Here is a 144,179-nt window from a genome sequence, read left to right as displayed (position 1 = left end):
CCACGATCTGTTTAAACATGGAAATATCTACACCGCTATCTGTATAAACATGGTAATATCTACACCACCATCTATATAAACATGGAAATATCTACACCGCCATCTGCATAAACATGGAAATATCTACAATGCCATCTGTAGAAAGATGGAAATATCTACACCGCAATCTGTGTAATCATGGAAATATCTACACCGCGATCTGTATAAACATGGAAATATCTACAGCGCCATCTCTATAAACATTGAAATGTCTACACTGCCATCTGTAAAACATGGAAATATCTACACGGTCTTCTGAATAAACATGGAAATATCTACACCACCATCTGTATAAACATGGAATTACCTACAATACCATCTGTATACAGATGGAAATATCTACACAGACATCTGTATAAGTATGGAAATATCTACACCGCCATCCTTATAAACATGGAAATATCTACACAGCGATCTGTACAAACATGGAAATATCTTCACCACGATCTGTATAAACATGGAAATATCTACACCGCGATCTGTATAAACATGGTAATATCTACACCACCATCTATATAAACATGGAAATATCTACACCTCTCTCAGTATAAACATGGAAATATCTACACCGCGATCTGTATAAACATGGAAATATCTACAGCGCCATCTCTATAAACATTGAAATATCTACACTGCCATCTGTAAAAACATGGATATATCTACACAGTCATCTGAATAAACTTGGAAATATCTACACCACCATCTGTATAAACATGGAAATACCTACAATACCATCTGTATACACCTGGAAGTATCTACGCAGACATCTGTATATGCATGGAAATATCTACACCGCCATCTGTATAAACATGGAAATATCTACACTGCCATCTGTAGAAAGATGGAAATATCTACGCCGCCAAGTGTATAAACACGGAAATATCTACACCACCATCTGTGAAAACATGGAAATATCTACACCGCTATCTCTATAAACATGGAAATATCTACACCGCCATCTGCATGTCCATGGAAACATCTACGCTGCCATCTGTATAAACATGGAAATATCTGCACGGCCATCTGTGTATAGGTGGAAATATCAACAACGCCATCTGTACAAACATGGAAATATCTACACCGCTATCTCTATATACATGGAAATATCTGCACAGCCATCGGTAAAACACGGAAATAGCTCTACAGTCATCTGTATAAACATGGAAATATCTACAATAGCATCTGTATACACATGGAAATATCTACACAGCCATCTGTATAAAAATGTAAATATCTACACTGCTATCTCTATAAACATGGAAATATCTACACCGCCATCTCTATAAACATGAAAATATCTACACTGCCATCTCCATAAACATGGAACTAACTACTCCGCCATCTGTATAAACATGGAAACATCTACACCGCCATCTGTGTGAATAAGGAAATATCTACAATGCCATCTGTATAAAGATATACATATCTGCACAGCGAGCTGTATAAACATGGAAATATCTACATCGCTATCTCTATAAACGTGGAAATACCAACACATCTATCGGTATAAACATGGAAATATCTACAACGCCATCTATATAAACATGGAAATATCTACACCGCTATGTCTATAAACATGGAAATACCTACACCGCTATCTCTATAAACATGGAAATATCTACACCGTAATCTGTATAAACATGGAAATATCTACAACGCTATCTGTATAAACATGGAAATATCTACACCGCAATCTGTATAAACATGGAAATATCTACACAGCGATCTGTATAAACATGGAAATATCTTCACCTCGATCTGTATAAACATGGAAATATCTACACCGCTATCTGTATTAACATGGTAATATCTACACAACCATCTATATAAACATGGAAATATATACACCGCCATCTGCATAAACATGGAAATATCTACAATGTAATCTGTAGAAAGATGGAAATATTTACACCGCAATCTGTGTAAACATGGAAATATCTACCCCGATATCTGTAAAAACATGGAAATATCTACACCGCTATCTGTATAAACATGGAAATATCTACACCGCGATCTGTATAAACATGGAAATATCTAAAGCGCCATTTCTATAAACATTGAAATATCTACACTGCCATCTGTAAAAACATGGAAATATATACACAGTCATCTGAATAAACATGGAAATAAATACACCACCATCTGTATAAACATGGAAATACCTACAATACCATCTGTATACACATGGAAATATCTACACAGACATCTGAATAAGTATGGAAATATCTACACCGCCATCTGTATAAGCATGCAAATATGTACACAGACATCTGTTTATACATGGAAATATCTACACCGCTATCTGTATAAACATGCTAATACCTACACCGCTATCTGTATAAATGTGGAAATATTTGCCCCGCTATCCCTATAAACATGGTAATATCAACATTGCGATCTGCATAAACATGGAAATATCTACACCATGATCAGTATAAACATGGAAATATCTACACCGCGATCTGTATAAACATGGAAATATCTACACCGCTATCTGTGTAAACATGGAAATATCTACACTGCGATCTGCATAAACATGGAAATATCTACACAGCGATCTGTAAAAACATGGAAATATCTTCACCACGATCTGTATAAACATGGAAATATCTACACCGCTATCTGTATAAACATGGTAATATCTACACCGCCATCTATATAAACATGGAAATATCTACACTGCCATCTGTATAAACATGGAAATATCTAAAATGCCATCTGTTGAAAGATGGAGATATCTACACCGCAATCTGTGTAAACATGGAAGTATCTACACCGATATCTGTAAAAACATGGAAATATCTACACCGCTATCTGTATAAACATGGAAATATCTACACTGCCATCTGTAAAAACATGGAAATATCTACACAGTCATCTGAATAAATATGGAAATATCTACACCACCATCTGTATAAACGTGTAAACACCTACAATAACATCTGTATACACATGGAAATATCTACACAGACATCTGTATAAGTATGGAAATATCTACACCGCCATCTGTATAAACATGGAAATATCTACACTGCCATCTGTAGAAAGATGGAAATATCTACACCGCTATCTCTATAAATGTGGAAATATCTACACAGCCATCTCTATAAACATGAAAATATCTACACTGCCATCTCCATAAAGATGGAAGTATCTACTCCGCCATGTGTATAAACACTGAAATATCTACACCACCATCTGTGTAAACATGGAAATATCTACACCGCTCTCTGTATAAACATGGAAATATCTACACCGCCATCTGCATGTCTATGAAAATATCTAGGCCGCCATCTGTATAAACATGGAAATATCTACACGGCCATCTGTGTATAGATGGAAATATCAACACCGCCATCTGTACAAACATGGAAATATCTACACCGCTATCTCTATAAACATGGAAATATCTGCACTGCCATCTGTAAAAACATGGAAATACCTATACAGTCATCTGTATAAACATGGAAATATCTACACCGCGGTCTGTATAAACATGGAAATATCTCCACCGTTATCTGTATAAACATGGAAATATCTACAGCGCCATCTCTATAAACATTGAAATATCTACACTGCCATCTGTAAAAACAAGGATATATCTACACAGTCATCTGAATAAACATGGAAATGTCTACACCGCCATCTGTATAAACATGGAAATACCTACAATACAATCTGTATACACATGGAAGTATCTACACAGACATCTGTATAAACATGGAAATATCTACACTGCCATCTGCAGAAAGATGGAAATATCTACACCGCTATCTCTATAAATATGGAAATATCTACACCGCCATTTCTATAAACATGAAAATATCTACACTGCCGTCTCCATAAAGATGGAAGTATCTACACCGCCATGTGTATAAACACGGAAATATCTACACCACCATCTGTGTAAAGATGGAAATATCTACACCGCTATCTGTATAAACATGGAAATATCTACACCGCCATCTGCATGTCCATGGAAATATCTCCGCCGCCATCTGTATAAACATGGAAATATCTACACGGCCATCTGTGTATAGATGGAAATATCAACAACGCCATCTGTACAAACATGGAAATATCTACACCGCTATCTCTATAAACATGGAAATATCTTCACTGCAATCTGTAAAAACATGGAAATACGTATACAGTCATCTGTATAAACATGGAAATATCTACAAAGCCATTTGTATACACATGGAAATATCTATACAGCCATCTGTATAAACATGTAAATATCTACACTGCTATCTCTATAAATATGGAAATATCTACAACGTTATCTGTATAAATATGATACATCTAAACCGCTATCTCTGTAAAAATGGAAATATCTACACTGCTATCTGTATAAACATGGAAATATGTTCACCATGATCTGTAGAAACATGGAAACATCTTCACCGCGATCTGTATAAACATGGAAATAACTACACCGCTATCTGTATAAACATGGTAATATCTACACCGCCATCTATATAAACATGTAAATATCTACACCGACATCTGTATAAACATGGAAATATCTACACTGCCATCTGTAGAAAGATGGAAATATCTACACCGCTATCTCTATAAATATGGAAATATTTGCACCGGCATCTCTATAAACATGAAAATATCTACACTGCCATCTCCATAAAGATGGAAGTATCTACTCCGCCATGTGTATAAACACGGAAATATCTACACCACCATCTGTGAAAACATGGAAATATCTACACCGCTATCTGCATAAACATGGAAATAACTACACCGCCATCTGCATGTCCATGGAAATATCTACGCCGCCATCTGTATAAACATGGAAATATCTACACGGCCATCTGTGTATAGACGGAAAGATCAACACCACCATCTGTACAAACATGGAAATATCTACACCGCTATGTCTATAAACATGGAAATATCTACACCGCTATCTGTATAAACATGGAAATAACTACACCACGATCTGTTTAAACATGTTAATATCTGCACCGCGATCTGTATAAACATGGAAATATCTTCACCACGATCTGTATAAACATGGAAATATCTACAACGGTATCTGTATAAACATGGTAATATCTACACCACCATCTATATAAACATGGAAATATCTACACCGCCATCTGTATAAACATGGAAATATCTACAATGCCATCTGTAGAAAGATGGAAATATCTACACCGCAATCTGTGTAAACATGGAAATATCTACACCGATATCTGTAAAAACATGGAAATATCTACACCGTTATCTGTATAAACATGGAAATATCTACACCGCGATCTGTATAAACATGGAAATATCTACACCGTGATCTGTAGAAACATGGAAATATCTACACTGCTATCTGTATAAACATGGAAATATCTACAGAGCTATCCCTATAAACATGGAAATATCTACACCGCCATCTGTATAAACATGGTAATACCTACAAAGCCATCTGTATAAACATGGAAATATCTACATTACGATCAGTATAAATATGGAAATATCTACACCGATATCTGTATAAACATGGAAATATCTCCACTGCTATCTCTATAATCATCGAACTATCTACACCGCCTTCTGTATAAACATGTAAATACTTACAAAGTAATCTGTATAAACATGTAAATATCTACACCGCCATCTGTGTAAACATGGAAATATTTACACCGCCATCTACATATCCATAGAAATATCTGCGCCGTCATCTGTATAAACATGGAAATATCTTCACGGTCATCTGTGAATAGATGGAAATATCCACACCGCCATCTGTACAAACATGGAAATATCTGCAACGCTATCTGTACAAACATGGAAATATTTCACCGCGGTCTGTATAAACATGGAAATATCTACATCGCTATCTGTATAAACATGGATATATCTACACCACTATCTCTATAAACATGGAAATATCTACACCATGATCTGTATAAACATGGGAATATCTACACCGTTATCTGTATAAATATGGAAATATCTACACCGCTATCTATATAAACATGGAAATATCTACACCGCCATCTGTATAAACATGGAAATATCTACACAGCCATGTGTATATATATGGAAATATCTACACCGCTATCTATATAAACATGGAAATAACTACACCGCTATCTGTATAAACATGGAAATATCTACACCGCCATCTACATATCCATGGAAATATCTGCGCCGCCATCTGTATAAACATGGAAATATCTACACGGTCATCTGTGTATACATGGAAATATCAACAACGCCATCTGTATAAACATGGAAATACCTACAAAGTCATCTGTATAAACATGGAAATATCTACACAGCCATCTGTATAAACATGGAAATATCTACACAGCCATCTGTATATACATGGAAATATCTACACCGCTATCTGTATAAACATGGAAATAACTACACCGCTATTTGTATAAACCAGGAAATATCTACACCGCCATCTGTTTAAACATGGAAATATATACACAGACATCTGTTTATACATGGAAATATCTACACCGATATCTGTATAAACATGCTAATAACTACACCGCTATATGTATAAATGTGAAAATATTTGCACCGCTATCCCTATAAACATGGTAATATCAACACCGCGATCTGTATAAACATGGAAATAAGTTCACCATGATCTGTATAAACATGGAAAAATCTACACCGTGATCTCTATAAACATGGAAATATCTACATCGCCATCTCTATAAACATGGAAATATCTACACCGCTATCTGTATAAACATGGAAATATCCACACCGCTATCTCTATAAACATGGAAAAATTAACACCGCTATCTCTATGAACATGGAAATATCTACACCGCCAGCTGTACAAACATGGAAATATCTGCAACGCTATCTGTATAAACATGGAAATATTTACACCGCGGTCTGTATAAACATGGAAATATCTACATCGCTATCTGTATAAACATGGATATATCTACACCGCTATCTCTATAAACATGGAAATATCTAGACCGTGATCTGTATAAATATGGAAATATTTATACTGCTATCTCTATAAACATGGAAATATCTACACAGTTATCTGTATAAATATGGAAATATCTACACCGCTATCTCTATAAACATGGAAATATCTACACCGCCATCTGTATAAACATGGAAATATCTACACTGCTATCTCTATAAACATGGAAATATCTACAATGCTATCTGTAAAAACATGGAAATACCTATACAGTCATCTGTAAAAACATGGAAATATCTACACCACCATCTGTATAAACATGGAAATATGTACAATGCCATCTGTATACGCATGGAAATACCTACACGGCAATCTGTGTATAGAAGGAAACATCAACACCGCCCTCTGTACAAACATGGAAATATCTACACCGCTATCTCTATAAACATGGAAATATCTACACTGCGGTCTGTATAAACATGGAAATATCTACACCGGTAGCTGTATAAACATGGAAATATCTACACCACGATCTGTATAAACATGGAAATATTTACACCGCTATCTGTATAAACATGGAAATATCTGCACCGCTATCTCTATAAACATGGAAATATCTACAAAGCCATCTGTATAAACATGGAAATACCTACACAGTCATGTGTAGGAACATGGAAATATCTACACTGCCATCTGTATAAACATGGAAATATCTACACAGCCCTCTGTATAAATATGAAAATATCTGTATAGACATCTGTATAAACATGGAAATACCTACACCGCTGTCTCTATAAACATGGAAATATGTACACCGCGATCTGTATAAACATGGAAATATCTACACCGTGATCTGTATAAACATGGAAATATCTGCAACGCCATCTCTATAAAAATGGAAATATCCACACCCCTATCTGTATAAACATGGAAATATCCACACAGCTATCTCTATAAACATGGAAAAATCAACACCGCTATCTCTATGAACATGGAAATATCTACACCGCCATCTCTATAAACATGGAAATATCCACACCGTGATCAGTGTAAACATGGAAATATCTACACCGCTATCTGTATAAACATGGAAATCCCTCCACTGCAATCTCTATAAACATCGTAATATCTACACCGCCATCTGTATAAACATGGAAATACTTACAAATTTATCTGTATAAACATGGAAATAACTGCACCACCATCTGTATAAACATGGAAATATCTACACAGCCATGTGTATATCCATAGAAATATCTCCACCGCTATTTATATAAACATGGAAATAACTACACCGCTATTTGTATAAACATGGAAATATCTCCACTGCGATCTCTGTAAACATCGAAATATCCACACCGCCATCTGTACAAACATGGAAATACTTACAAAGTTATCTGTATAAACATACAAATATCTACACAGCCATGGGTACATACATGGAAATATCTACACCGCTCTCTTTATAAACATGGAAATATATACACCGCTGTCTGTATATACATGGAAATATCTACACCACCATCTACATATCCATAGAAATATCTGCACCGCTATCTGTATAAACATGGAAATATCTACACGGTCATCTGTGTATAGATGGAAACATCAACACCGCCATCTTTACAAACATGGAAATATCCGCACCGCTATCTGTATAAACATGGAAATATCTACACCGCGGTCTGTATAAACATGGAAATATCTACACCGGTATCTGTATAAACATGGGAATATCTACACCGCTATCTCTATAAACATGGAAATATCTACAACGTGATCTGTATAAACATGGAAATACTTAAACCGCTATCTGTATAAACATGGAAATTTCTACACCGTTATCTGTATAAATATGGACATATCTACACCGATATCTCTATAAACATGGAAATATCTACACCGCTATCTCTATAAACATGGAAATATCTACAAAGCAATCTGTATAAACATGGAAATACCTACACCGTCATGTTTAGGAACATGGAAATATCTACACTGCCATCTGTAAAAACATGGAAATATCTACACAGGCCTCTGTATAAATATGGAAATATCTGCATAGGCAGCTGTATAAACATGGAAATATCTGCACCGCTATATGTATAAACATGGAAATACCTACACCGCTGTCTCTCTAAACATGGAAATATGTACACCGCTATGTGTATAAACATGGAAATATCTCCACTGCTGTCTGTATAAACATGGAATTATCTACACCACGATCTGTATAAACATGGAAATATCTACACCGCTATCTGTATAAGCATGGAAATATCTACACAGCTATCTCTATAAACATGGAAATACCTACACCGCCATCTGTATAAACATGGAAATAACTACAAAGTCATCTGTATAAACATGGAAATATCTTCACAGCCATCTGTATAAACATGGAAATATCTACACAGCCATCTGTATATACATGGAAATATCTACCCCACTATCTGTATAAACATGGAAATAACTACACCGCTATTTGTATAAACCAGGAAATATCTACAACGCCCTCGGTTTAAACATGGAAATATGTACACAGACATCTGTTAATACATGGAAATATCTACACCGCTATCTGTATAAACATGCTAATAACTACACCGCTATCTGCATAAATGTGGAAATATTTGCACCGCTATGCCTATAAACATGGTATTATCAACACCGCGATCTGTATAAACATGGAAATACTTACAAAGTTATATGTATAAACATGGAAATATCTACACCGCCATCTGTATAAACATGGAAATATCTACACCGCTCTAGATATAAACATGGAAATAAGTACAGCGCTATCTGTATATACATGGAAGTATCTACACCACTATCTACATATCCATAGAAATATCTGCGCCGCCATCTGTATAAACATGGAAATATATACACGGTCATCTCTGTATAGATGGAAATATCAACACCGCCATCTGTACAAACATGGAAATATCTGCACCGCTATCTGTATAAACATGGAAATATCTACACCGCGGTCTGTATAAACATGGAAATATCTACACTGCTATCTGAATAAACATGGAAATATCTACATCGCTATCTCTATAAACATGGAAATATCTACACCGTGATCTCTTTAAACATGGAAATATTTACACCGCTATCTGTATAAACATGGAAATATCTACACTGCTCTCTGTATAAACATGGAAATATCTACACCGCCATCTGCATGTCCATGGAAATATCTACGCTGCCATCTGTATAAACATGGAAATATCTACACGGCCATCTGTGTATAGATGGAAATATCAACAACGCCATCTGTACAAACATGGAAATATCTACACCACGATCTCTATAAACATGGAAATATCTGCTCAGCCATCGGTAAAACATGGAAATACCTCTACAGTCATCTGTATAAACATGGAAATATCTACAACACCATCTGTATACACATGGAAATATCTACACAGCCATCTGTATAAACATGTAAATATCTACACTGCTATCTCTATAAACATGGAAATCTCTACACCGCCATCTCTATAAACATGAAAATATCTACACTGCCATCTCCATAAACATGGAACTAACTACTCCGCCATCTGTATAAACATGGAAACATCTACACCGCCATCTGTGTGAATAAGGAAATATCTACAATGCCATCTGTATAAAGATATAAATATCTGCACCGTGAGCTGTATAAACATGGAAATATCTACATCGCTATCTGTATAAACGTGGAAATACCAACACATCTCTCGGTATAAACATGGAAGTATCTACAACGCCATCTATATAAACATGGAAATATCTACACCGCTATGTCTATAAACATGGAAATACCTACACCGCTATCTCTATAAATATGGAAATATCTTCACCGCTATCTGTAAACATGGAAAAATCTACACCGCTATCTGCATAAACATGGAAATATCTACACCGCGATCTGTATAAACATGGAAATATCTACACCACGATGTGTATGAACATGGAAATATCTTCACCACGATCTGTATAAACATGGAAAATCTACACCGCGATCTGTATAAACATGGAAATATCTACACCGCGATCTGTATAAACATGGAAATATCTACACCGCTATCTGTATAAACGTGGAAATATCTACACCGCGATCTGTATAAACAAGGAAACATCCTCACCGCTATCTGTATAAACATGGAAATATCTACACCGCTATCTGTATAAACATTGAAATATCTTCACCACCATCTGTATAAACATGGAAATACCTACAATACCATCTGTATACACATGGAAATATCTACACAGACATCTGTATAAGTATGGAAATATCTACACCGCCATCTGTATAAACATGGAAATATCTACACTGCCATCTGTAGAAAGATGGAAATATCTACACCGCTATCTCTATATATATGGAAATATCTACACCGCCATCTCTATAAACATGAAAATATCTACACTGCCATCTCCATAAAGATTTAAGTATCTACTCCGTCATGTGTATAAACACGGAAATATCTACACCACCATCTGTGAAAACATGGAAATATCTACACCGCTATCTGTATAAACATGGAAATATCTACACCGCCATCTGCATGTCCAGGGAAATATCTACGCTGCCATCTGTATAAACATGGAAATATCTACACGGCCATCTGTGTATAGATGGAAATATCAACAACGCCATCTGTACAAACATGGAAATATCTACACCGCTATCTCTATAAACATGGAAATATCTGCACAGCCATCTGTAAAACATGGAAATACATCTACAGTCATCTGTATAAACATGGAAATATCTACAATGCCATCTGTATACACATGGAAATACCTACACAGCCATCTGTATAAACATGTAAATATCTACACTACTATCTCTATAAACATGGAAATATCTACACCGCCATATGTATAAACATGAAAATATCTACACTGCCATCACCATAAACATGGAACAAACTACTCCGCCATCTGTATAAACATGGAAACATCTACACCGCCATCTGTGTGAATAAGGAAATATCTACAATGCCATCTGTATAAAGATATGAATATCTGCACTGCGAGCTGTATAAACATGGAAATATCTACATCACTATCTGTATAAACGTGGAAATACCAACACATATATCGGTATAAACATGGAAATATCTACAACGCCGTCTATATAAACATGGAAATATCTACACCGCTATGTCTATAAACATGGAAATACCTACACCGCTATCTCTATAAACATGGAAATATCTACACCGCGATCTGTATAAACATGGAAATATCTACACCGCGATCTGTATAAACATGGAAATATCTACACCGCTATCTGTATAAACATGGTAATATCTACACCACCATCTATATAAACATGGAAATATATACACCGCCATCTGCATAAACATGGAAATATCTACAATGCCATCTGTAGAAAGATGGAAATAACTACACCGCAATCTGTGGAAACATGGAAATATCTACACTGATATCTGTAAAAACATGGAAATATTTACACCGCTATCTGTATAAACATGGAAATATCTACACTGCGATCTGTATAAACATGGAAATATCTACAGCGCCATCTCTATACACATTGAAATATCTGCACTGCCATCTGTAAAACATGGAAATATCTACACAGTCTTCTGAATAAACATGGAAATATCTACACCACCATCTGTATAAACTTGGAAATACCTACAATACCATCTGTATACACATGGAAATATCTACACAGACATCTCTATAAGTATGGAAATATCTACACCGCCATCTGTATAAACATGGAAATATCTACACTGCCATCTGTGGAAAGATGGAAATATCTCCACCGCTATCTCTATAAATATGGAAGTATCTACACCTCCATCTCTATATACATGAAAATATCTACACTGCCATCTCCATAAAGACGGAAGTATCTACTCCGCCATGTGTATAAACACGGAAATATCTACACCACCATCTGTGAAAACATGGAAATATCTACACAGCCATCTGTGTATAGATGGAAATATCAACAACGCCATCTGTACAAACATGGAAATATCTACACCGTGATCTCTATAAACATTCAAATATCTGCTCAGCCATCGGTAAAACATGGAAATACCTCTACAGTCATCTGTATAAACATGGAAATATCTACAATGCCATCTGAATACACATGGAAATATCTACACAGCCATCTGTATAAACATGTAAATATCTACACTGCTATCTCTATAAACATGGAAATCTCTACACCGCCATCTCTATAAACATGAAAATATCTACACTGCCATCTCCATAAACATGGAACTAACTACTCCGCCATCTGTATAAACATGGAAACATCTACACCGCCATCTGTGTGAATAAGGAAATATCTACAATGCCATCTGTATAAAGATATAAATATCTGCACCGTGAGCTGTATAAACATGGAAATATCTACATCGCTATCTGTATAAACGTGGAAATACCAACACATCTTTCGGTATAAACATGGAAATATCTACAACGCCATCTATATAAACATGGAAATATCTACACCGCTATGTCTATAAACATGGAAATAACTACACCGCCATCTCTATAAATATGGAAATATCTTCACCGCTATCTGTAAACATGGAAATATCTACACCGCTATCTGTATAAACATGGAAATATCTACACCGCGATCTGTATAAACATGGAAATATCTACACCACGATCTGTATGGACATGGAAATATCTTCACCACGATCTGTATAAACATGGAAATATCTACACCGTGATCTGTATAAACATGGAAATATCTTCACCACGATCTGTATAAACGTGGAAATATCTACACCGCTATCTGTATAAACATGGTAATATCTACACCACCATCTATATAAACATGGAAATACCTACACCGCTATCTGTATAAACATGGAAATATCTACACCGCGATCTGTATGAACATGGAAATATCTACAACGCCATCTCTATAAACATTGAAATATCTACACTGCCATCTGTAAAAACATGGAAATATCTACACAGTCATCTGAATAAACATGGAAATATCTACACCACCATCTGTATAAACATGGAAATACCTACAATACCATCTGTATACACAAGGAAATATCTACACAGTCATCTGTATAGGTATGGAAATATCTACACCGCCATCTGTATAAACATGGAAATATCTACACTGCCATCTGTAGAAAGATGGTAATATCTACACCGCTATCACTGTAAATATGGAAATATCTACACCGCCATCTCTATAAACATGAAAATATCTACACTGCCATCTCCATAAAGATGGAAGTATCTTCTCCGCCATGTGTATAAACACGGAAATATCTACACCACCATCTGTGAAAACATGGAACTATCTACACCGCTATGTGTACAAACATGGAAATATCTACACCGCCATCTGCATGTCCATGGAAATAAATACGCTGCCATCTGTATAAACATCGAAATATCTACACGGCCATCTGTGTATAGATGGAAATATCAACAACGCCATCTGTACAAACATGGAAATATCTGCACCGCAATCTCTATATACATGGAAATATATGCACAGCCATCTGTAAAACATGGAAATACCTCTATAGTCATCTGTATAAACATGGAAATATCTACAATGACATCTGTATACACATGGAAATAACTACACAGCCATCTGTATAAACATGTAAATATCTACACTGCTATCTCTATAAACATGGAAATATCTACACCGCCATCTCTATAAACATGAAAATATCTACACTGCCATCTCCATAAAAATGAAACTAACTACTCCGCCATCTGTATAAACATGGAAACATCTACACCTCCATCTTTGTGAATAAGGAAATATCTACAATGCCATCTGTATAAAGATATAAATATCTGCACCGCGAGCTGTATAAACATGGAAATATCTACATCGCTACCTGTATAAACGTGGAAATACCAACATATCTATCGGTATAAACATGGAAATATCTACAACGCCATCTATATAAACATGGAAATATCTACACCGCTATGTCTATAAACATGGAAATACCTACACCGCTATCTCTATAAACATGGAAATATCTACACCACTATCTGTATAAACATGGAAATATCTACACCGCTATCAGTATAAACATGGAAATATCTACACCGCGATTTGTATAAACATGGAAATATCTTCACCACGAGCTGTATAAACATGGAAATACCTACACCCCTATCTGTATAAACATGGTAATATCTTCACCACGATCTATATAAACATGGAAATATCTACACCTCCATCTGCATAAACATGGAAATATCTACAATGCCATCTGTAGAAAGATGGAAATATCTACTCCGCAATCTGTGTAAACATGGAAATATCTACTCCGATATCTGTAAAAACATGGAAATATCTACACCGCTATCAGTATAAACATGGAAATATCTACACTGCGATCTGTATAAACATGGAAATATCTACAGCGCCATCTCGATAAACATTGAAATATCTACACTGCCATCTGTAAAAACATGGAAATATCTACACAGTCATATGAATAAACATGGAAATATCTACACCACCATCTGTATAAACATTTAAATACCTACAATACCATCTGTATACACATGGAAATATCTACACAGACATCTGTATAAGTATGGAAATATCTACACCGCCATCTGTATAAACATGGAAATATCTACACTGCCATCTGTAGAAAGATGGAAATATCTACACCGCTATCTCTATAAATATGTAAATATCTACACCGCCATCTCTATAAACATGAAAATATCTACACTGCCATCTCCATAAAGATGGAAGTATCTACTCCGCCATGTGTACAAACACGGAAATATCTACACCACCATCTGTGAAAACATGGAAATATCTACACCGCTATCTGTATAAACATGGAAATATCTACACCGCCATCTGCATGTCCATGGAAATATCTACGCTGCCATCTGTATAAACACGGAAATATCTACACGTCCATCTGTGTATAGATGGAAATATCAACAACGCCATCTGTACAAACATGGAAATATCTACACCGCTATCTCTATAAACATGGAAATATCTGCACAGCCATCTGTAAAACATGGAAATGCCTCTACAGTCATCTGTATAAACATGGAAATATCTACAATGCCATCTGTATACACATGGAAATATCTACACAGCAATCTGTATAAACGTGTAAATATCTACACTGCTATCTCTATAAACATGGAAATATCTACACCGCCATCTCTATAAACATGAAAATATCTACACTGCCATCTCCATAAACATGGAACTAACTACTCCTCCGTCTGTATAAACATGGAAACATCTACACCGCCATCTGTGTGAATAAGGAAATATCTACAATGCCATCTGTATAAAGATATAAATATCTGCACCGCGAGCTGTATAAACATGGAAATATCTACATCGCTATCTGTATAAACGTGGAAATACCAACACATCTATCGGTATAAACATGGAAATATCTACAACGCCATCTATATAAACATGGAAATATCTACACCGCTATGTCTATAAACATGGAAATACCTACTCCGCTATCTCTATAAATATGGAAATATCTACACCGCAATCTGTATAAACATGGAAATATCTACACCGCTATCTGTATAAACATGGAAATATCTATACCGCGATCTGTATAAACATGGAAATATCTACACCACGATCTGTATGAACATGGAAATATCTTCACCACGATCTCTATAAACATGGAAATATCTACACTGCTATCTGTATAAACATGGTAATATCTACACCACCATCTATATAAACATGGAAATATCTACACCGCCATCTGCATAAACATGGAAATATCTACAATGCCATCTGTAGAAAGATGGAAATATCTACACCGCAATCTGTATAAACATGGAAATATCAACACCGATATCTGTAGAAACATGGAAATATCTACAGCGCCATCTCTATAAACATTGAAATATCTACACTGCCATCTGTAAAAACATGGAAATATATACACAGTCATCTAAATAAACATGGAAATAAATACACCACCATCTGTATAAACATGGAAATACCTACAATACCATCTGTATACACATGGAAATATCTACACAGACATCTGTATAAGTATGGAAATATCGACACCGCCATCTGTATAAACATGGAAATATCTACACTGCCATCTCTAGAAAGATGGAAATATCGACACCGCTATCTCTATAAATATGGAAATATCTACACCGCCATCTCTATAAACATGAAAATATCTACACTGCCATCTCCATAAAGATGGAAGTATCTACTCCGCCATGTGTATAAACACGGAAATATCTACACCACTATCTGTGAAAACATGGAAATATCTACACCGCTATCTGTACAAACATGGAAATATCTACACCACCATCTGCATGTCCGTGGAAATATCTACGCTGCCATCTGTATAAACATGGAAATATCTACACGGCCATCTGTGTATACATGGAAATATCCACAACGCCATTGGTACAAACATGGAAATATCTACACCGCTATCTTTATATACATGGAAATATCTGCACAGCCATCTGTAAAACATGGAAATACCTCTACAGTCATCTGTATAAACATGGAAATATCTACAATGCCATCTGTATACACATGGAAATATCTACACAGCCATCTGTATAAACATGTAAATATCTACACTGCTATCTCTATAAACATGGAAATATCTACACCGCCATCTCTATAAACATGAAAATATCTACACTGCCATCTCCATAAACATGAAACAAACTACACCGCCATCTGTATAAACATGGAAACATCTACACCTCCATCTGTGTGAATAAGGAAATATCTACAATGCCATCTGTATAAAGATATAAATATCTGCACCGCGAGCTGTATAAACATGGAAATATCTACATCGCTATCTGTATAAACGTGGAAATACCAACATATCTATCGGTATAAACACGGAAATATCTACAACGCCATCTATATAAACATGGAAATATCTACACCGCTATGTCTATAAACATGGAAATACCTACACCGCTATCTCTATAAACATGGAAATATCTACACCGCTATCTGTATAAACATGGAAATATCTACACCGCTATCAGTATAAACATGGAAATATCTACACCGCGATCTGTATAAACATGGAAATATCTACACCGCGATCTGTATAAACATGGAAATAACTTCACCACGATCTGTATAAACATGGAAATATCTACACCGCTATCTGTATAAACGTGGTAATATTTACAACACCATCTATATAAACATGGAAATATCTACACCGCTATCTGTATAAACATGGAAATATCTACACCGCGATCTGTATAAACATGGAAATATCTACCGCGCCATCTCTATAAACATTGAAATATCTACACTGCCATCTGTAAAAACATGGAAATATCTACACAGTCATCTGAATAAACATGGAAATATCTACACCGCCATCTGTATAAACATGGAAATATCTACACTGACATCTGTAGAAAGATGGAAATATCTACACCGCTATCTCTATAAATATGGAAATATCTACACCGCCATCTCTATAAACATGAAAATATCTACAGTGCCATCTCCATAAAGATGGAAGTATCTACTCCGCCAAGTGTATAAACACGGAAATATCTACACCACCATCTGTGAAAACATGGAATTTTCTACACCGCTATCTGTATAAACATGGAAATATCTACACCGCCATCTGCATGTCCATGGAAATATCTACGCTGGCATCTGTATAAACATGGAAATATCTACACGGCCATCTGTGTATAGATGGAAATATCAACAACGCCATCTGTACAAACATGGAAATATCTACACCGCTATCTCTATAAACATGGAAATATCTGCACAGCCATCTGTAAAACATGGAAATACCTCTACAGTCATCTGTATAAACATGGAATTATCCTCAATGCCATCTGTATACACATGGAAATATCTACACAGCCATCTGTATAAACATGTAAATATCTACACTGCTATCTCTATAAATATGGAAATATCTACACCGCCATCTCTATAAACATGAAAATATCTACACTGCCATCTCCATAAACATGGAACTAACTACTCCGCCATCTGTATAAACATGGAAACATCTACACCGCCATCTGTGTGAATAAGGAAATATCTACAATGCCATCTGTAAAAAGATGTAAATATCTGCACCGCGAGCTGTATAAACATGGAAATATCTACATCGCTATCTGTATAGACGTTGAAATACCAACATCGCCATCGGTATAAACATGGAAATATCTACAACGCCATCTATATAACCATGGAAATATCTACACCGGTATGACTATAAACATGGAAATACCTACACCGCTATCTCTATAAACATGGAAATATCTACACCGCTATCTGTATAAACATGGAAATATCTAAACCGCTATCTATATAAACCTGGAAATATCTACACCGCGTTCTGTATAAACATGGAAATGTCTACACCGCGATTTGTATAAACCTGGAAATATGTTCACCGCGATCTGTATAAACATGGAAATATCTACACCGCTATCTGTATAAACTTGGTAATATCTACACCACCATCTATATAAACATGGAAATATCTACACCGCTATCTGTATAAACATGGAAATATCTACACCGCGATCTGTATAAACATGGAAATATCCACAGCGCCATCTCTATAAACATTGAAATATCTACACTGCCATTTGTAAAAACATGGAAATATCTACACAGTCATCTGAATAAACATGGAAATATCTACACCACCATCTGTATAAACATGGAAATACCTACAATACCATCTGTATATACATGGAAATATCTACACAGACATCTGTATAAGTATGGAAATATCTACACCGCCATCTGTATAAACATGGAAATATCTACACTGCCATCTGTAGAAAGATGGAAATATCTACACCGCTATCTCTATAAATATGGAAATATCTACACCGCCATCTCTATAAACATGAAAATATCTACACTGCCATCTCCATAAAGATGGAAGTATCTACTCCGCCATGTGTATAAACACGGAAATATCTACACCACCATCTGTGAAAACATGGAAATTTCTACACCGCTATCTGTATAAACATGGAAATATCTACACCGCCATCTGCATGTCCATGGTAATATCTACGCTGCCATCTGTATAAACATGGAAATATCTACATGGCAAATCTGTGTATAGATGGAAATATCAACAACGCCATCTGTACAAACATGGAAATATCTACATCGCTATCTCTATAAACATGGAAATATCTGCACAGCCATCTGTAAAACATGGAAATACGTCTACAGTCATCTGTATAAACATGGAATTATCCTCAATGCCATCTGTATACACATGGAAATATCTACACAGCCATCTGTATAAACATGTAAATATCTACACTGCTATCTCTATAAACATGGAAATCTCTACACCGCCATCTCTATAAACATGAAAATATCTACAATGCCATCTCCATAAACATGGAATTAACTACTCCGCCATCTGTTTAAAAATGGAAACATCTACACCGCCATCTGTGTGAATCAGGAAATATCTACAATGCCATCTGTATAAAGATATAAATATCTGCACCGCGAGCTGTATAAACATGGAAATATCTACTTCGCTATTTGTATAGACGTTGAAATACCAACATCGCCATCTGTATAAACATGGAAATATCTACAACGCCATCTATATAACCATTTAAATATCTACACCGCTATGTCTATAAACATGGAAATACCTACACCGCTATCTCTATAAACATGGAAATATCTACACCGCTATCTGTATAAACATGGAAATATCTACACCGCTATCTGTATAAACATGGAAATATCTACACCGCGATCTGTATAAACATGGAAATATCTACACCGCGATCTGTATAAACATGGAAATATCTTCACCACGATCTGTATAAACATGGAAATATCTACACCGCTATCTGTATAAACATGGTAATATCTACACCACCATCTGTATAAACACGGAAATATCTACACCGCTATCTGTATAAACACGGAAATATCTACACCGCGATCTGTATAAACATGGACATATCTACAGCGCCATCTCTATAAACATTGAAATATCTACACTGCCATCTGTAAAAACATGGAAATATCTACACAGTCATCTGAATAAACATGGAAATATCTACACCACCATCTGTATAAACATGGAAATACCTACAATACCATCTGTATACACATGGAAATATCTACACAGACATCTGTATAAGTATGGAAATATCTACAGCGCCATCTGTATAAACATGGAAATATCTACACTGCCATCTTTAGAAAGATGGAAATATCTACACCGCTATCTCTATAAATATGGAAATATCTACACCGCCATCTGTATAAACATGAAAATATCTACACTGCCATCTCCATAAAGATGGAAGTATCTACTCCGACATGTGTATAAACACGGAAATATCTAAACCACCATCTGTGAAAACATGGAAATTTCTACACCGCTATCTGTATAAACATGGAAATATCTACACCGCCATATGCATGTCCATGGAAATATCTACGCTGCCATCTGTATAAACATGGAAATATCTACACGGCCATCTGTGTATACATGGAAATATCAACAACGCCATCTGTACAAACATGGAAATATCTACACCGCTATCTCTATAAACATGGAAATATCTGCACAGCCATCTCTAAAACATGGAAATACCTCTACAGTCATCTGTATAAACATGGAAATATCTACAATGCCATCTGTATACACATGGAAATATCTACACAGCCATCTGTATAAACATGTAAATATCTACACTGCTATCTCTATAAACATGGAAATATCTACACCGCCATCTCTGTAAACATGAAAATATCTACACTGCCATCTCCATAAACACGGAACTAACTACTCCGCCATCTGTATAAACATGGAAACATCTACACCGCCATCTGTGTGAATAAGGAAATATCTACAATGCCATCTGTATAAAGTTATAAATATCTGCACCGCGAGCTGTATAAACATGGAAATATCTACATCGCTATCTGTATAAACGTGGAAATACCAACACATCTATCGGTATAAACATGGAAATATCTACAACGCCATCTATATAAACATGGAAATATCTACACCGCTATGTCTATAAACATGGAAATACCTACACCGCTATCTCTATAAATATGGAAATATCTACACCACTATCTGTATAAACATGGAAATATCTGCACCGCTATCTGTATAAACATGGAAATATCTACACCGCGATCTGTATAAACATGGAAATATCTACACTACGATCTGTATGAACATGGAAATATCTTCACCACGATCTGTATAAACATGGAAATATCTACACCGCTATCTGTATAAACATGGTAATATCTACACCACCATCTATATAAACATGGAAATATCTACACAGCCATCTGCATAAACATGGAAATATCTACAATGCCATCTGTAGAAAGATGGAAATATCTACACCGCAATCTGTGTAAACATGGAAATATCTACAACGATATCTGTAAAACCATGGAAATATCTACACCGCTATCTGTATAAACATGGAAATATCTACACCGCGATCTGTATAAACATGGAAATATCTACAGCGTCATCTCTATAAACATTGAAATATCTACACTGCCATCTGTAAAAACATGGAAATATATACACAGTCATCTGAATAAACATGGAAATAAATACACCACCATCTGTATAAACATGGAAATACCTACAATACCATCTGTATACACATGGAAATATCTACACAAACATCTGTATAAGTATGGAAATATCTACACCGCCATGTGTATAAACATGGAAATATCTACAATGCCATCTGTAGAAAGATGGAAATATCTACACCGCTATCTCTATAAATATGGAAATATCAACACTGCCATCTCTATAAACATGAAAATATCTACACTGCCATCTCCATAAAGATGGAACTATCTACTCCGCCATGTGTATAAACACGGAAATATCTACACCACCATCTGTGAAAACATGGAAATATCTACACCGCTATCTGTACAAACATGGAAATATCTACACCGCCATCTGCATGTCCATGGAAATATCTACGCTGCCATTTGTATAAACATGGAAATATCTACACGGCCATCTGTGTATAGATGGAAATATCAACAACGCCATCTGTACAAACATGGAAATATCTACACCGCGATCTCTATAAACATGGAAATATCTGCACAGCCATCTGTAAAACATGGAAATACCTCTACAGTCATCTGTATAAACATGGAAATATCTACAATGCCATCTGTATATACATGGAAATATCTACACAGCCATCTGTATAAACATGTAAATATCTACACTGCTATCTCTATAAACATGGAAATATCCACACCGCCATCTCTATAAACATGAAAATATCTACACTGCCATCTCCATAAACATGAAACAAACTACTCCACCATCTGTATAAACATGGAAACATCTACACCTCCATCTGTGTGAATCAGGAAATATCTACAATGCCATCTGTATAAAGATATAAATATCTGCACCGCGAGCTGTATAAACATGGAAATATCTACATTGCTATCTGTATAAACGTGGAAATACCAACATATCTATCGGTATAAACATGGAAATATCTACAACGCCATCTATATAAACATGGAAATATCTACACCGCTATGTCTATAAACATGGAAATACCTAAACCGCTATCTCTATAAACATGGAAATATCTACACCGCTATCTGTATAAACATGGAAATATCTACACCGCTATCTGTATAAACATGGAAATATCTACACCGCGATTTGTATAATCATGGAAATACCTTCACCACGATCTGTATAAACATGGAAATATCTACACCGCTATCTGTACAAACATGGTAATATCTACAAAACCATCTATTTAAACATGGAAATATCTACACCTCCATCTGCATGAACATGGAAATATCTACAATGCCATCTGTAGAAAGATGGAAATATCTACACCGCAATCTGTGTAAACATGGAAATATCTACACCGATATCTGTAAAAACATGGAAATATCTACACCGCTATCTGTATAAACATGGAAATATCTACACCTCGATCTGTATAAACCTGGAAATATCTACAGCGCCATCTCTATAAACATTGAAATATCTACACTGCCATTTGTAAAAACATGGAAATATCAACACAGTCATCTGAATAAACATGGAAATATCTACACCACCATCTGTATAAACATGGAAATACCTACAATACCATCTGTATACACATGGAAATATCTACACAGACATCTGTATAAGTATGGAAATATCTACACCGCCATCTGTGTAAACATGGAAATATCTACACTGCCATCTGTAGAAAGATGGAAATATCTACACCGCTATCTCTATAAATATGGAAATATCTACACCGCTATCTGTATAAACAGGGAAATATCTACACCGCTATCTGTATAAACATGGAAATATCTACACCGCTATCTGTATAAATATGGAAATATCTACACCGCTATCTCTATAAACATGGAAATGTCTACACCGCCATATGTATAAACATGGAAATACCTACACAATCATCTATATAAACATAGAAATATCTACCACACTATCTGTATAAACATGGAAATATCTACACTGCAATCTGTATAAACATGGAAATATCTACACAGCCATCTCTATAAACATGGATATATATACATCGCTATCTGTATAAACATGGAAATATCCACACCGCTATCTGTGTAACATGGAAATATTTACTCCGCCATCTGTAAAAAACATGGAAATATCTACACATTCTTCCGTATAAACATGGAAATATCTACACCCTCATCTGTATAAACATGGAAATATCTACACTGCCACCTGTATACACATGGAAATATTTACACAGCCATCTGTATAAACATGGAAATATCTACACCGCTATCTCTATACACATGGAAATACCTGCACCGCTATCTGTATAAACACGGAAATATCTACACAGCTATCTGTATATACTTGGAAATATCTACACCGCTATCTGTATAAACATGGAAATATCTACACTACGATCTGTATAAAGATGGATATATCTACACCGCTATCTGTATAAACAAGGAAACACCTACACCGCTATCTGTATAAACATGGAAATGTCTACACCGTTATCTGTATAAATATGGAAATATCTACACCGCTATCTCTATAAACATGGAAATGTCTACACCGCCATATGTATAAACATGGAAATACCTACACAATCATCTGTATAAACATAGAAATATCTACCCCACTATCTGTATAAACATGGAAATATCTACACTGCAATCTGTATAAACATGGAAATATCTACACAGCCATCTCTATAAACATGGATATATCTACATCGCTATCTGTATAAACATGGAAATATCCACACCGCTATCTGTGTAACATGGAAATATTTACTCCGCCATCTGTAAAAAACATGGAAATATCTACACATTCTTCCGTATAAACATGGAAATATCTACACCCCCATCTGTATAAACATGGAAATATCTACACTGCCCCCTGTATACACATAGAAATATCTACACAGCCATCTGTATAAACATGGAAATATCTACACCGCTATCTCTATACACATGGAAATACCTGCACCGCTATCTGTATGAACACGGATATATCTACACCGCTGTCTGTATATACTTGGAAATATCTACACCGACATCACTATAAACCTAAAAATACGTCCACTGCTATCTGTATAAACTTGAAAATATCTCCACCGCTATCGGTATAAACATGGAAATATCTACACCGCTATGTGTACAAACATGGAAATATCTACACCGCTATCTGTATAAACGTGGAAATATCTAGACCGCTATCTGTATAAACATTCAAATATCTACATTGCTATCTGTATAAATATGGAAATATCTCCACCGCTATCTGTATAAACATGGAAATATCTACACCGCTATCTGTATAAACCTGGAAATATCTACACCGCTATCTGCATAAACATGCAAATATCTACAGCGCTATCTGTATAAACATGGAAATATCTCCACCGCTATCTGTATAAACATGGAAATATCTACACCGCTATATTTATAAACCTGGAAATATCTACACTGCAAACTCTATAAACATGGAAATATCTACAACACTATCTGTGTAAACATGGAAATACCTACAGAGCTGTCTGTGTAAACATGGAAATATGTACACCGCAATCTGTGTGAAGATGGAAATATCTACACCTCTGTCTCTGTAAACATGGAAATACCTACAAAACTATCTTTATAAACATGGAAATATCTACACCGCTATCTTTATAAACATGGAAATATCTTCACCACAGTCTGTATAAACATGGATATATCTACACCGCTATCTGTATAAACATGGAAATATCTACACTGCTATCTGTATAAACTTGGAAATGTCTACTCCGCTATCTGTATACATATGTAAAGATCTACACCGCTATCTATATAAACATGGAAATGTCAACACCGCTATCTGTATATACATGGAAATATCTACATGGCTATCACTAAAAACATGGAAATATATTCACCGTATACAGATCTACAACGCTATCTGTATGAACATGGAAATAGCTACACCGCAATCTCTATAAACATGGATATGTCTACACCGCTATCTTTATAAACATGGAAATATCTACACTGCCATCTGTATAAACATGGAAATACCTACACTGCCATCTGTATACACATGGAAATATCTACACAACCATCTGTATAATCATGGAAATATCTACACCGTTATCTCTATAAACATGGAGATACCTGCACCACTATCTCTAAAAACATGGAAATATCTACACTGCCATTTCCATAAACATGGAACTATGTACACCGCCATCTGTATAAATATGGAAATATCTACACTGCCATCTGTATAAAATGTAAATATCTACACCGCGAGCTATGTAAACATGGAAATATCTACACCGCTATATATATAAACTTGGAAATACCAACACCGCTATCTGTATAAACTTGGAAATGTCTACAACGCTATCTGCATAAACATGGAAATATCTACTCTGCTATCTCTATAAACATGGAAATACCTACACCGCTATCTCTGTAAACAAGGAAATATCTATACCGCTATCTCTATAAACATGGAAAGGTATACACCGCCATCTCTATAAACATGGAAAAATCTACATCGCCTTCTACATAAAAAAGGAAGTATCTACACCGCCATCTCTATAAACGTGGAAATATCTACATGGTTATCTGTATAAACATGGAAATATCTACAACACTATCTGTGTAAACATGGAAATATCTACTCAGCTCTCTGTGTAAACATGCAAATATGTACACCGTTATCTCTGTGAAGGTGGAAATATCTACTCGGCAATCTGTGCAAATATGGAACTATCTACAACTCTATCTCTGTAAACATGGAAATAGCTACACCGGTATCTGTATAAACATGGAAACATCTACACCGCTATCTGTATAAACATGGAAATATCTACACCGCTATCTGTATAAATATGGAAATATATACACCGCTATCTCTATAAACATGGAAATGTCTACACCACTATCTGTTTAAACATGGAAATATCTACATGGATATTTCTATAAATATGGAAATGTCTACATGGATATTTCTATAAATATGGAAATATCTACACTGCCATCTGTATAAACATGGAAATATCTACAGAGCCATCTCTATAAACTTGGAAATATCAACACCGCAATCTGTATAAACATAGTAATATCTACAAAGCCCTCTGTATAAATATGGAAATATCTGCACCGCTATCTCTATAAACATGGAAATACCTACACCGCTATCTGTATAAACATGGAAATATCTACACCACTATCTCTATAAACATGGAAATACCTACACCACCAACTGTATAAACATGGAAATATCTACACAGTCATCTCTATAAACTTGGAAATGTCGACATCACCATCTGCTTAAAGATGGAAACATCTACACTGCCATCTGTATGCACATGGAAATATCTACACAGCCATCTGCATTGACATGGAAATATCCTCACCGCCATCTCTATAAACACGGAAATACCTACACCGCTATCTCTATAAACATGGAAATATCTACACCGCCATCTCTATATACGAGGAAATATCTACACCGCCATCTCTATAAACCTGAAAATATCTGCACCGTGATCTCCATAAACATGGAAATATCTACACCACCATCTGTATAAACATGGAAGTATCTACACCGCTTTCTGTAAAAACATGGAATTATCTACACTGCCATCTCTATAAAGATGGAAAAAACAACACCGCGAGCTGTATAAACACGGAAATATCTACATTGCTAGTTGTATAAACATGGAAATACGAACACCACTATCTGTATAAACATGGAAATATCTACACCGCTGTCTGTATAAACATGGAAATATCTACAACGCTATCTATATAAATATGGAAATATCTCCACCGCTATCTGTATAAACATGGATATATCTACACTGCCATCTGTATAAGCATGGAAATATCTACACCGCCATCTGTATAAACACCGAATTATCTACACCACTATCTCTATAAACATGGAAATATCTACACCGCCATCTCTATAAACGTGAAAATATTTACACGGCCATCTCCATAAACATGAAACTATCTACACCACCATCTGTATAAACATGGAAATAACTTCTACGCTATCTGAATAAACATGGAAATATCTACCCCACTATCTCTATAAACATGGAAATACCTACACCACTATCTCTATTCACTTGCAAATACCTACACCGCTATCTCTATAAACATAGAAATATCTACACTGCCATCTCTGTAAACATGGAAATATCTACACCGCCTTCTGAATGAACATGGAAATATCTACACCGCTGTCTGTATGAACATGGAAATTTCTACACCGCCATCTGTATAAACATGGAAATATCTAAACTGCCATCTAAGGAAAATGGAAATATCTACACAACGATCTGTATAAACATGGATATATGTACACTGCTACCTGTATAAACAAGAAAAATATCTACACGGCTCTCTTTATAAACATAGAAATATCTACAACACGATCTGCATAAACAAGGAAATATCTCCACCTTTATCTGTATAAACATGGAAATATCTACTCCGCCATCTGTTTATACATGGAAATATCTACACAGTCATCAGTAAAAACATGGAAGTATCTACACCACCATCTCTGTAAACAGGAAAATATTTACATCGCCATCTCCATAAACATGGAACAATCTACACTGCTATCTGTATAAACATGGAAATAACAACACAGCTATGTGTATAAACATGGAAATATCTAAACCGATATCTGTATAAACATGGAAATATCTACACCGCCATCTGTATAAACATGGAAATATCTAAAACGCTATCTGTATAAACATGCAAATATCTACATCGCTATCTATATAAACATGGAAATATCTCCACCGCTATCTGTATAAACATGGAAATATCTACACTGCAATCTCTATAAACATGGAAATATCTACAACACTATCTGTGTAAACATGGAAATATCTTCACAGCTGTCTGTGTAAACATGGAAATATGTACACTGCAATCTGTGTGAATATGGAAATATCTACACCTCTGCCTCTGTAAACATGGATATATCTACACCACTATCTGTATAAACATGGAAATATTTACACCACAATCTGTATAAACATGGATATATCTACACAGCTATCTGTATAAACATGTTAATATCTACACTGCTATATGTATAAACATGGAAATATCTACTCCGCTATCTGTATAAATATGGAAATATCTACACCGCTATCTCTATAAACATGGAAATGTCAACACCGCTATCTGTATAAACATGGAAATATCTACATGGCTATCCCTAAAAACATGGAAATATCTTCACCGCCTTCTGTATAAACATGGAAATATCTACACTGCCATCTGCATAAACATGGAAATAACTAAACCGCAAACTCTATAAACATTGAAATATCTACACCGCTATCTGTATAAACGTGGAAATATGTACACCACAATATGTGCAAATATGGAAATATCTACACCTCTATCTCTGTAAATATGGAAATATCTACACCGCTATCTGTATAAACAGGGAAATATCTTCACTGCAATCAGCATAAACATGGATATATCTACACCGCTATCTGTATAAACATGGAAATATCCACACTGCTATCTGTATAAACATGGAAATATCTACACTGCTATCTGTATAACCATGGAAATATCTACACCGCTGTCTGTATAAACATGCAAATATGTACACCGCAATCTGTGCAAATATGGAAATATCTACACCTCTATCTCTGTAAACATGGAAATGTCTACACCGCCATATGTATAAACATGAAAATACCTACACAATCATCTGTATAAACATAGAAATTTCTACCCCACTATCTGTATAAACACGGAAATATCTACACTGCAATCTGTATAAACATGGAAATATCTACACAGCCATCTCTATAAACATGGATATGTCTACATCGCTATCTGTATAAACATGGAAATATCCACACCGCTATCTGTGTAACATGGAAATATTTACTCCGCCATCTGTAAAAAACATGGAAATATCTACACATTCTTCTGGATAAACATGGAAATATCTACACCCCCATCTGTATAAACATGGAAATATCTACACTGACACCTGTATACACATGGAAATATCTACACAGCCATCTGTATAAACATGGAAATATCTACTGCGCTATCTCTATACACATGGAAATACCTGCACCGGCAGCAGTATAAACATAAAAATACGTCCACTGCTATCTGTATAAACTTGAAAATATCTCCACCGCTATCTGTATAAACATGGAAATATCTACACCGCTATCTGTATAAACATGGAAATTTCTACACCGCTATCTGTATAAACGTGGAAATATCTAGACAGCTATCTGTATAAACATTCAAGTATCTACATTGCTATGTGTATAAATATGGAAGTATCTCCACCGCTATCTGTATAAACATGGAAATATCTACACCGCTATCTGTATAAACCTGGAAATATCTACACCGCTAACTGCATAAACATGCAAATATCTACAGCGCTATCTGTATAAACATGGAAATATCTCCACGGCTATCTGTATAAACATGGAAATATCTACACCGCTATATTTATAAACCTGGAAATATCTACACTGCAATCTCTATAAACATGGAAATATCTACAACACTATCTGTTTAAACATGGAAATACCTACACAGCTGTCTGTGTAAACATGGAAATATGTACACCGCAATCTGTGTGAGGATGGAAATATCTACACCTCTGTCTCTGTAAACATGGAAATATCTACACCATTATCTGTATAAACATAGAAATATCTACACCGCTATCTGTATCAACATGGAAATATCTACACCACGATCTGTATAAAGATGGATATATCTAAACCGCTATCTGTATAAACATGGAAACTTCTACACCGCTATCTGTATAAACATGGAAATATCTACACCGCTATCTGTATAAATCTGGAAATATCTTCACCGCTATCTCTGTAAACATGGAAATGTCTACACCGCCATATGTATAAACATGAAAATACCTACACAATCATCTGTATAAACATAGAAATTTCTACCCCACTATCTGTATAAACATGGAAATATCTACACTGCAATCTGTATAAACATGGAAATATCTACAGAGCCATCTCTATAAACATGGATATATCTACATCGCTATCTGTATAAACATGGAAATATCCACACCGCTATCTGTGTAACATGGAAATATTTACTCCGCCGTCTGTAAAATACATGGAAATATCTACACATTCTTCTGTATAAACATGGAAATATCTACAACCCCATCTGTATAGACATGGAAATATCTACACTGCCACCTGTATACACATGGAAATATCTACACAGCCATCTGTATAAACATGGAAATATCTACACCGCTATCTCTATACACATGGAAATACCTGCACCGATATCTGTATAAACACGGAAATATCTACACCGCTATCTGTATATACTTGGAAATATCACACCGACATCACTATAAACATAAAAATACGTCCACTGCTATCTGTATAAACTTGAAAATATCTCCACCGCTATCTGTATAAACATGGAAATATCTACACCGCTATCTGTATAAACATGGAAATATCTACACCGCTATCTGTATAAACGTGGAAATATCTAGACCACTATCTGTATAAACATTCAAATATCTACATTGCTATCTGTATAAATATGGAAATATCTCCACCGCTCTCTGTATAAACATGGAAATATCAACACAGCCATCTCTATAAACATGGAATTATCTAAATCGCTATCTGTATAAACATGGAAATAGCTAACCGCTATCTGTATAAACATGGAAATATCTACACCGCTATCTGCATAAACATGCACATATCTACAGCGCTATCTGTATAAACATGGAAATATCTCCACCCCTATCTGTATAAACATGGAAATATCTACACCGCAATCTCTATAAACATGGAAATAGCTAAACCGCTATCTGTATAAACATGGAAATATCTACACAGCTATCTGTATAAACATGGAAATATCTACACCGCTATCTTTATAAACTTGGAAATATCTACACCGCAATCTCTATAAACATGGAAATATCTTCAACACAATCTGTGTAAACATGGAAATATCTACACAGCTGTCTGTGAAAACATGGAAATACATACACCGCAATCTGTGTGAGGATGGAAATATCTACACGGCAATCTGTGCAAATATGGAAATATCTACACCTCTATCTCTGTAAACATGGAAATATCTACACAACTATCTGTATAAACATGGAAATATCTACATGGCTATTTCTGTAAATATGAAAATATCTTAACCGCCTTCTGCATAAACATGGAAATACGTACACAGTCATCTGTATAAACATAGAAATATCCACACCACTATCTGTATAAACACGGAAATATCTACACTGCCATCTGTATAAACATGGAAATATCTGCAAAGCCATCTCTATAAACATGGAAATATCTACATCGCTATCTGTATAAACATGGAAATAGCTAAACCGCTATCTGTATAAACATGGAAATATCTACAACGCCAAGTGTAAAAATATGGAAATATCTACACAGTCATCTGTAGAAACATGGAAATATCTACACCGCCATCTGTACAAACATGGAAATATCACCACCGCTATCTGTATAAACATGGAAATATCTACACTGCTATCTGTATAGACATGGAAATATCTACACTGCCATCTGTATAAACATGGAAATAACTACACCGCTATCTGTATAAACATGGAAATATCTACACCGCTATCTGTATAAACATGGAAATATCTACACTGCCATCTGTATAAACGTGGAAATAACTAAACCGCTATCTCTATAAACATTGAAATATCTACACCGCTATCTGTATAAACGTGGAAATATGTTCAACGCAATCTGTGCAAATATGGAAATATCTACACCTCTATCTCTCTTACTATGGAAATATCTACACCGCTATCTCAATAAACATGGAAATATCTACACCGCAATCAGCATAAACATGGATATATCTACACCGCTATCTGTATAAACATGGAAATATCTACACTGCTATCTCTATAAACATGGAATTATCTACACTGCGGTCTGTATAAACATGGAAATATCCACACCGGTATCCGTATAAACATGGAAATATCTACACTGCCATCTGTAGAAAGATGGAAATATCTACACCGCTATCTCTATAAATATGGAAATATCTACACCGCCATCTCTATAAACATGAAAATATCTACACTGCCATCTCCATAAAGATGGAAGTATCTACTCCGCCATGTGTATAAACACGGAAATATCTACACCACCATCTGTGAAAACATGGAAATTTCTACACCGCTATCTGTATAAACACGGAAATATCTACACCGCCATCTGCATGTCCATGGAAATATCTACGCTGGCATCTGTATAAACATGGAAATATCTACACGGCCATCTGTGTATAGATGGAAATATCAACAACGCCATCTGTACAAACATGGAAATATCTACACCGCTATCTCTATAAACATGGAAATATCTGCACAGCCATCTGTAAAACATGGAAATACCTCTACAGTCATCTGTATAAACATGGAATTATTCTCAATGCCATCTGTATACACATGGAAATATCTACCCAGCCATCTGTATAAACATGTAAATATCTACACTGCTATCTCTATAAATATGGAAATATCTACACCGCCATCTCTATAAACATGAAAATATCTACACTGCCATCTCCATAAACATGGAACTAACTACTCCGCCATCTGTATAAACATGGAAACATCTACACCGCCATCTGTGTGAATAAGGATATATCTACAATGCCATCTGTAGAAAGATATAAATAGCTGCACCGCGAGCTGTATAAACATGGAAATATCTACATCGCTATCTGTATAGACGTTGAAATACCAACATCGCCATCGGTATAAACATGGAAATATCTACAACGCCATCTATATAACCATGGAAATATCTACACCGCTATGTCTATAAACATGGAAATACCTACACCGCTATCTCTATTAACATGGAAATAACTACACCGCTCTCTGTATAAACATGGAAATATCTACACCGCTATCTATATAAACATGGCAATATCTACACCGTGATCTGTATAAACATGGAAATATCTACACCGCGATTTGTATAAACATGGAAATATCTTCACCACGATCTGTATAAACATGGAAATATCTACACCGCTCTCTGTATAAACATGGTAATATCTACACCACCATCTATATAAACATGGAAATATCTACAACGCTATCTGTATAAACATGGAAATATCTACACCGCGATCTGTATAAACATGGAAATATCTACACCGCGATCTGTATAAACATGGAAATATCTTCACCGCGATCTGTATAAACATGGAAATATCTACACCGCCATCTGTATAAACTTGGTAATATCTACACCACCATCTATATAAACATGGAAATATCTACACCACTATCTGTATAAACATGGAAATATCTACACCGCGATCTGTATAAACATGGAAATATCTACAGCGCCATCTCTATAAACATTGAAATACCTACACTGCCATCTGTAAAAACATGGAAATATCTACACAGTCATCTGAATAAACATGGAAATATCGACACCACCATCTGTATAAACATGGAAATACCTACAATGCCATCTGTATACACATGGAAATATCTACACAGACATCTGTATAAGTATGGAAATATCTACACCGCCATCTGTATAAACATGGAAATATCTACACTGCCATCTGTAGAAAGATGGAAATATCTACACCGCTATCTCTATAAATATGGAAATATCTACACCGCCATCTCTGTAAACATGAAAATATCTACACTGCCATCTCCATAAAGATGGAAGTATCTACTCCGCCATGTGTATAAACACGGAAATATCTACACCACCATCTGTGAAAACATGGAAATTTCTACACCGCTATCTGTATAAACACGGAAATATCTACACCGCCATCTGCATGTCCATGGAAATATCTACGCTGGCATCTGTATAAACATGGAAATATCTACACGGCCATCTGTGTATAGATGGAAATATCAACAACGCCATCTGTACAAACATGGAAATATCTACACCGCTATCTCTATAAACATGGAAATATCTGCACAGCCATCTGTAAAACATGGAAATACCTCTACAGTCATCTGTATAAACATGGAATTATCCTCAATGCCATCTGTATACACATGGAAATATCTACACAGCCATCTGTATAAACATGTAAATATCTACACTGCTATCTCTATAAACATGGAAATATCTACACCGCCATCTCTATAAACATGAAAATATCTACACTGCCATCTCCATAAACATGGAACTAACTACTCCGCCATCTGTATAAACATGGAAACATCTACACCGCCATCTGTGTGAATAAGGATATATCTACAATGCCATCTGTAGAAAGATATAAATATCTGCACCGCGAGCTGTATAAACATGGAAATATCTACATCGCTATCTGTATAGACGTTGAAATACCAACATCGCCATCGGTATAAACATGGAAATATCTACAACGCCATCTATATAACCATGGAAATATCTACACCGCTATGTCTATAAACATGGAAATACCTACACCGCTATCTCTATTAACATGGAAATATCTACACCGCTCTCTGTATAAACATGGAAATATCTACACCGCTATCTATATAAACATGGCAATATCTACACCGCGATCTGTATAAACATGGAAATATCTACACCGCGATTTGTATAAACATGGAAATATCTTCACCACGATCTGTATAAACATGGAAATATCTACACCGCTATCTGTATAAACATGGTAATATCTACACCACCATCTATATAAACATGGAAATATCTACAACGCTATCTGTATAAACATGGAAATATCTACACCGCGATCTGTATAAACATGGAAATATCTACACCGCGATCTGTATAAACATGGAAATATCTTCACCGCGATCTGTATAAACATGGAAATATCTACACCGCTATCTGTATAAACATGCAAATATCTACACCGCTGTCTATATAAACATGGAAATATCTACACCGCGATCTGTATAAACATGGAAATATCTACACAGCGATTTGTGTAAACATGGAAATATCTTCACCGCGATCTGTATAAACATGGAAATATCTACACCGCTATCTGTATAAACATGGTAATATCTACACCACCATCTATATAAACATGGAAATATCTACAACGCTATCTGTATAAACATGGAAATATCTACACCGCGATCTGTATAAACATGGAAATATCTACACCGCGATCTGTATAAACATGGAAATATCTTCACCGCGATCTGTATAAACATGGAAATATCTACACCGCCATCTGTATAAACTTGGTAATATCTACACCACCATCTATATAAACATGGAAATATCTACACCACTATCTGTATAAACATGGAAATATCTACACCGCGATCTGTATAAACATGGAAATATCTACAGCGCCATCTCTATAAACATTGAAATACCTACACTGCCATCTGTAAAAACATGGAAATATCTACACAGTCATCTGAATAAACATGGAAATATCGACACCACCATCTGTATAAACATGGAAATACCTACAATGCCATCTGTATACACATGGAAATATCTACACAGACATCTGTATAAGTATGGAAATAACTACACCGCCATCTGTATAAACATGGAAATATCTACACTGCCATCTGTAGAAAGATGGAAATATCTACACCGCTATCTCTATAAATATGGAAATATCTACACCGCCATCTCTGTAAACATGAAAATATCTACACTGCCATCTCCATAAAGATGGAAGTATCTACTCCGCCATGTGTATAAACACGGAAATATCTACAGCACCATCTGTGAAAACATGCAAATTTCTACACCGCTATCTGTATAAACACGGAAATATCTACACCGCCATCTGCATGTCCATGGAAATATCTACGCTGGCATCTGTATAAACATGGAAATATCTACACGGCCATCTGTGTATAGATGGAAATATCAACAACGCCATCTGTACAAACATGGAAATATCTACACCGCTATCTCTATAAACATGGAAATATCTGCACAGCCAACTGTAAAACATGGAAATACCTCTACAGTCATCTGTATAAACATGGAATTATCCTCAATGCCATCTGTATACACATGGAAATATCTACACAGCCATCTGTATAAACATGTAAATATCTACACTGCTATCTCTATAAACATGGAAATATCTACACCGCCATCTCTATAAACATGAAAATATCTACACTGCCATCTCCATAAACATGGAACTAACTACTCCGCCATCTGTATAAACATGGAAACATCTACACCGCCATCTGTGTGAATAAGGATATATCTACAATGCCATCTGTAGAAAGATATAAATATCTGCACCGCGAGCTGTATAAACATGGAAATATCTACATCGCTATCTGTATAGACGTTGAAATACCAACATCGCCATCGGTATAAACATGGAAATATCTACAACGCCATCTATATAACCATGGAAATATCTACACCGCTATGTCTATAAACATGGAAATACCTACACCGCTATCTCTATTAACATGGAAATATCTACACCGCTCTCTGTATAAACATGGAAATATCTACACCGCTATCTATATAAACATGGCAATATCTACACCGCGATCTGTATAAACATGGAAATATCTACACCGCGATTTGTATAAACATGGAAATATCTTCACCACGATCTGTATAAACATGGAAATATCTACACCGCTATCTGTATAAACATGGTAATATCTACACCACCATCTATATAAACATGGAAATATCTACAACGCTATCTGTATAAACATGGAAATATCTACACCGCGATCTGTACAAACATGGAAATATCTACACCGCGATCTGTATAAACATGGAAATATCTTCACCGCGATCTGTATAAACATGGAAATATCTACACCGCTATCTGTATAAACATGCAAATATCTACACCGCTATCTATATAAACATGGAAATATCTACACCGCGATCTGTATAAACATGGAAATATCTACACAGCGATTTGTGTAAACATGGAAATATCTTCACCGCGATCTGTATAAACATGGAAATATCTACACCGCTATCTGTATAAACATGGTAATATCTACACCACCATCTATATAAACATGGAAATATCTACAACGCTATCTGTATAAACATGGAAATATCTACACCGCGATCTGTATAAACATGGAAATATCTACACCGCGATCTGTATAAACATGGAAATATCTTCACCGCGATCTGTATAAACATGGAAATATCTACACCGCTATCTGTATAAACTTGGTAATATCTACACCACCATCTATATAAACATGGAAATATCTACACCACTATCTGTATAAACATGGAAATATCTACACCGCGATCTGTATAAACATGGAAATATCTACAGCGCCATCTCTATAAACATTGAAATATCTACACTGCCATCTGTAAAAACCTGGAAATATCTACACAGTCATCTGAATAAACATGGAAATATCGACACCACCATCTGTATAAACATGGAAATACCTACAATGCCATCTGTATACCCATGGAAATATCTACACAGCCATCTGTATAAACATGTAAATATCTACACTGCTATCTCTATAAACATGGAAATGTCTACACCGCCATCTCTATAAACATGAAAATGTCTACACTGCCATCTCCATAAACATGGAACTAACTACTCCACCATCTGTATAAACATGGAAACATCTACACCGCCATCTGTGTGAATAAGGAAATATCTACAATGCCATCTGTAAAAAGATATAAATATCTGCACCGCGAGCTGTATAAACATGGAAATATCTACATCGCAATCTGTATAGACGTTGAAATACCAACATCGCCATCGGTATAAACATGGAAATATCTACAACGCCATCTATATAACCATGGAAATATCTACACCGCTATGTCTATAAACATGGAAATACCTACACCGCTATCTCTATAAACATGGAAATATCTACACCGCTATCTGTATAAACATGCAAATATCTACACCGCTATCTATATAAACATGGAAATATCTACACCGCGATCTGTATAAACATGGAAATATCTACACAGCGATTTGTGTAAACATGGAAATATCTTCACCGCGATCTGTATAAACATGGAAATATCTACACCGCTATCTGTATAAACATGGAAATAACTACACCACCATCTATATAAACATGGAAATATCTACACCGCTATCTGTATGAACATGGAAATATCTACACCGCGATCTGTATAAACATGGAAATATCTACACCGCGATCTGTATAAACATGGAAATATCTTCACCGCGATCTGTATAAACATGGAAATATCTACACCGCTATCTGTATAAACTTGGTAATATCTACACAACCATCTATATAAACATGGAAATACCTACACCGCGATCTGTATAAACATGGAAATATCTACAGCGCCATCTCTATAAACATTGAAATATCTACACTGCCATCTGTAAAAACATGGAAATATCTACACAGTCATCTGAATAAACATGGAAATATCTACACCACCATCTGTATAAACATGGAAATACCTACCATACCATCTGTATACACATGGAAATATCTACACAGACATCTGTATAAACATGGAAATATCTACACTGCCATCTGTAGAAAGATGGAAATATCTACACCGCTATCTCTATAAATATGGAAATATCTACACCGCCATCTGTATAAACATGAAAATATCTACACTGCCATCTCCATAAAGATGGAAGTATCTACTCCGCCATGTGTATAAACACGGAAATATCTACACCACCATCTGTGAAAACATGGAAATTTCTACACCGCTATCTGTATAAACATGGAAATATCTACACCGCCATCTGCATGTCCATGGAAATATCTACGCTGCCATCTGTATAAACATGGAAATATCTACACGGCCATCTGTGTATAGATGGAAATATCAACAACGCCATCTGAACAAACATGGAAATATCTACACCGCTATCTCTATAAACATGGAAATATCTGCACAGCCATCTGTAAAACATGGAAATACCTCTACAGTCATCTGTATAAACATGGAAATATCTACAATGCCATCTGTATACACATGGAAATATCTACACAGCCATCTGTATAAACATGTAAATATCTACACTGCTATCTCTATAAACATGGAAATATCTACACCGCCATCTCTGTAAACATGAAGATATCTACACTGCCATCTCCATAAACATGGAACTAACTACTCCGCCATCTGTATAAACATGGAAACATCTACACCGCCATCTGTGTGAATAAGGAAATATCTACAATGCCATCTGTATAAAGATATAAATATCTGCACCGCGAGCTGTATAAACATGGAAATATCTACATCGCTATCTGTATAAACTTGGAAGTACCAACACATCTATCTGTATAAACATGGAAATATCTACAACGCCATCTATATAAACATGGAAATATCTACACCGCTATGTCTATAAACATGGAAATACCTACACCGCTATCTCTATTAACATGGAAATATCTACACCGCTATCTGTATAAACATGGAAATATCTACAACGATATCTGAATAAACATGGAAATATCTACACCGCGATCTGTATAAACATGGAAATATCTACACCGCGATCTGTATAAACATGGAAATATCTTCACCACGATCTGTATAATCATGGAAATATCTACACCGCTATCTGTATAAATATGGAAATATCTACACCGCCATCTGCATAAACATGGAAATATCTACAATGCCATCTGTAGAAAGATGGAAATGTCTACACCGCAATCTGTGTAAACATGGAAATATCTACCCCGATATCTGTAAAAACATGGAAATATCTACACCGCTATCTGTATAAACATGGAAACATCTACACCGCGATCTGTATAAACATGGAAATATCTACAGCGCCATCTCTATAAACATTGAAATATCTACACTGCCATCTGTAAAAACATGGAAATATCTACACAGTCATCTGAATAAACATGGAAATATCTACACCACAATCTGTATAAACATAGAAATACCTACAATACCATCTGTATACACATGGAAATATCTACACAGACATCTGTATAAGTATGGAAATAACTACACCGCCATCTGTATAAACATGGAAATATCTACACTGCCATGTGTAGAAAGATGGAAATAGCTACACCGCTATCTCTATAAATATGGAAATATCTACACCGCCATCTCTATAAACATGAAAATATCTACACTGCCATCTCCATAAAGATGGAAGTATCTTCTCCGCCATGTGTATAAACACGGAAATATCTACACCACCATCTGTGTAAACATGGAAATATCTACACTGCTATCTGTACAAACGTGGAAATATCTACACCGCCATCTGCATGTCCATGGAAATATCTACGCTGCCATCTGTATAAACATGGAAATATCTACAAGGCCGTCTGTGTATAGATGGAAATATCAACAACGCCATCTGTACAAACATGGAAATAACTACACCGCCATCTGTATAAACATGGAAATATCTACACTGCCATCTATAGAAAGATGGAAATATCTACACCGCTATCTCTATAAATATGGAAATATCTACTACGCCATCTATATAAACATGGAAATATGTACACCGCTATGTCTGTAAACATGGAAATACCTACACCGCTATCTCTATAACCATGGAAATATCTACACCGCTATATGTGTAAACATGGAAATATCTACACCGCTATGTGTATAAACATGGAAATATCTACACCGCGATCTCTATAAACATGGAAATATCTTCACCATGATCTGTATGAACATGGAAATATCTACACCGCTATCTGTATAAACATGGTAATATCTACACCACCATCTATATAAACATGCTAATATCTACACCGCCATCTGCATAAACATGGAAATATCTACAATGCCATCTGTATAAAGATGGAAATATCTACACCGCAATCTGTGTAAACATGGAAATATCTACACCGATATCTGTAAAAACATGGAAATATCTACACCGCTATGTCTATAAACACGGAAATACCTACACCACTATCTCTATAAACATGGAAATATCTACACTGCTATCTATATAAACATGGAAATATCTACACCGCTATCTGTATAAACATGGAAATATCTACACCGCGATCTGTATAAACATGGAAATATCTACACCGTGATCTGTATAAACATGGAAATATCTTCACCACGATCTGTATAAACATGGAAATATCTACACCGCTATCTGTATAAACATGGTAATATCTACACCACCATCTATGTAAACATGGAAACATCTACACCGCCATCTGCATAAACATGGAAATATCTACAATGCCATCTGTAGAAAGATGGAAATGTCTACACCGCAATCTGTGTAAACATGGAAATATCTACCCCGATATCTGTAAAAACATGGAAATATCTACACCGCTATCTGTATAAACATGGAAATATCTACACCGCGATATGTATAAACGTGGAAATATCTACAGCGCCATCTCTATAAACATTGAAATATCTACACTGCCATCTGTAAAAACATGGAAATATCTACACAGTCATCTGAATAAACATGGAAATAAATACACCACCATGTGTATAAACATGGAAATACCTACAATACCATCTGTATACACATGGAAATATCTACACAGACATCTGTATAAGTATGGAAATATCTACACCGCCATCTGCATAAACATGGAAATATCTCCACGGCCATCTGTGTATAGATGGAAATATCAACAACGCCATCTGTACAAACATGGAAATATCTACACCGCTATCTCTATAAACATGGAAATATCTGCACAGCCATCTGTAAAACATGGAAAAACCTCTACAGTCATCTGTATAAACATGGAAATATCTACAATGCCATTTGTATACACATAGAAATATCTACACAGCCATCTGTATAAACATGTAAATATCTACACTGCTATCTCTATAAACATGGAAATACCTACACCGCCATCTCTATAAACATGAAAATATCTACACTGCCACCTCCATAAACATGGAAGTAACTACTCCGCCATCTGTATAAACATGGAAACGTCTACCCTGCCATCTGTGTATAAGGAAATATCTACAATGCCATCTGTATAAAGATATAAATATCTGCACCGCGAGCTGTATAAACATGGAAATATCTACATCGCTATCTGTATAAACGTGGAAATACCAACACATCTATCGGTATAAACATGGAAATATCTACAACGCCATCTATATAAACATGGAAATATCTACACCGCTATGTCTATAAACATGGAAATACCTACACCGCTATCTCTATAAACATGGAAATATCTACACCGCTATCTGTATAAACATGGAAATATCTACAACGCTATCTGTATAAACATGGAAATATCTACACCGCGATCTGTATAAACATGGAAATATCTACACCGCGATCTGTATAAACATGGAAATATCTTCACCACGATCTGTATAAACTTGGAAATATCTACACCGCTATCTGTATGAACATGGTAATATCTACACCACCATCTATATAAACATGGAAATATCTACACCGTTCTCTGTATAAACATGGAAATATCTACACCGCGATCTGTATAAACTTGGAAATATCTACACCGCGATCTGTATAAACATGGAAATATCTACAGCGCCATCTCTATAAACATTGAAATATCTACACTGCCATCTGTAAAAACATGGAAATATCTACACAGTCATCTGAATAAACATGGAAATATCTACACCACAATCTGTATAAACATAGAAATACCTACAATACCATCTGTATACACATGGAAATATCTACACAGACATCTGTATAAGTATGGAAATAACTACACCGCCATCTGTATAAACATGGAAATATCTACACTGCCATCTGTAGAAAGATGGAAATATCTACACCGCTATCTCTATAAATATGGAAATATCTACACCGCCATCTCTTTAAACATGAAAATATCTACACTGCCATCTCCATAAAGATGGAAGTATCTACTCCGCCATGTGTATAAACACGGAAATATCTACACCACCATCTGTGAAAACATGGAAATATCTACACCGCTATCTGTACAAACGTGGAAATATCTACACCGCCATCTGCATGTCCATGGAAATATCTACGCAGCCATCTGTATAAACATGGAAATATCTACACGGCCATTTGTGTATAGATGGAAATATCAACAACGCCATCTGTACAAACATGGAAATAACTACACCGCCATCTGTATAAACATGGAAATATCTACAATGCCATCTGTAGAAAGATGGAAATATCTACACCGCTATCTCTATAAATATGGAAATATCTACTACGCCATCTCTATAAACATGAAAATATCTACACTGCCATCTCCATAAACATGGAACTAAGTACTCCGCCATCTGTATAAACATGGAAACATCTACATCGCCATCTGTGTGAATAAGGAAATATCTACAATGCCATCTGTATAAAGACATAAATAACTGCACCGCGAGCTTTATAAACATGGAAATATCTACATCGCTATCTGTATAGACGCTGAAATACCAACACCGCCATCGGTATAAACATGGAAATATCTACAACGCCATCTATATAAACATGGAAATATCTACACCGCTATGTCTATAAACATGGAAATACCTACACCGCTATCTGTATAAACATGGAAATATCTACACCGCGATCTGTATAAACATGGAATTATCTACACCATGATCTGTATAAACATGGTAATATCTACACCACCATCTATATAAACATGGAAATACCTACACCGCCATCTGTATAAACATGGAAATATCTACAATGCCATCTGTAGAAAGATGGTAATATCTACATCGAAATCTGTGTAAACATGAAAATATCTCCACCGCTTTCTGTATAAACATCGAAATATCTACACCGCTATCTGTATAAACATGGAAATAACTACACCGTGATCTGTATAAACATGGAAATACCTTCACCACGATCTGTATAAACATGGAAATGTCTACACCGCGATCTGTATAAACATGGAAATATCTTCACCACGATCTGTATAAACATGGAAATATCTACACCGCTATCTGTATAAACATTGTAATATCTACACCACCATTTATATAAACATGGAAATATCTACACCGCCATCTGTATAAACATGGAAATAGCTAGAAAGTCATCTGTATAAAGATGGAAATATCTACAAAGCCATCTGTATAAACATGGAAATATCTACACAGCCATCTGTATATACATGGAAATATCTACACCGCTATCTGTATAAACATGGAAATAACTACACAGCTATTTGTATAAACAAGGAAATATCTACACCGTGATCTGCATAAACATAGAAATATTTACAACGCTATCTGTATAAACATGGAAATTTCTACACCGTTATCTGTATAAACATGGAAATATCTACACCGCCATCTGTATAAACATGGAAATATCTACAAAGCCATGTGTACATACAAGGAAATATTTATACCGCTCTCTATATAAACATGGAAATATGTACAGCGCTATCTGTATATACATGGAAATATCTTTACCGCTCTCTATATAAACATGGAAATAAGCACAGCGCTATCTGTATATACATAGAAGTATCTACACCACCATCTTCATATCCATAGAAATATCTGCGCCGCCATCTGTATAAACATGGAAATATCTACACAGTCATCTGTGTATAGATGGAAATATCAACACCGCCATCTGTACAAACATGGAAATATCTGCACCGCTATCTGTATAAACATGGAAATATCTACACCGCGTTCTGTATAAACATGGAAATCTCTACACCGCTATCTGTATAAACATGGAAATATCAACACCGCTATCTCTATAAACATGGAAATATCTACACCGTGATCTGTATAAACATGGAAACATTTACACCACTATCTGTATAAACATGGAAATTTCTACACCGTTATCTGTATAAATATGGAAATATCTTCACCGCTATCTCTATAAACATGGAAATATCTACACCGCCATCTGTATAAACATGGAAATACCTATACAGTCATCTGTGTAAACATGGAAATATCTACACCACCATCTGTATATTCATGGAAATTTCTACAATGCCGTCTGTATACACATGGAAATACCTACACGGCAATCTGTGTATAGATGGAAACATCAACACCGCCATCTGTACAAACATGGAAATAACTACACTGCTATCTCCATAAACATGGAAATACCTACACTGCGGTCTGTGTAAACATAGAAATATCTACACCGATATCAGTATAATCATGGAAATATCTGCACCGCTATCTCTATAAACATGGAAATATCTACAAAGACATCTGTATAAACATGGAAATACCTACACAGTCATGTGTAGGAACATTTAAATATCTACACTGCCATCAGTATAAACATAGAAATATCTACACAGCCCTCTGTATAAATATGGAATTATCTGCATATGCAACTGTATAAACATGGAAATATATGCACCGCTATCTGTATAAACTTGGAAATACCTACACCGCTGTCTCTATAAAGATGGAAATATGTACACCACTATGTTTATAAACATGGAAATATCTCCACTGCTCTCCGTATAAACATGGAAATATCTCCACCGTTATCTGTATAAACATGGAAATATCCACACCGCTATCTCTATAAACATGGAAAAACCAACACCGCTATCTCTATGAACATGGAAATCTCTACACCGCCATCTCTATAAACATGCAAATATCTACACCATGATCAGTATAAACATGGAAATATCTACACCGCTATCTGTATAAAGATGAAAATATCTCCACTGCTATCTCTATAAACATCGAAATATCTACACCACCATCTGTATAAACATGGAAATCCTGACAAAATTATCTGAATAAACATGGAAATATCTACAACGCCATCTGTATAAACATGGAAATATCTACACAGCCATGTGTATATACATGGAAATATCTACACTTCTATCTATATAAACATGGAAATAACTACAACGCTATCTGTATAAACATGGAAATATCTACACCACCATCAACATATCCATGGAAATATCTGCCCCGCCATCTATATAAGCATGGAAATATCTACACGGTCATCTGTGTATAGATGGAAATATCAACACCGCCATCTGTAAAAACATGGAAATATCTGAACCGCTATCTGTATAAACATGGAAATATCTACACCGCGGTCTGTATAAACATGGAAATATCTACACCGCTATCTGAATAAACATGGAACTATCTACACCGCTATCTCCATAAACATGGAAATATCTACACCGTTATCTGTACAAACATGGAAATATTTACACCGCTATCTGCATAAACATGGAAATTTCTACACCGTTATCTGCATAAATATGGAAATATCTACACCGCTATCTCTATAAACATGGAAATATCTACACCGCCATCTGTATAAACATGGAAAAACCTATACAGTCATCTGTGTAAACATGGAAATATCTACACCACCATCTGTATAAACATGGAAATATCTACAATGCCATCTGTATACTCATGGAAATACCTACACAGCAATCTGTGTATAGATGGAAACATCAACACCGCCATCTGTACAAACATGAAAATATCTACACTGCTATCTCTATAAACATGGAATTATCAACACTGCGGTCTGTATAAACATGGAAGTATCTACACCGGTATCTATATAAACATGGAAATATCTACACCGCGATCTGTATAAACGTGGAAATGTATACAGCGCTATCTGTATAAACATGGAAATATCTGCACCGCTATCTCTATAAACATGGTAATATCTTCAAAGCCATCTGTATAAACATGGAAATACCTACACAGTCATATGTAGGAACATGGAAATATCTACACTGCCATCTGTATAAACCTAGAAATATCTACACAGCCCTCTGTATAAATATGGAAATATCTGCCTAGGCATCTGTGTAAACATGGAAATATCTGTACCGCTATCTGTATAAACATGGAAATACCTACACAGCTGTCTCTAAAGACATGGAAATATGTACACCGCTATGTGTATAAACATGGAAATATCTCCACTGCTGTCTGTAAAAACATGGAAATATCTCCAACGTTATCTGTCTAAACATGGAAATATCTACAGCGCCATCTCTGTAAACATTGAAATATCTACACTGCCATCAGTAAAAACATGGAAATATCTACACAGTCATCTGAATAAACATGGAAATATCTACACCACCATCTGTATAAACATGGAAATACCTACAATACCATCTGTATACACATGGAAATATCTACAAAGACATCTGTGTAAAAATGGAAATATCTACATGGCCATCTGTATAAACATGGAAATATCTACACTGCCATCTGCAGAAAGATGGAAATATGTACACCGCTATCTCTATAAATATGGAAATATCTACACAGCACTGTCTATAAACATGGAAATATCTACACCGCCATCTGTATAAACATGGAAATACCTACAAAGTCATCTGTATAAACATGGAAACATCTACACAGCCATCTGTATAAACATGGAAATATCTACACAGCCATCTGTATATACTTGGAAATGTCTACACCGCTATCTGTATAAACATGGAAATAACTACACTGCTATTTGTATAAACAAGGAAATATCTACACCGTGATCTGTATAAACATGGAAATATCTACCCCGCTATTTGTATAAACCAGGAAATATCTACAAAGCTATCTGTATAAGCATGGAAATAACTACACCGCTATTTGTATAAACAAGGAAATAACTACACCGTGATCTGTACAAACATGGAAATATCTACACCGCTATTTGTAAACAGGGAAATATCTACACCGCCATCTGTTTAAACATGGAAATATATACACAGACATCTGTTTATACATGGAAATATCTACACCAATATCTGTATAAGCATGCTAATAACTACACCGCTATTTGTAAAAATGCGGAAATATTTGCACCGCTATCCCTATAAACATGGTAATATCAACACCGCGATGTGCATAAACATGGAAATATCTACACCATGATCTGTATAAACATGGAAATATCTACACCGCCATCTATATAAACATGGAAATATCTACAACGTGATCTGTATAAACATGGAAATATCTACACCGCCATCTCTATAAACATGGAAATATCTACACCCCTATCTCTATAAACATGGAAATATCCACACCGCTATCTCTATAAACATGGAAATATCTACACCGCAATCTGTATAAACATGGAAATATCTACACCGCTATCTCTATAAACATGGAAATATCTACACCGCGAACTGTATAAACATGGAAATATCTACACCGCGATCTGTATAAACATGGAAATATCTTCACCAAGATCTCTATAAACATGGAAATATCTACACCGCTATCTGTATAAACATGGTAATATCTACACCACCATCTATATACAAATGGAAATATCTACGCCGCCATCTGCATAAACATGGAAATATCTACAATGCCATCTGTAGAAAGATGGAAATATCTACACCGCAATCTGTGTAAACATGGAAATATCTACAACGATATCTGTAAAAGCATGGAAATATCTACACCGCTATCTGTATAAACATGGAAATATCAACACCGCGATCTGTATAAACATGGAAATATCAACAGCGCGATCTCTATAAACATTGAAATATCTACACTGCCATCCGTAAAAACATGGAAATATCTACAAGGTCATATGAATAAACATGGAAATATCTACACCACCATCTGTGTAAACATGGAAGTACCTACAATACCTTCTGTATACACATGGAAATATCTACACAGACATCTGTTTAAATATGGAAATATCTACACCGCCGTCTGTATAAACATGGAAATATCTACACTGCCATCTGTAGAAAGATGGAAATATCTACACCGCTATCTCTATAAATAGGGAAATATCTACACCGTCATCTCTATAAACGTGAAAATATCTACACTGCCATCTCCATAAAGATGGAACTATCTACTCCGCCATCTGTATAAACACGGAAATATCTACACAACCATCTGTGTAAACATGGAAATATCTAGACCCCTATCTCTATAAACATGGAAACATCTACACCGCCATCTGTGTGAATAAGGAAATATCTACAATGCCATCTGTATAAAGATATAAATATCTGCACCGCGAGCTGTATAAACATGGAAATATCTACATCGCTCTCTGTATAAACGTTGAAATACCAACACCGCTATCGGTATAAACATGGAAATATCTACAACGCCATCTCCAGAAACATGGAAATAACTACACCGCTATGTCTATAAACATGGAAATACCTACACCGCTATCTCTATAAACATGGAAATATCTACACCGCTATCTGTATAAACATGGAAATACCTACAACGCTATCTGTATAAACATGGAAATAACTACACCGCTATCTCTATAAACATGGAAATATCTACACCGCGATCTGTATAAACATGGAAATATCTACACCGCGATCTGTATAAACATGGAAATATCTTCACCACGATCTGTTTAAACATGGAATTATCTACACCGCTATCTGTATAAACATGGTAATATCTACACCACCATCTATATAAACATGGAAATATCTACACCGCCATCTGCATAAACATGGAAATATCTACAATGCCATCTGTAGAAAGATGGAAATATCTACACCGCAATCTGTGTAATCATGGAAATATCTACACCGCGATCTGTATAAACATGGAAATATCTACAGCGCCATCTCTATAAACATTGAAATATCTACACTGCCATCTGTAAAACATGGAAATATCTACACGGTCTTCTGAATAAACATGGAAATATCTACACCACCATCTGTATAAACATGGAATTACCTACAATACCATCTGTATACAGATGGAAATATCTACACAGACATCTGTATAAGTATGGAAATATCTACACCGCCATCCTTATAAACATGGAAATATCTACACAGCGATCTGTACAAACATGGAAATATCTTCACCACGATCTGTATAAACATGGAAATACCTACACCGCGATCTGTATAAACATGGTAATATCTACACCACCATCTATATAAACATGGAAATATCTACACCGCTCTCAGTATAAACATGGAAATATCTACACCGCGATCTGTATAAACATGGAAATATCTACAGAGCCATCTCTATAAACATTGAAATATCTACACTGCCATCTGTAAAAACAAGGATATATCTACACAGTCATCTGAATAAACTTGGAAATATCTACACCACCATCTGTATAAACATGGAAATACCTACAATACCATCTGTATACACCTGGAAGTATCTACGCAGACATCTGTATAAGCATGGAAATATCTACACCGCCATCTGTATAAACATGGAAATATCTACACTGCCATCTGTAGAAAGATGGAAATATCTACGCCGCCAAGTGTATAAACACGGAAATATCTACACCACCATCTGTGAAAACATGGAAATATCTACACCGCTATCTCTATAAACATGGAAATATCTACACCGCCATCTGCATGTCCATGGAAACATCTACGCTGCCATCTGTATAAACATGGAAATATCTGCACGGCCATCTGTGTATAGGTGGAAATATCAACAACGCCATCTGTACAAACATGGAAATATCTACACCGCTATCTCTATATACATGGAAATATCTGCACAGCCATCGGTAAAACATGGAAATACCTCTACAGTCATCTGTATAAACATGGAAATATCTACAATAGCATCTGTATACACATGGAAATATCTACACAGCCATCTGTATAAAAATGTAAATATCTACACTGCTATCTCTATGAACATGGAAATATCTACACCGCCATCTCTATAAACATGAAAATATCTACACTGCCATCTCCATAAACATGGAACTAACTACTCCGCCATCTGTATAAACATGGAAACATCTACACCGCCATCTGTGTGAATAAGGAAATATCTACAATGCCATCTGTATAAAGATATAAATATCTGCACAGCGAGCTGTATAAACATGGAAATATCTACATCGCTATCTCTATAAACGTGGAAATACCAACACATCTATCGGTATAAACATGGAAATATCTACAACGCCATCTATATAAACATGGAAATATCTACACCGCTAAGTCTATAAACATGGAAATACCTACACCGCTATCTCTATAAACATGGAAATATCTACACCGCAATCTGTATAAACATGGAAATATCTACAACGCTATCTGTATAAACATGGAAATATCTACACCGCAATCTGTATAAACATGGAAATATCTACACAGCGATCTGTATAAACATGGAAATATCTTCACCTCGATCTGTATAAACATGGAAATATCTACACCGCTATCTCTATTAACATGGTAATATCTACACAACCATCTATATAAACATGGAAATATATACACCGCCATCTGCATAAACATGGAAATATCTACAATGTAATCTGTAGAAAGATGGAAATATCTACACCGCAATCTGTGTAAACATGGAAATATCTACCCCGATATCTGTAAAAACATGGAAATATCTACACCGCTATCTGTATAAACATGGAAATATCTACACCGCGATCTGTATAAACATGGAAATATCTAAAGCGCCATTTCTATAAACATTGCAATATCTACACTGCCATCTGTAAAAACATGGAAATATATACACAGTCATCTGAATAAACATGGAAATAAATACACCACCATCTGTATAAACATGGAAATACCTACAATACCATCTGTATACACATGGAAATATCTACACAGACATCTGAATAAGTATGGAAATATCTACACCGCCATCTGTATAAGCATGCAAATATGTACACAGACATCTGTTTATACATGGAAATATCTACACCGCTATCTGTATAAACATGCTAATACCTACACCGCTATCTGTATAAATGTGGAAATATTTGCCCCGCTATCCCTATAAACATGGTAATATCAACATTGCGATCTGCATAAACATGGAAATATCTACACCATGATCAGTATAAACATGGAAATATCTACACCGCGATCTGTATAAACATGGAAATATCTACACCGCTATCTGTGTAAACATGGAAATATCTACACTGCGATCTGTATAAACATGGAAATATCTACACAGCGATCTGTAAAAACATGGAAATATCTTTACCACGATCTGTATAAACATGGAAATATCTACACCGCTATCTGTATAAACATGGTAATATCTACACCGCCATCTATATAAACATGGAAATATCTACACTGCCATCTGTATAAACATGGAAATATCTAAAATGCCATCTGTTGAAAGATGGAGATATCTACACCGCAATCTGTGTAAACATGGAAGTATCTACACCGATATCTGTAAAAACATGGAAATATCTACACCGCTATCTGTATAAACATGGAAATATCTACACCGCGATCTGTATAAACATGGAAATATCTACAGCGCCATGTCTATAAACATTGAAATATCTACACTGCCATCTGTAAAAACATGGAAATATCTACACAGTCATCTGAATAAATATGGAAATATCTACACCACCATCTGTATAAACGTGTAAACACCTACAATAACATCTGTATACACATGGAAATATCTACACAGACATCTGTATAAGTATGGAAATATCTACACCGCCATCTGTATAAACATGGAAATATCTACACTGCCATCTGTAGAAAGATGGAAATATCTACACCGCTATCTCTATAAATGTGGAAATATCTACACAGCCATCTCTATAAACATGAAAATATCTACACTGCCATCTCCATAAAGATGGAAGTATCTACTCCGCCATGTGTATAAACACTGAAATATCTACACCACCATCTGTGTAAACATGGAAATATCTACACCGCTCTCTGTATAAACATGGAAATATCTACACCGCCATCTGCATGTCTATGAAAATATCTAGGCCGCCATCTGTATAAACATGGAAATATCTACACGGCCATCTGTGTATAGATGGAAATATCAACACCGCCATCTGTACAAACATGGAAATATCTACACCGCTATCTCTATAAACATGGAAATATCTGCACTGCCATCTGTAAAAACATGGAAATACCTATACAGTCATCTGTATAAACATGGAAATATCTACACCGCGGTCTGTATAAACATGGAAATATCTCCACCGTTATCTGTATAAACATGGAAATATCTACAGCGCCATCTCTATAAACATTGAAATATCTACACTGCCATCTGTAAAAACAAGGATATATCTACACAGTCATCTGAATAAACATGGAAATGTCTACACCGCCATCTGTATAAACATGGAAATACCTACAATACAATCTGTATACACATGGAAGTATCTACACAGACATCTGTATAAATATGGAAATATCTACACGGCCATCTGTATAAACATGGAAATATCTACACTGCCATCTGCAGAAAGATGGAAATATCTACACCGCTATCTCTATAAATATGGAAATATCTACACCGCCATCTCTATAAACATGAAAATATCTACACTGCCGTCTCCATAAAGATGGAAGTATCTACACCGCCATGTGTATAAACACGGAAATATCTACACCACCATCTGTGTAAAGATGGAAATATCTACACCGCTATCTGTATAAACATGGAAATATCTACACCGCCATCTGCATGTCCATGGAAATATCTCCGCCGCCATCTGTATAAACATGGAAATATCTACACGGCCATCTGTGTATAGATGGAAATATCAACAACGCCATCTGTACAAACATGGAAATATCTACACCGCTATCTCTATAAACATGGAAATATCTTCACTGCAATCTGTAAAAACATGGAAATACGTATACAGTCATCTGTATAAACATGGAAATATCTACAAAGCCATTTGTATACACATGGAAATATCTATACAGCCATCTGTATAAACATGTAAATATCTACACTGCTATCTCTATAAATATGGAAATATCTACAACGTTATCTGTATAAATATGATACATCTAAACCGCTATCTCTGTAAAAATGGAAATATCTACACTGCTATCTGTATAAACATGGAAATATGTTCACCATGATCTGTAGAAACATGGAAACATCTTCACCGCGATCTGTATAAACATGGAAATAACTACACCGCTATCTGTATAAACATGGTAATATCTACACCGCCATCTATATAAACATGGAAATATCTACACCGACATCTGTATAAACATGGAAATATCTACACTGCCATCTGTAGAAAGATGGAAATATCTACACCGCTGTCTCTATAAATATGGAAATATTTGCACCGGCATCTCTATAAACATGAAAATATCTACACTGCCATCTCCATAAAGATGGAAGTATCTACTCCGCCATGTGTATAAACACGGAAATATCTACACCGCCATCTGTGAAAACATGGAAATATCTACACCGCTATCTGCATAAACATGGAAATAACTACACCGCCATCTGCATATCCATGGAAATATCTACGCCTCCATCTGTATAAACATGGAAATATCTACACGGCCATCTGTGTATAGACGGAAAGATCAACACCACCATCTGTACAAACATGGAAATATCTACACCGCTATGTCTATAAACATGGAAATATCTACACCGCTATCTGTATAAACATGGAAATAACTACACCACGATCTGTTTAAACATGTTAATATCTACACCGCGATCTGTATAAACATGGAAATATCTTCACCACGATCTGTATAAACATGGAAATATCTACAACGCTATCTGTATAAACATGGTAATATCTACACCACCATCTATATAAACATGGAAATATCTACACCGCCATCTGTATAAACATGGAAATATCTACAATGCCATCTGTAGAAAGATGGAAATATCTACACCGCAATCTGTGTAAACATGGAAATATCTACACCGATATCTGTAAAAACATGGAAATATCTACACCGTTATCTGTATAAACATGGAAATATCTACACCGCGATCTGTATAAACATGGAAATATCTACACCGTGATCTGTATAAACATGGAAATATCTACACTGCTATCTGTATAAACATGGAAATATCTACAGAGCTATCCCTATAAACATGGAAATATCTACACCGCCATCTGTATAAACATGGTAATACCTACAAAGCCATCTGTATAAACATGGAAATATCTACATCACGATCAGTATAAATATGGAAATATCTACACCGATATCTGTATAAACATGGAAATATCTCCACTGCTATCTCTATAATCATCGAACTATCTACACCGCCATCTGTATCAACATGTAAATACTTACAAAGTAATCTGTATAAACATGTAAATATCTACACCGCCATCTGTATAAACATGGAAATATTTACACCGCCATCTACATATCCATAGAAATATCTGCGCCGTCATCTCTATAAACATGGAAATATCTTCACGGTCATCTGTGAATAGATGGAAATATCAACACCGCCATCTGTACAAACATGGAAATATCTGCAACGCTATCTGTACAAACATGGAAATATTTCACCGCGGTCTGTATAAACATGGAAATATCTACATCGCTATCTGTATAAACATGGATATATCTACACCACTATCTCTATAAACATGGAAATATCTACACCATGATCTGTATAAACATGGGAATATCTACACCGTTATCTGTATAAATATGGAAATATCTACACCGCTATCTATATAAACATGGAAATATCTACACCGCCATCTGTATAAACATGGAAATATCTACACAGCCATGTGTATATATATGGAAATATCTACACCGCTATCTATATAAACATGGAAATAACTACACCGCTATCTGTATAAACATGGAAATATCTACACCGCCATCTACATATCCATGGAAATATCTGCGCCGCCATCTGTATAAACATGGAAATATCTACACGGTCATCTGTGTATACATGGAAATATCAACAACGCCATCTGTGTAAACATGGAAATACCTACAAAGTCATCTGTATAAACATGGAAATATCTACACAGCCATCTGTATAAACATGGAAATATCTACACAGCCATCTGTATAAACATGGAAATATCTACACAGCCATCTGTATATACATGGAAATATCTACACCGCTATCTGTATAAACATGGAAATAACTACACCGCTATTTGTATAAACCAGGAAATATCTACACCGCCATCTGTTTAAACATGGAAATATATACACAGACATCTGTTTATACATGGAAATATCTACACCGATATCTGTATAAACATGCTAATAACTACACCGCTATATGTATAAATGTGAAAATATTTGCACCGCTATCCCTATAAACATGGTAATATCAACACCGCGATCTGTATAAACATGGAAATAAGTTCACCATGATCTGTATAAACATGGAAAAATCTACACCGTGATCTCTATAAACATGGAAATATCTACATCGCCATCTCTATAAACATGGAAATATCTACACCGCTATCTGTATAAACATGGAAATATCCACACCGCTATCTCTATAAACATGGAAAAATTAACACCGCTATCTCTATGAACATGGAAATATCTACACCGCCAGCTGTACAAACATGGAAATATCTGCAACGCTATCTGTATAAACATGGAAATATTTACACCGCGGTCTGTATAAACATGGAAATATCTACATCGCTATCTGTATAAACATGGATATATCTACACCGCTATCTCTATAAACATGGAAATATCTAGACCGTGATCTGTATAAATATGGAAATATTTATACTGCTATCTCTATAAACATGGAAATATCTACACAGTTATCTGTATAAATATGGAAATATCTACACCGCTATCTCTATAAACATGGAAATATCTACACCGCCATCTGTATAAACATGGAAATATCTACACTGCTATCTCTATAAACATGGAAATATCTACAATGCTATCTGTAAAAACATGGAAATACCTATACAGTCATCTGTAAAAACATGGAAATATCTACACCACCATCTGTATAAACATGGAAATATGTACAATGCCATCTGTATACGCATGGAAATACCTACACGGCAATCTGTGTATAGAAGGAAACATCAACACCGCCCTCTGTACAAACATGGAAATATCTACACCGCTATCTCTATAAACATGGAAATATCTACACTGCGGTCTGTATAAACATGGAAATATCTACACCGGTAGCTGTATAAACATGGAAATATCTACACCACGATCTGTATAAACATGGAAATATTTACACCGCTATCTGTATAAACATGGAAATATCTGCACCGCTATCTCTATAAACATGGAAATATCTACAAAGCCATCTGTATAAACATGGAAATACCTACACAGTCATGTGTAGGAACATGGAAATATCTACACTGCCATCTGTATAAACATGGAAATATCTACACAGCCCTCTGTATAAATATGAAAATATCTGTATAGACATCTGTATAAACATGGAAATACCTACACCGCTGTCTCTATAAACATGGAAATATGTACACCGCGATCTGTATAAACATGGAAATATCTACACCGTGATCTGTATAAAAATGGAAATATCTGCAACGCCATCTCTATAAAAATGGAAATATCCACACCCTTATCTGTATAAACATGGAAATATCCACACAGCTATCTCTATAAACATGGAAAAATCAACACCGCTATCTCTATGAACATGGAAATATCTACACCGCCATCTCTATAAACATGGAAATATCCACACCGTGATCAGTGTAAACATGGAAATATCTACACCGCTATCTGTATAAACATGGAAATCCCTCCACTGCAATCTCTATAAACATCGTAATATCTACACCGCCATCTGTATAAACATGGAAATACTTACAAATTTATCTGTATAAACATGGAAATAACTGCACCACCATCTGTATAAACATGGAAATATCTACACAGCCATGTGTATATCCATAGAAATATCTCCACCGCTATTTATATAAACATGGAAATAACTACACCGCTATTTGTATAAACATGGAAATATCTCCACTGCGATCTCGGTAAACATCGAAATATCCACACCGCCATCTGTACAAACATGGAAATACTTACAAAGTTATCTGTATAAACATACAAATATCTACACAGCCATGGGTACATACATGGAAATATCTACACCGCTCTCTTTATAAACATGGAAATATATACACCGCTGTCTGTATATACATGGAAATATCTACACCACCATCTACATATCCATAGAAATATCTGCACCGCTATCTGTATAAACATGGAAATATCTACACGGTCATCTGTGTATAGATGGAAACATCAACACCGCCCTCTGTACAAACATGGAAATATCTACACCGCTATCTCTATAAACATGGAAATATCTACACCGCCATCTGTATAAACATGAAAATATCTACACTGCCATCACCATAAACATGGAACAAACTACTCCGCCATCTGTATAAACATGGAAACATCTACACCGCCATCTGTGTGAATAAGGAAATATCTACAATGCCATCTGTATAAAGATATGAATATCTGCACTGCGAGCTGTATAAACATGGAAATATCTACATCACTATCTGTATAAACGTGGAAATACCAACACATATATCGGTATAAACATGGAAATATCTACAACGCCATCTATATAAACATGGAAATATCTACACCGCTATGTCTATAAACATGGAAATACCTACACCGCTATCTCTATAAACATGGAAATATCTACACCGCGATCTGTATAAACATGGAAATATCTACACCGCGATCTGTATAAACATGGAAATATCTACACCGCTATCTGTATAAACATGGTAATATCTACACCACCATCTATATAAACATGGAAATATATACACCGCCATCTGCATAAACATGGAAATATCTACAATGCCATCTGTAGAAAGATGGAAATAACTACACCGCAATCTGTGGAAACATGGAAATATCTACACTGATATCTGTAAAAACATGGAAATATTTACACCGCTATCTGTATAAACATGGAAATATATACACTGCGATCTGTATAAACATGGAAATATCTACAGCGCCATCTCTATACACATTGAAATATCTGCACTGCCATCTGTAAAACATGGAAATATCTACACAGTCTTCTGAATAAACATGGAAATATCTACACCACCATCTGTATAAACTTGGAAATACCTACAATACCATCTGTATACACATGGAAATATCTACACAGACATCTCTATAAGTATGGAAATATCTACACCGCCATCTGTATAAACATGGAAATATCTACACTGCCATCTGTGGAAAGATGGAAATATCTCCACCGCTATCTTTATAAATATGGAAATATCTACACCTCCATCTCTATATACATGAAAATATCTACACTGCCATCTCCATAAAGACGGAAGTATCTACTCCGCCATGTGTATAAACACGGAAATATCTACACCACCATCTGTGAAAACATGGAAATATCTACACAGCCATCTGTGTATAGACGGAAATATCAACAACGCCATCTGTACAAACATGGAAATATCTACACCGTGATCTCTATAAACATTCAAATATCTGCTCAGCCATCGGTAAAACATGGAAATACCTCTACAGTCATCTGTATAAACATGGAAATATCTACAATGCCATCTGAATACACATGGAAATATCTACACAGCCATCTGTATAAACATGTAAATATCTACACTGCTATCTCTATAAACATGGAAATCTCTACACCGCCATCTCTATAAACATGAAAATATCTACACTGCCATCTCCATAAACATGGAACTAACTACTCCGCCATCTGTATAAACATGGAAACAACTACACCGCCATCTGTGTGAATAAGGAAATATCTACAATGCCATCTGTATAAAGATATAAATATCTGCACCGTGAGCTGTATAAACATGGAAATATCTACATCGCTATCTGTATAAACGTGGAAATACCAACACATCTTTCGGTATAAACATGGAAATATCTACAACGCCATCTATATAAACATGGAAATATCTACACCGCTATGTCTATAAACATGGAAATACCTACACCGCTATCTCTATAAACATGGAAATATCTACACCGCTACCTGTATAAACATGGTAATATCTACACAGCGATCTGTATAAACATGGAAATATCTACACCACGATCTGTATGGACATGGAAATATCTTCACCACGATCTGTATAAACATGGAAATATCTACACCGTGATCTGTATAAACATGGAAATCTCTTCACCACGATCTGTAGAAACGTTGAAATATCTACACCGCTATCTGTATAAACATGGTAATATCTACACCACCATCTATATAAACATGGAAATACCTACACCGCTATCTGTATAAACATGAAAATATCTACACCGCGATCTGTATGAACATGGAAATATCTACAACGCCATCTCTATAAACATTGAAATATCTACACTGCCATCTGTAAAAACATGGAAATATCTACACAGTCATCTGAATAAACATGGAAATATCTACACCACCATCTGTATAAACATGGAAATACCTACAATACCATCTGTATACACAAGGAAATATCTACACAGTCATCTGTATAGGTATGGAAATATCTACACCGCCATCTGTATAAACATGGAAATATCTACACTGCCATCTGTAGAAAGATGGAAATATCTACACCGCTATCACTGTAAATATGGAAATATCTACACCGCCATCTCTATAAACATGAAAATATCTACACTGCCATCTCCATAAAGATGGAAGTATCTTCTCCGCCATGTGTATAAACACGGAAATATCTACACCACCATCTGTGAAAACATGGAACTATCTACACCGCTATGTGTACAAACATGGAAATATCTACACCGCCATCTGCATGTCCATGGAAATAAATACGCTGCCATCTGTATAAACATCGAAATATCTACACGGCCATCTGTGTACAGATGGAAATATCAACAACGCCATCTGTACAAACATGGAAATATCTGCACCGCAATCTCTATATACATGGAAATATATGCACAGCCATCTGTAAAACATGGAAATACCTCTACAGTCATCTGTATAAACATGGAAATATCTACAATGCCATCTGTATACACATGGAAATAACTACACAGCCATCTGTATAAACATGTAAATATCTACACTGCTATCTCTATAAACATGGAAATATCTACACCGCCATCTCTATAAACATGAAAATATCTACACTGCCATCTCCATAAAAATGAAACTAACTACTCCGCCATCTGTATAAACATGGAAACATCTACACCTCCATCTGTGTGAATAAGGAAATATCTACAATGCCATCTGTATAAAGATATAAATATCTGCACCGCGAGCTGTATAAACATGGAAATATCTACATCGCTACCTGTATAAACGTGGAAATACCAACATATCTATCGGTATAAACATGGAAATATCTACAACGCCATCTATATAAACATGGAAATATCTACACCGCTATGTCTATAAACATGGAAATACCTACACCGCTATCTCTATAAACATGGAAATATCTACACTGCTATCTGTATAAACATGGAAATATCTACACCGCTATCAGTATAAACATGGAAATATCTACACCGTGATTTGTATAAACATGGAAATATCTTCACCACGAGCTGTATAAACATGGAAATACCTACACCCCTATCTGTATAAACATGGTAATATCTTCACCACGATCTATATAAACATGGAAATATCTACACCTCCATCTGCATAAACATGGAAATATCTACAATGCCATCTGTAGAAAGATGGAAATATCTACTCCGCAATCTGTGTAAACATGGAAATATCTACTCCGATATCTGTAAAAACATGGAAATATCTACACCGCTATCAGTATAAACATGGAAATATCTACACTGCGATCTGTATAAACATGGAAATATCTACAGCGCCATCTCTATAAACATTGAAATATCTACACTGCCATCTGTAAAAACATGGAAATATCTACACAGTCATCTGAATAAACATGGAAATATCTACACCACCATCTGTATAAACATTTAAATACCTACAATACCATCTGTATACACATGGAAATATCTACACAGACATCTGTATAAGTATGGAAATATCTACACCGCCATCTGTATAAACATGGAAATATCTACACTGCCATCTGTAGAAAGATGGAAATATCTACACCGCTATCTCTATAAATATGGAAATATCTACACCGCCATCTCTATAAACATGAAAATATCTACACTGCCATCTCCATAAAGATGGAAGTATCTACTCCGCCATGTGTACAAACACGGAAATATTTACACCACCATCTGTGAAAACATGGAAATATCTACACCGCTATCTGTATAAACATGGAAATATCTACACCGCCATCTGCATGTCCATGGAAATATCTACGCTGCCATCTGTATAAACACGGAAATATCTACACGTCCATCTGTGTATAGATGGAAATATCAACAACGCCATCTGTACAAACATGGAAATATCTACACCGCTATCTCTATAAACATGGAAATATCTGCACAGCCATCTGTAAAACATGGAAATGCCTCTACAGTCATCTGTATAAACATGGAAATATCTACAATGCCATCTGTATACACATGGAAATATCTACACAGCCATCTGTATAAACGTGTAAATATCTACACTGCTATCTCTATAAACATGGAAATATCTACACCGCCATCTCTATAAACATGAAAATATCTACACTGCCATCTCCATAAACATGGAACTAACTACTCCTCCGTCTGTATAAACATGGAAACATCTACACCGCAATCTGTGTGAATAAGGAAATATCTACAATGCCATCTGTATAAAGATATAAATATCTGCACCGCGAGCTGTATAAACATGGAAATATCTACATTGCTATCTGTATAAACGTGGAAATACCAACACATCTATCGGTATAAACATGGAAATATCTACAACGCCATCTATATAAACATGGAAATATCTACACCGCTATGTCTATAAACATGGAAATACCTACTCCGCTATCTCTATAAATATGGAAATATCTACACCGCAATCTGTATAAACATGGAAATATCTACACCGCTATCTGTATAAACATGGAAATATCTACACCGCGATCTGTATAAACATGGAAATATCTACACCACGATCTGTATGAACATGGAAATATCTTCACCACGATCTCTATAAACATGGAAATATCTACACTGCTATCTGTATAAACATGGTAATATCTACACCACCATCTATATAAACATGGAAATATCTACACCGCCATCTGCATAAACATGGAAATATCTACAATGCCATCTGTAGAAAGATGGAAATATCTACACCGCAATCTGTATAAACATGGAAATATCAACACCGATATCTGTAGAAACATGGAAATATCTACAGCGCCATCTCTATAAACATTGAAATATCTACACTGCCATCTGTAAAAACATGGAAATATATACACAGTCATCTAAATAAACATGGAAATAAATACACCACCATCTGTATAAACATGGAAATACCTACAATACCATCTGTATACACATGGAAATATCTACACAGACATCTGTATAAGTATGGAAATATCTACACCGCCATCTGTATAAACATGGAAATATCTACACTGCCATCTCTAGAAAGATGGAAATATCGACACCGCTATCTCTATAAATATGGAAATATCTACACCGCCATCTCTATAAACATGAAAATATCTACACTGCCATCTCCATAAAGATGGAAGTATCTACTCCGCCATGTGTATAAACACGGAAATATCTACACCACCATCTGTGAAAACATGGAAATATCTACACCGCTATCTGTACAAACATGGAAATATCTACACCACCATCTGCATGTCCGTGGAAATATCTACGCTGCCATCTGTATAAACATGGAAATATCTACACGGCCATCTGTGTATACATGGAAATATCAACAACGCCATTGGTACAAACATGGAAATATCTACACCGCTATCTTTATATACATGGAAATATCTGCACAGCCATCTGTAAAACATGGAAATACCTCTACAATCATCTGTATAAACATGGAAATATCTACAATGCCACCTGTATACACATGGAAATATCTACACAGCCATCTGTATAAACATGTAAATATCTACACTGCTATCTCTATAAACATGGAAATATCTACACCGCCATCTCTATAAACATGAAAATATCTACACTGCCATCTCCATAAACATGAAACAAACTACACCGCCATCTGTATAAACATGGAAACATCTACACCTCCATCTGTGTGAATAAGGAAATATCTACAATGCCATCTGTATAAAGATATAAATATCTGCACCGCGAGCTGTATAAACATGGAAATATCTACATCGCTATCTGTATAAACGTGGAAATACCAACATATCTATCGGTATAAACACGGAAATATCTACAACGCCATCTATATAAACATGGAAATATCTACACCGCTATGTCTATAAACATGGAAATACCTACACCGCTATCTCTATAAACATGGAAATATCTACACCGCTATCTGTATAAACATGGAAATATCTACACCGCTATCAGTATAAACATGGAAATATCTACACCGCGATCTGTATAAACATGGAAATATCTACAACGCCATCTATATAACCATGGAAATATCTACACCGGTATGACTATAAACATGGAAATACCTACACCGCTATCTCTATAAACATGGAAATATCTACACCGCTATCTGTATAAACATGGAAATATCTAAACCGCTATCTATATAAACCTGGAAATATCTACACCGCGTTCTGTATAAACATGGAAATATCTACACCGCGATTTGTATAAACCTGGAAATATGTTCACCGCGATCTGTATAAACATGGAAATATCTACACCGCTATCTGTATAAACTTGGTAATATCTACACCACCATCTATATAAACATGGAAATATCTACACCGCTATCTGTATAAACATGGAAATATCTACACCGCGATCTGTATAAACATGGAAATATCCACAGCTCCATCTCTATAAACATTGAAATATCTACACTGCCATTTGTAAAAACATGGAAATATCTACACAGTCATCTGAATAAACATGGAAATATCTACACCACCATCTGTATAAACATGGAAATACCTACAATACCATCTGTATATACATGGAAATATCTACACAGACATCTGTATAAGTATGGAAATATCTACACCGCCATCTGTATAAACATGGAAATATCTACACTGCCATCTGTAGAAAGATGGAAATATCTACACCGCTATCTCTATAAATATGGAAATATCTACACCGCCATCTCTATAAACATGAAAATATCTACACTGCCATCTCCATAAAGATGGAAGTATCTACTCCGCCATGTGTATAAACACGGAAATATCTACACCACCATCTGTGAAAACATGGAAATTTCTACACCGCTATCTGTATAAACATGGAAATATCTACACCGCCATCTGCATGTCCATGGTAATATCTACGCTGCCATCTGTATAAACCTGGAAATATCTACACGGCCATCTGTGTATAGATGGAAATATCAACAACGCCATCTGTACAAACATGGAAATATCTACATCGCTATCTCTATAAACATGGAAATATCTGCACAGCCATCTGTAAAACATGGAAATACGTCTACAGTCATCTGTATAAACATGGAATTATCCTCAATGCCATCTGTATACACATGGAAATATCTACACAGCCATCTGTATAAACATGTAAATATCTACACTGCTATCTCTATAAACATGGAAATATCTACACCGCCATCTCTATAAACATGAAAATATCTACAATGCCATCTCCATAAACATGGAATTAACTACTCCGCCATCTGTTTAAAAATGGAAACATCTACACCGCCATCTGTGTGAATCAGGAAATATCTACAATGCCATCTGTATAAAGATATAAATATCTGCACCGCGAGCTGTATAAACATGGAAATATCTACTTCGCTATTTGTATAGACGTTGAAATACCAACATCGCCATCTGTATAAACATGGAAATATCTACAACGCCATCTATATAACCATTTAAATATCTACACCGCTATGTCTATAAACATGGAAATACCTACACCGCTATCTCTATAAACATGGAAATATCTACACCGCTATCTGTATAAACATGGAAATATCTACACCGCTATCTGTATAAACATGGAAATATCTACACCGCGATCTGTATAAACATGGAAATATCTACACCGCGATCTGTATAAACATGGAAATATCTTCACCACGATCTGTATAAACATGGAAATATCTACACCGCTATCTGTATAAACACGGAAATATCTACACCGCGATCTGTATAAACATGGACATATCTACAGCGCCATCTCTATAAACATTGAAATATCTACACTGCCATCTGTAAAAACATGGAAATATCTACACAGTCATCTGAATAAACATGGAAATATCTACACCACCATCTGTATAAACATGGAAATACCTACAATACCATCTGTATACACATGGAAATATCTACACAGACATCTGTATAAGTATGGAAATATCTACACCGCCATCTGTATAAACATGGAAATATCTACACTGCCATCTTTAGAAAGATGGAAATATCTACACCGCTATCTCTATAAATATGGAAATATCTACACCGCCATCTGTATAAACATGAAAATATCTACACTGCCATCTCCATAAAGATGGAAGTATCTACTCCGACATGTGTATAAACACGGAAATATCTAAACCACCATCTGTGAAAACATGGAAATTTCTACACCGCTATCTGTATAAACATGGAAATATCTACACCGCCATATGCATGTCCATGGAAATATCTACGCTGCCATCTGTATAAACATGGAAATATCTACACGGCCATCTGTGTATCCATGGAAATATCAACAACGCCATCTGTACAAACATGGAAATATCTACACCGCTATCTCTATAAACATGGAAATATCTGCACAGCCATCTCTAAAACATGGAAATACCTCTACAGTCATCTGTATAAACATGGAAATATCTACAATGCCATCTGTATACACATGGAAATATCTACACAGCCATCTGTATAAACATGTAAATATCTACACTGCTATCTCTATAAACATGGAAATATCTACACCGCCATCTCTGTAAACATGAAAATATCTACACTGCCATCTCCATAAACACGGAACTAACTACTCCGCCATCTGTATAAACATGGAAACATCTACACCGCCATCTGTGTGAATAAGGAAATATCTACAATGCCATCTGTATAAAGTTATAAATATCTGCACCGCGAGCTGTATAAACATGGAAATATCTACATCGCTATCTGTATAAACGTGGAAATACCAACACATCTATCGGTATAAACATGGAAATATCTACAACGCCATCTATATAAACATGGAAATATCTACACCGCTATGTCTATAAACATGGAAATACCTACACCGCTATCTCTATAAATATGGAAATATCTACACCACTATCTGTATAAACATGGAAATATCTGCACCGCTATCTGTATAAACATGGAAATATCTACACCGCGATCTGTATAAACATGGAAATATCTACACTACGATCTGTATGAACATGGAAATATCTTCACCACGATCTGTATAAACATGGAAATATCTACACCGCTATCTGTATAAACATGGTAATATCTACACCACCATCTATATAAACATGGAAATATCTACACCGCCATCTGCATAAACATGGAAATATCTACAATGCCATCTGTAGAAAGATGGAAATATCTACAACGCAATCTGTGTAAACATGGAAATATCTACAACGATATCTGTAAAACCATGGAAATATCTACACCGCTATCTGTATAAACATGGAAATATCTACACCGCGATCTGTATAAACATGGAAATATCTACAGCGTCATCTCTATAAACATTGAAATATCTACACTGCCATCTGTAAAAACATGGAAATATATACACAGTCATCTGAATAAACATGGAAATAAATACACCACCATCTGTATAAACATGGAAATACCTACAATACCATCTGTATACACATGGAAATATCTACACAAACATCTGTATAAGTATGGAAATATCTACACCGCCATGTGTATAAACATGGAAATATCTACAATGCCATCTGTAGAAAGATGGAAATATCTACACCGCTATCTCTATAAATATGGAAATATCAACACTGCCATCTCTATAAACATGAAAATATCTACACTGCCATCTCCATAAAGATGGAACTATCTACTCCGCCATGTGTATAAACACGAAAATATCTACACCACCATCTGTGAAAACATGGAAATATCTACACCGCTATCTGTACAAACATGGAAATATCTACACCGCCATCTGCATGTCCATGGAAATATCTACGCTGCCATCTGTATAAACATGGAAATATCTACACGGCCATCTGTGTATAGATGGAAATATCAACAACGCCATCTGTACAAACATGGAAATATCTACACCGCGATCTTTATAAACATGGAAATATCTGCACAGCCATCTGTAAAACATGGAAATAACTCTACAGTCATCTGTATAAACATGGAAATATCTACAATGCCATCTGTATACACATGGAAATATCTACACAGCCATCTGTATAAACATGTAAATATCTAAACTGCTATCTCTATAAACATGGAAATATCTACACCGCCATCTCTATAAACATGAAAATATCTACACTGCCATCTCCATAAACATGAAACAAACTACTCCGCCATCTGTATAAACATGGAAACATCTACACCTCCATCTGTGTGAATCAGGAAATATCTACAATGCCATCTGTATAAAGATATAAATATCTGCACCGCGAGCTGTATAAACATGGAAATATCTACATTGCTATCTGTATAAACGTGGAAATACCAACATATCTATCGGTATAAACATGGAAATATCTACAACGCCATCTATATAAACATGGAAATATCTACACCGCTATGTCTATAAACATGGAAATACCTAAACCGCTATCTCTATAAACATGGAAATATCTACACCGCTATCTGTATAAACATGGAAATATCTACACCGCTATCTGTATAAACATGGAAATATCTACACCGCGATTTGTATAATCATGGAAATACCTTCACCACGATCTGTATAAACATGGAAATATCTACACCGCTATCTGTACAAACATGGTAATATCTACAAAACCATCTATTTAAACATGGAAATATCTACACCTCCATCTGCATGAACATGGAAATATCTACAATGCCATCTGTAGAAAGATGGAAATATCCACACCGCAATCTGTGTAAACATGGAAATATCTACACCGATATCTGTAAAAACATGGAAATATCTACACCGCTATCTGTATAAACATGGAAATATCTACACCTCGATCTGTATAAACATGGAAATATCTACAGCGCCATCTCTATAAACATTGAAATATCTACACTGCCATTTGTAAAAACATGGAAATATCAACACAGTCATCTGAATAAACATGGAAATATCTACACCACCATCTGTATAAACATGGAAATACCTACAATACCATCTGTATACACATGGAAATATCTACACAGACATCTGTATAAGTATGGAAATATCTACACCGCCATCTGTGTAAACATGGAAATATCTACACTGCCATCTGTAGAAAGATGGAAATATCTACACCGCTATCTCTATAAATATGGAAATATCTACACCGCTATCTGTATAAACAGGGAAATATCTACACCGCTATCTGTATAAATATGGAAATATCTACACCGCTATCTCTATAAACATGGAAATGTCTACACCGCCATATGTATAAACATGGAAATACCTACACAATCATCTATATAAACATAGAAATATCTACCACACTATCTGTATAAACATGGAAATATCTACACTGCAATCTGTATAAACATGGAAATATCTACACAGCCATCTCTATAAACATGGATATATATACATCGCTATCTGTATAAACATGGAAATATCCACACCGCTATCTGTGTAACATGGAAATATTTACTCCGCCATCTGTAAAAAACATGGAAATATCTACACATTCTTCCGTATAAACATGGAAATATCTACACCCTCATCTGTATAAACATGGAAATATCTACACTGCCACCTGTATACACATGGAAATATTTACACAGCCATCTGTATAAACATGGAAATATCTACACCGCTATCTCTATACACATGGAAATACCTGCACCGCTATCTGTATAAACACGGAAATATCTACACAGCTATCTGTATATACTTGGAAATATCTACACCGCTATCTGTATAAACATGGAAATATCTACACTACGATCTGTATAAAGATGGATATATCTACACCGCTATCTGTATAAACAAGGAAACACCTACACCGCTATCTGTATAAACATGGAAATGTCTACACCGTTATCTGTATAAATATGGAAATATCTACACCGCTATCTCTATAAACATGGAAATGTCTACACCGCCATATGTATAAACATGGAAATACCTACACAATCATCTGTATAAACATAGAAATATCTACCCCACTATCTGTATAAACATGGAAATATCTACACTGCAATCTGTATAAACATGGAAATATCTACACAGCCATCTCTATAAACATGGATATATCTACATCGCTATCTGTATAAACATGGAAATATCCACACCGCTATCTGTGTAACATGGAAATATTTACTCCGCCATCTGTAAAAAACATGGAAATATCTACACATTCTTCCGTATAAACATGGAAATATCTACACCCCCATCTGTATAAACATGGAAATATCTACACTGCCCCCTGTATACACATAGAAATATCTACACAGCCATCTGTATAAACATGGAAATATCTACACCGCTATCTCTATACACATGGAAATACCTGCACCGCTATCTGTATGAACACAGATATATCTACACCGCTGTCTGTATATACTTGGAAATATCTACACCGACATCACTATAAACCTAAAAATACGTCCACTGCTATCTGTATAAACTTGAAAATATCTCCACCGCTATCGGTATAAACATGGAAATATCTACACCGCTATGTGTACAAACATGGAAATATCTACACCGCTATCTGTATAAACGTGGAAATATCTAGACCGCTATCTGTATAAACATTCAAATATCTACATTGCTATCTGTATAAATATGGAAATATCTCCACCGCTATCTGTATAAACATGGAAATATCTACACCGCTATCTGTATAAACCTGGAAATATCTACACCGCTATCTGCATAAACATGCAAATATCTACAGCGCTATCTGTATAAACATGGAAATATCTCCACCGCTATCTGTATAAACATGGAAATATCTACACCGCTATATTTATAAACCTGGAAATATCTACACTGCAAACTCTATAAACATGGAAATATCTACAACACTATCTGTGTAAACATGGAAATACCTACAGAGCTGTCTGTGTAAACATGGAAATATGTACACCGCAATCTGTGTGAAGATGGAAATATCTACACCTCTGTCTCTGTAAACATGGAAATACCTACAACACTATCTTTATAAACATGGAAATATCTACACCGCTATCTTTATAAACATGGAAATATCTTCACCACAGTCTGTATAAACATGGATATATCTACACCGCTATCTGTATAAACATGGAAATATCTACACTGCTATCTGTATAAACTTGGAAATGTCTACTCCGCTATCTGTATACATATGTAAATATCTACACCGCTATCTATATAAACATGGAAATGTCAACACCGCTATCTGTATATACATGGAAATATCTACATGGCTATCACTAAAAACATGGAAATATATTCACCGTATACAGATCTACAACGCTATCTGTATGAACATGGAAATAGCTACACCGCAATCTCTATAAACATGGATATGTCTACACCGCTATCTTTATAAACATGGAAATATCTACACTGCCATCTGTATAAACATGGAAATACCTACACTGCCATCTGTATACACATGGAAATATCTACACAACCATCTGTATAATCATGGAAATATCTACACCGTTATCTCTATAAACATGGAGATACCTGCACCACTATCTCTAAAAACATGGAAATATCTACACTGCCATTTCCATAAACATGGAACTATGTACACCGCCATCTGTATAAATATGGAAATATCTACACTGCCATCTGTATAAAATGTAAATATCTACACCGCGAGCTATGTAAACATGGAAATATCTACACCGCTATATATATAAACTTGGAAATACCAACACCGCTATCTGTATAAACTTGGAAATGTCTACAACGCTATCTGCATAAACATGGAAATATCTACTCTGCTATCTCTATAAACATGGAAATACCTACACCGCTATCTCTGTAAACAAGGAAATATCTATACCGCTATCTCTATAAACATGGAAAGGTATACACCGCCATCTCTATAAACATGGAAAAATCTACATCGCCTTCTACATAAAAAAGGAAGTATCTACACCGCCATCTCTATAAACGTGGAAATATCTACATGGTTATCTGTATAAACATGGAAATATCTACAACACTATCTGTGTAAACATGGAAATATCTACTCAGCTCTCTGTGTAAACATGCAAATATGTACACCGTTATCTCTGTGAAGGTGGAAATATCTACTCGGCAATCTGTGCAAATATGGAACTATCTACAACTCTATCTCTGTAAACATGGAAATAGATACACCGGTATCTGTATAAACATGGAAACATCTACACCGCTATCTGTATAAACATGGAAATATCTACACCGCTATCTGTATAAATATGGAAATATATACACCGCTATCTCTATAAACATGGAAATGTCTACACCACTATCTGTTTAAACATGGAAATATCTACATGGATATTTCTATAAATATGGAAATGTCTACATGGATATTTCTATAAATATGGAAATATCTACACTGCCATCTGTATAAACATGGAAATATCTACAGAGCCATCTCTATAAACTTGGAAATATCAACACCGCAATCTGTATAAACATAGTAATATCTACAAAGCCCTCTGTATAAATATGGAAATATCTGCACCGCTATCTCTATAAACATGGAAATACCTACACCGCTATCTGTATAAACATGGAAATATCTACACCACTATCTCTATAAACATGGAAATACCTACACCACCAACTGTATAAACATGGAAATATCTACACAGTCATCTCTATAAACTTGGAAATGTCGACATCACCATCTGCTTAAACATGGAAACATCTACACTGCCATCTGTATGCACATGGAAATATCTACACAGCCATCTGCATTGACATGGAAATATCCTCACCGCCATCTCTATAAACACGGAAATACCTACACCGCTATCTCTATAAACATGGAAATATCTACACCGCCATCTCTATATACGAGGAAATATCTACACCGCCATCTCTATAAACCTGAAAATATCTGCACCGTGATCTCCATAAACATGGAAATATCTACACCACCATCTGTATAAACATGGAAGTATCTACACCGCTTTCTGTAAAAACATGGAATTATCTACACTGCCATCTCTATAAAGATGGAAAAAACAACACCGCGAGCTGTATAAACACGGAAATATCTACATTGCTAGTTGTATAAACATGGAAATACGAACACCACTATCTGTATAAACATGGAAATATCTACACCGCTGTCTGTATAAACATGGAAATATCTACAACGCTATCTATATAAATATGGAAATATCTCCACCGCTATCTGTATAAACATGGATATATCTACACTGCCATCTGTATAAGCATGGAAATATCTACACCGCCATCTGTATAAACACCGAATTATCTACACCACTATCTCTATAAACATGGAAATATCTACACCGCCATCTCTATAAACGTGAAAATATTTACACGGCCATCTCCATAAACATGAAACTATCTACACCACCATCTGTATAAACATGGAAATAACTTCTACGCTATCTGAATAAACATGGAAATATCTACCCCACTATCTCTATAAACATGGAAATACCTACACCACTATCTCTATTCACTTGCAAATACCTACACCGCTATCTCTATAAACATAGAAATATCTACACTGCCATCTCTGTAAACATGGAAATATCTACACCGCCTTCTGAATGAACATGGAAATATCTACACCGCTGTCTGTATGAACATGGAAATTTCTACACCGCCATCTGTATAAACATGGAAATATCTAAACTGCCATCTAAGGAAAATGGAAATATCTACACAACGATCTGTATAAACATGGATATATGTACACTGCTACCTGTACAAACAAGAAAAATATCTACACGGCTCTCTTTATAAACATAGAAATATCTACAACACGATCTGCATAAACAAGGAAATATCTCCACCTTTATCTGTATAAACATGGAAATATCTACTCCGCCATCTGTTTATACATGGAAATATCTACACAGTCATCAGTAAAAACATGGAAGTATCTACACCACCATCTCTGTAAACAGGAAAATATTTACATCGCCATCTCCATAAACATGGAACAATCTACACTGCTATCTGTATAAACATGGAAATAACAACACAGCTATGTGTATAAACATGGAAATATCTAAACCGATATCTGTATAAACATGGAAATATCTACACCGCCATCTGTATAAACATGGAAATATCTAAAACGCTATCTGTATAAACATGCAAATATCTACATCGCTATCTATATAAACATGGAAATATCTCCACCGCTATCTGTATAAACATGGAAATATCTACACCGCTATCTTTATAAACATGGAAATATCTACACTGCAATCTCTATAAACATGGAAATATCTACAACACTATCTGTATAAACATGGAAATATCTTCACAGCTGTCTGTGTAAACATGGAAATATGTACACCGCAATCTGTGTGAATATGGAAATATCTACACCTCTGCCTCTGTAAACATGGATATATCTACACCACTATCTGTATAAACATGGAAATATTTACACCACAATCTGTATAAACATGGATATATCTACACAGCTATCTGTATAAACATGTTAATATCTACACTGCTATATGTATAAACATGGAAATATCTACTCCGCTATCTGTATAAATATGGAAATATCTACACCGCTATCTCTATAAACATGGAAATGTCAACACCACTATCTGTATAAACATGGAAATATCTACATGGCTATCCCTAAAAACATGGAAATATCTTCACCGCCTTCTGTATAAACATGGAAATATCTACACTGCCATCTGCATAAACATGGAAATAACTAAACCGCAAACTCTATAAACATTGAAATATCCACACCGCTATCTGTATAAACGTGGAAATATGTACACCACAATATGTGCAAATATGGAAATATCTACACCTCTATCTCTGTAAATATGGAAATATCTACACCGCTATCTGTATAAACAGGGAAATATCTTCACCGCAATCAGCATAAACATGGATATATCTACACCGCTATCTGTATAAACATGGAAATATCCACACTGCTATCTGTATAAACATGGAAATATCTACACTGCTATCTGTATAACCATGGAAATATCTACACCGCTATCTGTATAAACATGCAAATATGTACACCGCAATCTGTGCAAATATGGAAATATCTACACCTCTATCTCTGTAAACATGGAAATGTCTACACCGCCATATGTATAAACATGAAAATACCTACACAATCATCTGTATAAACATAGAAATTTCTACCCCACTATCTGTATAAACACGGAAATATCTACACTGCAATCTGTATAAACATGGAAATATCTACACAGCCATCTCTATAAACATGGATATGTCTACATCGCTATCTGTATAAACATGGAAATATCCACACTGCTATCTGTGTAACATGGAAATATTTACTCCGCCATCTGTAAAAAACATGGAAATATCTACACATTCTTCTGGATAAACATGGAAATATCTACACCCCCATCTGTATAAACATGGAAATATCTACACTGACACCTGTATACACATGGAAATATCTACACAGCCATCTGTATAAACATGGAAATATCTACTGCGCTATCTCTATACACATGGAAATACCTGCACCGGCAGCAGTATAAACATAAAAATACGTCCACTGCTATCTGTATAAACTTGAAAATATCTCCACCGCTATCTGTATAAACATGGAAATATCTACACCGCTATCTGTATAAACGTGGAAATTTCTACACCGCTATCTGTATAAACGTGGAAATATCTAGACAGCTATCTGTATAAACATTCAAGTATCTACATTGCTATGTGTATAAATATGGAAGTATCTCCACCGCTATCTGTATAAACATGGAAATATCTACACCGCTATCTGTATAAACCTGGAAATATCTACACCGCTAACTGCATAAACATGCAAATATCTACAGCGCTATCTGTATAAACATGGAAATATCTCCACCGCTATCTGTATAAACATGGAAATATCTACACCGCTATATTTATAAACCTGGAATTATCAACACTGCAATCTCTATAAACATGGAAATATCTACAACACTATCTGTTTAAACATGGAAATACCTACACAGCTGTCTGTGTAAACATGGAAATATGTACACCGCAATCTGTGTGAGGATGGAAATATCTACACCTCTGTCTCTGTAAACATGGAAATATCTACACCATTATCTGTATAAACATAGAAATATCTACACCGCTATCCGTATCAACATGGAAATATCTACACCACGATCTGTATAAAGATGGATATATCTAAACCGCTATCTGTATAAACATGGAAACTTCTACACCGCTATCTGTATAAACATGGAAATATCTACACCGCTATCTGTATAAATCTGGAAATATCTTCACCGCTATCTCTGTAAACATGGAAATGTCTACACTGCCATATGTATAAACATGAAAATACCTACACAATCATCTGTATAAACGTAGAAATTTCTACCCCACTATCTGTATAAACATGGAAATATCTACACTGCAATCTGTATAAACATGGAAATATCTACACAGCCATCTCTATAAACATGGATATATCTACATCGCTATCTGTATAAACATGGAAATATCCACACCGCTATCTGTGTAACATGGAAATATTTACTCCGCTGTCTGTAAAATACATGGAAATATCTACACATTCTTCTGTATAAACATGGAAATATCTACAACCCCATCTCTATAGACATGGAAATATCTACACTGCCACCTGTATACACATGGAAATATCTACACAGCCATCTGTATAAACATGGAAATATCTACACCGCTATCTCTATACACATGGAAATACCTGCACCGATATCTGTATAAACACGGAAATATCTACACCGCTATCTGTATATACTTGGAAATATCACACCGACATCACTATAAACATAAAAATACGTCGACTGCTATCTGTATAAACTTGAAAATATCTCCACCGCTATCTGTATAAACATGGAAATATCTACACCGCTATCTGTATAAACATGGAAATATCTACACCGCTATCTGTATAAACGTGGAAATATCTAGACCACTATCTGTATAAACATTCAAATATCTACATTGCTATCTGTATAAATATGGAAATATCTCCACCGCTCTCTGTATAAACATGGAAATATCAACACAGCCATCTCTATAAACATGGAATTATCTAAATCGCTATCTGTATAAACATGGAAATAGCTAAACCGCTATCTGTATAAACATGGAAATATCTACACCGCTATCTGCATAAACATGCACATATCTACAGCGCTATCTGTATAAACATGGAAATATCTCCACCCCTATCTGTATAAACATGGAAATATCTACACCGCAATCTCTATAAACATGGAAATATCTACACCGCTATCTGCATAATCTTGGAAATATCTACACCACTATCTCAATAAACATGGAAATATCTCAACCGCCATCTGTATAAACATGGAAATAGCTCCACCGCTCGCTGTATAAACATGGAAATATCTACACCGCTATCTGTATAAACATGGAAATATCTACACCGCTATCTTTATAAACTTGGAAATATCTACACCGCAATCTCTATAAACATGGAAATATCTTCAACACAATCTGTGTAAACATGGAAATATCTACACAGCTGTCTGTGAAAACATGGAAATACATACACCGCAATCTGTGTGAGGATGGAAATATCTACACGGCAATCTGTGCAAATATGGAAATATCTACACCTCTATCTCTGTAAACATGGAAATATCTACACAACTATCTGTATAAACATGGAAATATCTACATGGCTATTTCTGTAAATATGAAAATATCTTAACCGCCTTCTGTATAAACATGGAAATACGTACACAGTCATCTGTATAAACATAGAAATATCCACACCACTATCTGTATAAACACGGAAATATCTACACTGCCATCTGTATAAACATGGAAATATCTGCAAAGCCATCTCTATAAACATGGAAATATCTACATCGCTATCTGTATAAACATGGAAATAGCTAAACCGCTATCTGTATAAACATGGAAATATCTACAACGCCAAGTGTAAAAATATGGAAATGTCTACACAGTCATCTGTAGAAACATGGAAATATCTACACCGCCATCTGTACAAACATGGAAATATCACCACCGCTATCTGTATAAACATGGAAATATCTACACTGCTATCTGTATAGACATGGAAATATCTACACTGCCATCTGTATAAACATGGAAATAACTACACCGCTATCTGTATAAACATGGAAATATCTACACCGCTATCTGTATAAACATGGAAATATCTACACTGCCATCTGTATAAACGTGGAAATAAGTAAACCGCTATCTCTATAAACATTCAAATATCTACACCGCTATCTGTATAAACGTGGAAATATGTTCACCGCAATCTGTGCAAATATGGAAATATCTACACCTCTATCTCTCTTACTATGGAAATATCTACACCGCTATCTCAATAAACATGGAAATATCTACACCGCAATCAGCATAAACATGGATATATCTACACCGCTATCTGTATAAACATGGAAATATCTACACTGCTATCAGAATAAACATGGAAATATCTACAGCACTCTCTATATAAACATGGAAATACCTACACCACCATCTCTATAAACATGGAATTATCTACACCGCTAAATCTATAAACATAGAAATATCTACACCGCCATCTCTATAAACATGGAAATATCTACACCGCCGTCTGCATAAACATGGAAATATCTACACCTCTACCTGTATAAACATGCAAATATATACACCGCTATCTGTATAAACATGGAAATATCTACACTGCTATCTGTATAAACTTGGAAATATCTACACCGCCATCTATATAAAGATGGAAATATCTCCACGGCCATCTGTATAAACATGGAAAGATCTCCACCGCTATCTGTATAAACATGGAAATATCTAAAACGCTAACTGTATAAACATGGAAATATCTATTACACTATCTGTGTAAACATGGAAATATTTACACCGCTGTCTGTGTAAAGATGGAAATATCTACACGCAATCTGTGCAAATATGGAAATATCTACACCGCTATCTCTGTAAACATGGAGATATCTAAATCGCTATCTGTATAAACATGGAAATATCTACACCACTATCTGTATAAACGTGGAAATGTCTACTCCACTATCAATATAAACATAGAAATATCTACACCACCATCTGTATAAACATGGAAATAGCAACAACACCATCTGAATAAACATGGAAATATCTACACCGCTATCTGTATAAACATGTAAATATCTACACCGCTATCTCCATAAACATGGAAATAACTACACAACGATCTGTATAAACATGGAAATATCTCCACTGCTATCTGTATAAACATGGAAACATCTACACCGCAATCTCTATAAACATGGAAATATCTACACGGCAATCTGTATAAACATGGAAATATCTACACCGCCATCTCTATAAACATGAAAATGTCTACACAGCCTTCTCCATAAACATGGAACAATCTACACTGCCATCTGTGGAAACATGGAAATTTCTACACCGCTGTCTGTATAAACATGGAAATAGCAACACAACTATCTGTATAAACATGGAAATATCTAAAGCTCTATCTCTATAAACATGGAAATATCTACACCACTATCTCTATAAACATGGAAATACCTACACCGCCATCTCTATAAACATGGAATTATCTACAACGATATCTCTACAAACCTTGAAATATCTACACCGCCATCTCTATGAGCATTTAAATATCTACAACGCCATCAGCATAAACATAGAAATAACTTCACCGCCTTCTGTAAACATAGAATTATCAACACTGCCATCTCTATAAACATAGAAATATCTACACTGCCATCTGTAGAAAGATGGAAATAACTACACCGACATCTGAATAAACATGGAAATATCTACACCTCTATCTGTATAAACATGGAAATATCTACACAGCTATCTGTATAAATATGGACATATCTACACCGCTATATCTATGAACATGGAAATGTCTACACCGCTATCTTTATAAACATGAAAATATCTAAACTGCCATCTGTATAAACATGGAAATAACTACACAGTCATCTGTATAAACATGGAAATATCTACACCAATATATGTCTAAACATGGAAATATTTACACTGCCATCTGTATAAACATGGAAATATCTACAAAGCCAACTCTATAAACATGGAAATATCTACACCGCTATTTGTATAAACATGGAAATATCGACATCACGATCTGTATAAACATGGAAATATCTACACCGCTATCTGTATAAACATGGAAATATCTACACCGCTATCAGTATAAACATTGCTGTATCTACACCGAAATCTGTATAAACATGGAAATATCTACACCGTCATCTGAATAAACATGGAAATCTGTACACCGCTATCTGTATAAATATGGAATTATCTACACCGCTATCTCTATAAATATGGAAATATATACACCGCTATCGGTATAAACATGGAAATATCTCCACTGGTATCTGTATAAACATGGAAACATCTAAGACATTATCTGTATAAACATGGAAATATGTACACCACTATCTGTATAAACATGGAAATATCTACAATGCTATCTGTGTAAACATGGAAATATCTACACCACCATCTGTGTAATCATGGAAATATCTACACCGCTATCTGTATAAACATGGAAATATCTCCATCACTACCTGTATAAACATGGAAATGTCTACACCGCTATCTGTATAAACATAGAAATATCTACATGGCTATCTCTACAAACATGGAAATATATACACAACCATCTGTGTAAACATGGAAATACCTACACAGCCATTTGTATAAACATGGAAATATCTACAACACTATCTGTATAAACATGGAAATATCTACACTGCCAGCTGTATAAACATGCAAATATCTACACAGCAATATCTATAAACATGGAAATATCTACAACACCATCTGTAAAAACATGGAAATATCTTCACAGTCATCTGTATAAGCATGGAAATATCTTCACCTCCATCTGTATAAACATGGAAATATCTACACAGCCATCTCTATAAACATGGAAATATCTATCTGTATAAACCGGGAAATATCTACACCGCCATCTGTAAAAACATGACATTAACTACACAGTCATCTATATAAACATGGAAATATCTACAACTCCTTCTGTAGAAACCTGGAAATATCTACACTGCCATCTCTATACACATGGAAACATCTACACTGCCATCTGTATAAACATGGAAATATCTACACCTCTACCTGTATAAACATGGAAATATCTACACAGCTATCTGTATAAATATGGAAATATCTACAACGCCATCTGTATAAACTTGGAAAAACATACACAGTCATCTGTATAAACATGGAAATATCTATACCACTATCTGTATAAACATGGAAATATCTACACCGCCATCTGTATAAACATGGAATTATCTCCACCGCTCTCTGCATAAACATGGAAATATCTACATCGCTATCTGTATAAACATGGAAATATCTCCACCGCTATCGGTATAAACATGGAAATAGCTACACCGCTATCTGTATAAACATGGAAATATCTACACCGCTATCTGTATAAATATGGAAATATCTACACGACGATCTCTATAAATATGGAAATACCTACAACGCTATCTGTATAAACATGGAAATATCTACAAAACTATCTGTGTTAACATGGAAATATCTTCACCGCTATCTGTGTAAACATGGAAATATGTACACCGCTATCTTTGTAAAGATGGAAATATTTACACCGCAATCTTTGCAAATATGGAAATATCTACACCGCTATCTCAGTAAACATGGAAATACCTACACCGCTATCTGTATAAACACGGAAATATCCACACTTCTATCTGTATAAACATGGAAATATCTACACCACGATCTGTATAAACATGGAAATACCTCCACCGATATCTGTATAGACATGGAAATATCTACACCGCTATCTGTATAAACATGGAATTATCTACAACGCTATCTGTATAAACCTGGAAATATCTACAACGCTATCAGTATAAACCTGGAAATATCTACAATGCTATTTGTGTAAACACGGAAATATCTAAGCAGCTATCTGTGTAAACATGGAAATACCTACACCGTTCTCTGTGGAAAGATGGAAATATCTACACTGCAATCTGTGCAAAGATGGAAATATCTACAACGCTATCTCAATAACATGGAATTACCTGCAACGCTATCTGTATAAACATGGGAATATCTACAATGCTATCTGTATAAACATGGAAATATTTACAAGGCTAACTCTATAAATATGGAAATATCTACACCGCCATCTGTATAAACATGGAAATATCTACACAGTCATCTGTATATACATGGAAATTTCTACACCAACATCTCTATAAACATGGAAATATCTACACTGCCATCTGTATAAACATGTAAATATCTACACTGCTATCTCTACAAACTTAGAAATATCTACACTGCCATCTCTATAAACATGGAAATATCTACATCGCCATCAGCATAAACATGGAAATAACTACACCGCCGTCTGTATAAATATGGAATTATCTACAACGCCATCTCTATAAACGTAGAAACATCTACACTGCCATCTGTAGAAAGATGGAAGTATCTTCACCGAGATCTGCATAAACATGGAAATATCTACACCTCTACCTGTATAAACATGGAAATATCTACACAGCTATCTGTATAAATATGGAAATATCTACACCGCTATCTGTATGAACATGGAAATATCTACATGGCTATCTCTATAAACATGGAAATATCTACACCGCCATCTGCAAAAACATGAAAATACCTACACAGTCATCTGTATAAACATGGAAATATCTACACCACTATCTGTAAAAACATGGAATATCTACACGGCCATCGGTATAAACATGGAAATACCTACACAGTCATCTCTATAAACATGGAAATATCTACAACTCCATCTGTATAAACCTGGAAATATCTACACTGCCATCTCTATACACATGGAAATATCTACACTGACATCGGTATAAACATGGAAATATCTACACCGCTATCTCTATAAACATGGAAATACCTACACAGCTAGCTGTATAAACATGGAAATATCTACACGGCTATCTGTAGAAACATGGAAATATCTACACCGCTATCTGTATAAACTTGGAAATATCTACACCTCCATCTGTATAAACATGGAAATACCTACACTGCCATCTGTATACACATGGAAATATCTACACTGCTATGTGTATAAACATGGAAATATCTTCACCGTTATCTCTATAAACATGGAAATTCCTTCACCGCTATCTGTACAAACATGGAAGTAACTACATGGCTATCTGAATAAACATAGAAATAACTACAACGCCATTTGTATAAAAATGGAAATACATACACAGTCATCTGTATAAACATGAAATATCTACACCGTTATCTTTGTAAACATGGAATTATCTACACCGCTACCTGTATAAACATGGAAATATCTACAACACTATCTGTGTAAACATGGGAATATCTTCACAGTTATGTGTGTAAACATGGAAATATGTACACCGCTATCTGTGTAAAGATGGAAATATCTTCACCGCAATATGCGCAAATATGGAAATATCTACATCGCTATCTCTGTAAAGATGGAAATATCTACACCGCTATCTGTATAAACATGGAAATATCTACACTGTTCTCTGTATAAACATGGAAATACCTACACCGCTATATGCATACACATGGAATTATCTACAACGCTAAACCTATAAACATAGAAATATCTTAAACGCCATCTCTATAAACATGGAAATATCTACACTGCCATCAGCATAAACATGGAAATAACTACACCACCATCTGTATAAACATGGAAATATCTACACCGCCATCTCTATAAACTTAGAAACATCTACACTCTCATCTGTAGAAAGAAGGAAATATCTGCACCGAGATCTTCTTAAACATGGAAATATCTACACCTCTACCTGTATAAACATGGAAATATCTACACCACTATCTGTATAAACATGGAAATATCTACACTGCCATCTGTATAAACAGGGAAATATCTACACTGCCATCTCTAAACACATGGAAATACCTACACCGCTATCCGTATAAGCATGGAAATATCTACACCGCTATCTTTATAAACATGGAAATATCTACACCGCTATCTGTATAAACATGGAAATATGTATACCGCTTTCTGTGAAAGATGAAAACATGTACACCGCAATCTCTGCGAATATCAAAATATCTACGCCGCTATCTCTGTAAACAAGGAAATATCTACCCCGTTATGTGTATAAACATGGAAATATCTACACCGCTATCTGTATAAACATGGAAATATCTACACCACGATCTGTAAAAACATGGAAATGTGTACAACGCTCTCTGTATATACATGGAAATATCTACACCGCTATCTGTAGAAACATGGAAATACTACACGGCCATCTGTGTATAGATGGAAATATCAACACCGCCATCTGTACAAACATGGAAATATCTACACCGCTATCTCTATAAACATGGAAATACCTGCACTGACATCTGTAAAAACATGGAAATATCTATACAGTCATCTGTATAAACATGGAAATATCTACAATCTCATCTGTATAAACATGGAAACATCTACACTGCCATCTGTTTGAATAAGGAAATATCTACAATGCCATCCGTATGAAGATATAAATATCTGCACCGTGAGATGTATAAACATGGAAATATCTATATCGCTATCTGTATAAACGTGGAAATACCAACACCACTATCGGTATAAACATGGAAATATCTACAACGCCATCTATATAAACATGGAAATATCTACACCGCTATGTCTATAAACATGGAAATACCTACACCGCTATCTCTATAAACATGGAAATACCTACACCGCTATCTGTATAAACATGGAAATATCTACACCGCTATCTGTATAAACATGGTAATATCTACACCACCATCTATATAAACATGGAAATATCTACACCGCCATCTGTATAAACATGGAAATATGTACAATGCCATCTGTAGAAAGATGGAAATATCTACACCGCAATCTGTGTAAACATGGAAATATCTACACCAATATCTGTAAAAACATGGAAATATCTACACCGCTATCTGTATAAACATGGAAATATATACACCGCGATCTGTATAAACAGGGAAATATCTACAGTGCCATCTCTATAAACATTGAAATATCTACACTGCCATCTGTAAAAACATGGAAATATCTACACAGTCATCTGAGTAAACATGGAAATATCTACACCACCATCTGTATAAACATGGAAATATCTACAATACCATCTGTATACACATGGAAATATCTACACAGACATCTGTATAAATATGGAAATATCTACACCGTCAGCTGTAGAAACAGGGAAATATCTACATGGCCATCTTTGTATAGATGGAAATATCAACACCGCCATCTGTAAAAACATGGAATTATCTACACGGCTATCTCTATAAACATGGAAATATCTGCACTGCCATCTGTAAAAACATGGAAATACCTATACAGTCATCTGTATAAACATGGAAATATCTACAATGCCATCTGTATACACGTGGAAATATCTACACAGCCATCTGTATAAACATGTAAATATCTACAGTGCTATCTCTATAAACATGGAAATATCTACACCGCCGTCTCCATAAACATGAAAATATCTAAACTGCCATCTCCATAAACATGGAACTAACTACTCCGCCATCTGTATAAACATGGAAACATCTACACCCCCATCTGTGTGAATAAGGAAATATCTACAATGCCATCTGTATGAAGATATAAATATCTGCACCGTGAGCTGTATAAACATGGAAATATCCACATCGCTATCTGTATAAACGTGGAAATACCAACATATCTATCGGTATAAACATGGAAATATCTACACTGCGGTCTGTATAAACATGGAGATATCTACACCGGTATCTGTATAAACATGGAAATATCTACACCACCATCTGTATAAACATGGAAATATATGCACCGCTATCTGTATAATCATGGAAATATCTGCACCGCTATCTCTATAGACATGGAAATAGCTACAAAGCCATCTGTATAAACATGGAAATAACTACACAGTCATGTGTAGGAACATGGAAATAAATACACTGCCATCTGTATAAACATGGAAATATCTACACAGTCATCTGAATAAACATGGAAATATCTACAACACCATCTGTATAAACATGGAAATAACTACAATAACTTCTGTATACACATGGAAATATCTACACAGACATCTGTATAAATATGGAAATATCTACACCGCCATCAGTATAAACATGGAAATATCTACACTGCCATCTGTAGATAGATGGAAATATCTACACCGCTATCTCTATAAATATGGAAATATCTACACTGCCATATCTATAAACATGAAAATATCTACACTGCCATCTCCATAAAGATGGAATATCTACTCCGCCATGTGTATAAACACGGAAATATCTACACCACCATATGTGAAAACATGGAAATATCTACACCGCTATCTGTATAAACAAGGAAATATCTACACCGCCATCTGCATGTCCATGGAAATACCTACGCTGCCATCTGTATAAACATGGAAATATCTACACGGCCATCTGTGTATAGATGGAAATATCAACACAGCCATCTGTACAAACATGGAAATATCCACATCGCTATCTCTACAAACATGGAAATATCTGCACTGCCATCTGTAAAAACATGGAAATACCTATACAGTCATCTGTATAAACATGGAAATATCTACAATGCCATCTGTATACACATGGAAATATCTACAAAGCCATCTGTATAAACATGTAAATATCTACACTGCTATCTCAATAAACATGGAAATATCTACACCGCCATCTCTATAAACATGAAAATATCTACACTGCCATCTCCATGAACATGGAAGTAACTACTCCGCCATCTGTATAAACATGGAAACATCTTCACCGCCATCAGTGTGAATGAGGAAATATCTACATTGCCATCTGTATAAAGATATAAATATCTGCACCACGAGCTGAATAAACATGGAAATATCTACATCGCTATCTGTATAAACGTGGAAATACAAACACCGCTATTGGTATAAACATGGAAAATCTACAACGCCATCTATAAAAACATGGAAATATCTACCCCGCTATGTCTATAAACATGGAAATACCTACACCGCTATCTATATAAACATAGAAATATCTACACCGCTATCTGTATAAACATGGAAATGTCTGCAACGCTATCTGTATAAACATGGTAATATCTACACCACCATCTATATAAACATGGAAATATCTACACCGCCATCTGTATAAACAAGGAAATATCTACAATGCCATCTGTAGAAAGATGGAAATATCTACACCGCAATCTGTGTAAACATGGAAATATCTACACCAATATCTGTAAAAACATGGAAATATCTACAACGCTATCTGTATAAACATGGAAATATCTACACCGCGATCTGTATAAACAGGGAAATATCTACAGTGCCATCTCTATAAACATTGAAATATCTACACTGCCATCTGTAAAAACATGGAAATATCTACAGAGTCATCTGAGTAAACATGGAAATATCTACACCACCATCTGAATAAACATGGAAATATCTACAATACCATCTGTATACACATGGAAATATCTACACAGACATCTGTATAAATATGGAAATATCCCCACCGTCAGCTGTAGAAACAGGGAAATATCTACACGGCCATCTTTGTATAGATGGAAATATCAACACCGCCATCTGTACAAACATGGAAATATCTACACGGCTATCTCTATAAACATGGAAATATCTGCACTGCCATCTGTAAAAACATGGAAATACCTATACAGTCATCTGTATAAACATGGAAATATCTACAATGCCATCTGTATACACATGGAAATATCTACACAGCCATCTGTATAAACATGTAAATATCTACACTGCTATCTCTATAAACATGGAAATATCTACACCGCCGTCTCTATAAACATGAAAATATCTAAACTGCCATCTCCATAAACATGGAACTAACTACTCCGCCATCTGTATAAACATGGAAACATCTACACCCCCATCTGTGTGAATAAGGAAATATCTACAATGCCATCTGTATGAAGATATAAATATCTGCACCGTGAGCTGTATAAACATGGAAATATCCACATCGCTATCTGTATAAACGTGGAAATACCAACACATCTATCGGTATAAACATGGAAATATCTACACTGCGGTCTGTATAAACATGGAGATATCTACACCGGTATCTGTATAAACATGGAAATACCTACACCACGATCTGTATACACATGGAAATATATGCACCGCTATCTGTATAATCATGGAAATATCTGCACCGCTATCTCTATAGACATGGAAATAGCTACAAAGCCATCTGTATAAACATGGAAATAACTACACAGTCATGTGTAGGAACATGGAAATAAATACACTGCCATCTGTATAAACATGGAAATATCTACACAGTCATCTGAATAAACATGGAAATATCTACACCACCAACTGTATAAACATGGAAATAACTACAATAACTTCTGTATACACATGGAAATATCTACACAGACATCTGTATAAATATGGAAATATCTACACCGCCATCAGTATAAACATGGAAATATCTACACTACCATCTGTAGAAAGATGGAAATATCTACACCGCTATCTCTATAAATATGGAAATATCTACACCGCCATATCTATAAACATGAAAATATCTACACTGCCATCTCCATAAAGATGGAATATCTACTCCGCCATGTGTATAAACACGGAAATATCTACACCACCATATGTGAAAACATGGAAAAATCTACACCGCTATCTGTATAAACAAGGAAATATCTACACCGCCATCTGCATGTCCATGGAAATACCTACGCTGCCATCTGTATAAACATGGAAATATCTACACAGCCATCTGTGTATAGATGGAAATATCAACACAGCCATCTGTACAAACATGGAAATATCCACATCGCTATCTCTACAAACATGGAAATATCTGCACTGCCATCTGTAAAAACATGGAAATACCTATACAGTCATCTGTATAAACATGGAAATATCTACAATGCCATCTGTATACACATGGAAATATCTACAAAGCCATCTGTATAAACATGTAAATATCTACACTTCTATCTCAATAAACATGGAAATATCTACACCGCCATCTCTATAAACATGAAAATATCTACACTGCCATCTCCATAAACATGGAAGTAACTACTCGGCCATCTGTATAAACATGGAAACATCTTCACTGCCATCAGTGTGAATAAGGAAATATCTACATTGCCATCTGTATAAAGATATAAATATCTGCACCGCGAGCTGAATAAACATGGAAATATCTACATCGCTATCTGTATAAACGTGGAAATACCAACACCGCTATCGGTATAAACATGGAAAATCTACAACGCCATCTATAAAAACATGGAAATATCTACCCCGCTATCTATAAACATGGAAACACCTACACCGCTATCTATATAAACATGGAAATATCTACACCGCTATCTGTATAAACATGGAAATATCTACACCGCCATCTGTATAAACATGGTAATATCTACACCACCATCTATATAAACATGGAAATATCTACACCGCCATCTGTATAAACATGGAAATATCTACAATGCCATCTGTAGAAAGATGGAAATATCTACACCGCAATCTGTGTAAACATGGAAATATCTACACGAATATCTGTAAAAACATGGAAATATCTACCCCGCTATCTGTATAAACATGGAAATATCTACACCACGATCTGTATAAACATGGAAATATCTACAGTGCTATCTCTATAAATATTGAAATATCTACACTGCCATCTGTAAAAACATGGAAATATCTACACAGTCATCTGAGTAAACATGGAAATATCTACACCACCATCTGTATAAACATGGAAATATCTACAATACCATCTGTATACACATGGAAATATCTACACAGACATCTGTATAAATATGGAAATAGCTACACCGCCATCTGTATAAACATGGAAATATCTACACTGCCATCTGTAGAAAGATGGAAATAGGTACATCGCTATCTCTATAAATATGGAAATATCTACACCTCCATCTCTATGAACATGAAAATATCTACACTGCCATCTCCATAAAGATGGAAGTATCTACTCCGCCATGTGTAAAACATGGAAATATCTACACCACCATCTGTGTAAACATGGAAATATCTACACCGCTATCTGTATAAACATGGAAATATCTACACCACCATCTGCATGTCCATGGAAATATCTACGCCACCATCTGTAGAAACATGGAAATATCTACACGGCCATCTTTGTATAGATAGAAATATCAACACCGCCATCTGTACAAACATGGAAATATCTACAACGTTATCTCTATAAACATGGAATTATCTGCACTGCCATCTGTAAAAACATGGAAATAACTATACAGTCATCTGAATAAACATGGAAATATCTAGAATGCCATCTGTATACACATGGAAATATCTACACAGCCATCTGTATGAGCATGGATGTATCTACCCAACTATGTGTATAAACAAGGAAATGCCTACAGCGCTATCTCTATAAACATGGAAATATCAACACCGCAATCTCTACAAACATGGAAATATCTACACCGCAATCTATATAAACATGAAAATATCTACACCGCCATCTCCATAAACATGGAAATATCTGCACCGCCATCTGTATAAACATGGAAATATCTACACTGCTATCTCTATAAACATGGAAATATCTTCACCGTTATCTGTATAAACATGGAAATATCTACATCGCTATCTGTATAAACAGGGAAATATCTCCACCGCTATCTGTATAAACATGGAAATATCTACACCGCTATCTGTATAAACATGGAAATATCTACACCGCTATCTGTATAAACATGGAAATATCTACAACTCTATCTGCGTAAACATGGAAATACCTACACAGCTATCTGTGTAAACTTGGAAATATCTACACCGCTATCTCTATAAACATGCAAATACGTACACGGCTTTCTCTTTAAACATGGAAATATCTACACTGCAATCTCTATATACATGGAAATATCTACACCGCCATCTGTATAAGCGTGAAAATAACTACACCGCCATCTTCAGAAACATGGATGTATCTACACCGCCATCTGTATAAACATGGATATATCTACACCACTATCTGTATAAACATGGAAATATCTTCACTGCTATCTGTCTAAACATGGAAATATCCACACCGCCATTTGTATAAACATGGAAATATCTACACCGCCATCTGTACAAACATGGAAATATCTACAGAGCCATCTGTGTATACATGGAAATATCTAAACCTCTATCTCTATAAACAATGAAATATCTACACCGCTACCTGTATAAACATGGAAATATCTACATCGCTATCTGTATAAACAGGGAAATATCTCCACCGCTATCTGTATAAACATGGAAATATCTACAATGCCATCTGTAGAAAGATGGAAATATCTACACCGCAGTCTGTGTAAACATGGAAATATCTACACCAATATCTGTAAAAACATGGAAATATCTACACCGCTATCTGTATAAACGTGGAAATATCTACACAGCTATCTCTATAAACATGGAAATATCTACACCGCCATCTGTATAAACATGGAAATACCTACAAAGTCATCTGTATAAACATGGAAATATCTACACTCCCATCTGTATATACATGGAAATAACTACATAATATCTGTATAAACATGAAAATAACTACACTGCTATTTGTATAAACAAGGAAATATCTACACCGTGATCTGTATAAACATGGAAATATCTACACCGTGATCTCTATAAACATGGAAATATTTGCACTGCTATCTGTATAAACATGGAAATATCTACACCGTTATTTGTATAAATATGGAAATACCTACACCGCTATCTCTATAAACATGGAAATATCTACACCGCCATCTGTATAAACATGGAAATATCTACACTGCTATCTCTATAAACATGGAAATATCTACAATGCCACCTGTAAAAACATGGAAATACCTATACAGTCATCTGTATAAACATGGAAATATCTACACCACCATCTGTATATACATGGAAATACCTACAATGCCATCTGTATACACATGGAAATACCTACACGGCAATCTGTGTATACATGGAAACATCAACACCGCCATCTGTACAAACATGGAAATATCTACACCTCTATCTGTATAAACATGGAAATATCAACACTGCAGTCTGTATAAACATGGAAATTTCTACACCGATATCTGTATAAACATGGAAATATCTACACCACGATCTGTATAAACATGGAAATATTTACACCGCTCTCTGTATAATCATGGAAATATCTACACCGCTATCTCTATAAACATGGAAATATCTACAAAGCCATCTCTATAAACATGGAAATACCAACACAGTCATGTGTAGGATCATGGAAATATCTACATCGCGTTCTGTATAAACATGGAAATATCTACACCGCGATCTGTATAAACATGGAAATATCTACACCGCTATCTGCATAAACATGGAAATATCTACACTGCGATCTGTATAAACCTGGAAATATCTACACCGTGATCTGTATAAACATGGAAATATCTTCACCACGATCTGTATAAATATGGTAATATCTACACCGCTCTCTGTATAAACATGGTAATATCTACACCACCATCTATATAAACATGGAAATATCTACACTGCCATCTGTATAAACATGGAAATATCTACAATGCCACCTGTAGAAAGATGGAAATATCTACACCGCAATCTGTGTAATCATGGAAATATCTACACCAATATCTGTAAAAACATGGAAATATCTACACCGCTATCTGTATAAACATGGAAATATCTACACAGCTATCTTTATAAACTTGGAAATATCTACACCGCTATCTGTATAAACATGGAAATACCTACAAAATCATCTGTATAAACATGGAAATACCTACACAGCCGTCTGTATAAACATGGAAATATCTAAACAGCCATCTGTATATACATGGAAATAACCACACCGATATCTGTAAAAACATGGAAATAACTACACCGCTATTTGTATAAACAAGGAAATATCTACACCGTGATCTGTATAAACATGGAAATATCTACACCGCTATTTGTATAAACAAGCAAATATCTTCACCGCTATCTGTATAAACATGGAAATAACTACACCGCTATTTGTATAAACAAGGAAATATCTACACCGTGATCTGTATAAACATGGAAATAACTACACCGCAATGTGTATAAACAAGGAAATATCTACACCGCCACCTGTTTAAACATGGAACTATATACACAGACATCTGTTTATACATGGAAATATCTACACCACTATCTGTATAAACATGCTAATAACTACACCGCTATCTGCATAAATGTGGAAATATTTGCACCGCTATCCCTATAAACATGGTAATATCAACATCGCGATCTGCATAAACATGGAAATATCTGCACCATGATCTGTATAACCATGGAAATATCTACACCACGATCTGTATAAACATGGAAATATCTACACCGTGATCTGAATAAACATGGAAATATCTACAACGCCGTCTCTATAAACATGGAAATATCTACACCCCTATCTGTATAAACATGGAAATATCCACACCGCTCTCTCTATAAACATGGAAAAATCAACACCGCTATCTCTATGAACATGGAAATATCTACAACGCCATCTCTAAAAACATGGAAATATCTACACCTCGATCAATATTAACGTGGAAATATCTACACCGCTATCTCTATATACATGGAAATATCTCCACTGCTATCTCTATAAACATCGAAATATCTACACCGCCATCTGTATAAACATGGAAATACTTACAAAGTTATCGGTATAAACATGGGAATATCTACACCGCTATCTGTATAAACATGGAAATATCTACACAGCCATCTGTATATACATGGAAATATCTACACCGCTATCTATATAAACATGGAAATAACTACACCGCTATCTGTATAAACATGGAAATATCTACCCCGCCATCTACATATCCATGGAAATATCTGTGCCGCTCTCTGTATAAACATGGAAATATCTACACGGTCATCTTTGTATAGATGGAAATATCATCACTGCCATCTGTACAAACATGGAAATATCTACACCGCTATCTCTATAAACATGGAAATATCTACACCGCGGTCTGTATAAACATGGAAATATCTAAACCGCTATTTGTATAAACGTGGAAATATCTACACCGCTATCTCTATAAACATGGAAATATCTACACCGTGATCTGTATAAACATGGAAATATTTACACTGCTATCTGCATAAACATGGAAATATCTACACCGTTATCTGTATAAATATGGAAATACCTACACCGCTATCTCTATAAGCATGGAAATATCTACACCGCCATCTGTATAAATATGGAAATACCTACACAGCTATCTCTATAAACATGGAAATATCTACACCGCAATCTGTATAAACATGGAAATACCTAGAAAGTCATCTGTATTAACATGGAAATATCTACACAGCCTTCTGTATAAACATGGAAATATCTACACAGCCGTCTGTATATACATGGAAATATCCACACCACTATCTGTATAAACATTGAAATAAATACACCGCTATTTGTATAAACAAGGAAATACCTAGAGCACCATCTGTTTAAACATGGAAATATCTAAAAAGACATCTGTTTATACATGGAAATATCTACACCGCTATCTGTATAAACATGTTAATAACTACACCGCTATCTGTATAAATGTGGAAATATTTGCACCGCTATCCCTATAAACATGGTAATATCAACACCGTGATCTGTATAAACAGGGAAATATCTACACCATGATCTGTATAAACATGGAAATATCTACACCGCGATCTGTATAAACATGGAAATATATACACCGCCATCTCTATCAACATGGTAATATCTACACCCCTATCTGTATAAACATGGAAATATCCACACCGCTATCTCTATAAACATGGAAAAATCAACACCGCTATCTCTATGAACAAGAAAACATCTACACCGCCATCTCTATAAACATGGGAATATGTACACCGCGATCAGTATAAACATGGAAATATCTACACAGTTATCTGTTGAAACATGGAAATATGTACAACGCTATCTCCATCAACATGGAAATATATACACCGCTATCTCTATAAACATGGAAATATCTACACCATCATCTCTATAAACATGGAAATATTTCCACTGCCATATGTATACACGTGGAAATATCTACACAGCCATCAGTATAAACTTGGAAATATCTGCACCGCTATCTGAATACACATGGAAATACCTACACCGCTATCTCTATAAGCATGGAAAGATCTACACTGCTATCTGTATAAACATGGAAATATCTACGCCGCTATCTGCATAAACATGGAAATACCTACACTGCCATGTGTATAAACATGGAAATAGCTGCACCGCGAGCTGCATAAACATGGAAATGTCTACACCGCTATGTGTATAAACATGGAAATATCAACACCACTATCTGTATAAGTATGGAAATATGTACACCGCTATCTGAATAAACATGGAAATATCTACACCACTATCTTTATAAACATGGAAATACCTACACCACCATCTGTATAAACATGGAATTATATACACCGCTATCTCTATAAACATAGAAATATCTACACCGCCATCTCTATAAACATGGAAATATCTACAAAGCCATCTGCATAAACATGGAAATATCTACACCGCGATCTGTATAAACATGGAAACATCTACACCGCTATCTCTATAAACATGGAAATATCTACACCGCTGTCTGTATAAACGTGGAAATATCTACAAAACTATCGGCGTAAACATGGAAATATCTACACAGCTATCTGTGTAAACATGGAAATATCTACACCGCTGACTGTAAAAACATGGAAATATCCACACCGCTATCGGTATATACGTGGAAATAACTACACCGTCATCTGTAAAAACATGGAAATATCTACACCGCAGTCTGTATAAACATGGAAATACCTACTCAGTCATCTGTATAAACATGGTAACATCTACACAGCTATCTGTATAGTCAAGGAAATATCTACACCGCTAGCAGTATAAACATGGAAATATCTACAACGTTATCTGTGTAAACATGGAAATGTCTACACAGCTATCTGTGTAAACATGGAAATATCTACACCGCTATTTGTGTAAAGACAGAAATATCTGCACTGCAATCTGTGCAAACATGGAAATATTTACACCGCTATCTCTATAAACATGTAAATATCTACACCACTATCTGTATAAACGTGGAAATATCTACACCACTATCAGTATAAACATAGAAATATCTACACTAGCATTTGTATAAACATGGAAATATCTACAACACCATGTGAATAAACATGGAAATATCTCCACCGCTATCTGTATAAACATGGAAACATCTACATCGCAATCTCTATAAACATGGAAATATCTACACCACTATCTCTACAAACATGGAAATAACTACACCGCCATCTCTATAAACATGGAATTATCTACAACGCTATCTCTACAAATCTTGAAATATCTACACGGCCATCTCTATGAACATTTAAATATCTACACCGTCATCAGCATAAACATGGAAATAAATTCACCGCCTTCTGTATGAACATGGAATTATCAACACTGCCATCTCTATAAACATTGAAATATCTACACTGCCATCTGTAGAAAGATGGAAATATCTACACCGACATCTGCATAAACATGGAAATATCTACACCTCTATCTGTATAAACATGGAAATATCTACACAGCTATCTGTATAAATATGGAAATATCTACACCGCTATCTCTATGAACATGGAAATGTCTACACCGCTATCTTTGTAAACATGGAAATATCTAAACCGCCATCTGTATAAACATGGAAATAGCTACACAGTCATCTGTATAACCATGGAAATATCTACACCACTGTATGTCTAAACATGAAAATATTTACACTGCCATCTGTATAAACATGGAAACATCTACAAAGGATCTCTATAAACATGGAAATATCTACACCGCTATCTGTATAAACATGGATATATCAACACTGCTATCAGTATAAACATGGTTATATCTACACCATCATCTGTATAAACATGGAAATATCTACACCGTCATCTGAATAAACATGGAAATCTCTACACCGCTATCTGTATAAATATGGAATTATCTACACCGCTATCTCTATAAACATGGAAATATATACACCGCTATCGGTATAAACATAGAAAGAAATCCACTGGTATCTGTATAAACATGGAAACATCTAAGCCATTATCTGTATAAACATGGAAATATCTACACCGCAATCTTTGCAAAGATGGAAATATCTACAACCCTATCTCTATAAACATGGAATTATATGCACCGCTCTCTGTATAAACATGGAAATATCTACACCGCTATCTGTATAATCATGGAAATATCTACAAGGCTATCTCTATAAATATGGGAATATCTACACCGCCATCTGTTTAAAGATGGAAATATCTACACCGCGAGCTGTATAAACATGGAAATATCTACACCGCTATCTGTATAAACCTGGAAATAGCAACATCACTATCGGTATAAAAATGGAAATATCTACACCGCTATCTGTATAAACATGGAAATAATTACACCACTATCTCTATAAACATGGAAATACCTACACCGCCATCTCTATAAACATGGAATTATCTACACCGATATCTCTATAAACTTAGAAATATGTACACTGCCATCTCTATAAACATGAAAATATCTACAACGCCATAAGCATAAACATGGAAATAACTACACCGCCGTCTGTATAAATATGGAATTATCTACACCGCCATCTCTATAAACATAGAAATATCTACACTGCCATCTGTAGAAAGATGGAAATATCTTCACCGAGATCTGCATAAACATGGAAATATCTACACCTCTACCTGTATAAACATGGAAATATCTACACCGCTATCTGCATAAACATGGAAATACCTACACTGCCATCTGTATAAACATGGAAATACCTGCAATGCCAGCTGAATAAACATAGAAATGTCTACACCGCCCTGTGTATAAACATGGAAATATCAACACCACTATCTGTATAAGCATGAAATTATCTTCACCGCTATCTGAATAAACTTGGAAATAACTACACCACTATCTTTATGAACATGGAAATACCTACAACACCATCTCTATAAACATGGAATTATCTACACCGCTATCTCTATAAACATAGAAATATCTACACCGCCATCTCTTTAAACATGGAAATATCTACACCGCAGTCTGCATAAACGTGGAAATATCTACACTGCGATCTGTATAAACATGGAAACATCTACACCTCTACCTACATAAACATGCAAATATCTACACCACTATCTGTATAAACATGGAAATATCTACACCGCTATCTGTATAACTTTGGAAATATCTACACCGCCATCTGTATAAAGAGGGAAATATCTCCATTGCCATCTGTATAAACATGGAAAGACCTCCACCGCCATCTGTATAAACATGGAAATATCTACAACGCTATCTGTATAAACATGGAAATATCTACAACACTATCTGTATAAACATAGAAATATCTACATGGCTATCTCTACAAACATGGAAATATCTACACCACCATCTGTATAAACAAGGAAATACCTACACAGCCATCTGTATAAACATGGAAATAGCTACAACACTATCTGTATATACATGGAAATATCTACACTGACATCTGTATAAACATGCAAATATCTACACAGCAATATCTACAAACATGGAAATATCTACACCACCATCTGTAAAAACATGGAAATATCTTCACAGTCATCTGTATAAACATGGAAATATCTACACCTCCAGCTGTATACACATGGAAATATCTACACTGCCATCTGTATAAACATGGAATTATCTACACCGCTATCTCTATAAACATGGAAATACCTATACCGCTATCGGTATAAACATGGAAATATCTACACCGCTATCTGAATAAACATGGACATATATACACCACGATTTGTATAAACTTGGAAATATCCACACCGCCATCTGTATAAACATGGTAATATCTCCACAGCTATCTGTATAAACATGGAAATATCTCCACCGCTATCTGCATACTCATGGAAATATGTAAACCGCTAGCTGTATAAACATGGAAATATCTACCCCACTATCTGTATAAACATGGAAATATCTACACCACTATCTTTATAAACCTGGAAATATCTGCATCACTATCTGTATAAACATGGAAATGTCTACACCGCTGTCTCTATAAACCTGGAAATATCTACACCGTTATTTTGATAAACATGGAAATATCTGCAACACTATCTGAGTAAACATGGAAATATCTACACCGCTATCTGTGTAAACATGGAAATACCTACTCCGCTATCTGTATAAAGATGGAAATATCTACACCACTATCTGTATAAACGTGGAAATATCTACACTGCTATCAGTATAAATGTGTAAATATCTACACCGCTATCTGTATAAACGTGGAAATATCTACTCCGCTATCTGTATAAATGTGGAAATATCTACGCTGTCTGTATAAACGTGGAAATATCTACACCGCTATCTGTATAAACCTGAGAATATCTACACGGCTATCTGTATAAACTTGGAAATATCTTCAACGCTATCTGTGTAAACATAGAAATATCTACACAGCTATCTGTGTAAACTTGGAAATCTCTACACCGCTATCTGTGTAAAGACGGAAATATCTACACCACAATTTGTTCAAAGATGGAAATATCTACACTGCCATCTCTCTAAACATGGAAATATCTACACCGCTATCTGTATATACATGGAAGTATCTATACCGCTCTCTGTATAAACATGGAAATACACCGTTATCTGTATAAACATGGAAATATCTACAAAGCTGTCCCAATAAACATGGAAATAACAACACCGCTATCCGTATAAACATGGAAATATCTAAACCACCATCTGTATAAACATGGAAATAACTACACAGTCTTCTGTATCAACATGGAAATATCTACACCACTATCTGTATAAACATGGAAATATCTACACTGCCATCTGTATATAGATGGAAATATCTACAATGCGAGCTGTATAAACATGGAAATATCTACACCGCTATGTTTATAAACATGGAAATAACAACACCGCTATCTGCATAAACTTGCAAATATCTACACCGCTATCTGTATAAACATGGAAATATCTACACCACTATCTCTATAAACATGGAAATACCTACACCGCCATCTCTATAAATATGGCAATATCTAAACCGCTATCTGTATAAACATGGAAATATCTACACCGCTATCTCTATAAATATGGAAATATCTGCACCGCTATCTCTATAAACATGGAAATATCTACAACACTATCTGTGTAAACATGGAAATATCTACACAGCTATCTGTGTAAACTTGGAAATATCTACACCGCTATCTGTGTAAAGATGGAAATACCAACACCGCAATCTGTGCAAAAATGGAAATATCTACACCACTATCTCTGTAAACATTTAAATATCTTCACCGCTATCTGTATAAACATGGAAATATCTACACCGCTATCTGTATTAACAAGGAAATATCTAAACCGCCATCTGTATAAACATGGAAATATCTACACCGGGATCTTTATAAACATGGAAATATCTACAACGCTATCTGTGTAAATATGGAAATATATACACCGCTATCTCCATAAACATGGAAATATCTACACCGCTATCTGTATAATCATGGACATTCCTCACCGTTATCTCTATAAACATGGAAATATCTACACCGCCATCTGTATAAAGATACAAATATCTACACAGTCTTGTGTATAAACATGGAGATATCTACACAACCATCTCTATAAACATGGAAATATCTACACTGCCATGTGTATACACATGGAAATATCTGCACTGCCATCTGTATAAACATGGAAATATCTACACCGCTATCTCTATAAATATGGAAATACCTACACCGTTATCTCTATAAACATGGAAATATCTACATGGCAATCTCTATAAACATGGAAATATCTACACCGCCATCTCTATAAACATGAATATATTCACACCGCCATCTCCATAAATATGGAACTATCTACACCGCCATCTGTATAAACATGGAAATATCTACACCGCTATCTGTATATACATGGAATTATCTACACTGCCATCTGTATAAAGATGGAAATATCTATACCGCGAGCTGCATAAAGATAGAAATATCTACACCGCTATCTGTATAAACATGGAAATACCAACACCGCTATCTGTATAAACATGGAAATACCTACACCACTATCTATATAAACATGGAAATATCTACAACACGATCTCTGTAAACATGGAAATACCTACACCGCCATCTCTGTAGACATGAAAGTATCTACACCGGTATCTGCATAAACATGGAAATGTCTACACCGCTATCTGTATAAACATGGAAATATCTATACAGCTATCTGTATAAATATGGAAATATCTACACCGCTATCTGTGTAAACATGGAAATATGTACACTGTTATCTGTGTAAAGATGGAAATACGTACACCGCAATCTGTGCAAATATGGAATTATCTACACCACCATCTCTGTAAACATGGAGATATCTATAGTGCTATCTGTATAAACATGGAATTATCTACACCACCATCTGTATAAACATGGAAATAACTACACCGCCTTCTCAATAAACATGGAAATATCTACACCGCTATCTCTATAAATATGGAAATATCTACACGGCTATCTCCATAAACATGGAAATATCTACACCACGATCTGTATAAACATGGAAATATCTCCACCGCTATCTGTATAAACATGGAAACATCTACACCGCTATCTGTATAAACATGGAAATATCTACACCGCTCTCTGTATAATCATGGAAAAATCTACAACACTATCTCTGTAAACATGGAAATATCTACACAGCTATCTGTGTATACATGGAAATATCTACACCGCTATCTGTAAAAACATGGAAACATATACACCACGATCTGTATAAAAATGGAAATATCTACATCGCCATCTGTATAACATGAAAATATCTGCACCGCACTCTGTAAAAAACATAGAAGTATCAACAGTGCCATCTGTATAAACATGGAAATACCTACACAGTTATCTGTATAAATATGGAAACATCTACACCACTATCTGTGTAAACATGGAAATATCTACACCGCAATCTGTGTAAACATGTAAATATCTACACCGCTATCTTTGTAAAGATGGAAATCACTACACCGCAATCTGTGCAAAGATGGAAATATCTAAACCGCTATCTGTGTAAACATGGTAATATCTACACTACTGTCTGTATAAACATGGAAATGTCCACAACGCTATCTGTATATACATGGAAATATCTACGCCGCCATCTGTAAAAACATGGAAATATCTACACCGCAATCTGTATAAACATGGAAATACCTACACAATCATCTTTATAAACATGGTGAAATCAACACAGCTATCTGTATAGTCATGGAAATATCTACACCGCTATCAGTATAAACATGGAATTATCTAAAACGCTATCTGTGTAAACATGGAAATGTCTACACAGCTATCTGTGAAAACATGGAAATATCTACACTGCTATTTTTGAAAAGATGGAAATATCTGCACTGCAATCTGTGCAAACATGGAAATATTTACACCGCTATCTCTATAAACATGGAAATATCTGCACCGGTATCTGTATAAACATGGAAATATCTACACCGCTATCACTATAAACATGGAAATATCTACACCGCTATCTGTATAAACATGAAAATATCTACAACACTATCAGTGTAAACATGGAAATATCTAGACAGCTATCTGTGTAAAGATGGAAATATCTACACCGCTATCTGTGTAAAGATGGAAATACCTACACCGCAATCTGTGCAAAAATGGAAATATCTACACGGCTATCTCTATAAAGATAGAAATATCTGCACTGCTATCAGTATAAACATGGGAATATATGCACCGCTATCTCTGTAAACATGGATGTATCTACACCGCTATCTCTATAAATGTGGAAATAGCCACATTGCTGTCTGTATAAACATGGAAATATCTACACCGCCATCTTTGAAAACATGGAAATATCTACAAAGTCATCTGTATAAACATGGAAATATCTACACCTCCATCTGTATAAACATGGAAATATCTACACTGCCATCTGTATACACATGGAAATATCTACACAGTCATCTGTATAAACATGGAAATATCTACACGGCTATCTGCTTAAACATGTAAATACCTACACTGCCATCTGTATAAAGATGGAAATATCTACACCACGAGCTGTATAAACATGGAAATATCTACACCGCCATCCGTATAAACATGGACATACCAACACCACTATCCCTATAAACATGGAGCTATCTACACCACTATCTGTATAAACATGTAAATATCTGTACCACAATTTCTATCAACATGGAAATACCTACACTGCCATCTTTTTACACATGGAAATATCTACACAGCTATCTCTATAAACATAGAAATATCTACACCGCCATCTCCACAGACATGTAAATATCTACACCGCCATCTCCACAAACATGTAAATACCTACCTCGCCATCTGCATAAACATGGAAATATCTTCACCAGCTTCTGTATAAACATGGAAATATCTGCAATGCCATCTGTATAAACATAGAATTGTCTACACTGCCATCTCTATAAACATGGAAATATCTGCAATGCCATCTGTATAAACATAGAATTGTCTACACTGCCATCTCTATAAACATGGAAATACCTACACAGTTATCTGTATAAACATGGAAAATCCACAACACTATCTGTGTAAACATGGAAATATCTACACTGCTATCTGTGTAAACATGGAAATATCTACACCGCTATCTTTGTAAAGATGGAAATATCTACACCGCAGTCTGTGCAAAGATGGAAATATCTAAACCGCTATCTGTGTAAACATGCTAATATCTACACCGCTGACTGTAAAAACATGGAAATATCCACACCGCTATTGGTATATACATGGAAATATCTACACCGCCATCTGTAAAAACATGGAAATATCTACACCGCAGTCTGTATAAACTTGGAAAAAGCTACACAGTCATCTGTATAAACATGGTAACATCTACACAGCTATCTGTATAGTCATGGAAATATCTACACCGCTAGCAGTATAAACATGGAAATGTCTACAACGCTATCTGTGTAAACATGGAAATGTCTACACAGCTATCTGTGTAAACATGGAAATATCTACACCGCTATTTGTGTAAAGACAGAAATATCTGCACCGCAATGTGTACAAACATGGAAATATTTACACCGCTATCTCTATAAACATGAAAATATCTGCACCGCTATCTCTATAAACATGGAAATATGTACACCGCTATCTCTGTAAACATGGAAATAACTACACCACCATCTGTATAAACATGGAAATATCTACACAGTCATCTGTATATACATGGAAATATCTACACCACCATCTCTATAAACATGGAAATATCTACACTGCCATGTGTATACACATGGAAATATCTACACAGCCATCAGTATAAACTTGGAAACATCTGCACCACTATCTGAATACACATGGAAATACCTACAACGCTGTCTCTATATACAAGGAAAGATCTACACTGCTATCTGTTTAAACATGGAAATATCTACACCGCTATCTGCATAAACATGGAAATACCTACACTGCCATCTGTATAAACATGGAAATATCTACACCGTGAGCTGAATAAACATGGAAATGTCTACACCGCTATGTGTATAAACATGGAAATCTCAACACCACTATCTGTATAAACATGGAAATATCTACACCGCTATCAGAAAAAACTTGGAAATATCTACACCACTATCTACATAAACATGGAAATACCTAAGCCACCATCTCTATAAACATGGAATTATCTACACCGCTATCTCTATAAACATAGAAATATCTACACCGCCATCTCTATAAACATGGAAATATCTACACCGCTATCTGAATAAACATGGAAATATCTACACTGCTATCTGTATAAACTTGGAAATATCTACACCGCCATCTGTATAAAGATGGAAATATCTCCATGGCCATCTGTATAAACCTGGAAAGATCTTCACCACTATCTGTATAAACATGGAAATATCTAAAACGCTATCTGTATAAACATGGAAATATCTACAACACTATCTGTGTAAACATGGAAATATCTACACAGCTATCTGTGTAAACATGGAAATATGTACACCGCTGTCTGTGTAAAGATGGAAATAACTACACAGCAAACTGTGCAAATATGGCAATATCTACACCGCTATCTCTGTAAACATGGAGATATCAAAACCGCTATCTGTATAAACATGGAAATACCTACACCACTATCTGTATAAACGTGGAAATATCTACACCACTATCAGTATAAACATAGAAATATCTACACCACCATCTGTATAAACATGGAAATATCTACAACACCATGTGAATAAACATGGAAATATCTACACCGCTATCTGTATAAATAGGGAAATATATACACCGCAATCTCCATAAACATGGATATATCTACACCACGATCTGTATAAACATGGAAATATCTCCACCGCTATCTGTATCAACATGGAAACATCTACACCACAATCTCTATAAACATGCAAATATCTACACCGCAATCTGTATAAACATGAAAATATCTACACAGCCATCTCCATAAACATGGAACAATATACACTGCCATCTGTGGAAACATGGAAATTTCTACACCGCTATCTGTATAAACATGGAAACACCAACACCACTATCTGTATAAACATGGAAATATCTACAGCTCTATCTGTATAAACATGGAAATATCTACACCACTATCTCTATAAACATGGAAATACCTACACCGCCATCTCTATAAACATGGAATTATCTACAACGCTATCTCTACAAACCTTGAAATATCTACACCGCCATCTCTATGAACATTTAAATATCTACACCGCCATCAGCATAAACATGGAAATAACTTCACCGCCTTCTGTATAAACATGGAATTATCAACACTGCCATCTCTATAAACATTGAAATATCTACACTGCCATCTGTAGAAAGATGGAAATATCTACACCGACATCTGCATAAACATGGAAATATCTACACCTCTATCTGTATAAACATTTAAATATCTACACAGCTATCTGTATAAATATGGAAATATCTATACCGCTATCTCTATGAACATGGAAATGTCTACACCGCTATCTTTATAAACATGGAAATATCTAAACCGCCATCTGTATGAACATGGAAATAACTACACAGTCATCTGTATAAACATGGAAATATCTACACCACTATATGTCTAAACATGGAAATATTTAAACTGCCATCTGTATAAACATTGAAATATCTACAAAGCCATCTCTATAAACATGGAAATATCTACACCGCTATCTGTATAAACATGGAAATATCGACACCACGATCTGTATAAACATGGAAATATCTACAACGCTGTCTGTATAAACATGGAAATATCTACACCGCAATCTGTTTAAACATGGAAATATCTACACCACCATCTGTGTAAACATGGAGATATCTACACCTCTATCTCTATAAACATGGAAATATCTACAACGCTGTCTGTATAAACATGGAAATATCTACACCGCAATCTGTTTAAACATGGAAATATCTACACCTCTATCTCTATAAACATGAAAATATCTACACCGACATCTGTATAAACATAGAAATACCGACACCGTCATCTGTATAAACACGGAAATATCTACACCACCATCTGTATAAACTTGGAAATATCTATACTGCCATCTGTATAAACATGGAAATACCTAAACCGCTATCTGTATAAATATGGAAACATCTACAAAGCTATCCCTATAAACATGGAAATATCAACAACGCTATCCACATAAACATGGAAATATCTACACCGCTATCTGTTTCAACATGGAAATACCTACACCACTGTCTCTATAAACATGGAAATACCTACACCGCCATCTCTATAAACATGGAAACATCTATACCACCATGTCTATAAACTTGGAAATATCTACACCGCCATCTGCATAACCATGGAAATATCTACTCCGCCGTCTGCATAAACATGGAAAAATCTACACCGCCATCAGTATAAACATTTAAATATCTGCAACGCTGTCTGTGTAGACATGGAAATATCTGCAACGCTATATGTGTAAACATGGAAATATCTACATCGCTATCTGTATAAACATGGAAATATCTACACAGTTATCTCGATAAACATGGAAATATCTACACCGCTATCTCTATAAACATGGAAATATCTACAACGCTATCTGTATAAACATGGAAATATCTACACCGCTATCTCTATAAAGATGGAAATATCTACACCGCCATCTGTATAAACATGCAAATATCTACACAGTCATCTGTATAAACATGGAAATATCTACACCACCATCTCTATAAAGATGGAAATATCACGACTGCCATCTCTATATACATGGAAATATCTACACAGCCATCTGTATAAACATGGAAATATCTACACCGCTATCTCTATAAACATGGAAATATCTACACCGCTATCTGTATAAACAAGGAAATATCTACACCGCTATCTTTATAAACATGGAAATATCTCCACCGCTATCTCTATAAATATGGAAATATCTACACCGCTATCTGTATAAACATGGAAATATCTACACCGCTATCTGTATAAACATGGAAATACCTACACCGCTATCTGTATAAACATGGAAATATCTACAACGCTATCTGTGTAAACATGGAAATGTCTACAACGCCATCTGTGTAAACATGGAAATATCTATACAGCTATCTTTGTAAACTCGGAAATATCAACACCACTATCTGTGTAAAGATGGAAATACCTGCACCGCAATCTGTGCAAAGATGGAAATATCTACACCGCTATCTCTGTAAACACGGAAATATCAACACCACCATCTGCATAAACATGGAAATATCTACACTGCCATCTGTATAAACATGGAAATATCCACACCGCTATCTGTATTAGCATGGAAATACCTACACCGCTATCTGTATAAACATGAAAATATCAACACCGCTATCCGTATAAACATGGAAATATCTGCGCCGCTATCCGTATAAACATGGAAATATCTACACCGCTATCACTGTAAACATGGAAATTCCTACACCGCTATCACTATAAACATGGAAATATCTACACCGCTATATGTATAAACATGGAAATGTCTACACCGCTATCTCAATAAACATGGAAATATCTACACTGCCATCTGTGTAAACATGGAAATATCTACACCGCTACCTGTATAAAAATGGAAATATCTACACCGCTATCTTTAAAAACGTGGAAATATCTACACCGCTATCTGTATCAACATGGAAATATCTACACCGCCATCTCTATAAACATTGAAATATCTACACCGCCATCTTTAAAAACATGGAAATATCTACACACTCATCTGTATAAACATGGAAATATCTACACCATCATCTGTATAAACATGGAAATATCTACACTGCCAGGAACTCAAGAGCAGCCTGGGCAATACAGCAAGGCCTCATCTCTACAAAAAAATTAGAAATATTAGCTGGCCATGGTCGTGTGCACCTGTAGTCCCAGCTTCTTGGGAGGCTGAGGTGGGAGGATCTACGGATCCCAGGATTTTAAGGCTGCAGTGAGCTTGGATAACGACTGCACTCCAACCTGGATGACAGAACAAGAACCTGTTTCAAAAAAGAAAAAGGAAAAAAAAACCTAAAAACTAAAAACTGGATGTAGTTTGCTAGTAACTAAACAGCAAATTAATTGTAACATGCTTACATATCAACGATGTCTTTCTTCTTTGATCATAAACCTGCTCACTAAGAAGCTGCTGAAGTCCATGGTAGTGACAGGTACATGTCTGCATCCTTGTCCTTACCTGCATCTTCTTTGATTGTCCCCATCTGTGTCTCCGACTGGCACTGCCGAACCGTCTTGCTACCTGATCAATGTTGTACTGAACCGGACTGCTAACTGATCAATGTTGTCGAGCTCACTGCACAAAGCTGTTCTTACAAGGTAGATTTCTGCCTGGAATAGCCATACTTACACTGTTTATATTCCTTACTCCTGACCCATCCAACGCAGCACAAGTTCTATTTATTGCCATAGAAACATAGGTCATTTGGAAACACCTCCTTCATTTCTATGGAATGTTCAAACATTTCTGACATTTTGGACTCTGTTCTAGCCTCTTGTTAAATATATCCAGAAAAGAGACAAAGCTTTATGGGGGGGCTATATGCACACATATGCTATAGAATAAGCTATCTAAATGCTTAAAAATACTTTCCATCTGTCACCGCACCTTAATAGGTACACAGAAATTAAGTATGTGTATATCTGTCTGTATAGATACGTATAAATATATATCCCCAAAACAAAAACTCATTCTCTTACTTATACATAGGTAGAATATAGGTGAATATACATATACATTTATAGGTAGAACAAAAAAACCCTCAGCCTCTTTAGGGCCATGTGTTTTCTCTGAGTAATTGTCACAATTAATTAAAATACATGTGTATGCCTTTTTAGATAAATTTCATCAGACCAGTTTCTGTCTGGTTGGAAAATAATAACTGCCTATTTGCTAAGTGCCCCTGCCCCCATACTATGTTCCAGTGAACTAAAGACCTCTGGCAATCATAGGTTTACAACTCAGCAAGATTAAACAATTTATTGTTATTTATGACATCCAAGCTGTATCTTCTGTATTATATTCCACATTAGCATCTATCACCTTACATTTGGGAGATCATGTCCAAAAAATGATTATGCCTCCTAACCAAACATTCAGCAGGGCTGCAGGAACAGGCCCCCTGAACAAACATCCTGCCAAAGTACTTTAAAGCACCGTGAGCTGCCACAGCTGTGCATTTTCAGATGACTCAGCAGATTAGCGTGGAGTCTCTTAGCCTCTGCTTGGTCTGTTCCTTTCAGTGATCTCTCACATGGCCCAGTCCATTCGGTTTGAAAATCCTCATGAAATGAGCAGATTATGATCTGGCTTCAGTAGAGGGCCATGGGGTGGGCATGGAGGGGAGAGGGTTTGCTCTTAACACAGCCTGATCCTCAGAAAGGTTTCAGATGGAAAAGCATGGCACTGACTCAGCTCATGCTTAACAGGAAATAATGCACAGACCACACCAAAAAAGCCCTTTATGTTGTGTGAAAGTCTATGCCGGAGCAGCTGCTGCCACCTCATGTCCTGTGATAGAGTGTGCATGTGTGTGTTTGTGTGTGCATGAGTGTGAGTATGCACACAAATGTGTGCTGGGAGGGGGAGGAGATCACACCTCCCACAGTCGCCACCTCAGCCTTAGCTAACAGCGTGGAGAATTGCCAAAAGTCAACAGGAAGCTGCACCAAAGCAACTGTGATCACCACATCAGCAGGCGCTTTCTGGTTAGTAAAGCTACTGGGACTGAAAAACACACACGATCTCGTCCTTCTTTTATTTTAATCAGAGCAAAATATTTTTATAATAATTGTGTTATATGAATAAATAATTCATAACGCTGTAGCCCATTATCACATTCAATCCTCCCAACAATCCTAGAAGATATGTAGACAAGTATTATTACTTTCCCTATTTTTATAAATGAGGAAATAAACCCCAGGAGGCTAGGCGACTTCCCCACGGTCATAGAAGTTGCAAACAGTAGTATCATGATTCAAATCCAAAGCTTCTCCTTTTGTCTTTATCATTTTAATTTTGAAGGTAATGCATATGCATGTATGATCTTTTAAATCCAGAGATGTATATGGAATAGATAGGAAAAGGGACTCTCCTTCCCCATTATACACCCCCTCCACCCAAGCTATATACACTGTTGACTAGAGTATGTCCTTTCAATCCTATTTTCTATGCCTACATTATATACAGAAAAGCAGGATTACGTTACACACAATATTCCAGTCATTGCTGTTTTTCACCAACAAGCTATCATTCACATCTTTTTCATACTACATATAAATTTATATCCTTTATTTTAGTGGTGTATATTGTGCAGTTGTGTCATAAATTATGTACCTGTTCTCTGTTGAACATATAGATTTTTTCTGAGTTTTTCCTTAGCAAAATGCTGCAGTGAGTACCCTTGTACACAGATGTTTGTACATTTGTTCTAGAAAAATCTACAGTAAAGATTCTTAGATTAAGAGATTCCCAGGTTATTAGAAAACTACTCTATTAATTTAGATATATACTTCCAAATTGCCTGACCAAAAAGTTATGTCAATTTAACTTCTATGAACAGTATACAAACATGACAATTTTCCATCACCTACACCAACTCTGGGTAATTTCATCTTTTTTACAAGTTGATGGATTGTTTTAATTTATATTTCTCTGGTTATTAATAAGGTTGGCCACCTGTTCACGTGTTATTATTGATGATATTTGTATTGAATTGTTTGAATTTTCTTGATTTCAAAAAACGTTTTACATGTCATAGATATTAAATATTTGTTGTAAAACTCTCCTTCCAGTATTGTGTATGTGTTTGGTCAAGTAGAATAAACTCTCGTCCTCTGATTTCAGATTCCTTTCTCTTTCCATTAGAAATCCCTAAACGTAAAACTACATATTGATAGCTAAAAACCAGGATGTTTACTAGAGAATAAGAATACAAAGGCAATAATTAAATATTATATTTATACAAAATACCTACTAGTACAAACTTAAAAAGAGAAAGTAAAAGTCAAATGCTTCTACGACTTCAGACTAAGAAAAAGAACTTTTGAGGTTGAATGTTCCTGAAATTTTTCTTTTCATACAACTACGGACATGACTTCAAAAGTTGATGTGACTAAAAAATGTAAGATATGAAAGATATTTGAAGACTCAGAGAAGGTGGATTTTCATTTTAACAAGTCACATGTATATTCTAGATATCCTCTTATTCGTAACTAAGAGAGTCAAAGCAGATGAAAGAATCTAAAAATTTCCCTTTGACTGTGTTAAGTAGAAGTAGTAGAGGCATATTGGCCAAATCTTGAGTGTTTGCAAATTGACTCTTAAGGCTATAGGCTGGCAAAGGTCATTGAAGCCCTAGCTTTTTATCTTTAATTTTAAAATCCCCAAACAATTTATACTAATTTTTCTTGTCCATTATTTCCAAATAATCTTGTTTAAAGGTTATTACAGTGCTTGCTCATGTTACTGTTGTCTAACAGAAGGGTATCCGGGGCCTTAAAACTGAGAGGGTTAGGATTAATGATTCCAATACCTATGCTTGGACATCTCCAAAAGTGGGTTCCAACTTCTTGTCCTCAAGTCTGTATAGAAACTAGCAAACTTCCAGAGTTCACAAAAGGCTCAAAGACAACAGATGTTTTATAGAAAATTCTTAGAGCAAGTTTCACGCATAATGTTGCTGATGCGTGTCTGCCTTTTCAATAAACATCACTATGCTTTATCACAAGATTTAATAAAGCAGCTTAGTTAAAAATGCCATCTGGGTCTCTGGACACATTAAACAAAGCTTAAAATAACCACCCCAGCAACTGGGAGGACCCAGCTGTTCTCATAATCTGTCCCACTCCATTTACTTCCCCATAAAAAGAGTGAATGAAGACCACAGACTAAAAGCATCCAGAAGGAACTGACACAAACAGGGAGATAGATGGAGCCAAGGGCTCCTGTAAGTTTGCTATTGCTCACATAATAGATTTGCTAATTCCACAACCTGCGGATGGTGATTAAGAACGGGAAGCAGAAAGAGGGAAGAGAGAATCATAGAAGGGCTCATTCAAGTTTTCTAATGTATCACAAACCTGTCCTCCCTAATGTCTGTATCATAGCAGCCCATTCCATTCACCTATTCTCTAGTGAACTCCAATAGAAAATACAAAGCCATCACCACCCAGTTCTTTCTCCCTTCTAGAGATGAGATATTAGCCACCCAATCCCAGATTCTCAGATCCATTCCAGGAAAGAAGCCCTAGGTATTGAAGCACAGCTTTCCCTCCCTCCCTTCTTTCTTCCACCCCAAGATTTGTTCCCCAGATAGTTCTAGTAAATGCAAAACCAAGTATATTCTCATTCTTTAGAGCAACCAGCTTTTCATGGCCAACTGGAATCAAACACAACCTGCACAAACATCTATCTGGAGGACACTCCCAAGGCTCCTACTGAGCCAGCCTTCTGCATACCACTGCATTTCAGCTTCCTAGTTCACAAGACACTGAGACATTCTTGAATTCTGCAAGGTGCACTGTGTGTTAATATCTTGGCTGCTCATCATGTGGCCAATAAAGGGCATGACTAGTCAACAAATAAATTTTCTCTTGGCTAAAACTTGCAACAAAACTGTAAGCTGTTTACCAAGGGGCCCACTACAGGTTATATTCAATATATACAGTCAAATCCTAACTATCTGAGATATATTCAGTTGACCATACACCTTTATATTTCAGTAAAAGGTCTTTACATTTCCCAGTGCTATCGATGTTACAAAGTGCTTTCATATGCAGTGCTTCATCTGATTTCCAGGATAATTAAATGATCCTGTCAAACCTGATTTTTAGATGAGGAAACAAGTGGTTTCTGGGTATTTCAAGAGGCTAACGCATCTGCCCTCCAACTTGTATGTGAAAACCAAAAACAAAATTCCAAGGCCCTTCAACCATCTGAATGGACTTTGACTCTTTTGGTCAATATATGGCAGAGTTAGGAAAAGAAGGTGAGTCTTCCAGCTGCTGATACAGGGTTTTTTTCTGCCATACTCCATTACCTCCAAGGCTAAAGTCAAAAGAGGGTGTGGTTATCACATGAAAAAATCTGGTTTGGATTTCCCAAATGTGTATGTACTATTTGGGGATTTACCTTAATTTAACCTACAGTTCTTTTGGGTTGTAACAGTCTGACTCCATTTTTGAAAACAAAACAAAATCGATTTTAAATGCTGAATTATAGATCTTTGCTGTCCAGTATGGTAGCTACTAACCACTTATGGTTATTTGCATTTCTATTTTAATTAATTAAAATTCAGTAAAATGCAAAATTCAGTTCTTCAGTTGCTCTAGCCACATTTCAAGTGTTACAGTAGTCACATATGGCTAGTGGCTGGGACAATGCAGATTATAGAACAGTTCCATCATCAAAGAAACTTCTATTGAACAGTGCTATTATATAATGTCATCTCCAGAGAAAGAAGACTTTAGAAAAAGTCAGAAACGGCCGGGTGCAGTGGCTCACACGTGTAATCCCAGCACTTTGGGAGGCCAAGGCAGGCAGATCCCTTGAGGTCAGGAGTTCAAGACCAGCCTGGCCAACATGGTGAAACCCCGTCTCTAGTAAAAATACAAAAAATTAGCTAGGCGTGGTGGTGCATGCCTGTAACCACAGCTACTCAGGAGGCTGAGTTGGGAGAATCACTGGAACCCAGGAGACAGAAGTTGTAGTGACCCAAGATTGTGCCACTGCACTCTAGCCTGGGTGACAGAGCAAGACTCCATCTCAAAAAAAAAAAAAAAAAAGAAAAAGAAAAAGTCAGAAACATCTTGAGGCAGGCATAGTGCTGTCATCTGTCCAATATTGAAGATGATTTAAGAATAAGAAAGAAGAAGAGAACAAAGAAGAGAAAAAGAAGTTGCCTTAGGTGTACCTACCCAGAAAAGGACAAGGGCATTCCTGTAGTCATTGTGTTGTATTTTAGCTCTTAAACTTTTTAAGAGATTAGAATAATTTGACACATAGAAGATCTAAACCACTGAAGAGGCTCTGAAGCAGATAAAAGTAGAAAGAAAATAAAAAACTAATTAGTTACAAACTAAGCTTAACCACAATTCGTTTAAACGATACTATTTACTCTTCACATGATTGGTTTTTCTTTTGCTTTATAGTATGACATAGTTTATATCTTTAAAGGGGAATTAAAATATTTCTGGGAATTTTTAAAAGTAAGTTCACACAGCCACATAAAAACTACAGAAACAGATAAAACCTATCTTCTCATTTATTCCCTAATCCATTCAAATTAAATATAAAAATCCAAGCAGCCACAGTGATATTCAAAAAAGCAAAAGTGAGACAAAACAAAATTCATTTGTCACCTGTGGAGGTAGTTAGCTCACCTAATCTTCACTCCAAACACCAGTAATTTTTAAAAGACAGAAATAAACATATGTTCTGCCTTCCCGGAAGGAACTATGTTTCAGGGTAGCCAAATAACCCAGTTGTGAAGAAAATGGTCTGCTTATAGAAAAATGCCAGCTAAAACATGTAGATAGAATTAGAGAATTAGAAATTCACCATTTTGAAACCCCTAATGAAATAATCAACTCAAGCAAGGATCATTAATAAATGCTAAAACAATCAAGTAACTATTGATACAGAATATAACTGAATATACACATGGTACAAAGTTCACGTCACAGACTACTGGCTTGACCCAAGGGGGAATATAGCAGAGGAGATAGGCAGTGATCACCCTAACCTTGTGATCATCTCACCATCACTAATGATGGGATGTGAATACACATTATTGCCTATGAAATAGTCTTTAAAAAAAGAAGTTGAACCTGAATCTAACTAAACCTTGCAATGGGCTGAACGTGTATGTCTTCCCAAAATTAATATGTTGACATCCTAACCCCAAAGGTGCTGGTATTAAAAGGTGGGGCCTTTAGGGGGTCATTAGATCATAAGGACAGAGGCTTCATGATTGGAATTAGTGCCCTTATAAAAGAGGCCCCAGAGAGCTAGCTAGTCTCTCCCACTATGTGAGGGCCCAGCAAGAAGGCCAATCTATGAACCAGAAAGTTGGTCCTAACCAGATATCAAAACCACATGCTCCTTGATTTTAAACTTGCTAGCCTCTAGGACTGTGAGAAATAAATTTCTGTTCTTTATAAGTCATCCAGTTTTTGGTATTTTGTTATAGCAGGCCTAAAAGCCTTTAGAACTAACTTCCAGTTAACCAGGAAAAAACAGAGTGAAAAGTTAAATGACACCATAAAAAGCAACCAGAAAATTCCAGAAGGGGAAATATTCTACAGGACAACTGACTAGTTTTTCAACAAGTCAATTTCACTAAATAAATACATAAACAAAGAGTATGGGTATTTTCCAGGTTAAAAAAGTCTTGAGCTAAATAATCAAATGCAATGTGTATCCCTTGATTAGAAGAAACTAATTTGAACAAACCAGCCACAAAAGATATTTCAGGGAGACCAAGCTGGAAGGATCACTTGAGGCCAGGAGTTTGAGACCAGCCTGGGCAACGTAGTAAGACCTCCATCTCTACAAAAACAATAAATTAGCTGGGCATGGTGGTGTGCACCTCTAGTCCTAGCTACTCAGGAAGCTGAGGCAGGAAGATCACTTGAGCCCAGGAGTTTGAGGCTGCAATGAGCTATGATTGTTTCACTGCACTTCAGGCTGTGTGAAAGAGCAAGACTTTGTCTCAAAAAATAAAAGGACATTTCATAATAATTGAGGAAATCTGAATGTGGACTGGGTAATAAATGATATAAAAAAGCCATTTTTTATTTTGTTTGAAAAGATGATTTTGTAACTATACAGGAAAATGTTCTTATTTTTTTAGAAATCTGTACTAAAGAATTTAGGGGTAAAATATCATTTTCTTTAATATACTTTCAAACACAAGCAAAAAATAGTCATGACACAAATATAGCAAAATGTTTACAATCTATGTTCTATGCTTGCCTGTGAGTGCCATTAATCTCATCTCTCTGCTTTTCTGAAAGTTTGAAAATTTCAAAGTTTTATAATACATTTTTTTACATCCCATAATTTTATAATAATTTTTTTAAAGTTTGAAGCAAATCAACAACTATAGCTTCAAAAATATCCTGACCCACAATAAACATTGAACAGGGTATATTTCTCCCATTTCCTAAAAAAGTTGGCCCAGGAAGGAGTATGAGAGCTGCCATAGCTCTCCCAAGGCTCATTATTCTCCATCACTCCATGGGAAATCCCAAAATAAATTTTTAAAAAAGTTGTTTAAATTTATAATGTTTTTGATTCTATAATAATTTTATAATAAAATAATTGTAAAATGTTTTTGATTTTATAATTTATAAAAATTTTTATACATGTTTATGTTTGAAATGTCTATTTCAAACTTTATGAGATATTAAAATATAAGTAATATAGTTCATCATTTTAGAAATGCCATGCTTTTCTTCTCCAGCAATTACATAATCAAAGAGTAAATGTAGTTTTTCCTAGAACATTGCTTTGTAGGCTGGGCATGGTGGTTCATGACACTTTAGGAGGCCAAGGCAGGCAGATCTCTTGAGATCAGGAGTTTGAGACTAGACTGGGCAACAGAGAAACCCTATGAGTAGTAAAAACACAAAAATCAGCTGTGCATAGTGGCGTGCACCTATAGCCCCAGCTACTCAGGAGGCTGAGGTGGGAAGATCACCTGAATCTGGGGAGGTCAAGGCTACAGTGAGCCAAGACTGTACCATTGCACTCTAGCCTGGGCAACAAAGTGAGACCCTGTGTCAAAAAAAAAAAAATGAAATTTAATTGAGAAAAAGAAAATTGCTTTGTAAAATTAATTTTTCAATCAAAACCAAGATTTTTCAGATATAGAGAATGCAGCCCACTGGTCAGATTTGTCAGTTCAAAGAGAATAAATTCTAGTTTCCTATTTTTCTAGCCTGCTTATGATTATCCAATAGGATATCAAAAAAGACCAAAGCCTTTGGGATCCATGTTCAGTATTCCTGAGTCTAACTCAGGATGCCAAATCAGGAGACAAGCACATTCTCATCAATTTTCAATCATTCGAGACCAATTTTGCTTATAATTATCCAGTTCTTTTAGACCACCTTTCTCCTGAAGCCAGCCTTATGGCTATTCACTTCACTTTAGCATAAGCCCCCAAGAAGGTGAACAAAATGAGGAAACGATTGGTTAAAGTTGGCATTTGAAATTCTGAAACATGTCCACCATTCCCTTCACCCATGCCCGCCCCTCTTAGAAGTCGTACTTTCAGATTATTTAAGAGTCGATGCTTCTATGTGGATTTTGTCATCTGTCCTTTATAACAGCTAGTGCGTTTAATTTGACTCTATTTTCAGCATATATTGACCTATGCTAATTATCTGTTAAAATAAATTCCACTCTTAGAGTTAATAAAGTGTGTGTGTCATGGAAGACCCATTGAAGTAAGAAGCTGAGGAGCCCTTATGGTAAAGTGGGACAAGAAATAATAAGACATAATAATTTTCCCATGCAAATCAACAACCGTAGCTTCAAAAATATCTTGACCCACAACAAGTATTGGACAGGCCATGTTTCTCTCACTCCCTAAAAAATTGGCTCGGGAAGGAGTATGAGAGCTCCCATAGCTCTCCCAAGGCTCATTATTCTCCATCACTCCACAGGAACAGCCTGTCAGAGAAGAGTGAAAGACCATTTGTCAACCTCTCTTCAACTCCCTGATTCTAGCCAAACTTCATCAATCTCAAGTGAGGAGCCAGAGAGAAATCAAACCCCATATATCCAGCATCATTGTCTACTGGAGTCAAAAATCACAATTCCACTACCCACCCCAACACCATTGGCCCTGTTTCTCCCAATTGCTTTTTATTGTGTTTTTTAAAAAATCCTCTTTCCCCATCCCTGCAACACCGAGAAGGAGGAATTATAGTAGATAAATATGAAGCATGGAGATCCTTTAAAAATGTTTTTAATAATAAATGAGAAAATGAAAAGGAGAGGGTTGGGAAGGAAGGAGGGAATTCAAATGCCAGGGAATTGTGCAGTTCCGCTTTTAAAGATGTTAACACTCATTTATACATCTGCAAGACACTCCCCTTAAAGAAAAGTTCTATGAGTGTGGGTCTGGTTGCATGAATAAGGATAAAATTACTTTTTTAGACGATGTTTCCCACATATCATTCAGAGACCCCTGAAGTTAGGTATCCCTCTTGTAGATGTCCTTGAGATGCTGCTGGACCTGGGAAAGAGGAAACTGGGATACAGGTCTATGCCAAAAGGTGCTTCTAGTTATAGGACAGAGAGGAAAGGGGCAGAGGGAGAAAAACCTGAGGTCTGAGAATCTGGATTGCAGAAGACTACCGAGGTCGTGGGAGAAGGGAGAGAAAACAAGGATGAAAAGAGAAAGGGGAAGAGGCATGAAATGTTGTCAAATGTCAAAAGGCATTTGGAGAGAAGTTGGGAATTGCATTAAGAAAACCACTGCAAATCTCGTTTCAGACCATTTAGAGATATGCCCCCTGGGAACTGCGAGCTCAGGCTGTTTAGCATCAAACAAATGGATCCACTCCATCCCTACCCTAATTAAATAAATCATTCAGTAATTCCACTGGGTTAAAAAACCAAAATATTTAAAACCTTCAGGGCCTACTCTTGCCAAATATGTCAGGGATCGTGTGTGTGTGTGTGTGTGTGTGTGTGTGTGTGTGTGTGTGTGTGTGTGTGTGTTCTGAGACACCACTACTGTTAAATAGGCAGAGCTAAGACTTAGGGGACTGGCAGATTATTGCAAAAAGGGCACGGGGCAGAGGGACTATGTTGTGAGCCTGGGAAAGAAGTTTGTGTGGGGACTGTGGGCAGTGAACACGTTGGGAACAATATGGAAAACTGGGAGCTGCCTTGGAATCTACAGGGCCGGGTAAGAGAATGTCCGAAAGAAAAATGAGCAGGTGCGGGATGTGTGCAGAGTCGGAGAAGAGTCCAGGGCGCCCGGAGTGGCTCCAGGAACGACGGACACCCCTCAAGGCTTTTGGGGGCGGTGGGTACTAATAGAACCCAGTGTCCGGGGTGCGCGGGGGAGGCTGCAAGCACGGTGGGAGTGGGGCGCTGGAGGGTGAGGACGCGGGAGAGAGGAAGCAAAGCCTGGGCCGGGCAGGGGCCTCCCAGCTGGGCCTGGAGGCAGCAGGGGGACAAGGGCTAGGAGAGGGCATGGCGGCAGCGCGGCGGGAAGCGAGGGGCATCTGGACACTCACCCCGTTGGCCGCGGCCATCTGCCCCACGATCTCGATGGCCGTCCTGCTAAAGTACCTGCCGTCGCTGCCCACCACCGTGGTGCAGCCCCGACGGTCGCGCAGGTCAATGGACGATAGCACGCTCTGGATGAATTTGGGCAGGTAGTTGTGCTGGCCCTCGAAGAGGCCGGTAGGTCGCCGCAGAACCCCGCCGCCGGCCCGCCGCGAGTCCTCGTAGGGCACGGTGGGCACTGTCAGCACCGGGATGGGGCTCCCCTCCGTGGTGCCTCCTGGCCGGTCCTGCTGTGGCTCCCGGGGCCGGAGGGAATCTGCAGCCTGCCGGGGGCCTCCACCAGCCTGGCTGCATGCCGGGACTCCGCCTCGCGCCCGGGCCCCCTCTCTGGCAGGTCGGCACCCTGCGCCCTGCGCCCGCCCGCCTGGGGACCGCCCGCCCCTCCTCTCCACGTAGCCGCTCGCTGACTCCCTCGGCGGAGATTGCTTCTGCCTTCCTGTAAAGTTTTCTCCCGCCCACCTTCTCCACTGCCAGACCGCCCGAGGTGTCCTCAGTTTCTCCCCAAGTTGGACTCACTTTCGGGGTGTCCCAAAAGCCTGATTCCAGGGCCTGCTAGCCCGACCCCGGTGATGCCTGCACCCGCGCCTGGCCCCAGCCTTCACGCGCGATCGCCGCCCTCCGGGGCACACCCTCCGCCAGAAAACAGCCGGCGGGCGGCGAGACTTTGGGCAGAGTCCGGGTTCCTCTCCGGCGCCAGGCCCGTCTCCCTGTCTCCCTGGGAGTGCGCAGCCTACACGCACCAGTTTCTCTTTAGAACAAGCATGGGGAGGGATTTGGGAGGGGGCTGAAACCTTTTGCCATCAGCGAACAGCCTCAGCCAAAAATAACCCTGGAAAGGCGAGCTAAGAATGGTTATCTCCTGCCAGCGCTGAAATCGGAGGCTTGGTGCTGCGTGTGGGGTGTGTGTGTGTGTGTATGTGTGTGTGTACCCTCCCACCCCGACCATTTGTTGAAGGGAATCACCACTGTCAGACTTCAATCCAACAGGACCCACTCGAGCCATCCACACTTTCCCCAGCCTCCTCCAAAACAGCACACTTTCCGGTATGGACAATTCTTTTTTTTTTTTTCACTTGTTTGTTTGTTTTGGTGGTTGCAACAGCAGCAACACAGACGACACATATTTCCCTATTCTTCTCGCCCTTCTCACCCTCCCTACCCAGCTCCTGCCTTAGAAACAGGCTTGGCCTACACTGTATCTGTCCACACTGCCTGAACTCTTCCCTGAATTAATCGTTTTCAATAGGAGGGGGCTAAATCCCTTATTAATGCCCTACCAGGAGTGAATGAATAAAGCCAAGTTAAAGGGGAACTGGGTACCACATACTGTGCTAGGTTCCTTTGCATGTATCCTTTCATTCTGCTGGAGCTAAAGATGTTCTGCCTCCTCTCCATAAAACGCACCCAAACTCCAAAACCAGGAAATTCTCCATAGAAAATAGGAGTGAAGAGAGAAAAGACTAACAGGATAAACCCCAAAGCAGGAAGAAAGTTTTGTCTCCCATTTCGCTCAAGGAATTTTTGGACCCACCAAGGCTACTGTCCTGAAAGATCCTGCTGCTTCTCCTTCCCCAAATATTGTCCACTTCCTGAGAGTAAGGCTGACTTGCCACAGGCTTATAAAGTGTTTGGTCACAGTAAGACAACTGTGAGTAATAACACACATTGTATACTGTTTTGCAATTGATAAAAGGCTTTGCATCTGTTTTTTCTTTGGAGGCTGAAGAAAAGAAGAATGGTATTCACGCAGTTCCCATTTTACAGATGAAAACAAGAGGACTTTTTCTGTGAAGTCAGGAAAGTGGTTACAGTGGTACTTTCCGCCTGTCCAAATTATGTATTGCCCCTCCCCTTTCTATTAATAACATTGAAGTGTGATGGGACAACCACTGAAGCCGTCAGTTGAAACCTGCTGGGACTTTTTAGCCATTCTCTTCAACATAAAGAATGGGTGTTTTTGGAGGGGGTGATAGGAATGGGGGAATGTTGTCAAAGAGTACAATGTTTTAGTTGAGACAGGAAGAATACATTTTGTTGAGATCTACAGCACAGCATGGTGACTGTAGTTAACAATGAAGTATTGTGTATTTCAAAATTGCTAAGACAATAAATTTCAAATGTTCTCACCACAAAAAAGATAGGTTTTGAGGTGATGAATCTATTAATTCTCTGGATTTAATTATTCCACAATGTATACATATATCATAACATCACATTATACCTCCGTAAATACATACAATTTTAATTTGTCAATTAACATTTTTTAAAAGAATAGTGTGGCCAGTTGGGGAGGTAGTTTTTTTTTTTTTTTTTTTTCCTCTAGTCTCTACTCAGTCTCCAAGATCCCATTCCCCATAAAGTTCCTGTCATCCAGGTGGAGTGCAGTGGCACAATCATGGCTCACTGCACCCTCTCCCTCTTGGGCTCAAGCGATCCTCCCGCCTACAGGTACATGCCACCACGCCCAGCTAATTTTTGTAGTTTTTGTAGACATGGGGTTTCACCATGTTGCCTAGGCTGGTCTCGAAGTCCTCAGCTCAATCAATCTGCCCACTTTAGCCTCCCACAGTGCTGGGATTACAGGTGGGAGCCACCAAGCCCAACCCATAAAGTTCCTAACTTTTTATCTCCCTGGGAGTGCACAGCCTACACACACCAGTTTCTCTTTAGAACATACTTAAGAGTCTTGGCTTAGCATCCAACAGACAGAACTTTAACACTTCTACGGATCTGTGCACCTGTCTATGGTGTGGGGTTTTTAAGATCTCTTTCTAATGACACTTTATTTTGCAAAGCAGGACAGTTTCATTCCCAGAAGAGCAGGTATGGTAAATCCTTTGTTCCAGTAACAAAGACAATGATCCAAACCCTAAGCCTCAGAGAAGCCCAGAAACCCTCCAGGCCTCCATTTCTCTGCTCCTAGCACCTGCTTCTCTCTTGACATCAACATCATTCTCCCCTCTCACAGCCCAGCTCCTTCCACAGACCCAGGGATTAGGCACCAGCACCTCAGACTAGATTTTAGAGAATTACCATTCAAGAGGCAATCCTCTTCCCTTGGTTCCAATTTCAAGGTTCTCAAAGACTGGAACAGGGCTAGTTTGAGGCAATGTGCCCCATCGCATAGCCAGAAAGAACCTTACAGTGAAAAGGAAAACAATTCTTCCAAAGTAAGGGGGTGCTGATCCCAGAGGGAGGACAGATGGGCAACCAAACAGTAACCGGGCCACCACATGCTTCACACTCACTGATCAAGGATTTCTAAAACCACTTTTCTTTTCTCTGAATTTACATAGGACTTTGTATCACTCATAAATGAATGTCTTATAGGCTAATAACACCTTTCTATTCATGCTTATACTTAACATTTAGGCTAGGATAATTTCCTAACCTCAGTGTCCTCACTATAAGATGGGAATTATTATAATCCCTACCTCATAAATTGTTGGGAGGATTAAAATACTTAGTAAAGTGCCTGACTAATAGAAAGGCATTCAATAAATGTTAGCTATTCATGGTGTCATCATCATTATATTTACCATTATTACTAATCTCCTGTATTGCAAGAATTACAGTTTATATTTTTGTAGACCATCACTGTAGCTAAAGGGTCTTTGGGCCATAGGTGATATTCCATAAAGGTTGGTTAAATTGATCTGTGGTTTTTGACTATGGAAACTCAGAACTCCCTCAAAATGTACAAAACAGATTTACCTGCTAAATAAATCTCTTCAAAGCTGACCCCAGGTTTAATTGAATTAATTCCAATGAATTTGTCACAATGATGGAGAAAGGAAACTTAGAGGGCCCCACAGTTGTTTGCAGGTAAAATGAGAAGTTTGGATTAGATCAATGTTTCCCAAAATATTTTCCTCAGAATGTTAGTGCCCCTCGAATCCTGCACAAAGCAAGAGTTTCATGACCAAGTAGCTTTTAAAACTCCTGTACACTCTACTCCCATTCTTCACAATGCACACTTTCATATTAAAAGTTCTGAGAGGTCCTCAACAGAAGACATCACTTAACTTTTTTTTTTTTTTTTAAGACAGATTCTCACTCTGTCACCCAGGCTGGAGTACAGTGGCCACCACTCCTGGCCTAAAATTTTTTTAACCTGGTGCTTCCCAATCTAAACTCACAGGGACCAGTTTTCTTAATGAAAGAGAATCAGACTAGCTTGTAACCATAGCTGGTGACACTCCCCTGCCCCATTCCTTGTATGTCCTCAGTGGACTAGGTCAGGAATAAATAAATTTTCCTGATTCTCAAGGGCTGGTCACTCCTTTGCACTGAGCTCAAAGCTTCTCTGTAGCATGGGTCACAATGAATGGTAGCCCTGATAGCCTAGAGTAGCCTTTCAGCCTTCTCTGAGCCTCTAAAGACTGAGGATCCTTGGCATGAAATGGAGCAACTGATATACCCTTGCTTCCCCTGGGGACTCTCTTGCTCTCAAAAAGGCATCAGCCATCATCTCCATCTAGAGAATATACTATCTGACTCAGCTTGACCAGCCTGTCCCAAAATGAGAATCTGGGTAAAATAAGCATTGAAACACTTCATTCCTTGTAGATTCACAAAACATATTAGCATATTACAGACTATGAAGTTCTGCAGGAAAAAAAAAACCTATTTAACTTTAATCCAACATTGCCAAGTTTTATTTGACCATGGAAGATTTTTCCAAAACACTTACAAACAGATCAAGGACATTAATCTTTCATGAAACAATAGATCCCCAGGGTCCTCTCCAGCTACATCATTCTGTGATTTTCTTTTTTATTTATGATGCATTAAAAGATTAATCTCTATCAGACTTCCATTTAGAAATTCACCAGAATGTGCAAAGGCAGCAGGTAAAATTGCTGAAGGGTATTATAAAAATACCCTCCAGTGATTTTTGAAACATAAACTGAAATATTTATATAACTATATATTCCAGTTTGTATATTATATATATATGTATATACACACATATATATGTATGTATATACACACATATATATGTGTGTATATATATTGGTGTATGTATATCTATATCTATGTATATATGGCATTATATCCATTTTACAGATGCAGAAACTGAGCTTTAGAGGGGGTGAGCAATTGGTCCAAAGCCACACAGCACACAGGTAGTCATTGATAAAGGTAAAAACAAGAGTTGAAGCCTGAGGTGTAAGGACACAGAGACAAGTACACAAATGTTTACAAGTTACACATATGACACGTGCCTTTAACATGAATTTCTTGAACATTCATTTAGAGGCCTTACAATGAAGACATCAGAGTGGCAGCAAGTTCTGTTGGAATCAGGGGAGCGTGTTCTTCTATAATCCCCTGGCTAACAGGAAAGCACACTGATTTGGCCCATGGTAGTTATACACTCCCATTGAGTCAGGGGCCACTTCCATGAACACAGGAGGTGCTAAAAATATGCTGTTGACTCATTGCCTCTAAGAGCAGAAGAAATGCCAAAAATATAAGACAAGAGGCAGAAAAGCACACGGAAAAATGTCGTAGGGCAGTCCTCTGAGGAAGTGTTAGATCCCTTTGAAATCTGTCCAAACACTTTCTTGTGCTGGGGAAAGTCAATTCCATATTTCAAGCAACCCCACATGTCATACGAGTATCTTGTACGTGTTTGTGTACTCGTGTCTGTGAACTTACATCTCAGACTTCAACTTCTCGCTCCCCACCCTTATCAATGACTGCCTGCATGGCCTTGGGCAAGTTGCTTTCCCTCTTCAAAGCTCAGTTTCTGCATCTATAAAATGGACATAATGCTACCTACCTCATGGGGTTAGTGATCACATTTAAGGAGCTAATATGTGGAAATTGCTTACACAGTACCTATCACATAATAAGGGTTTAATAAGTGTTTGATGTAATTGTTTTGATTATTACTACTATTACTAAAATAATAATTACTACAATAATAATGATTCTTATTCTCTATATTAGTATTATCTTTGAAAATGGGCATGGATTATGTCTATGTAACACTTTTGACACAATATCTAGCATTATATCACACACAAATTAGAGAATTCATGTTATTAAGGATGAAAAAATATTTTTACTGACCCTTCAATTCTTCGTAAGTAACTGCAAAAGAAGCCATTATCCCAACACATGAAATAAAAAAGAAAATTCAGTTCCTCTGGAGTTTGTTTTTGGAGGTAGCCACAGGATACCTAATTTTTTTTTCTTTTCAGAGAGACCGAGGGGCTCACTAGGTTGACCAGGCTGGTCTTGAACTCCTGGTCTCAAGCCATCCTCCCACCTCAGCCTCCCAAAGTGCTGGGATTACATGCATGAGCCACCACATCCAGCCTACCTAAAATATTGAATGCTGTTAATAAATCTCCTGAGGCCAGCATAAGAAGGTGATGGGCAAAACTAATGCAGGTATGTTTTTCTGGCTTTTTCATGTATTGGGCCAAACTTTGAAAAGCACTTACTATTAATGGCTAACTTGCAAAATTTGTGATTTATTAAAAGCAGATTTTAATTGTTTTACCTAAAAATAATAGGCCTCTGATCTGCCAAAGATGAAGATTTAATTTCTAGGTGTTCCCCACAATACCTAGAAACATCAGTGGAATTGAGTATTAAACACTTTAGAACTATTCTCATCAAAGTTCTTTAATATATAATACAGCAAAAGAAAAGTTTCTTTTCTAAAGGCTTCTCTATACTTTTTTTAATAGTTGAATTTCATTTCTGAAGGCTCCTAAAAAGAATAGAATTTAGATCTTTATTAAAGAGGAAATATATTTTCCATGTTTAATTTAAATTACATTCCATCAGTCATTTGCAATCTTAGCCTACACGGAATTTCTTTTTTTGGTAGTTTTTATGTTTGGGCTTTAGGAGGGGATTCCCAATAATCTCTATATAAATATTTCTAATCTCTATATAAATATTTTAACATTTCAATGTAAATTAGTTTTTTAAAGCTATTTTATCCATAAAAATAATAAATTTGCATGGCTGAGGGTGAAATAATGTGTTACCAGGACCCCTCAGTTTTGGGGGTTGTGAGTAGATCCCATCTTCATGTTCCTCCAGCCCAGCCCAAGCCTGGCTCAGGGCCTCCTCCCCCATTTGCCAGGAACCACCATCCCCAGGGATTCTATGTGCCCTGCCTGACCAGTGTTCTCCATCAGAGTTTACCAATCTTTTGTTCATTCCCTCAGAGCACAGCTAAGCAAGAGTACACTAATTTGAAAATTAACTCAAGCAAATAGAGGAACAATATCCCCAACACATTGCATTTTAACATAGGGTTTCCTGGACACACTGTTTCAACCCAAGAGTTGGGCTAATAGTAGGAGTTCCATCTGCTAAAATACGGCTGTCAGCTTCAGAGGGAAATTCATGAACGTCTTCGTAGTTTGTTTTTACGTTTCACTTGGCACTGTTTCTAAAATTTCCTCTGAAGCCAAAAAATAAGTTATTTCCCAGCACACTGGGCACTTTTCATTTATCATTGGATTGATTTTTGTAACTTGCAGTAGGAGCTGAAATCGACCAGGGGGTTCTTATCCAACAGACAGCAGCAAAACTCTTTGTGTATCTGCGTTCCTTTCAACAAGCGTGACTTCCTCAATGGCATCATTCGTGAGCGTAACACAGAGCTCAGCAATAACGTTTCTTCACTAACCCTACCAGGTATCCAACATAGGATGTTACTTCCTTTCACTGTTTTCCGACTCCTGGCAGATATTAATCATTGGGATTTGGGAACAAGGAAATAGAATTTCTGAGAATGCTTGGGAATTCCCAAATTCATATGATTTTCATAACACTTCACTTACAAGTTTTTGAAAAATAATAAGTGACTATAATAACAAGCAAATAGTCGTTTTTTTCTGTAACAGGATTATATGAAAAGTTTTAGTAGTCTTCTGTTTTTAAAAGATATGATAACAAATGATGATTTCTTATTATTAGGAGCCAACATATTGTAACAAGATTATAAAATCCAATAGCATTAATAGAGAAAACATTAAAAAGAAATGAATATTATCACAAAATAAATGCTAAAGAAAAGTCCTTTAAAGATTGAAAGGTAACACCACAAATACTTAATGCTTTAATCGTTGTTTACATGACATTGTTAAACAAGGCATCAATCATCCCCTCCAATACCATTTAAATAACATAACATTCTGATCTCCTGGCAAGATGAATAGCACTAGAAAGAAGCAACTGTCAAAATTGCCGATTTAAGGGCATATTTTGTTTCTAAAACTTGGCATTTCTTAGAAAACCTCTCATAGGATTTGTAAAACATATACTATGCCTATGAACACATTAATATTTATTTGCAGAAATGGTTCACTGTTAGCAGTGGACAAGGCCATGAACACACACTTGTAACACAGCAACAGATACAAGAAAGTCTGACTGAGGCTCCTTTACTGCTCCTGTCCTGTTCACCTTAACTTTCATCTCCACATGTCAGTGCTTCCTCATCTTGCTTGACTTGAAGTCAGTGCATTTCTTCAAGCCAGTAAGTTCTCTATACTGACTATTAAGCTGTAATTTTCACAGGAAAATTAGAATGTTCCTTCCCATTTTCCTAATTTCTCAACTGATTTTTCTCAGAATTCAGAATCCATAAATATTGAAATGCCAGGAGAGAATTTCCAAATGGAAATGCTGTTCCCTTAGTCCATTTTCAGAAGAAACTGTAGGATAGTGTTATCCTTCTCTTCTCCAATTTTTTTTTTCCTGCAAACTTATGGTTATCACCTCTTTAAGTGAGTAGCTCATAATTTTGCCTCCCCTGCAAATGGTCCCAAAACAGTGAAGTGGGTCCTCTTTAGCTGTGTCTTTAGTACATAATCCTGCATTTCTGACCATATGCAGGGAGTGTGACCCAGGGAAGGATCCCTGACTCAATGGGATTTCTCTTGCTGTCTCTAGAATTTGAACACTGGAACCCAGACGTACAGAGGCTGGGAGCCATCGTGGTGTGCTATATTGATGACGGCAGCAGTGGGTGGTGTGGGGGCAGTTAATTGACAGCTACCTGTTGCTGACATCCCAGGAACTGCCTGAACCTCCTCTTTCCCAGTCATAAGATATCTAAGATTCTGCAGTATTCTTCATTAAATCCTAGTATGGTTTAAGCTAGCCAGAATTAGGTTCTGTTGCTTTCAATCAACAGAACCTTAGCTAGTACGTTGTTATTTCCTGGTCTTTGTTCCTTTAATTTTCCAGGAAAAGAAGGGAAAATGGCTTATTGGTTTTAAAAAGAGACAAGGGACAACATACCATTTATGCAAAATTTAGAAGCACTCAAAGGAAACTCTGGAAAGTTCCTGAGACATACCTAGGTAGGATCAGCATAAAACTTGAACAGTGTATCTAGATCATGGTTGCCATGGTTGCCTTGACACAATGAACATCTGTATCAAGATCATATTTTCTTGGTGGGACAGAGAGAAGCACAAGGCGGGACTCACATTTACAGTAATCCTTGTTTTCCAGGGACCATACAACCCAGTTTGTCCAGAGCTGTTCATCTTAAGTTTGTTATCCCACCATAATTATAAATAGAACCTCCTTTTTCTCTCAAGAATATCCCACTTTGGATGATAATTTCTGTGACTACCCACTAAGAATATTTAATAACTATAGGAAACTGCTTCTCTATATTTTTTGTATGTTTGAAACATTTTATAACAAAAATATCTTTAAAGTTATCACCTACACAGAATATAGCTGCCAAATGCTCCTACTCTGCTATTCTAACCATGAATCCCTCTGGGGCCCCTTCCTCCTACGGCGCTTGTGAGGATGAAATGAAATAAGCTCTATGAAGTGCCCAACAGTGACCAACACTGAATAAAATACAGCCACCATAGGTGGCCTTCCCTTATGTTCACCAAACTCCTGATAAGTTATTCGGTGATGTTTTAATCTTAATATTTTATGTAGATTATACATTCATCTGATTCAAAATGCAAAAGGTACAAAAGCGTATACAGTTAAAAGTTTCCCAACCCACTACCATTTATCTCCCTAGAGGCAACTGTTTCCAGATTTTTGAATATCCTTAAAGAATATCATATGTATGGAAAACAAAGATTATATATTTATATGCAACTGTGTATGCATTTTCCTATGAGAGGCTCACAAAGTCTCCTTGAAGAGATATCATTATTACAAATACCCCTCAATTTACAATAGGGTTATATTCCAATGAACTTATGAAAATATTGTAAGCTGAAAATGCATTTAATACACTTAACCTACTAAACATCATAGCTTAGCTCGGCCTACCTTAAACACTCACATTAACCTACAGTTAGGCAAAATCATCTAACAGAAAGCCCATTTTATAATAAAGTGGGCTTTGAATATCTCATGTAATATAATGAATACTGTACTGAAAGTGGAAAACAGAATGGTTGTATGAGTACTCAAAGTACAGCTTCTGCTGAATGTGTATTGCTTTCAAACTATCTTAATGTTGAAAAATCGTAAGTCAAAACATTCTAAGTCAGGGATTGTTTGTACTTCTACTTTACATGATGAAATTGAGCCTTGAAAAGATTAAGTGACTCGCCCAAGGTCACACTGGCAGTTAAATAGTGAAACTTGGATCCAAATTGTTCAGTCACTACATGTATTGTCTTGAAATTTGAAAAAGTGGAAGAGGAATTAAACTACTACATTGAAGGACTATTTTAGGCATAGAAGAAGCAGATGCCTTCATGTCCAAGTGATTGTGAAAAGCCCACTTGCCCCAAAATATGTCTCCTGGTCATATGAAATTCCACCATTTGAGATTTTTACCTGGGGATTTAGAGTAATCTGCTGTTTTCCTAGAGCTCCCCTAAAATAGAAATAGAACATTTTGGAAGGCTAAATATATGCTAACATTGCAAAACTCATTTTCTCCCCTTCGTAAGGCAAGGTACTGAAGGAGGGGGCCCTACGGGCTGTGCAGGGACATCCTGGAGGCATGGGGAGAAGAAACTGAAAGGCAAGTTTGTATGGAACAAAGAATACCGATCTCAGGATTCTCCCTTGAACCTGCCCTAACTTTGTTCAAATAGACTTAGCCACTGACCTGCTGTCAAAAGACCACAGCCAATCTGACTTGTTTTCAATATAATGATGAATATTGATTTGGTCCCTTCATCCAACATTCTCAGCTGGATCTTTTTTGACCAAGGATATACATTACTAGGTGAGTACAGGCAGTTAATTCTTCCACACGGGACTTCGGAGTTTCTGAGTTAACCAGAATCACCCACCTTAACATCTGCCAGTTTATACCCCAAGTCCTGACCAGTGCCCCCTACCTGCTATGCCTCATGTTTTCAATAGAGCATAAAATCAGAAATGAAAGATGAAACATCATAGCCAATATCACAGAAATACAAAGGATCCTAAGAAACTGCTAGGTATAATTATACACTAACTAATTGGATCATCTAGAAGAAATGGATAAATTCCCAGACACATAAAACCTACCAAGATTGACTCATGAACAAATTTAAAAATCTGAACAGACTAATAGCAAGCAAGGAGGTTGAATCCGTAAGAAAATGTCTCCTATCAATGAAAAACCCAAAACCAGATGGCTTCCCAGATTAATTCTACCAAATATTTTAAGAAGAACTAATACCAGTCCTTCTCAAACTCTTCCAAAAAGCTGAAGTGGAGGGAATACTTCCAAACTCATCTTACAGGGCCAGCATTACCCTGATTCCAAAGCCAGACAAGAACACTACAAGAAAGGAAAGTGACAGGCCAATATCCTTGATCTACATAGATGCAAAAATCCTCAACAAAATCCTAGCAAACCAAATTCAATAGCACATTGAAAGAATCATTCACCATGATCATGTCATGGTTCAACATAAGCAAATCAATACATATAATATACCATATTAGAAAAATAAAGGATAGAAACTATATGGCCATCACAATAGATATAGAAAAAGCTTTTGACAAAATTCGAAACCCTTTCATGGTGAAAAAAAAAACACCCAACAGATCACGTATTGAGGGACTGTATCCCAACAAAATAAAGGCCATATATGACAAACCCATAGCTAACACCATGATCAATGGTGAAAAGTTGAAACTTTTCCTCTGCCATCAGGAACAAGACAAGGATGCCCACAGACACCACTTCTCAGGGTAATTAGGCAAAAGAAAGAAATAAAAGGCATCTTAATAGGAAAGGAAGAAGTGAAACTGTCTCTACTGACGGCATGATCTTGTTATATATAGAAAACCCTACAAACTTCACTAAAAAAAGGTTAGAACTCAACACAAAGAAGGGAACAATAGACACTGGGGGACTCCAAAGGTGGGAGGGAAGGATGGTGGGAGCAAGGGTTGAAAAACTACCTATCGATTACTATGCTCACTGCTTGGGTGGTGGGATCATTAGAAGCCCAAACCTCAGCACCATGCAATATACCTGTTTAAGAAACCTGTACATCTACGCTCCTGACTCTAAAATGAAACATGCAATATTTAAAAAACAAAAACAAATAAATAAAATTTGAAAACTGTTAGAACTGAACTGATAGGTGATATCAGTAAAGTTGTAGGATACAAAATCAACATATAGAGCCTTGAACACAGCAACATCCAGCTGTCTGACACGAAAGTCTCAGGGGCAAGAAAACCTCTATATGAACTCAGAAACAATGAGCTAAGTTGTGTTTATGTCTGAAAGGATGTTAAGAACTTCATTCATGTTACATCAGAGCCAACAGAAAGAACCAACAGGAAACCTGTACCCAACAAACAGAAATGACAAGATGAAGGGAAAGCAGAGGTAAGGGCTTACCTTAGAAAGGGCAAGTGATTAGCTCAATATACAATACAATGTTTGCTCCTGAGCCAAACATTTGTACAATAATTTGGATATTACTTGCACAACCAGAAAAATCAGCCACTCATTAGGAAAATGTGTTTCTGTCGAAGTCTTAGGACTCAGCTATCTATAATAACATGAAAAGACAATATTTTCATCCAAAATGAGTATTTTTGTTTGTCTTAGCTTGTTATTCTAACGTCAACAGCCTCTAAATAAACTGTTGAAGTACATGATATAACCACCTCTTTCTCCATCTTTCCCATTGCTCCCATAGGGTTTCAGTTGTGCAATTTCACCATTAGCAAAGCTTTTTGCTGAAATCTGGCTTTTCAAAGGGAGAGTATCCAGAAACAGAAGATGCTGATCTGGGAGGCTCTTCCTAATAGAACTGCTGCTTCAGTTTAACTTGAAAAAGCCCACACCCAGTTCCTAATGACAAACATCTGAACACCGGGTCTTCCCCTGAGCAACACCACGCTATGCCTCCTGCTCGCTCTGTTCCATAAGCAACCCACAGATTGCTCCCTGTGAAGAGGAGCCTGCCAGGGGAGCAGCATTCCACCAGACCCTGATTTAGCAAGATATTTCCGTATCATTCCCCCAACCAGCTGGAAGTCCTCCACTGCTCTTGTGTAAAAATCTAACTCATCTCGCTGAATTTCCTGATTTAAAAGTCTAATTCATTTCACCAAAAGTGTGACAGAAGGAAACCAAGTACACCATCTCTCTCTTACCAAACCAAAGCTATTGCATGTGCATTCTGGGGGGAAAACATGGTCCAAATATGTTATGGAGGGGGTGCCAGCCCAGTGTCATCCTCTTACTATTGCCATAGGATCTTGGCTGATGGCATCAGAGGAAAAACAAGTTTATCGATTACTTTCAACCATTAAGCTCACTCCTCCATGAAAAATAAGTCACAAGTCCAATGTCTCTTATTAAAATAAGCACTGCAAAGTATAAAGGAGTCACAGTTTTAAAATGGGACACACGTTCTGTAAGCAGTGAACCATGTTAGAGGTGCACTGTTTACATTGTATAAAGTCCCCTGGAGCCAGGGTTAGGAAGCGCATCTGTTCTTTGGTGTTCTGGGATGAAGGAGAAAGGAAAATGTGCTGCCAGAAGTGAGTGGGAAGGAGCCCATGAGATAAAGGAAGTAAATCCATTTGCTGATTGCAATAATAATGGTAATACACGAAGCTATACATACATACATACATACATACATACATACATGCAAATTTTCACTTTTTTTAAAAAAAGAACTTAAGGCTTCCACTCATGTAATCAGCCCTTATGAACTCTCCTGATTAGCTGCAAGGAAAATCTTCCTTTCTCCTCTTTCTTGCACCATCCTGGGCTCCCTTTTGACTTGTTTTTTTTTTTTTTTTTTTTTTTTTTAACTTATAAACGATCAGCTCATATTCTGAAGTTTGTAGTCCCCTCCCGCCCCCTCTCTCTCTATACGGCTCATTTACATTGGCAGCTGTCGTGCTGCTGGGCATCCTCAAACCCACAAGTTTCCCTTTAATGTTTGAGCAGACAAACATGATCATGCACTAGGCATCACTGTGCCACTCAAAATGCTTTTTTGTTTTTTTTATTGCATCTGAGAGAAATCTCAAGGTTGCAAACCTGGAGTCAGAATTGTCTCCATGTGTCTCAGTGGGAAGAGTATCGTGTGAAGAAACAAGTTGATTCTACTAATCAAAAGGAATTTTTTTTGATATCAGGTCATCCTCCGAATGAATTTATATTACCGAGTGGAGGGTCACATGAAGAAAATGGTCAAACAGCACCACCTAGAGCAAGAGCTGAGAAGTGCAGTGGAGCCGGGCTGTGTCAGGAAAGAAAAGCAAGCTGGGGCCTGGCTCAGCGCTCTCCCCTCTGCTCCTGTCTGCACGGAAAGATTAGGATGACAGTGGCAGGAAGCCTGTGCACCTAGTATGCATCACTTGAAGGGAACACACAGATTCCAGTAAACAGTTGGAAGGAAATGTTAATACCAGGCTCTGCTAAACAATATGAAATGACTCCTAGATGAGACAAGCAACTTTCATCAAAGTTCCCTGATACCTGAAAAGACAGCCCAGGGGATCCTGCACTACATGTGGTGTATGTAAATTAAGCGGGTTTTTTTCCCCTTTGTAATCAAGGCTCATACACAAACAAAATCACACTTTAGAAACGGCCTATTTCAACTTGTAACTAGCTTGCTTTCAGGGGCTCCAGGTCAAAAAGAAATAGAGCACAAAGACGCTTTCTCCTTAGGGATCATACACAAATTCACTCTGTCCGTTTCTTTCCCACATGGAGCAACAAAGCCGTCAGACCTCTCCATCCACACATCGGGTCCTTCCTGATTAAAGTGAGATAAATCACAGCCCTCTCTCTCTAGATGGCAGGCGACAAGAGGGGGATGCTTGCCTCAAGAAGTCCTCCCCATCCCTCTGCATTCATGCAAGCCCGAGCGGAGAGATGCAAGAAATTACGGATGCATTTTAATTCCCCAGACCCTGCAATTAAAAATGGAAATTTTTTGGCCACGCGTGTTGGCTCACGCCTGTAATCCCAGCACTTTCAGAGGCCGAGGTCGGCGGATCACCTGGGGTCAGGAGTTCGAGACCAGCCTGGCCAACATGGTGAAACCCTGTCTCTACTAAAAATACAAAAATTAGCTAGGAATGGTGGTGGGCGCCTGTAGTCCCAGCTACTCGGGAGGATGAGGCAGGAGAATCACTTGAACCCGGGAGGCAAAGTTTGCAGTGAGCCAAGATCGCACCACTGCACTCCACTCTGGGTGACAAAGGAAGACTTCATCTCAAAAAATGTTTTTAAAAAATGGAAGTGTTGTTCTTTCATTTGTAAATGTGTTTTGGTAAAAGAGGGGCAGTTTAAGCAACCCTTTCTATTGTCTACATTGTTAAAATTCATCCGACATGGACTCTTGACTCCGTTTTGCCTGGGCAGACCCAATTCAAGCATTTACAACAGCTATAACCTCCTCAAATCAAAAAGAGGAATCAGCATTATTGCTAAGTTCAAATAAGGTCTTGTTTTATTTCATTTTTATTTTTGAATGCAGCCATTCCTCCAGGTGCTGTCATCAGGTAAGATTGTCAGTCCTGATTAGGTAAAGGTATTATTACAAAATGCAATTCTTAAAAATTCAGTGTCTAACTACACTTTTAATAAGCCTTTCCCCCTCCCCTATGTATTCTCCCTTAGACACCCCTTCTCAAATTTAAAATCACAGAAACTAAAATATGATGCCTAAAGAGAGCCTAGCGACTGCCCAGTCCTCTAATTTGATGAGTGGGAGTACTGAAGCCCAGAGGAGGTCAAGTAATTTGTTCCCAATGTCTTAGATAAGAAGAAAATGACCAGCTGGGAAATCCCACTCATGTCAAGGCAGAGGCACAGGGCCACAGACTGTGGTTGAATTGTGCCACACTCCTACATCCTTCTTTAGGAATCACAGAACATTCCTGTGTTGAGTCGGAGTCACTGACTTCCTTTTCAGGCTGATTGAGTTCTGTCCTTACAGGCTGCGACAAGAAGTTTTGGTATTATGCTACACCAAGACCATTTATCTAGTTCAAGAAATGCACAGTCCTTAGAGCCCAGCAACTTTCCCCATGTCCAGTAAATGTAGCTTCTCCATTAGAAGCTGTCAGAATGGAGCCTTCTGGCTCATCTTGATTTTGATTTGTGCAAGAATGAATGGTTGTGCTAAGACAGCTTTCCTAGCTGATAGAGAGCGAAACTTTTTTCTCATAATCTATAAAAAAATTAAATTAGAACTTTTTTCTCATAATCTGTGAAAAAATATTAAATTAAATCTGGCTCGTCTTGATTTTGATTTGTGCAAGAATGAATGGTTGTGCTAAGACAGCTTTCCTAGCTGATAGTGAGCAAAACTTTTTTCTCATAATCTATAAAAAATATTAAATTAGAAGCATAGAGTTTATTTCATGACTTTTATCTTCCTGCAATTTTCTTGTGGGCATAAATGATTTGTTTTTATCCTGCCTGCCCCCCAATCCCTTTTCCAAGAGACTAAAAGAGTATCTAGTGCAAAGTGGAGACTCAAATATTTTTTAATAAACAGTGATCCCAGCCACCCAGTGCATGTTGCCAAATGCCAACCCCATAAATAATCAAACACATCATCTCATTCAGCCAATCAAAATCAAGTGCTACCTATTTTTTTAAGTTTTCATAGCCCTTGGGCATCTGCTTTCTCAGCATTTCCCAAACTTGAGTCATTCTCATCCTGCCTTCCTAATTTTGATCTGTCAATTACCTCTACTATTATTTATTTCATATATTTTTAAATAGACCCACTTTTGAAACTTAAATACACGCCTTTTAAAAGGAAGCTTTCTTACTACTATACATCAAAAGCCATTATTACTTGTTCTAAGTACTCATAACAAGATGGTCACAACTATTAAAATTTACTAATGTGCATCCACATACTCTCTAAATTCATGGAGCATCTGCACACACTTTAAGAAACAATTCTGCATTACTCACTCAATTTTCTTGACATCCTTCTGAGGCAGGACAAACCTTGGGCCCAAAGAATTGAGGTAGGAGTCCAAGCAAGTTGCCAGCCACATAAAGGCAAACCTTGGCTCGGAAGTCAGGACTACCAGCCCCTAGGTTATGGTTCATGCTCTTTCCTCTGCTCTCCAGAACCTCCTATCTCCAAGTGTAGTTAGCAGCCCAGATGCAGCAGCATCCTCTAGAGACTTGTTAAAAATGCAGAAGCTCAGGCTCCACCCCAGGCCTATGCAGACTGAATCTGCATTTTAACAAGGTCCAGGTAATTCACGTGCACATTAAGTTTGAAAAGGCCTGGTCTAGATCAGCGGTTCTCTAACTTAGCAGCACATTAGAACCATCTGTAGAGACTTTAAAAATACCAGTGCCTGGGCTTCACCTCCCAGAGAATCTGACTTAAGTGTCTGGGGTTTGCCCTGAGTCTAGGTATTTTTAAAAACTCCTCAGCTTATACAAAGCTGGCAGGGCCGGGCACAGTGGCTCATGCCTATAATCCCAGCAGTTTGTGAGGCCAAAGTGGGCAGATTGCTTGAGTCCAGGAGTTTGAGATTAGCCTGGGCTAAAACCCCATCCCTACAAAAAAAAAAATACAAAAAGTAGTTGGGCATGGTGGTGGCACATACCTGTAGTCCCGGCTACTCAGGAGGCTGAGTCCTCACTTCAACCCAGGAGGTCACGGTCTGGTCAACAGAGCAAGACCCTGTATCAAAACAAACAAACAAGCAAACAAAAAATGCTAGCAGCTTACCAGCTAGGGAGGCCTGTAGAGCCAAGTTTTCCAAATGGGGCTACATTAGTTGTTCCAGAACTTTAGCTGCATCAAAACCACCTGGATGGCTTGTTCAGCTACAGAGGGTCTGGCCATGCCCCTAGAGTTTCCAGCTGAGGGTCTGGAATGAGGCCCGATGATTTGCATTTCTAACAATCTCCAGGTGATGCTGATGCTGTGGGTCCAGGGACCACATTTTGAGAATCTATGCTAAATGAATCGGAGAAGACCAAAGCTCAAACTTATTCCAAGAACTTTTCAAGGCCCACCTGCAAGTTGTAGTGGAAGTAAGCATCTAAGGGTGCAAAAAAGTTTCACTGTAGACTAAGGCCTTTTACCTGAGCTCTCAAATGTTCCCATTTCTCTTATCAACCTAAATAACAAACAGAGAGAGGTTCTCCACAAGAAAAAGATATTCGTTTGGAAACAGAGCCTTGCAATAGAAACAGGCAAGCCAGAGTAAACTATATGCATATTCACGGAGGTAAAGGAAGACAAAAGAAAAAATGAGGAAGATTATATGATCATTTGGAAATGACTATCCTTGGCTACAAAGATCAATAACAAAGGTGATGCCAGGCACAGGTTGGACAGGCAGTTGTTGGGAAAATATCCTTCAAAAGCATTGTTGTGTGCAAAGTTGCAATGGGCTTTGCGCAAGATTGTGTTTTTTGCAGTCTTTTGTGATAAGTTTTTGTTATCAGGCATACAAGCCCAAGAATCCTTTATTGCATGGCTTTTCCTGGCTCTATATGTCAGGGTTTTGGTTAGGGTAGGGGTATTTTTAACACTCTCAATGTAAAAAATGACATAAGGTAGGTACCCCAATGACTTGTTTGGTCTTCATAAAATAACTTTTCATAAAATCTCTGTAAACGTGGAAATATCTACACCGCTATCACTGTAAATGTGTAAACATTTACAATGCTATCTGTATAAACATGGAACTATTTACACTGCCGTCTCTATAAACATGGAAATATCTACACCGCTATCTCTATAAACATGGAAATATCTACACCGCTATCTCTATAAACATGGAAATACCTACACTGCTATCTGTATAAACATGGAAATATCTACACTGCTGTCTCTATAAACATGGAAATATCTACACCTCTATCTGTATAAACATGGAAATATCTACACCAGTGTCTCTATAAACATGGAAATATCTACAACGCTATCTGTATAAACACGCAAATATCTACATCACTGTCTCTATAAACATGGAAATTTCTACACCGCTATCTCCATCAACAAGGAAATATACACACCGCCATCTCTTTAAACATGGAGGTATCTACAACGCCATCTACATAAACAAGAAAATATCTACACTGCCATCTATATAAACATGGAAATATCTACACCGCCATCTCTATAAACATGGAAATATCTACACTGCCATTTGTAGAAAGATGGAAATATCTACACCGCCATCAGTATAAACGTGGAAATACCTACACCGCTATCTGTATAAACATGGAAATATCTACACTGCAATCTGTATAATCATGGAAATATCTACATCGATATCTGTATAAATATGAAATATCTAAACCTCTATCTCTATAAAAGTGGAAATATCTACACCGCTATCTGTATAACCATGGAAATATCTACACCGCGGTCTGTATGAACATGGAAATATCTACACCGCTATCTGTATAAACACGGAAATATCTACACCGCTATCTCTATAAACATGGAAATATCTACACCGTGATCTGTATAAACATGGAAATATATACACAGCTATCTGTATAAACATGGAAATTTCTACACCATTTTCTGTATAAACATGGAAATATCTACACCGCTATCTGTATAAACATGGAAATATCTACACCGCGATCTGTATAAACATGGAAATATCTACAAAGCCATCTGTATAAACATGGAAATATCTTCACCACAATCTGTATTAACATGGAAATATCTATACCGCTACCTGTATGAACATAATAATATCTACACAACCATCTATATAAACATGGAAATATCTACACCTCCATATGTATAAACATGGAAATACCTACAATGCCATCTGTAGAAAGATGGAAATATCTACACCGCAATCTGTGTAAACAAGGAAATATCTACACCGCTATCTGTAAAAACATGGAAATATCTACACCGCTATCTGTATAAACATTGAAATATCTACACCGCGATCTGTATAAACATGGAAATATCTAAACCGCGATCTGTAAAAACATGGAATTATCCTCACCGCTATCTGTATAAACATGGAAATATCCACACAGCTATCTCTATGAACATGGAAATATCTACACCGCCATCTGTATAAACATGGAAATACCTACAAAGTCATCTGTATAAACATAGAAATATCTACACAGCCATCTGTATAAACATGGAAATATCTACACAGCCATCTGAATATACATGGAAATATCTACACCGCTATCTGTATAAACATGGAAATAACTACACCGCTATTTGTATAAACAAGCAAATATCTACACCACGATCTGTATAAACATGGAAATATCTACACCGCTATCTGTATAAACATGGAAATATCTACACGGCCATCTGAGTATACATGGAAATATCAACACCGCCATCTGTACAAACATGGAAATATCTACATCGCTATCTCTATAAACATGGAAATTTCTGCACTGCCATCTGTAAAAACATGGAAATACTTATACAGTCATCTGTATAAACATGGAAATATCTACAATGCCATCTGTATACACATGGAAATATCTTCACAGCCATCTGTAGAAACATGTAAATATCTACACTGCTATCTGTATAAACATGGAAATATCTACAGCGCCATCTCTATAAACATTGAAATATCTACACTGCCAACTGTAAAAACATGGAAATATCTACAATGCCATCTGTAGATAGATGGAAATATCTACACCGCAATCTGTGTAAACATGGAAATATCTACACCGATATCCGTAAAAACATGGAAATATCTACACCGCTATCTGTATGAACATGGAAATATCTACACCGCGATCTGTATAAACATGGAAGTATCTACAGCGCCATCTCTATAAACATTGAAATATCTACACTGCCATCTGTAAAAACATGGAAATATCCACACAGTCATCTGAATAAACATGGAAATATCTACACCACCATCTGTATAAACATGGAAATGCCTACAATACCATCTGTATACACATGGAAATACCTACACAGACATCTGTATAAATATGGAAATATCTACACCGCCATCTGTATAAACATGGAAATATCTACACTGACATCTGTAGAAAGATGGAAATATCTACACCGCTATCTCTATAAATATGGAAATATCTACACCGCCATCTCTATAAACATGAAAATATCTACACCGCCATCTCCATAAAGATGGAAGTATCTACTCCGCCATGTGTATAAACATGGAAATATCTACACCACCATCTGTGAAAACATGGAAATATCTACACCGCTATCAGTACAAACATGGAAATATCTACACCGCCATCTGCATGTCCATGGAAATATCTACGGTGCCATCTGCATAAACATGGAAATATCTACACGGCCATCTGTGTATAGATGGAAATATCAACAACGCCATCTGTACAAACATGAAATATCTTCACCTCTATCTCCATAAACATGGAAATATCTGCACAGCCATCTGTAAAACATGGAAATATCTCTGCAGACATCTGTATAAACATGGAAATATCTACAATGCCATCTGTATACACATGGAAATATCTACACAGCCATCTGTATAAACATGTAAATATCTACACTGTTATCTCTATAAACATGGAAATATCTACACCGCCATCTCTATAAATATGAAAATATCTACACTGCCATCTCCATAAACATGAAACTAACTACTCCGCCATCTGTATAAACATGGAAACATCTACACCGCCATCTGTGTGAATAAGGAAATATCTCCAATGCCATCTGTATAAAGATATAAATATCTGCACCGCGAGCTGTATAAACATGGAAATATCTACATCGCTATCTGTATAAACGTGGAAATACCAACACATCTATCGGTATAAACATGGAAATATCTACAACGCCATCTATATAAACATGGAAATATCTACACCGCTATGTCTATAAACATGGAAATATCCGCACAG

Source organism: Pan paniscus, chromosome 20 (genome assembly GCF_029289425.2).
Source record: "Pan paniscus chromosome 20, NHGRI_mPanPan1-v2.0_pri, whole genome shotgun sequence".
Taxonomy (NCBI): Eukaryota; Metazoa; Chordata; class Mammalia; order Primates; family Hominidae; genus Pan; species Pan paniscus.
The sequence above is the reverse complement of the archived record's forward strand: the minus strand, read 5'-3'. Positions refer to the sequence as shown.